The 136,168-nt window shown below is 42.7% G+C and overlaps 2 protein-coding genes across 7 annotated transcripts; one reads left to right on the forward strand and one right to left on the reverse strand.

Moving 5' to 3' along the window:
• Positions 1-2,488: 2,488 nt before the first annotated feature.
• LEF1 (lymphoid enhancer binding factor 1) lies at positions 2,489-107,149 on the forward strand. Of its 6 annotated transcripts, XM_033160270.1 has the most exons (13): positions 2,489-2,568; positions 3,323-3,557; positions 6,857-6,920; positions 8,710-8,843; positions 60,699-60,831; positions 66,927-67,017; positions 69,868-69,951; positions 72,144-72,266; positions 73,588-73,750; positions 81,461-81,568; positions 92,693-92,741; positions 93,774-93,814; positions 106,977-107,149. In XM_033160270.1, exons 2-12 carry the CDS (start codon positions 3,342-3,344, stop codon positions 93,806-93,808), a joined length of 1,200 nt encoding a protein of 399 aa, XP_033016161.1. In that variant the 5' UTR covers positions 2,489-2,568; positions 3,323-3,341; the 3' UTR covers positions 93,809-93,814; positions 106,977-107,149. The 6 variants fall into 6 exon arrangements, with proteins under 6 accessions (XP_033016161.1, XP_033016157.1, XP_033016162.1 ...); XM_033160266.1 differs by lacking the exon at positions 93,774-93,814; XM_033160269.1 differs by lacking the exon at positions 93,774-93,814 and having other exon boundaries at positions 2,499-2,517.
• Positions 107,150-113,736: 6,587 nt separating this feature from the next.
• Positions 113,737-135,315, reverse strand: HADH (hydroxyacyl-CoA dehydrogenase). The gene is made up of 8 exons (XM_033160273.1): positions 135,159-135,315; positions 130,393-130,521; positions 128,198-128,355; positions 124,130-124,256; positions 121,012-121,101; positions 119,875-119,947; positions 114,965-115,081; positions 113,737-114,119 (listed from the first exon to the last, which is right to left on the reverse strand). The coding sequence occupies exons 1-8, from the start codon at positions 135,276-135,278 to the stop codon at positions 114,001-114,003; spliced, it is 933 nt and encodes a 310-aa protein (XP_033016164.1). The 5' UTR covers positions 135,279-135,315; the 3' UTR covers positions 113,737-114,000.
• Positions 135,316-136,168: the final 853 nt, after the last annotated feature.

Genomic DNA, 136,168 nt, shown 5'->3' on the forward strand with positions numbered 1-136,168 from the left:
TTCTGAGTAAACAGGCGTAGGGTCATGTATCAGAACCATGTCTCGGAATCCCTACATGTTTACTCGGGAGCAAGACCCATTGTGTTCAGTGGATTGGAATAGGATTGCAGACCTGGGATCTTAGAATGCAAGCAACACCCCCATGTTTTTATGAGAAAGGAGAAGAGGAGCTACCTCCTTTTTCTATGTAATGCACTTGCTTCTAGCTAGCACCGTAGGGTCTCGTTTCTCTCCCTTCTTCCCCTCATATTTTTCTAGTGGATTTTGTACTTCAGAGGGGGGGGGGTTGATTACAGGTTGCAGGAAGGAAGTAGTGTCACGAAAACATGCCACATTTGCTTATTCCACCTCAATTTTTGAAGCAGTCTCGTCACCAGAACCCGTTTATCCTTGTACACATATACCCCGCTGTCTTAGAAGGAGTTGAAAACGTTCTTGGGGAACGGATGAAGGATAGGACTGCACTCATGGGCTATGATATTCCTAAGGCACCTTTCTCGTGTGCTTTTGGGGCGACTTAAAAACAACTGTAATTCTCGCACAAAAAGGATGCAAAGAGCACAGATATTGGGAAGACCTGTCTAACTTAAGGGCAGTTGCTTCCAAATAAAACACGCAAAGCATCACGCTAAGCGTTGGGAGTTTTCTTTTGCACATCACTGATTTAAAAACATAACATTTATTTCACTTTATCATACTAGTAACTATACATTGTTACTGGTAAGGATGGTTTTAGTTATATGTACTGTGCCCATAACGTGGTTTTTTAATGCAGTCATAACCTATGCTTGTGTACTTGAAAGTAAGTACCACTCAGTTCAATGGGACTTACTTTTCAATAAATTTAATGTACGCAAGACAGCAACCTTAAAATGATAGTGGGTAAGCGTCCTCCTTTCCATTTTTCCCTTCCTAATTCAAGATTCTAGAACTCATTACTATTCCGTCCTGACAACCGGAAAACTATGTAGCTTTGTTCATTTTGGATCCCTTTCTCTATCTCTTCCTGCATTACCGATTTTAGCGACTCTGTGTGTCTGTGTCTAAAACTGTAAATAAACAAGCAAAAAACACACCCACACAAGCAAGCTCCCCCTTTTCAGCCACAAAACAATTGTGTATGTATAAGCTTCCCCCTCCTCTAAAAAAAGGGGGAAGTCTTAACAAAGCAGTCCTAGAAAAACATCCTTGTTCCAGATTTGTCTGAAGATGTTCAGATAACTATTATTTGCCCTCTCTGGAGAGGCTTCCTTGGGGAGGGGGAGAGTGAATTAGAAACCTCCACCCCTCGGAATAGCAATTCCCTTTCCACCCTCATCTCTTTTTCTGTCTTTTAAAACTCAGCCCATCTCAGATAATAATAAATAAGAATAATAAGCGACGCCAGGAGAATTGGGGAAGAGGGCAGTTATCAGAGTTAAAGTGATTAAAGAGCAAACAATTAGGAAAGAGATAAGGGAGCCTTTCTTGGTCGAGGGGAGGGGGAGTCACATGCGCGCATTGCTACGTCTTCCCTTCCTTTTTCAGCTACACCTTTGCTTTATTCTCACGCAGGCACCTTTCCCTTGCGTGGAACTGGATGGCTGAAATTGTTTTAAACTTGGATTGCTGGGATGGCTTCGGGTGCATCTAATAAGGAGAGAGCTTCCATCCCACTCCCGTGCTTTCTAAGCTGGGTTTAGGTTGTTTTTCCTCCCCTCCTTCTCTGTATGGATACATTTCGTTTTTCTCTCCCTCTCTCAAGAGCGTCTATCAATGCGCTGTCAATCAAAGCGGCGGCTTCTCTTTCATCTTCTTTCCTCCCGCCCCCACCCTTTCAACAGGGCGGGCGAGAGGGGGAGAGACAGAGAGAGGAGGTGGAGAAGGAGTGGGTGGAGGGGATGTTAAAGTTACATTACAGAGGGAGCCAGAGATAGAGAGAGAGGGAGAGACACAACTGGCTTCCCACTTCACACGATCCCCGCGTCAGCTAGCTCATCCTAGCTGAGCGGCTCCAGAGCTGACCGCCGGCGCGTCGCCCCCACGCGCTCGCACGACCGCGGGAACACGTGTCCGAGCCGCGAGAGGGGTCCAGCAAGCGGCGCCTCAAGCGAGAGAGAACCCGCTCACCTCTCCCGCGCGGGAAAGCGAAGGGGAAAGAGAGTGAGAGAGCGCGTTTGCGAGTGCGCGCGCACCTGGCTGGATTTCTTTGACGCGCTAATTGGGCCGCGGCGGGGGAGCTGCGACACCTGGACCAAGAAGAAGTCGACGGAGAGGAATCAGGCGGCGGCTCGCCCTTCTCCCCCTCAGACTTCCGCAGCCCGACCCGCACACTCAGTTTGAGAAGCGGGGGAACCTGGAGGAGCTCTCGGCGTTTTCATCTTCCTGAGGGAGCTGACTTTAAAAGTTTCATTTAAGGAGACACTCCCACCCCCCTTTCCTGTCACGCAATAACTTCTTCACTTGAGGGATTTTCCGGCACCACTTCTTCAAGAGAGAGAGCCGAGGACAGCAAAAAAGAGAAAGAGGGGCGAGAAGGTGGGGGAGATCCCTCTTCCGTAGCCAAGGGACAAAGGCAGAGTCGTCCTGGTGTGTGTTTGTGTGTGCGCGGCGCGCGCGACTTTTCCTCCTTCCACCTCTCCCACCCCAAGCGGAGGTGTCTCTCTGGCGTTTTCTTTCCCATCTCCAAGTTACCACAGAAAAAGGCGAAAGGGGAGGGGGGAGCCTCTTTTAACCCAGCCAAGCACCCGCCCACCTCTCTCTCATAGCTTCCAAACATCCAAATAGTGGTGTTACTTTTTGAAGAAGAAAAAAACAACGGACAGTTGTCTTTATTTATATTCAAGAACGTGGCGCAGGAGTAACACAGGGGTCAACGAGAAGACTACAGAGGTCTTCTCTCTTCTTGTTTATCAAAAGAAGGGAGGGGAGGGGGGAGGCCAGAGGAGATAAACGCCTCTACGGGAAGGGACGCGATCTTGCCCAGACTTTCCTGTCCTCTTTTGCTGCAGACACAACAGAAACCGGGAGGGGAGGGGTGACGCCTCTTTTAAAGGCAGGCTGGCAGACAAAATAGCCGGGCCCGGCCGCGCTCGATCCCTTTCCTCTTCTCCCCTCCCCCAGGTGTTTGGGTCTGGATGGCATGGAGAGGGGCGGGCGAGGAGGAGGAGGGAGCTGGGCTTAGGCGGCGAGGCGCGTGGGCTGCGCGGCTCGAGAGCCGGGGAAAGTGATCGCCGAAGACTTTTAACTTCCCTCGTTCCTTCTGTTCTCCTCCTCTCCCTCTCTCCCTGCTGCCCTCCCTTCTTTCCTTTCCTCCTCTCCCTTTATTGCCGGGGTGGAGCAGCCTCTCAGGAGCAGCCACTATGCCTCAGCTCTCGGGAGCCGGAGGAGGCGGCGGCGGCGGGGACCCGGAGCTTTGTGCCACCGACGAGATGATCCCGTTCAAAGACGAAGGCGACCCCCAGAAGGAGAAGATCTTCGCCGAGATCAGCCACCCGGAGGAAGAGGGCGACTTGGCCGACATCAAGTCGTCGCTGGTGAACGAGTCGGAGACGATCCCAAACAGCAATGGGCATGAGGTATGGAGAGAGAGAGGGAGAGATGGGCACAAACGGTTGGGGGTCTATGCGAAGGGCAAGGGGGAAGCGCACAACAGCTGGCGGAATAGAGCAAACTTTCCGGGAAGGGCGACGGTCAAGTATCAGCAGCAGCACAATAAAGTTGTGCACAGGGTACAACCCGGTTTCACTCTTTGGGTGGGCTTCGGGGTGGGTTGTGGGGAGAGGCTTCGTCTTGATCCTTTTGCCCTCTTATCTCAAGCAGTAAATCAAGCAGTGAATCAGCCTGAGCTTGATAAAGTCTCTGGAATGCATTCGAGTGGGTGGTTTTGCTATTTTGGGGCTAGAGGAAAGGATGTGGGGGTTGGGGGGGTGGAAGAGTAGGTTTCTGGCAAACTCAAGACTACCACTCCTTTTCAGGGATTTTGGGGGCTGTTGTTTTTTCAAGTGTAGAATGGTTTTTCTTTCTTTTAGGCTAGCTAAGGAAAGGGCCTGTGTGCGCGCAGCGTGGAAAACGGAAAACTAAGCCGCCAAGTGGGATACTGTGTTGACCACGGCGCTTTGAAAACTGATACTCCACAGTTCCCCATGAATGAATAGCGCTTGGCGCGGCGGAGGAGGGAGTGGAGTTGAAAGCTCCGCTTGCTGCAGTTCCCCCCTCCTTGGAATTGGGGGTGGGGGCGGGCAGAACAGTTGAAGAGGAGCGGTTGTATTGTTGTGAAGCTACTTTTTAATCTTCCTGTTACCTTTCCCCTAGTTTAAACCCGTTTTTTGAGTGGTGGGGAGGCATGTATTGGGAGTATGGCAGAATGTCTCCCCACCACCACTACACAAGAGTTTTGCTAAACTGGCCTCCTCTGGTTTTGTTCCTTGTGCGTTTGCAGATGGCTATCGTGGCTCAAACGTAAATCTCCCACCTGGCCTGAGATTAAAACTTGAGTTTGGTGCCATATTCCTTACATTACCATGGTTACTCTTGGTGCCCTGCCTTGCTGTGGTGCACTACAGTAGCAAATAAGAGTACATAGAGACACGTGGGTGGTTAGGTGGCAGCTCCCTAACTCTGCAGAAATAAATGAATGTTGTATGAGCAGAGCAAGAAAAACACTAGAAAGTTAACTTCCTGCACATCTTTCAAGGAGAGATTTTTTTTTGGGACAGTACTTCACAACCAAGTTCAAACTTTTTTCTTATGTACATTTGTTGCCAAAAGAAATACCTGCAGGCTGAATTCACTCGTGCCTAGATCAGAAGTTTGCTTGCTGTGAAAGGAGAAGAACCAGAGATTTTGAGCAATTTAAGTAGATGGTTTGGGGGGGAGGTTACCTAAAAGATTGACTCCACCCTTTCATGCCTGCATATACTTTTAAGTTATTCATCAGAGGATGGAGAGGGCCTTTTCTCTGCTGGTGCCCTAACTATGGAATGTCTTCTCAGGCTTTCCTGGTGCCTGCATTAAAGTATTTTCAGCACCAGGCAAATACTAATTTTCCTTCTCCCCAGCAATTTAAAATTATTTCTTACTGGGTCTTTTGTTTAAGAATGATGTTAGGATACTTGTGGAAATTTTTATTGCTCTTAGTAATTTATCTGATGGTTATTGTTTTTTTGTGATCTGTCCAAATGACATGGTTAATGGCTGGTCCATCATTTAAAAAAAAACAACCAACTTTATTTTTGTAGCATCTGTGGCTTAACTGTGGCTTACAAATTGAAAGAGCTCTTTTTCACCATTGCTTCTGGTATTATTTTGCTATAGTGGTATCTTAGGAACCTAGCCAAGGTGGTGCACCCTACTACTAACAGTTGGGGAAATGGTCCCAAGTACACTGAAGTCAACTAAATTTCACTAATGATCAACATCGCTTACAAGGAAGGGTTTTGTTTTCTGAAGCCTTCAGACTAAGGTGCATGGAAGTCAACAGAACTTGTTTCCAAGAAACGACACACTGAGAAATGACCTGCAAACCTTCAATGTTGGGTTGTGCATTAAAGGTTTATTTTGAATTTCAGTGTTTCTGGATTGCCTTTTAAATTTGGATGAGCTTGCATTGATTCAAATGGAGTTGAGGTCTTTGAAATGTATTTAGTTAATTAATGCGTACTGGTGTGCGTTATTTGCAACCATTAACTATATATTCCTTATTGGGCAGAGGTGACTTGGCCATGGTATTCCTACATTAACTTTCAACATTGGGCTGTTGCAATGTGCTCTATGTAGGGCTGCTCTGGAAGACTTATCAAAAACTTCAACTGGTTCAAAATGCTGAGTTGCTGCTAGAACCCCTATAACCTCTGTTCTAAAACAGCTGCATTGGTTTACCCATTTGTTTTCAGGCTCAATTTAAGATGCTCTTGGTTGGTAAGATATGGGGGGGGGTTGCTCCTCCTGGTAGTTCTGCTGCCCTAAAAAGTTCAGGGAAATGGTGGTCTAGAAGAGGGCATTCTCTGTGGTACCCCCTAAGTTCTGGAGTTCGCTCAGCACAGAGGTGTGTCTGGCACCTTCACTATACAGTTTTCAGTGAATGTACCTCTGCCCTGGCCTTGGCACCTGAGACATGTGTTTTCAGGACCCACTCTGTTCCTATGACTCTAATTTAAACTGCTTTTAATGCTGGATTTGAAATTGTTGTAACCTGCCTTGGGACCTGCTGGTGAAGGGCAGGTAATGAATTTAATAATGATGATTGTAAGTCCATATACCCCCTCACCCCCGAAAAATATTGTAATTCATTATTTTCCATGAGTATGGAATGCAGTGTGAGTGCTTTCTTCCCGAAATCAGTTTTCATGGCACAGGAAAAGGCAGGTTTGTATGAATCACAGGATCATATAATAGCATTAGGCCTCAAGAGTAGCCATGAAATTTCTCGGGTTAAAATCAGCAAGGTCAGAGCATTAGCCATAAACTCTTTAAAGGATTTGCATAAACTGTTGGGCAACTTACCAACACTGAAACAAAATAGGGATTTATTCTTTTTTTAATGAAAAAAAACAAGGATAGTTCAGAGACTACCACAATATATGTTTCACTAAAATGAGGTTGTGCAAATTAAGGATAGTGGAAGCTATTCTTGGATCACTATAAAATTAAATACTAGCGAAGTGGTGCAAATTAAACAAAAACATAAAACATTTTGTATTAAAGCATGCTATCCTGTGGATAGATAGCTAGAGGAGAGGGGGAGACATAGAAGTGTTTATGTGGGATTTGGACATTATCATACATTTTTATTAAGGGAAGATATAAGGAACAAAATAAGGTAAAAATGGATGGAAATGTACCAATGGCATGTGATATATTATTTTTTTTGGTCCAGGTTTCCAGGCAAGGCCAGTCTCAGGAGTCTTACCACGAGAAAGGCAGAGAACACCCTGAAGAAGGTAAGACAGATCTTTCTTTAACACAAGTTATAGATTTTGCTGCTATTTCCCCCCTATTCATGCTTTACTTGCATGCAGGGCATTTCTGTATTGACTGTGGGTTGTACTTTTAGCCCCGCCCACAACTTCACAACTCCTTCCTGCAATTGCTGCCATTGCAACAATTGCAGGGAAGCACATTTGCTTGCATGTTAGGGGTGAGGCAAAAAGTGCAATCCTGCTCCGCAGTCCTTAAATAAATGCCTTGCACCCTCGCATCAAGTAACAGCCTGGATGTTGGTTATTGAGGCCAGTCTGCATGCAAGCCTTCTGTTTCAAAAATTGCCTGTGTGTGTGAGTCTGGTCTGCACTGGGACATGTGTGTCTGTGTGTTTGGGGGTAGTGGGCTTAACTTTTTGCCACCCACTATGAGTCTGGGGTCCCTGGTGCCTGCAATTTGCATAGGAGCAGATTTTTTAGATGCCAGTTGCAATTGCAAGCAGCCTGACCTGGATCATAGTGGGCTGTATGCCCCCAACCCAACTGTGAGGGTCTCAACTGGAAACACCCACATTTACATTTAAATATAAATAAAAAAGCTTACACTCAAAGGCAAGCAACTAAGTAAAGTCACATAAAGCCTGGCCCCAACTAATGTTAATCTTAAGGTTTTTCCATGTGAGCCACTTTCTGTGTTGTGCCATTTTCCACAAATCACTCCTGTGTACAAAACATTTTGATCAAATCCTATGGTATGAATATTTATGTACTGTAGCACGTATGTGCTTCTCTCCCACCAGCAACTATAGGTAATTGTATTTGTAGGCTTCTCTTTCAGGCTTAAAAAAAAAGTTTAGAAGGAGTTATTTTGGCAAGTACTCACTTGTTCTATAACACGATGTAGGAAGCATAATTCAAGCAGCACAGTGGTTATCTGCTAATTAACTAAATATTTTGGATGGCCCCCAAGCCACTATGTTAGGTGAGGGCTTTGGTTTTTTTCCAGTGAAGCTGATTAGATCAGCATGATTCTTACTGCAAATACATATCAGTTTCAGTTAAATTCTCAATATAAAAATGTGTTTGGGGTTTTTTTGTCACTAGGGAATGGTAGTGAAGGGTTGGGGGGGAACTCTGTCAGTAAGACTTGTAACATGGAGTCTGTAAAATTCAGCATTTCATTTGATTGCAAAATAGCCATTATTATTTAAATTACATATTAAGCAGATTAGAAATGGAACCCCCTGTGTTGAATAGGCTCACCATTAGCAGCAGGTGTTGTTGTACAGAAGGCTGAACTCTTTTCCTTATTAATTGCTTCTAATTGGCCACGGTCAGAACAAACTTTTTCCTGCTGCTGGTGTAGACTACCAGAAGGAAGCCTTAAAAAGAAAAAAGAAACAACCCCCCCCCACCAAAAATCTAGTTACAATGTCCTTGTCCTTAACTGGAGAACAGAACGTGCAGGACACTTTCCTCTAAAGATTAACCTATTCTCAGATGTGGTTGTAAATGGATGTATTCGAAGTTTTAATATCTGTGATGCTTCGTGGGCTGAGCTCCCTCTTGCCTGGAAGTTTGATATCTTCAGATATAACAGAACCGATTAAAATGTGGTGGTCTAAGGTATACTTTAGTGCAGTCCTTTTAATAGGTCTAAGAACTTAAAGATGCAAACCTTGAGCAGAATGTAAACCTCCCCCCCCCAAAAAAAAACGTAGAGCTGCTGGAAGAATGAGTGTCATCTTATATAGAGACACATTGGAAACATAAGTGGCAGGGCTAAATCAATAACTCTTGCTTTTTACAGGGAAACGCAATGATGGTGGCTTATATAGTAAAGGACCTTCTTACTCTGGTTATTCTGGGTATATCATGATGCCAAATATGAATAATGATCCATATATGTCTAATGGATCTCTTTCTCCACCAATCCCCAGAACAGTAAGTTTACTTTTTATAAATATATGTATGCATGCATATGTACACTCACAAATCATTCTTTGGAAATACAAGCTTTGTTTACTGATTAGCAAGCCTTGGTTTTGGCAGGATTTGAGAGGAATGCTTACTGCTAATTAAGGTGCTGACATTGCATACCTGATCTTTAGGTTCCTTTCTAGCTCTGTATATGCTTTCTAGGAATCTTGAACAGTTTACGGTAGAGCATAAGAGGTGAATCACACAGAATGGCATGGTGGTGTGAACCCATTGGCAAGTGGTGTATGTGTGTGGTGCTCATTGTGAGCTTGGCTTCCCTAGGAAGTTGCAGGTGGTTGCTTGAGGATGTGGAGGCTCCTCTTAGTGTTTGTCTTGGTTGAGCTGAAGAGGCTGAGTTACAATCTCAAGCCAGCCTATGTTGAACCATGCAATATGGCAGTAGCCCTTTTATGTCAGAATTGGTGATCAGTGTAATAATATATACAGGGTCTTGCAAACTTTTTCCTGCTTTAACATCCTTTTTCTGAGATAATGCATTCTCAGTGCCCTTGTAACCCTCCTAATGCCTTCTTCTAACTTGAAATAATAATAATAATAATAATAATAATAATAATAATAATAATAAATCTGTATAAGGGATGTGCTTTAAAAAGTTATACCTCCTTGGTGGTCTCAGTAACCTACCAATGATAGCTATAGTTTTCTAAAGTAAGTTAGGTTTTTCTTTTTCATTGAAAGCTACTTAAAATATGCTAACTTCTCAAAAGTCCCAAATTCTATCTTTTTTTTCTTTGTTGGACATTTTCTAGTATACCTGAACATGCTAGTTTGGGTTTACGTATTTATTTATTTATTTTATTAACAATAATTGTGTAAGAACAAATAAGCAATCTGATTTTTAAGGGCTATTGAATTAGACAGTATTTCTTATTGTAAGTTGTGAGTGGGTTAAGTGAACCAGCTACCTCTGAGCCCTTGGTGCACTGGGAGAGACCCCAATTTGCATTCCTTTTTACCTCTGGTGCTGAAATTCAGTACATTTTTCATATAAACATGAAACTGTTAACTTTGGCATGTGACGAGTGTTTTCACTGCATGTATTTACACAGACAGAACACTGGGATTGGCTGCATCTCTGTGACAAATATATGTTTGGTGGTGAACATGATTTATCACTTTGTGATTATTGAAGTGACCCTAAAGTTCCAATTCTGTGCTTACTTATTTTAGAGATTGTCCCATTGAAGTATGTGGAACTTCAGAGCAAGCATAACGATAGCACTGTCTGTCTGAGGACTCTTGATGTAAATATCCCTCTCTTGTTAGTTGAAAGGATGGTGATGGCTATAGGGGTTAGGATCTATAGGGACATATATTCTGTGCCACTGATCTTGAGTGAAATGGACAGATAAAAAATGGTTATATATACTGCTTTTTCTTCTTTTTATAAGTATGCATTACTTATGCTTCTGAACATGAAGGAAGTATGTTAATCTTTGCAAGTTCTGGAAATAAGCCAAATAGTTAAAGATTCAGTATGTGAAACAGCCGAGATCCAAAATTTTATTAAAAGTTATTTCCTGGTTGAGTGCATCTTGTTCATGTTTGTGACTGGCTTACTTTAGAGGTTAATAATTGCTTTGGCTATCTGTATTTGGCACATGCACCTGAGAATACAAATACTGTAGTGTACTAGTAAGTTGTCATTGCATTTGTGTTTATTGCCTCGTAAACTTCCAAGATGGTTATGGAAGGAAATAATGTATACAAATAATCTAACCCTAGATGTATATAAATAATCAAACACTGGCAGAATCCTGTTGGAGGAACCAATGCTTCCTGGATGTTCTTAGCCTATAGAGCTGTGTTTAATACTAGAAAAGGGAAGAGAGAGTGTGTGTTAAAAACATGTGTTTATAAACACAGAGATAGTTTTAATAGCAAACTCTAGGAGCTTACACAAAGCACTATTATCAAAATAGAGGTGCTATGATGGGAATATGTTTTTTGGCTTTCTGAAACATAAAATCTTGCTACAGAGCTAAACAGTTACTTGAAACTGCTGTGTATTCTGCTTCATCATTACCATGTCTTGAATAAAAAGGCAGATGATTGACAAAATTGTGTGTTTGGGCATGTAATTATTATTTTTTTGAAGGGCATTGTGAATAAGAAGTGAGAGGAGAACTTATCAGAAGTGAAAACTAAGGACTGTTCTTGCATTTTAGCGAAACGTCTTACATTTTCTGCCCTGTTGACATCAGGTTGGTTTTGTTTTGCCACATTGTGCTTCAAGTTACATAAAGGTCTGTGCCTTTGTGGGTATGGTTATAATGTTATTCGGTGATAGAAATCACGGCATTTTAAAACAGAATATTCTTGCACAACTTCCAAAACTTGTCTGATCTGAGGCAACTAGAGTTCCCATGAGGAAAACCCCCATCTGGTTGGGACTAAGCTTGACAGAGGAAAAATTGCCTAGAGGAATATTTGCAGGGGAAACTGATGGCCATGGGAGGAGTTTGACATTCCTCTTCTTACTTGCTATTTTTCTGCTAGAAATCCTCCCTTCACCTTCATGTTGGTGTTACCTTGTCAAACATGTTTTCCAGGGTAATGCAGTTTAGCCATTAGCTACCCTACATTTTATCATGGCTTCACCTTCTGGTTTCCTTGTCTATTATTCAGCCAAGTTTTATTTAGGGTGGACCCACTAAAATAAAGTAAGGTCCATTAATTTCAATAGGCGTACTCTGAATCAAACTTACAGGTAGTTGAACTCTTTTTCTTCAAAGTGAAGATGGTTCAGATAGATTTAAAAGATAGACTTTTTATTTAAAAAAATGTTGTGTTGGACTGACCATTTGTTTGTGGATTTGATTCCTGTGGAATTTCTCATTAGCATAACAAAGCATCTGCCGGCTACATCTGTTGCCCCAGAGGTGTTAGCTAGGATTTGAACCACCTTGGGGGCAGTGAATTTTTTGACACTATTCTGGACAGCCTGGTTTTCTTAATGTGCAGGGAATCTGATGAATACCACTGCTTACAATATTTAAATTGAGTGGCTTGGGAATCATGATTAGTCGAATGGCCTATTGCTGATGAATATTCTGCTGCAAAAGTTTTTTTTTGCAGTATGTAAATAAGATTTTTTTTTTAATCAGATGCTAAAATTCTTAGTGATTATTTCTCCTTAAGATGATGACCTAATTTTGCACTTCTGACTACTGCTGCTGGGGTGGGGGTGGGAATTCCACAGACAGAAATATGCATGTAATGTTTCACAGAAATTCAAACATCTTTATTTTAAGCTTACATAAGGCTAGTATACATAGACTTGTATACTATGCGAGTTTTTACCAATTTTTCATTGAATAACAGTGTTTGCATGGGGTTGAATAACAGTATTTGCATGGTTTTCAATGTGTGAAGGAAAGTATGCTGCTGAAATAGCGAGAGCCAGCCAGTTTGTAAAAACTGTTTCCCCTATGGTTTTATGTAAATGCCTTTTGAGTTGCACATCTTTGTATATGGTATGTTCAGTTACCTCTCAGGAAGATCCACGGAGGTGGCAGCCTTCTGAACATATGAGCAAATCCAGTTTGGGTATCAGTTTGGACATATTTCTATGTCTTGGATTTCAATGAATTTAACTCATAATATTAGGCTTTGAAATGTATCATTTTCTTGTGGCAGTGTGGCTCCCTTGCCATCTCCTGTTTGGAACCCTTTTCTTAAGACTGTTCATGCAGAAATGAAGAAAATACTGGGAAAGATGAAAAAATGTGGGCCACTATAAGGCATTATAAGACCCAAGGCTTTCAGGGTCAACTCATGAGACGCTTGCAAAAAGCACATCCTGAAGCAGTGGCCTAAAAAGTAAGGATTGTAATACAACTTTTTGTGAAAAGCTTGCCGCCAGACCTGTTGTTAAAAAAGTCACCAGCTCTTTTTTTTATTATTGTTATTATTATTCTGAAATATATCAGTGCCGCCCTTGAACATCTCGGCTTTCAAGCTTCCAACTTACTGGGAGAAAAACTGCTATAACCATAGAAGAAAATGGAATGAACAGCTGGAGCAGCAAAAGGCAGCAATGTTGTTCTTCATAAAGCAAGTGCTAATGCAGCACATATGTCAAGAGGGAGACTACAATACTTGTGAACATAGCCTTGTGTGCCTTTTGGCGGCTTCCATCCTAGCATAAGTGTGAAGAGTGTGTGTGTGTGTGTGAGAGAGAGAGAGAGAGAGAGAGAGAGAGAGAGAGAGAGAATAAAGATTGGTTTCCTCTATATTATGGCACTTCAAGTGAGATTGGTTTTAGGTATCTGTCCTGGAGCGGGATCTATCCTTTTTTGCATTTCTTGAGTGTTCCTCTAATTATCTCACATTATTAGGCTATTTATATGTATCTCTTTCCAAAGCAATTAGAATAAGGCTTGAGTAAGATGTAGGGTGGCAAGTTTAAGTAATTCTATATTATGTGGCCTGTGTTCTTGGCAAGAAGGCTCCCCCCCCTCCGCCACCCTTTGCATCTAAGCATCCTGGTTTTCATTCCCAGCTGGAATAATTAGACTGAACAATAGGCCTCTTGGCAGCAATGAAAGAGCCCCCCATATGTTCTGGTATAGGCAGTGAACTAAATACCACTTTTAACTTAAACTCTCACAATGCTATTGTTAGTATTTGAAGCTGGACTTCATCTTGTAGTTTTCACAGACCTCAGTCTTGGTGATATCCAAAGATTGTGGCTTATGGTTTTAGATTGCAGGAATTACGTGCCGAGGGTTGTGTACAGTGGGGGTCACTCAACTGATGGTAAGGCTTCCATCAGTGGAACAGGGAAGGAAACAATTTTCAGTGATACCTCCTTATTCCTGCAGCAAGCTCCCATCTCTCTCTCTCTCTCTCCTCTCCCACCCACCCACCCCCTGAATTTAGTGGGGAGGCGGAATCACTGAAAATTGCTTCCCTCCCTGTTCTGTTGAAAGAAGCCTCACAGTCAGCTGAGACCACGTTTGAAAATCAGGCTGCTACTAAACGCTTGATGATATGACAAGAGAGACCCAATTTAGCTTCAAATCATAATGCCTTTATTTTATTTTGAAGTTCTCATGTGTAGCTCATGAAACACGTGTAGTCAGGGAAGGCAGCAAAACTATAAATGATGCGATTCCTCCATTGAAGGTACATACACATTATTACTGTATCCAAGGTATGGATCTAATATAGAAGTCAGCAACTCTATTTTTACACCAGAGACCTCACCGATTACTAATAAGCTTGAGATAACACAGTCAGCTTGTATGCTTAGAAATATGGCTGTAATTGGAATATCTTCTTCATGTACACAGAACTTGGCAAATGATGTGTAGACATATTCACCCTGCATTCTTTATTCTGTTCTTTTGGGGGCAGGAAATGTTTATACCGGTACTTTTTAGGGGGTGGGGTCTGAAGCACAGAGTGATTACTGGCAAGGGGAGAGATGGTGCTGGGGGAGTGGTAGACAAGATCTTGTACAAGGGCCGATAGCCACTGTAAGCCCTTTTCAGCCACTTCCCAGCTCTCTGAATTTGCGTGATCACGTCAGTCCATTCCCTAGTCTGGTTGTGCTGTTGATGAATGCCAGGTTAGCCTGAATAAAACATTTGTGCTCCATGATTCAATTATGAGATGAAGGCTGACCTGGTATGTGTTATTGAGAAGATCTTGGTGGGCAATCTTGCCTCCCATGGTACCCAGTACAGCACCAGCCCAGATTAGAAGTTACTTTCATCCATTAGATTTCAATTGTCCTCACCAGGAAGCCAGTCCATCTTGTCATTGAATTCAGGGGTCTGTTATTTGTGTTGGGGCTGGATAGGCAGAATAGGGATGCTGTTGGTGTACCAGCCACCCCACTGCCCAACAGCCTCCATGGGTGTGTGAGTGGCTTCAGATAACCTCTTCATAGTGGTGGTAGTTGGGACTTCAACATCCATGCTGAGGCCAACTCCACACAGTGGTGGAGGAAGGGGGCGGTGGGAGTCCACCCCAGGTGCCATCTTTGAGGGGGGGTGACAAGAAGCTACGTCTGAAGGATCCTCCGCTCATGGCTGAACCCTCCACTGCCGTCTGTGCACTGCTTGAGCAGCTCCGTCTGCATACCGCCAGGCGGCGCATGCACAATGGCGCTATGTACGGTGCCGCACATGCGCCCTGCATACAGCACGTGCACCTGCATTGTACGTAGCGGTGCACGCACGCGCCCTACATAGTGGTGTGCCACGCATGCACTGTAGGTATGGTGCACGCACATGCACCACCAGGCAGTTTGCCCTGCCCCCCAGCACCGGGTGCCGGTTCTTCTTCCTTCGCCCCTGACTCCATTGCCTCCATGATAACTATGGATCCAATATCCCCTTTTAGGCAAGGTGCTGAAGAAGGTGGTACCAGAACAACCTCAGGCATGCTTGAATAAAACCAGTTATCAAGACCTATTTCAATCTGGCTTCAGGCCTGGTTTGGGGACTAAAACTGCCTTGCTCACCCTGGTCAATGAACTTTGTCAGGAGAAAGATTATTCTAGAACTCTCAAGCATATTTGATACCATTGTATTCTTCTGGGCTGCCTTCAGGATTTAGAAGTTGGGAATGATGTTTTGTGGTGGTTTCATTCCATTCTCTGAGGGGGCGTTTAAGAAAGCAGCATTGAGTGATTTACACTTGGCCCCTTATGAGTGATCCTGTGGGGTTCCATAGGGATCTGTCTTGTTGCCCGTGCTCTTTAATATCTATAAGAAACTGCTGGGAGCAGTCATCTGGAGATTTGGAGTAAAGTGTCATCAGTATGCTGATGGTACCCTGCTTGTTTTCTCTGTTGTATCTGCATTGGGAAAGGTAGTGAAGGTCCTGAATCAGAGCCTGGAGGTTGGAAGGGACTGGGCCAATAAATTGAAGAAGAAGCTTGGTGAGATGGAGGTTTTGTGATTGGGTGGTTCTCAAGTCTGGAAATTGGCAGTGGTTCTGGGTGGGATTACTCTCTTGGAAGGTACAGGTTTGTAGATTTGATGCTCATAGAAATGGACATTTGAGGCCCTGGTGAGGTCAATGGCTAGGAGTGCATATACCTGGCTTCAGTTGGTGCTTCAATTCTGGCCATTTTGGGCTGGATATGGTTTTCCGTTCTCAGGCAATATCTAGAATGGACTATGCATGCACTTTACATGAGACAACCCTTAAAGATTATACAGAATTTGCAAGTTGTGCATAATGCAGTTGGCAGAGTGTTGATAGCAGCAGCGGGCTAGTTGTATATGACTTCTATTCTCAAACAGCTGAACTGGTTCAAGGCCCAATTCTAGGTGCTTACTGTATTTTTCCGTGTCTAACACGCCCCCATGTATAAGATGACCCCTATTTTTTGGGACAGTAACAAAAAATGGGGGGTTGCCCAGAGTTATTGAGCTTTTGGGGGGCACCACCGCCAATCGCCCTACGGCTTGCCCACCACTACAAATCATCTGCATGCTCACTGCCAATAGCACACCTGCCCACTTGATGCAACAGGAACAGATTGCACGCACGCCTCGCCGCTGCCATAGATCAACGTCCAATTGCCACAGATGCAGCCAATCATCAGCAGGCCTTGACGCAGCAACCAATCACACGCCCAATCGCTGCTGCCAATCTCCTGCTGGCTGCTGCCACCAATCGCCCATCCCCCCCCCTCTGCCTTCCTAGCATAGCTGTCAACGTTTTCCTTTTTTAAAGGGAAATTCCCTTATTCCGAATAGGATTCCTCGCAAGAAAAGGGAAAAGTTGACAGCTATGCTTCCTAGTGGTCCCTGCATTAAATAAGGTGTGTAATGGAAAAAGACTTTATGGTGGTAGCTCCACATTTGTGAATGGCTTCCCCATTGAAGCGTGTCTTGTCTCAGCTTTATGTTCTTTAGTTATTAGCCTAAATGCAAAAGTTTGAATGCTATGTAGAAGTAATAGGTCCTATGTTTTGTTTCTAAATTCCAACCCCCCCCCAAAAAAAACCAACACGTTGCAGTGAGGCACATTTCGCTGGCATGCTGCTGCTTAGCCGGGCTGAGAAAAGGTAAGTCAGAAGTTAGGTTACTTTTAAAAATGCAACACTTCCCCCTCACAAGAAGACAAAAATGCAAGCGGCAGGAATACATCAAGATAACATTGAACAATATTAGGAAAAATAGTATACAAAAAGGAAAATGGAAAACAGAAGATATTGTAGCTGAGAGGATTGGAAGCAGAGCACTGGGTGAGGTGGGGGGTGGTGAAGGGGTGGTGAAGGTGAAAGGTGGTGGAGGGGGTAAGAAAATACACAGGAGAGCGATTATGGTTGTATATGAAAGTTTTTTTTTAGTTAATGTATGAGAGAATGTATGCAAATGTATGAATGTATATTTGTAAATGTTTATATATTTTAACAACAAAAATTTATTTATTTATTTATTTAAAGATAACGTTGAACACATCTGTCTAGGTCATGCTTGCATTTCTGCATATAATAGGAAACCTGTGGATGTATCAGGAGAGCTTTTATAAAGTGGGGGGGGGACCCTGTACAACAGAATCAATCTTGAGGCTGGCATTTGTACAAAATTCAATACTTTCCTTGTTAGATGTTATCCCTATACAGTCATACCTCAGGTTACGGCTGCTTCAGATTGTGCGATTTCGGGTTGCGCACTGCGCCGAACCCGGAAATACCTGAATGGGTTACTTCCAGGTTTCGGCGTTCGTGCATGCACTGAAACGCTAAATTGCACTTTGTGCATGTGCAGAAGCGCCAAATTGTGACCCGCACGTGCGCAGACGTAGCGCTGTGGGTTGCGAACATGCCTCCCGCATGGATCACGTTCGCAACCTGAGCATCCACTGTATTAATTCTAAGTTGAATTGTTGCTGAACTCTTTATTCAGCAGACATTAAAAAGTTGACTAGTGTACTGAAACTTTATTGGTATAATTGTTTTTAAAAGAATTATAGTAGAATAACAACTGTTGATGTGCTGAAAGACCATTGAATAAAAGGCGCATCTTCAGCACCATCAAAGCAAAATGCAAAGCCTCCTATAGGTAGAACAATTTTTAATATTTATATAGTCCTTTTGGGGGGTGTCATTCAAGGATATCCAAATCATGATATTTTTTAAACATGACAATACAATGCAGAGAGAGAGAGAGACAGAGAGAGAGAGAGATGTATTATATATCATATGTATTTATTTAAAATTAGCTATGCAGTTAAAATGGTGCAAGAAGCAGAGCTTCTCTGATTGCTGTGGTAAAAAAAGAACTCATTCATGGGATAGTGGTTTGTTAAGGAATACATAAAATTTTAGGGGGAAAACAAAATGAACATACAAAACACTGTCTAGTTGTTGATGGATCCACTGCACACAACAGCCCTTTTCACTTGCCATTGAGTTGATAAAGAGCTTTTCTTTTCCACACTTACTGGGTTTGTGTGTGTGTGTGTGTGTACACCCCACCCCAACAACAGCTAAAGGAAGAATCTTACTGGTACCACCGATGCGCACTCCTCTGTAGTTAAATGCCACAAACAGTGAAAGGTCACATGGTATTTTAAAATAATCACACTTTGTTAGCTTTCATAGGCTTAGGATTGGAACCCCATGTCTACCTCCACTGTGTGAAATCAAAGCTCTGGTGTTGCTTCTCTTTTGTAACCTGGCATGGAAAGCACGATTCCCAGTAGAGAAGCAGTGGATGGGAGGAGGGGGCTGGAAGAGAACCTGCTGTTCTTTTTCAGCGCCTGCCCAGTAGGGCCCCAATTCTGCATTTCCATCACAAACGCAGGTCTAGAACATGGGCATGGGGGAAAGTAGCTAATAAAAAGGAGAAGTTGGAAGGGCAAGGTGGTGAGACGTTGAAAGGTTAAGCACCCACCAACTCTTCAGTGGAAATAATGACCTTCTGAGCCTCTCCTTACAAAGTTGCCGGTACTAGTTGCAGCTGGGCTTTGAATAAACAAGGCAGAGGCCCTCAGTTCTTGCAGTTCTGCCCCCGGAAATATCACTTAGCAAGGAGAGCCACAATGCCCCCATGTGTATTTTATTAGCAAAGAGACATTGTGCAACTAGCTGCTTTTGCTGTGTATTGCAGTTTTGGCATGGATTGTTGTGCTTGGTTAGTACTAAAAACATTACTTGGATATAAATGTAGCTGATTATCTGGTTGTTAATATACTGGACTTGGCTGAAAATCTAAACATACCCTGAATTTCAAGTCCTGTTGAAACTGGTGACTTGTTTCCAAGTGAGCAGTTTTAAGATTAGGGTGAGTTTATGTGGCCTAACATTTTAGCTTAAAGTATTTTTGAACTGCAGTGTGTACTGTACTTGGTTATTCTATAATGTGAAATAAAAAAGGCTAGCTAACTCTCAGTTTATGTAGCACTTGTAACTTACTAAGGTTTAAAATTATCATTCTATTTGCTTGATGGCTCTGTTATCCAGAAAGTGAATTCTTACTGCAATCTCTGCTTATATCTTGCTCCTCCTTGCAGAAGATGAAATAAGCGTTCCAGATTGTCTTCACATCCAATTTAGTGTCAGCCTCCTGAAAGGATTGTGTGAATCAGCTCTGACTATCCAAAGTGTTTGTTTGTGTATGTTTGAGGTCGTCTGGCTCTTGCTTTTAACCTTTCATGAAAAAGAAAAAGTAACCGCAAGGATGATACGGTTGCAGAGCCAGCCACTTGCTAGGGGTAAGAAGTATTCAAGTAGTTCGATAGAGAAATATGGATCAAACTGCCCTCAGTATCCTTATGTAAATATGCTTTGTGAGTTTTGGGTGGCAACCCTCCATCAAAATCATTTATACTCCAGGCTATATGGGAGACAAGTATATGATACTGATAGCATTTTATCTGCTCAAAAAGTATATAAAATTTAGGATTTCTAAAGGAATGGCTTATTGTTTTTCAAGCTATTCGACAAAAAAAGAGGACAGTGCTTGTTGTGCATATTTAGTAGTTGTGTTGAAGAGAAAATTAAAGGTGCATAAACCCTGTCCTTTTTCACAAAGCCACCATACTGAGTGATAGAGCAGAAGGTCTCAAAGGATACAGGGAAGGATAGATTTTAGTAGAATTGTGAGGTCTCACCACATGCAAAGGAGAATTGGGCTTCTGTTGCTTGGGAACTGTAGTTTATTAAGGATGGATGCCAAAAGTTGTTTAGATGACCCCTCACAGAGCTTTAATTCCCAGCACAATTAACAAACAACACTTCCTAGGATTCCGTGCAGGGAACAGTGACTGTTAAAGCGGTTTGATAATGCTTTAAATATATACTGCGGATGTAATTTAATAGTGGTAGAAAAGGGGGGAAATAATAGCAGCCTGCTAAGAAAGAACACTCACTGGTTATCCCATTGAGATGGTGGTTGCAGTGCAGTGCCCATGGGAGCCTGCCCATTTAAATTGGCCAGTTGTGGGTAGGCAGGGTGAGGGGGGGGGGTGCAGCTTGGCTGGCAGACCTGGGGTGCCTAGGCTTCACTTAGGTACATTAGCCACCCATATAACGGGACTGCGGCTGTTCTGAACAGTTCATTCTGAGCTGGATTCCCCACCCTCCTTCCCTGATCTTAGTGGCTAATAAGCAGTTAGTCCTTACTCAAGGCTTTGCTATGGTACTACTCGGTTGCCATATTTAGGACCAGGCAGACAAATTGGGCCTGTCTGGAAGCTTTGCTTGCCTCATAGCAATTGTCACAACTTTCATTGTTGGCGGATAAGGCATTGGGTTTGTAGTCTATTGGGGGGCACCCCCAATGCCCTTAAAACCATGGTCAACCCAGCTGGAATAATCAATGAGCAGAATGCCTACACCAGAACATGCTTACATCTGTAATATATAAAAGTTGTGGCCTAGCCTATTTGGCCCCAAGGTTGGTGTCCTGTGGCTTCATTTACTGGTTTTGCTGAGGGCCTAGATGGCTGTGAGCACACTGCACCTGGGCCCACAAACACAGGAGAAAATAATCACCTGTCTAAATTCACTTTTCAGGACTATTAGAAAACATACCTACTTGCAAAGCTAGTAAGAGAAAGGACCCATTGTTTGCAAGAACTGCAGTCCTGTCCTCCTTTGCTCCTGGCCACCATGTCTCTCAGGAAGACTACTGGAGAAGAATCTGCAACATGGATGCTAAATGCACTGAAATCAGAAGTCAAATAAAAGAGAACCCATAATATTTTAAACACAGTTGGATTATCTGGGGACTCAATTATTTTGTTAGCATTAGGGTTGATGAGGGATAAGTTCACTCATGCCAGAAGACTGAAATGTAGCACAAATACTGACTTAAAAGATTTCCACTCTGTCTGAAGCCCAAGAGAGATGTGCCCCAATCTTAGGAACATGCCTGGACTAAATGGACTTAAGCCTAGATCTTCTGGTTTAACAGGTTTAGATGAGAGCACTAGCAAATGCGTTGTTCTACAAGGACAAGTGGAAATTCAAGGCATCCAACCTCTTAAAAACCTATTTATTTTAGAACTTCACCTCTTAAATAATGTATTCCTTAAATTCTCTTGCCACATCGGCAGGAATGTTAAATTGTTTCTACTTGTTTTAACTGTCCTGTGTTTTTAAATGAGGTTGCAGCTATTATAAGCTTCTTTGTATGCTGTTTGTTTTTTAATGCTGTGCTACCTGCATTGATGGTAGCAGTCATGAAATTAGAAGACGCCTGCTTCTTGGGAGAAAAGCAATGACAAACCTAGACAGCATCTTAAAAAGCAAAGACATCACCTTGCCGACAAAGGTCCGTATAGTTAAAGCTATGGTTTTCCCAGTAGTAATGTACGGAAGTGAGAGCTGGACCATCAAGAAGGCTGATCGCCGAAGAATTGATGCTTTTGAATTGTGGTGCTGGAGGAGACTCTTGAGAGTCCCATGGACTGCAAGAAGATCAAACCTATGGTGCTGGAGGAGACTCTTGAGAGTCCCATGGACTGCAAGAAGATCTCAAGGAAATCGGCCCTGAGTGCTCACTAGAAGGACAGATCCTGAAGTTGAGGCTCCAGTACTTTGGCCACCTCATGAGAAGAGAAGACTCCCTGGAAAAGACCCTGATGTTGGGAAAGATGGAGGGCACAAGAAGAAGGGGACGACAGAGGATGAGATGGTTGGACAGTGTTCTCAAAGCGACTAGCATGAGTTTGGCCAAACTGCGGGAGGCACTGAAGGATAGGCGTGCCTGGCGTTCTCTGCTCCATGGGGTCACGAAGAGTCGGACACGACTGAACGACTGAACAACAACAACCTGCATTGAGTTGGCTAAAGTTAGAAACATCCAGTCTTGGAGAAGGTAGAGGCCGAATGCTTACAGGTTCAGTGGCCTGAGACTTGAACCTGGCTTCCTTAGGGTAGAGACCAGGTAGCAGGTGAGCTGAAACCAAAAGCTAACCAAGACAACTGCTCTTAGTTGTTCCAGCACAGGGATTCTTAAACTGGTGTGCAGAATAGTACCAAGGTTTGTGTAGGAGGGAGGAAGCAGCTCCTGCCTCCTCCTCCTCCTCCTCCTCTATATACTGCCCTATACCCAGAGGTCTGAGTGGTTCACTGAATAACCGACCTTGGGATGTTTCAGTGCTGCGCCAATTAAGAACACAGAGTGGCACCTGGCTATGTTGGCATGTGAGGAGGCACAAGTCATTCAGCCTCAAAAGGCCCCATTCATTTGTGGGGAGGGAAAAAGCAACTGGGTAGAGTGTGCCTGGGAAGGGACTTCAGAGAAGGAGCTCTATCATTCCCACCTTGCATTGGGTATCATCCTGGTTCTGTCCCTTGTCTTGTGGAAGAGTTGCCTAAACAACCAGGATACGAACAGAGATGAAGGCTGTTTTGACTATGATACCAGTGCAATATTGGGGTGGGGGTGTTTCAGTTATTTTATTCACATTTAATTTATCTAGCAAGGTAGTGATATTAAAACAAGTTCTGTGCTTTCATTTTCAGAGCAAAATGTTAATTCTTAAGTTTTATAAAGGCATATTTACAATAATTAGCTAAAGTACAATTAGCATTAGGAAAAACAGATCAAGTGGTTTGCCTAGACCAGATGTCCCCAGAATTACCAGACCTCGGGCTGCTTCCTCCAGTGCCAATCGTACGACAGGCCGGAGGGTGGGGCAGTGCATGCCCACACGCTATTTGTGGCGCACTTTTGGGTTGACGGAGCACCGGAAATAGCTTGTGTGCATGCGCACGGGCCTCCACAGACCTGGAAGTGTGCCGGAAATTACGCCTGCGCATGCGCACAAGCTATTTCCGTCGTTCCGCTGACCCAAAAGTGGGCAGCCGCACCGCGCCAGTAAGGGTGGTGGCGGGGGCTGGATAAATGAGCCCCTCAGGCCGCCTCCAGCCCACGGGCCTTAGTCTGGGGACCCCTGGCCTAGACCCTCTGCAATTTTCTGTTGATGGGGGGGTGGGGAGTGTGAGAACCACTGTTTTAATGCAAAGTTAGACATAAGCATTTTAAGCAGCCTGCAGCATGAAGCTCCGAAATGATATGTGGTGAAATTATTCTTTCTGACTTGCCACCTGAGGAGGAATTTGTACCTCTTACTGTGGTAATTCCCGCATCTGGGTAGCTTTACTTTTTGTGTGTGTTGTGTGTAGTTTACTACTGAAGGCACCACTTCGTTATACTTCTTTTTAAAGTATTTTTTATTAAAGATTGTCTTGATTTACATAGGTACGTGCAATGTCTCTCTCGTATTTTTCCCACGTAACATTTTTACAAATTTGTTGAGACATTAGGAAGAAAAGGGGGAAAGAGGTGGGCGGGATGGGGAGATGGGTGGGGTGGGGTGACGATGTTTCTATTTTACTTAATATATATATAGGGTTTGGTGTCAGCATTGTTTGTGGAGGTTCTCTGTTGTTTGCTTGTGCTCCTTTGGTGGTGAGAGTGGTCTTATATACAAAATTCTCACATGTGAAAATCAGCACCTCTTGTTGTTTGTGACTAGTCATATGCATGGTTTTTAGTAAGCTTCCAAGATACTTGCAAAAAGTCTCAAGAGACATATCTGACACTTTGCACGTTACAAAGAAGTGAATATCCTGCCATTTTCCATGCACATTTGATTTGATTTATACCTCATGTTTCTGCCATAACATTCAAGGTAGCGTACATTGGTTTCCTAGGTGGGTCCTGACTGGACCCACATATACTTAGCTTTGGCAAGAGTCCTGACTGCATCCCTTTAAAACCTGCCCCCAACAACCTCAACTTAAAGGTGCGCATAGGGAAAAATCAACATAAATAAAAGTCCCTAAGCCGCTTGGACGCTTGGGAGCAGGATCCCTGTGTAGCACAAATTGAGAACAAATAGATCACTGCATTGCACATATGGAGAACATTATTCTGTTGCTTCACTTGCAGAGGCCATTGGCATTGGAGCTGGTTTAAAGAGTTCTTAAGATGTACTCTTCCTGCCTAAGCTGGAATACATTTCAAATGCTTTGGGCTCAAACCAAGCTGGCAGGTCCAACTCATACTGTGGAAAGTAGTACGGAAATGTTCAACCAAATAGTGGGTTTCCACATGACTCCACAGGATGCATCTTACAAGACATTTTGTACTTTGTTCAGATACCCAAGTGTAAAATGCATGTCTATCATGTCGGTTATAATGAATGGGGCACACATCTGTGTATATTAACATTTTTATTCTTCAAAATGGCACATAAACCCTTTCCTAGTTGCCTTATGTTGAAGGGGGAAACAGTGTCTCAAGCAAAGATGTGCCTTTCATACAGCGTGATTGGTGGGGAATTTATGGTTTTATATTTATTGTACTTTTGTTGCCTCTTTCTTTTGTAATAACATGCTGTTCTCTGCTTTGGGGGGGGCCTTTGGACCAAAATGAGGTATATAAATGAATTATAACATATAACATAACTGGTGTAATACGTATGTATTTTGTGCTTGATTAAAGAAGCTGGTATAGGTGCTATCACTATTGCCTTTTAAACAAAAGTTAAGTTGCTTGCATAAGAACCTACACAGGAGAAGATGAAATAGTTGTTAAGAGATTGGTGCAAGTATGGAATTTTTGCATTCGTCACTGAAATAGGTTTGGCTTAGTCCAGTGCTTTTTTTTTTTCTGGGGAGACGCAGGGGGACACATACCCCTAAACATTTTGTGAATCTAAGTTTGGCCTCATTGAGGGGCAGTATTTCAATATGAGCAGGAAAATGAGAGTACCCCTAAACACACACACACACACACGAAAAAAGCACTGGCTTATTCTTTCAGCCTTTTTTAAAAAAAACAAGATGTTTAGTATTGGCATTTGCATAGTTCATTCAGGTACTGAAATAAGCTAGTGATCACTGCTACCTAGGAAAATGGACTTCCTGCATACTTCACTTGCAGAGAAGACAAAGGGGTTTCTAATTGGAGAGGCTGAATTAATCCTTCCTTGGGTGGTAGTTTTGCTAAAGGACTGCTTATGGGGCAGTATGTGTAGAAGCTGACCAAGCTTGCCCCTGTTTGAAAGTAGAACAGTGGTTGGTCACCATAATTGATTTCTCAGTTATGTTTATTAGGTATTGAGGGGTTGCATGATGGAATGGAGAAAGACACAGCGACGATCTGACTAGGGATGGCTTCTTTAGCATTCAAATGTGTTTTGCTACCCATGTGTTTAGCTGCTGGTTTCTTGTTCTCCACCATAAGAGGCAATAGCTAATTAACTCTGGTTTTACTGAATTTTGAGAAATTCTAGCTAAATGCATTAGTAATTTAATGTGTTTTCCCAAATGGATTAATCAGCCAGAAATTCTCAGGACAGAACTGAAAGTATGTATATGTAACTTAGATTTTGTGTGTGTGTGCGCGCGCGCGATAGAGAGATAGAGATAGAGAGAGAGAGAGAGGGGGAGGCTTAAAAATCTATATCAGAATGCTGGATCATGGAACAAGAATGCAGTGTTTGTCAAGATGAAAAGATGGCTACGTTTACTTTGGCTGAGATAGTGAGTGGAATGTCATCTTGATCAATCATGGCAAGGTTGCTTAGGAATGGCCGGTCCATGCCTACAGAGTGAGGGGTTTCGTTGCTAAGTTTCAGTGTGCATTCCGATAGTCCGATGGGCATCTCTAACTATTTAAAAGATCTTGAAAACATACCATTAAATAAATATATATATATAGATTGGTTGCCGAAATGATTTGTTGACAAAAGAGTTTATTTCTCTAAGCCAGAGGTTGCTAGTCCAGCCCTTGCTGGTACCATGTTGCCTGTGAAGACTTCCAGTGGTGCTCTAGGCAGGTGCCCTGGCCTCTGAACTTTCATTTTGGGGTCCATTAATTTCAGTGGGTCTAATCTAGGTAAAACTTAGTTGAATACCATCCCTTTTATTTTAACATACAGTGGTACCTTGGTTTGCAACCGCTTTGGTTTACAACTGTTTTGGATTACAACCACGTCCAACCTGGAAGTGCGTGTCCCTTTTTTTTTTATTACAACCCATTTTTTTTGGGGGGGGTTACAACCAATTTTGGGGGGGAGGCCCCATTGGCGAAAGCGCGCCTTGGGTTACAACCTGTTTTGGTTTACAACCAGACCTCTGGAATGGATTGTGGTTGTAAACCAAGGTACCACTGTACCTCATAAATGTTACTTATTTATTACACTTACCGTATTTTTTGTGTATAACATGCCCCTGTGTATAAGACATTTTGGGGGACTCAAAGTTAAGAAAGTGGGTGGAGATTTTGGGGGGAGGGTTGCCCAGAGTTGTTGAGCTTTCTTGGCGGGGGGGGGGGGGATTGCCGAGAATCACTCCCCTGCCGAAACAATCTCCAGCTCCCGGCAGCAACCAATCCCCCGTCTCCCCCACTGTGCTACCCGTGTATAAGACGCGCCCAATATTTCAATACTACTTTAACATTAAAAAATTCTCATCTTATACACAGAAAAGTACGGTATATTCTACCTTTCTTCCAAATGGGTGCTTACAACTTCTACATAATAGGTGTGTTCACCAGGCGTGCTTAACTTTGAGTAGACTGTTGCGTAAGGAGGTTCACTTAACTCCATTTCTTTTGGCTTTCTGTTACCTGGTTAAAACATTTCTGGCAAGCGTTTGTCTTGTCAGGATAATGGAACTGCCCTGAACCAGCTGCCTTCTTGTTACAAAAGAGTGTTTTTGTCCGCTGTGCCTGTCTCTGATTTGCTTTTCTTAATGATGTTTATCTTGCACCGTTTTAATATAATACTAATGGGAGCTTCCATAGGAAATTGTTCTATAATGAAAGGGTGGGGTGTAAATAAACCATTTTAATTAATTAACAAATGTGTTGGTAACATTTCCCTCTTTCTGTGCTCCCCCAAAGGCTAAGCATCCTATTTCCCATCCCATAGACCACCTGAAAACTATTCACTGAAAGACGAAACTGTGGATTTGGCAATGCCACTATTAGGGAATAAGGACAGCTTTCATTGAACTGAAAGTATAATGGATTCAAGAATAAGTAATTGCCCACTCATTTGAGAATAAGAAGCATTGGGTTTCAAATTCTAGGTAGGCAAGATATAGGAGTCAAAATAGTAAGGGAAACTTGTAGAGGAACAAAGATGTATAGGGGGTTGTGCAGCTGCTTTCCTTGGAGGAACATAAAAGAAATGGTTGTGCAGGTAAAGTAACAAATGGGAATACAGTGCTGCAGAAAAAGTAAATTAAATAGGAAAACATTCCTGCTGTTGCTCTGGACTTTAACTTTTCATAATTTTGCCAAGAGTTTGCCTTTCCTGATAGAAAATGTTATTTTCCTGAAAGGCAATTTTAGTGAATTTCGGTTGAAGGCCAACATAATATAAACAAGAACTTAGTATATTCTTCAGCACTATAAGCCTACAGTCATACCTTTATTATTAGACCATCCCATTATTGCCCCCCCCAATTTACTTTCTCCATTGCTCAGTTGCCCACAGCTGCCCCATTCCTCTTCCTCCAGAGCAAGCTTGTTCCCTCTTCCACGTGATGGGCCTTGAGATATTCGAGGATGGCTATCGCATCTTCTCTCAAGTCTTCACTTTCCCAGTCTAAACATACCCAGCTCCTTCAACTGTTCCTCATAAGGCTTGGTTTCCAGGCCCTTGATCATCATTACGTGTGTGCGCATGGTGCAGTGGTTAAAGTATTTAGTTGTAACTTGCTCTCTTTGATACACAGGACGAGGTTTATGCTGCCCAGGCTTTAGACACCAGAGGCGCGTTGAGAGCTCTCGTAAACATCAGAAAAAACATTCTGACAGGAAGAGCTGTTCCACAGTGGAACTGTCTCCCTCGGGAGGTTTTTAAGAAGAGGTTTGATGGCCATCTCTCATGGATGCTTTAGCTAAGATTCTTGCATCGCAGGAGGTTGGACTAGATGACCATTGCGTTCCCTTCCGACTCTACAATTCTCTGACTCCATAATGCTATGAAAGGGTGAAGCCAAAATAAATTGAAGGCAAGCAGGACTGACGAGGACCTGCCAAGCTCTTTTTTGCACTCTTAGGTGATCTGATCATTGGACAACCTCATTTACAAAGACTAGTCCTTGAATGCACCACTATTCCAGTACCATACCCTCATTCTGGTTTATCTCACCCTTCCCAGACCAGATGTTTATTTCTTGTAGTGGATTTATTTATTTATTTATTTATTTATTATTATTATTATTATTATTATTATTATTATTATTATTATTATTATGCATAGTGTCTGTCTAGGTGAGTCCCAGTTTGGGTACAGCCCAGGATTAGGTGTGAATTGCATAAGCTGCACAGAAGCATTTATTGGCCTCTGTGTTTTAAATGCACTATTAAATTCAGCAGACATCCTTTGGCTTTAATATGTGTAACTGAGCACACACACATTGGAGAAGTAAGTTTCATTAAATCAACAGAAGTTGCTTCAAAATGAATTTCTACTTTTCGGGTGGCATGTTGCCATCTATCCTGCACCAAGATGATTTTAAACAGGACTTCTTTGTGTAAAAGACTGAAGGCTTTCATGTCTTGGGCAAGGCACTTGCATCTTTCTTTTCTAATTATTATTATGAGTGAAGTTTGAAATGGTATGTTTCATAACTCGATAAATCCATATACTGGATTTCTTTTTTCTTTCTTTTTTTAAAAAGTGGTAATTCACTGAAGCATTCATTACTAATTTAAGGGATTAAAAATGAATTTGGTTTTGCATTTCTTAATGAAAATTTTGTACTATGAGAATATTAAAAAGTTGATTGATTTCAGGGAATATATTACTGCAAGGAAAGGTGTCCATATTGTTCTATCTTAGATAAGATGCTGCTGCTTTAGTGGCTAATGTTAAAGCACTATTTTTTCTAGTCTGCCTTTCTCTGTGAAGTCACTCTTTATTTTACTCTTCAAGCCTCAAAATGTGTGTGAATAATAAGCAGTTCGTTTTGTGTGGTCCAAGCTATAAAAATGCCCCTTGTGTTCTTTCCGAATGAAAAACATGGTTTTCATTTTGAGAAATTTTGCATAATTTTTTCTTCTGTGTGTGCTCACACGCTTTTTCTTTATTATTTTGGATTAAAAACAAATGCTTCCCTGCTTTAACTTTGCATGTTCCAATTACAGAGTTGTGAAAATAAGTCATCTTTCAGCTTTTTGTTTCTTTAAAACAGCTATCGGTGATGTCAGAGTCAATACTAAAAGCATTAAGAATGCTGGCAGAATGCAATGCAGCTGCAGTCCAACATGATGCTGAAAATGGGGTTGAGAACATAAAGGCTTTCCATATTCCCAGGGCGCACAACTGCTTGCGGCCTTGGCTTTGATCTCTTCAAAGGCTGCTGCCTCCTCCTAGATGGAGAGACTTGGCTGCCACTCGCTTGCATTGAAAAAAGGCAGAGGTCTCTATTCAGGCAGAAATCAATCACTGTGCAGAAACAATTATGTGTAATTCAACCATCATGAAAACAGGACGAGATTATGGGTTTGTTACCTGAGTGACTGCGTAGAGATGGGGGAACTCTGAACACAGGAGTCCTGCTGACATGCCACATCTTGATGACAATTATAGACATATGAATGATGTAGCAGGCAGGGGAGGCGTGATGACAAATGCTGGGCACACTGTCCAGCAGAGCAGAAAATGAGGTTACAATTGGGAGGTAATGTTTGCATATGTAACCATATTTCATCAAGCTGGGCAACTTCAGGGAACAGGCTAACTGGGCTGTGGCAAGGGGAAAAAAAGGTGTGTGGTGGGGTAGTCGTGGCACTTGATATAAATACGGAGATAAATTATATATTGGAGAATGTTGTCAAAGGATTATGTCGACAAGTATCCCAGCAATGTTTGAAGATGTGAAGGTTAGGGGGATGGAGAGAATGGATCATGAAGACTTGGAAGGGGCAGGGGAGCCTTGGGTAATTCTGAAATAAGCTCTAAGGTTGCTTTCTAGTGCTAGTGGTGGTCTGATGAATTGCTGTGTGTTTGAATTGCAAGAATAAATGCGTCCCACTGCTTTCCCATCCAAGTCGGACATTCAGGTGGCTTCATAACCATATTTTTGTAGAGCTGAGGCTTTTTTTTAATGTGCAAATATCTTAAAGCACCTATCAAAACATTTCAGCTGCAATACTCTATTTAATATGCAAGCAGACTTCTTAAAAGGGTTTCCCCCCTCCTCTCTCTCCTTTTTTTTTTTTTAAAGGAACAAGATGCATTTGGAATAGCGGGAGTGATGGAACAACATACTAGATATTTTTTTAAAATAGTATTTTATATAGAGAGCATCATTCATAGGTGGGTGTTGTTGTCCCCCCCCCCCAAAAAAAGTGTCACTTCACCTTAAAATACATGCTCACTTCCCCATCCCCAAGCAAAATAAAATGCAGAGAGATGGCTTATTATAAATGGCATCACTGCTCAGTTTGATACACAGGACTAGGTTTACCTTTTATGCTGCTCAGGCTTTAGACATCAGAGGCGTGAGAGCTGCTTTGAGTTACAGATCTTCAAACAATAAGTCAAAACAAAAAATCAATCCCTCCGGTCCCTGGCTGCAGTTATCTAGAGATAAAAGAGAAAAATAAAGTTATGCTAAAGCAGATAGAGGAAAGGAACAGATATGCCAAGGAAACACAGAGGACAAGTGCAGAGTTGAAGTGGGCCCAGTGTGAGCCAACATCAATGGATTTTTATCTTATCAAAAAGTTTTAGGGTTGCCAATTCTTTTCAGTCTGGATCCAGCCTGCTCCAGGGTAGCCTGAAGCACTGGCTTCAAAAAAGTCACTTTCTTCCACTCTTAAATATAGCTACAGAGGAATTATAATACATTTCACTCACAAGTGTAAAACTTTGCCACATGCTTCAATAATAAATTAAAGACTAGAATAATCCTCCCTTTGCTAAATGGAATATAAATTGAGGTCTCTTTAAAATGTTGAAAGGCGTATACTAACAAGAAAAAGTGACAAATGCATACTGAGTTTCCCGTTTCTCATTTCCCGTTCTCAAAGTCACTGCAAAAGATTTTTGTCTAATTTGAGGCAAAAGTGTAACTTTCTGTAACCAAGGGAAAGAAATGGAAACTACATTGCAGGGGTTGGACTTAGATGACCCTTGGGAATCCTTTCAACTCTGCAATTCTATGATTGTATGCCATTAGGCAGAGTGAGGCAGGTGTCGGATGCCTGGGGTCTACAGGAGCCTCCATGGCCGTTACCCCTGAAACCTTGACCATTCACTTATATTGGAGATCAGAGCAGTATATATATATGTTACATAGCCTGTCACTCACCCCCTAAACTAGACTTATGTGCTCAGGGTGTAGTAGAAGCTGACAATCTGTTGCCAGTATTAGTATAAACTCACCTGCCAGTCCAGTCAGCTTTGGCGCATAGCATGAAGAAAGTGTTATCTTGCCCTTTGACTTTGGGCAGTAAAATGTTTGTGGCTGGTGGGTGCTTCCTGAGCTAGGAAGCTTGTTGAGTGCACATTCTGGATGGTGTTGCACCTCTCCCAAGGAGTAGATTAATAGTGTGAGGGTGCTCTGAGAGTTATCCTTATCACTTGAAGGTTGCATAGCCTTAGGGGCAAGGAGGCTATTCCTAGCTATGACCTCTCTTGGGCCAAGACAGCCTAGCTGCATTGGTAGATGCTGTGGCAATCGCTTGATTAGATGGCTGCAATGCTCACTATGTGTGGCTGCCCTTGGAGTTGATCAAAAAGCTGCAGCTAGTTCAGAATGTGGTTGCCAGGATGCTGAGCAGCACGCAGCACCACAGCATGGGATTAAAAAACTATCAGGTCTTAAGGAACTGCATGTTTGCTACCAGGCTAAATTTAAGGTGCAGGATAATAGGAAGCCTTAAACAGCCTGAGACACAGATATTTTGAAGGGCCTCTCTGTTACCACACCTGAGATATGGTACTACACCCCCTCCCCGGAGATGCACTTAGCCCCTGCCCTGACAGTGCTGCAGCAACATATTAAGTTTTATCTTTCAACAGGCTTATGTGGGTGACTCAGTTAAAGAACTGCGCTCCTTGCTACTGACAACTGGGATAGCTCACTTGGTAGAGCATGAGTCTCTTAATTTCAGGGTTATTATGGGTTCAAGACGATGGGTTATGGGCAAAGGATTCCTGCATTGTAGGGAGTTGTACTAGATGACCCTCATGGTCCCTTCCAACTCTGATTCTATGAATTGCTGTTTTTGCATTGTAGTTTTTATATTTGACCATGTTATATTTTGCTTAACTGTTTTTATCATGTGCATGTTCCAGTTTCATGAAATGCTGTGTGTTCCCCTGGGAATGTCTGGGTTGAAGGGTGGGCTGCAAGTTGAAAGAATATACATAGAGAAATGACCAGTGACCACCCTAAGTGATACAGAATGGAGAAAGTGTGCAGAAGGAAAGAGCCACAGGTAGCACATCCCCTAGTGCCACTGTTCTGATCATATTTGGATCATATTTTTGCCTGTTACACAAGAAAAACATCACTTAGGGAATCTCAGATTTGGCCCAAATGTTTTGCAGTTTCATAAGAAATCTAGTTTTTGCCTAGCACAAATACAGCTGAAGACTTCAACTGCCCTACATATTTGCAGAATAATAAATACTGAGCATCTATATCAGGCTTCCTCAAACTCAGCCTTCCAGATGTTTTTGGCCCAAAACTCTCATGACCCCTAGTTAGCAGGACCAGTGGTCAGGGTTAATGGGAATTGTAGTCTCAAAACATCTGGAGAGCCGAGTTTGAGGAAGCCTGATCTATATGCTTGTTTTCAGGCAGGGCCGGCCCACTCATTAGGCAATTAAGTGGTAGGACCACAGGGGCAGCATATCCCAATGTAGATTTTTATCCCTCCATTGTTCCTAACATAGATATTCACTCGCTGTTTCTTTCCTGGTGGGAGGGAGGCACCATTTTGTGCTTCATTTCAGGTGCCAAAGATGTCTTGGGCCAGCCCTGTATTCGGGGGGACTTCTAAACTTTAGAACCTGAAGCACTATGGAAAAAACCACAGTATTGTGTATGTTGAATACATTTTTGTGTGTGTGCTGTGTGGGCTAATAGCTGGACATAGGCAAAAAGATGCCCCCCACCTGTTTAAATGGATACTTTTTCATATACAGTATATGCCTTTTCATGGAAACCATTTCTTTAGCTACCATAACGTACCATCACAAATAAGCTACAAATTACAATTACGGTATCTGTTTTGTGTGTTTCATGCCAGAATCTTGGGAATTTATAAGTTTTGTATCCTATTCAAAATTGAATATTGAATGTCCAGATAAATGTAAGGTAGCCCTCCTTATGTTTACTCAGGGGTTGGGATAAGATGGTAGCCAAGTTTCTGCAACCTGCTATTTGCAATAATGTAGTCACCAAACTGTAGTAGCAGCTGTCCTGAAGCTGGTTTTTGCAAGTCACCAAATTCATGCAGAATACTTTTTGTGGCATGGGACTTCCAATGTATGCTTTTCACATGCTCCCTTTTAAAATCCTCACATTTTTGAGAATCTCCTACTTGAGGATAACCATGCATGGCAATTAAAATCAGTGGACACCTTCCCACTAATGTCAATTAAATCTGGATTAAAACTAGTGCTGTCATTTTGACTTATACAAGTGGATAAACCAAGATTTCTTACAGTTTTAATTGATTAAATCTGCGAAAATTTGTATATGAATAACACAATTTCGAAGGAGAGGAGGGATTAACTTGTTTTAGATAATGCCTGTCACTTTTGCAGCATGCATTTTACAAGAGGCACTACAATGTAATGGCTGTACTTGTATGTCATGCTAAACCAGAAGTTAGTATGGTATGCAAAAGCATGAATTATTGCAGCAAAGCTTTGGGCCATGTGCTCTCCTGACATATCTTCCACTGGGGCTGGGAGGAGGGGTTCAGAAGCTTTTGCTTCCACTTTGGATTAACCAGCTTTGGGACCCAGAACTGTGGTTATTAATCTCTTTATTGTGATTAATTTAACAAGCCAGCTTCTCTAGTTATGGTTTTAAGTATGATAGTTAATGCTAACCACAGTTTGTTGATCCATACAACATGACAAACCATTGCCAAGCCAAAGCAGAGGCTTCTGAACAGCTCCTCCAGGAGGAGAAGGGTGGAGATTTTTCATAATTTTTATGGGTTCCAAAATTCAGCTTTTTGGGGGAGAACACAAGAGATTCCCTTACTACAGAATTTTATTTGAAGTACAGAGTACAAATTATTTATTAGAACCCGAGTAGCCGGTATCATGTTTGCCTATCTCCCTATACTTTGTATGAGTGAATTTAAACCAAATACACGTTTTATTTGCCTTGCATTTAAAGTAAATGGTAACTACAGGTTATATATCTACTGCTGGAAACTTACAGGGCTGCTATCTAATTTCAGATTATATGTTGTTATTTTTTGCCTCATTCCATTGCCCTAGAAAGGGGGGGTCTTCTCTTTCACAATACTTGCATAATTGTTATACTATATTAAGTAAGAATAAAACTTATTAAGTACTTAATTACTTAATTATTAATTAATTTATACCACGCCCATCAGGCTGGGTTTCCCCAGCCACTCTGGGCGGCTCCCAACAGAGGACTTAAAACAGAATAAAACTTCAAACATTAAAAACTTCCCTAAACAGTTTTTAATGTTTTTCCAGTATTTTCCAGTATTTTTTCTTGCCATAATATTGATTACTTAACAAGGATGTTGTGTTCGCTCCACATTCCATATTACTTCAGGGAGGGGAAGATAATTATGTCCTAAGCATGGTGTAGTACAGGCTTCAAACTTGGCCCCACCAGCTGTTTTGGGACTACAACTCCCATCATCCCTAGCTAATAGGACCAGTGGTCAGGGATGATGGGAATTGTAGTCCCAAAACATCTGGAGGACCGAGTTTGGGGGTGCCTGGTATAGTGGTTAGAATGTCAGACTAGGATCTGGGAGATCAGTGTCAAAATATCCACTCAGCCCTGTAACTTACTGGGTGTCCCTGAGCCAGTCACTGCATCTCAGCTCAACCTACCTCACAGGATTGTTGTGAAGATAAAATTGGGTGCCTGGAAGTGCACAGAGAGGGGCATTTTTAGGTTATCTTTGCTTTTAAATACCATTGATTTCCATGGGATTGTAAGTTAACTGTGTACAGTGTTGCAGCTTAAGTTGGATGTAATGAACTACCTCTAAACAAAAACAAAACACCACCCCAAAGATAATTTTGAATCTATGAAGTCTCTCATTAGTCATATAATTCATGTCTTTGAAATGGGTACAAAAGTACAATCTCTTCAAAGGACACCATGGGAGAGTTTATCAATCTGCAAGGGTGCATTAATCAAGTGTTTTAGTATATACACTCTTTAAACATAAATTGTCCCCTTTAAAGCTTTCTTTCCCTTTCTGATCCCCCCTACAGCTTTCTAAGGTAAATTAATTACAGTGGTCCTTCTGCCAAAGAGCAGATTTAATTTTTCCCTCTGCACAATATGCAGCAAATCAGAGACAAACAACACGACTGAGCTGAAATTACACAACTCTTAAGTAGAATTGTTTAGACTAGCTATTTTCCTCCATTTGGAATTAACTCTGAATATGATACTCTGATACTCTGCTGTTTCCAGAACCTCAAGGTAGAGTGACAACAACAACAGCTAAACATTATGCCAAACATATCCATGTTTGGCATAATGTTTAGCTGTTGTTGTTGTCACTCTACCTTGAGGTTCTGGAAACAGCAGAGTACTAGGAACATAATTGATATAATGGCGATTCTAGCAAGATTAACTGAGATGTCCACTAGCAAGATCATAGAATTTTAGAGTTGGAAGGGAGCCTGAGGATCATCTAGTCCAACCCTCTGCAGTGCAGTAATAATATACAGCTGTCCCATACAAGGATTGAACCTGCAACCTTAGCATGATCAGCATCATACAATCACCAGCTGAGCCATCCATGCTGACCAAGTAATCTTATTAAAGCATATTGTAGAATGTCACTTTATGATATTGGGTAACTCAACTGTGTAGATTCTTACGGGGGGGACCATTTAAAACAATTTACTATACTGATTCTGATACATATACTCAACTTAACTCTAAAGTTAACATAAGCTTATGTTGTGTGGTGCATCCTTGTGTCTCCTTAGACACAATAGTTTATAAGAAGTTAAGGTAGTATATAGGTACCATTGTCACTTGCAGAGCATTTAAAATTGTGCTTTTGTTTTATTTTTTTCACTCTCCGTGTTGTTACAGAAGTTGTCAGACTAGAGGTTATGATAGTCTGTGCACATCACAGACAAAATGTCTACACCATTGTAAGGACCTTGCGGTGGTTGCTCGCGAGTAACGAGGCAAAGTCCAGCCTGTCTCTTAACAGGTTTATTATGTACACTATATACAGTGCAGAGGTACAGTTTTCATGTCTGTATCAATTGCACACAGAATCTGGGAGTGGCCCCTTCCGGTTGCGACCCCAACATAAGAATTTCATCACCCCCAGTCTCTGCCTCCCCTCCTTGCGTTTTACACCTCTGTGCGAAGCAGGCGACGGAAGTGGTGTGCCTCCCTCCTCGCCCATTGGGCGAGGGGAGCGCAGGGTCTCTCCAGCTTCCCCAGAGCCCCTACGCTCATGGCCCCTGGCCTCCTGCCCTTCCCCACTGGAGACGTCGCTGTTTCCTCCACTGGAAGAGGTGCTGCTAGTCAGGTGGGGCCGGGGCTCCCTGTAGCATCCCAAGAGCCCTTCCACCACCTTGCGCTGAACCGGGGAGAGTTCCCTGACAACCACAAAACTTTCAACACTTTTGAGAAGGAAAATTATTTGTGTCTCCATAAGCATATTCAAATTTATGGTTTCAATTAAAGCCACAAGAAGGTAAAGCCCACCTAATTATCAAGATGTGCATAAGGCTGGGGTGGTGATGGTGGCGGTAGATGTGGCAAGATCAAGTGGAATAAGTTTCCATATGTCACATTCGGTGATTTTAAGGCTGCCTAAAATCAGTTTATTTTTATTTTTTTATAGCAACACCTTCTGAACTTTTGCTATAAAATATTTATGCTACCAGGTTACTTAGCTGGGTGTGTGCATGTTTGTGTCTGCTCTTGCTTTTAAGTTCTGTGTAAAGGGACCCGGTAGTCCAGTTTGTTATCCAAAGAGGAAGCATTCTGACAACCGTATCTGCTTTCTCATCTTAAAATAATTAGATTACAGTTAAGAAAGGTCCTAGAAACCTTTTATAATTTATAATAGCAGGTGAAAATGACACTGAATGGGTTCCAGAGTTTTTACTCAATACATTGACATGGTGATTGCTTTCATTTACAACTTCTTGTGCTTACTATTTTAAAGCCAAAGTAACCAAAGAACCTTCCCGAGCCCTACAGCTTCCTTTGTGAGAAGGACAGCTACAAGTGTAAAAGCAATTCTGCAGCCCAAGGTATAATGACCGACTCCAGGTGGGACCACTTGAGATACACTTCTTTTTCTACAGGGAGATAAAGCCAGCTGCTCTCTTGTGAATGGCTTTGTACATTGAATGGATGCTATAAGGCAATAATATGCTACAAATGCAATGCCTGTTGTTTTTGGTATGGCTGCTACACTTTCTAGCTTACCCGTCTTACAACAGGGATTGCAGGATTCAGAAATGGTTTCTGGTTACTTTACAAAATTATAATGGGGAACAGCATCTTAAAAGTGCTACAGTCAAAGCCGTACACCAGAAAAGCAGCCGTGCTCATACGTTATTAATAAACAGCATGTTTGACTTAGCTGACTCCAAAGCTTAGAGGAAAATACAGCTACAGCTAGTTAAGTAGATGTATTCATGAAATTTGAATTCTATTATCCATGGTCTCTTTCTTTCTTTCTTTCTTTCTTTCTTTCTCTTACTGTAATCTGGCAAATCAACTATTTTATTTTATTTTATTTTATTCTTAATCAACATCTTGATCTCCTCCAGCTGGAATGGTTAACCCAACTTCATCCATTTAAAAGGACAGTGGGCAAAATATAATAACGATCCACCAAGCTTTATAGGGTTCCTTTATCTCTAACATGTACTTGGGCTGCAATACTAAATATAGCGACTAGGGAATATTCCCCATTGGACTTACTTCTGAGTAAACATGCTTAACATTGCACTGCAGCGTGAGTTCATCTTTATTCAGCATTGGACATTTGATTTAAAAATGACCGGAAACTATTTTGAATACCAACAGTTGGATTTTCATTTCCATTTTCACACTTTAATTCCAGTTCTCCCAATAGTGCCCCACCCCTCAACATTCACATTCTGTAAAGATGTTGCTACTTCTTTGCTTGTATATTACCTTTGTCCAGCTTTCTTTTGTGGTAGAGTTGTGGGGTTTTGCCCATTTCTGTTTGCAATAAATCTAACTCAATAACGGGTCCAGCTATCTTTTGGGGCAGCTTGGCTGTTGGTCTGCGTCAGATAAATTACAGTACTAGGTCAGGGAAGCAAACTGTACTGCAAGTAACAGTGGGGGGAGGAAATGCACTAGTTACTTCGGCTTGAGGGCAGTATGCAAGAGCCTCATCCTGTGATTCCTATCCAGAACTGCTTCCCAAAGTATGTTCAGAAGCTGTAATTTGTCTCATTACTATCATTTAAGCAAACCTGTACTGGGCATGGGAGGAGGAGAAAGGGGGATGGACCGCCCCGGGTGCCTTTGCTGAGGGTGTGACATTTGGAGTGCTGCCCGCCCGCGACTCCCAAGCCTACCCCGAGCCATCGGGGGAAGGGGGAGCTACGCCGCCTTGCCAGCGGCATTCCCCCTCTTCCCCCTTCGTTTTGACAGCTGGGGGAGACTTGGAAGTTGCAGGTGGGTGCCGCACCGAATGCCCACCATGGGTGGCTCGCTCCACCCCCAGATGCAGGGCGTGCACGCCACTCCATGTGCTCGAGCAGCTATCCCACGCCTGGGAGGGCACCCTCCACACCCCACACCCCTCGGGAGTACACTCACCCTGGGAAGCACGGGCATATGCTCCACCGCTGGTACTGGGTTAGTTAAAGTAACATTTAGGATGGTATTCCTAGGGTTGCATCCAGTGAAGTAGTCCCATTTGCACAAGGCTTTCTGCCCATGCCATGGGACTTGCCTTCCCTCCTGTATTCCTGCATGCCTCTGCATCCGCCGCCCCCACCTGCTCTTATTGGCTTTCTTCAGTGGTCTATGTTGTCAGAGGCACCACCTTCGGCCAAATATTGGGGGAGGGGGGCAGCAGCGCGTTGCGTTTCTGTGATGTGACACACATGTCATCAGGAGGAGGAGGCCTTCCCCAGCATGGTGCAGTATCAAAGGCAGACTCATTTTCATTTCTGTGGTTTCAGCTGGCTCCAAGTAAATATTCAGGCATCAATTCGGACAGTACATGGAAAATTGCATGGGCACCTGCTGAATTGAACTGCAGTGCAGTGTACACATGGACTTTTCCATACTGGCAAGAGTTCATTCTGACTACTTCCCCCACCCCACCCCCAAAATAGCATGTAGTTCTTCAGTTTTGTTCCTCCTGGACACAGTGCGTTGCTCAGTCAATATTCACTTCATGGATATTGTGTCTTACTAAACCACAAAATGTGCATGACTCAGCGAATTTAAGAATTGTGAAAGCTACTTTGTAAGTCCAAAGAGGTGCACCTTGTTTGTTACTGTGTTACGCATTTTTGTTTTTATGTTATAAACTGCCCTGTGATCCTTGGATGAATGGTGGTGTAACGATAAAGCCTTTCCAAACCTGAAGCAATAGCACAGAATATATGTGCTATGCGAATCGTGTGGCTGTGCTTCTAAAAATGTCCATAGAATGATGTATCTATATGATTTGACTTTGCACTGTACAGTCTGAGGACAGAAAGGACACCGAAGAGCATTTATTTGATATTCAGGCATGCGCGTACATGTGCACACGCACACACACACACACACACACACACCCCAGTTAAATACAGTATAGATAGGCTATTCTGGGGGGGGGGGTGCAATTGTAGAGAAATATGTGAAAAGTGCTTTTCTTCTTCCCAAAAGCTCAGAGAAGAGACAGCAGCTTGCCTGGCTTTACTCAAAAGTCTAATCTGCAAGTTCACCTGGTAACCAGATAAAGCGCTTCCGTTAGGTGCTGGGCTGAAGCTTCTGCTGTGAGAGATGTAGGCTGGAAGAGTGCTTGCAGGCATCAGTCTCACTCCTAGTGGAATGTCTGACCTTTCCCAGGGCTTTGATCATGCAGGCTCACAGTTTGAGATAATGAGCCCTTTGCAGAATCTGGAAGGGTGTGTGGGGTGGGGGGTTTAGAGGCAGCTTTGATGGGGGTTTTTTTTTTTAATTTTTTAACCTCTTACCTGTGTTCCTGGTCTCTTGCCCATGTTCTCAGTTTAGGGTGTGTGTGTGTGTGTGTGTGTGTGTGTCCTAAATGTGTGTGCACTGATTTCAGAATATGATTACCTTTACTTTATAAGAAAAAGAACTTTTACATAGTAACCAAGAACTCTGTGTGCCCAGTGAAAGCAGCCAAATCAGGGGGGGGGGGGGGAGAGAATCACAGGATATCATGAAACTGTGGTTTCCATTCAATGTTGTGTTGAGACTGAAGTATCTGCGGCATATCCTACCACAGACTCAAACTGGCTTAGTAGTCATTCACTTCAAGGGGGTGTAGGAAAGGGCCAAAGCAACAACAACAACAAAATTCTCAGCATGTCAACAAACTTCATATCCAAGTATAGATAGATAGTCTGGATATAACTAAAAATGGTCAAAGAAGCTAAAAGTGGTATAAAACCTATATACGATTGTTATAATGTCTAGCACTCCATTGCATGTGGTGCTGCTTTGCTTCAGGTTTTGCAAGTACCTTATGTATTTTAGCTTCCATTGTACAACTTTGAGATAGGATTAAAAAACAAAAAAATCTTCCACTGACTGTATGCATCTGACTGTATGCATCCCTGTATAAAATACTGCTGCTTCAGCCCATCTGAATTAGTCCCACAGCTGCTTGACTAAATATAAATAGGATGCTAAACATTTCACATCTGGAGGTTTGGGCAGGAATGTGCTAATTAGATAAATCTTGATTCATTTTCTTTAAGCTATAACTAAAGCCACATAAGCACCGAACCTGTTTTTATGTATGCTGAAAATAGGCTTGCTTTAACAACTTTGCTCATAACTGTCTAATTCTTTGGGTAGAACACTGAAAAATGGCTTTGGGTTTGTGTTACAAGTGTTTGATGCACGATCCAGCTCTTTGTACACAGCTCTGTTCTGTAAACAGACAAACATTAAACCAATATATATCCTTCAGTTTTATCCACCTTAAGTTACTGAAGCAGTACCTTTACTATTTCTCATTATGCATACTGTACAGTTGCTGCTATCAGTCTGACATTGCAAATACATATATTAAACTACCTGCTTTCTCTATTGTGGTGCATTACATCTCTGTTGGTTAGCATCTCATCGAAACTTCAAAAATTAACATCCTTGTGAACTAGATTTGGGACACACTCTGAAATTGTTTTCAGTTCGCACATGATGCTAAGCCGACCCTATGACTTTACATGAACACACAGGCTTCCTCTGCTCCTGCTGCACTACAGTGAGCTACGTCATGGTTTGGCTTAGCATGTTGTCTGAACTAGAGCTCATGGTTTATCTTGCACCAGAAAAACCATAAGCTGTAAACTCAAGAACAAGCCTTGGTTACAGCTTGTAGCTTTTCTGGAGCAAGACAAACCAGAAGCTTGGGTTCAGATGACATGGTTAGCTAAACCATGACTTAGGTCACAGCAGTGCAGCAGCAGCAGAACTGAAGCTGTCCTATCTGGGAGCCTATGCATTTGCACCAAATCATGGTTGGATTGGTCAAATCCAATTTATGCAAAATGTGTCTGTATGTGTGCATGCATGTGCTCACACCCACATGATATGAATGTAGCATTGAACTAAAGTCCAGAGCGTCTTACTGGTGTCTGCTGGTCATTGCTTGCTTCACTAGTTGCGTTTCTTACAATACCTTTTAATTGCCTTGTAAATACTTGACAGAATTTAATCTGGCAGATATTGGGGCATGTAAATATTTTAGCTGTAGTCCTACCCCTAGTGTTAACCACAAGGATTTCTGATGGTTTTCACTATATGGGAAGATTGATGGCAAAAATTATTTCTCTTATCTCTTGGATATTTCATGGCTATAAATATTCTTTCTAATGGGGTCAGGAATATTTATATATTTTTTTAATGAAACAAGAGAATTTCTAGCTTGCCCTTTAAATTATTTTCTGTTCTTTTTGTAAACTGCTTTGAGGTGGTTGTTTTTACAATCAAGCAGTATATAAATTTTATGAAATAAAACAAATGACAAGTTACAAGGCAGCAACACTACAATAAAACCAATTCAGCATTGCTTATAACAGCTGATAAAACACACAGCATCCTAAAGCACACAGGGAGCTACAAATAATGAATATCCTTCTGACTGCTTCTTAATGTGAACTCCTTGCATATTGCTTTAACTCCAATGGGACACCACCACTCTGGGAGAGCCGCTTGGTTTACACTGAGGGCCACGCTAAAATATATAATCAGCTGGAGAACTAGTTGACATAAGCAGCATATTTGGCATTTTGTTTTCAAGAACTTGCTCATTACCTTGTGTACTGTAATTTTCATTATTAATTGTTGGCTTCACATGTGAAAAACTGAGGTAGACATTTGGGAGCAGTGGAATTGGTAGAGTAATAGTTATTAAAAATGTAGGCAAATAGGTAATTAAGGAGAAGAAACAGGGTCCAACAGGATTGGCAAATAGACCTGCTGTATAGTTTCCCTTCTGAGTCATGTATGGTGTGCAGGCCTTCACTTGCTACCCCACATCACTAACCCCACTTTCCCTTAAAGCAGGCATAGACAAACTCGGCCCTCCAGATGTTTTGGGACTACAACTCCCATCATCCCTGACCACTGGTCCTGTTAGCTAGGGATGATGGGAGTTCTAGTCCCAAAACAACTCGAGGGCCGAGTTTGCCTTTGCCTGCCTTAAAGCTTGCCATGCCCACTCACCTGTCCCCTTGCCAAATAAGTTGGATCAGATAGCCCTTCAAAGAGAGGAATATCTTCTGACAGTCCTTCGGGCAGAGAACTGTTCCCTGTAAAGTACATTATACTTTCTTGTACCCTATATTCAGTTGATCTAAAACAACAGCAAAACCCTAACCCTCAATTAAATTCTAGCCACCATTTTACACATATGCTTTGGTGCGCGTGCAGGGGGGGGGGCAGAATCAAGAAAATTCTGCACACTTTAATACTGCATGCAAGCATGCACAGGTGTGCAAAGACAGACACCCACATCCTGCAGTCATAGTAAAGTATGAATGCATCTTCTGTGCTTTTAACTTGCATGATTTCAACCATACGTAGCTGAAGGCAGGCTGGTTGAAATTGTGCAGGCTAAATCCAAGCAAGGTGGAGAGCTTTAAAGCTCTTTTTGTGCCAAGTCGGCTTGGGGTTACTCCATGGAGAATGAGAAGGAGGGAATTGAAACTTATTCTGCTGGGGAGAATAAGGACCCACTAGCTGTTGAGTCAGGACCCACTTGTTGAAGTTCAGTGCTCTATACAACCTACACAGGCAGAGGTTACAACTTCTCTCTTGGATTCAACAAATAGCACTTTAACCCTTCCCTTTCTGAACCAAATTGCCTTTGCGTCTGTTTTTTCATCTCCCTCCTCCAACTGCAGCAGGGGGCAATTGTGATAGGGAGTGCAGTGAGGGGGAGAGTATGTAACTCTTTTTTCCCTCGCACACAGTGGTCCATGTGAAAATAGCTTTCTCTCCAGCATTTTTACTGCCCACAGTCTAGAAGCAGAGTTCCAGTTTAAAACAAAACAGCAACAACTGTATGCTGCTAAATTATCCACATCAGGAAGCCTCATATCAAATGCCACTGGTTTCTTACTGCTCTGGGTTTTCTTGGCCCTGAAAATGCTAATGGAAATTGTGGGGTAACTAGCCTCTTAACACCAACATGCTTAAGTCTAATTAATGTGTGAAGGAGTTAAAACCATTGAGTAAGCTGTCCTGGTAGGCTTAGCTCACCTTGGGGAGGGACTAGGTAGTCAAGACTTTGTTTGCTTAGTCTACTTGAGAAGCTCAACCACATGGCTCTCAATAATTTAGGAGCTTTCAACACTGTAACTAAGCCAGGTTTTACTGCCTGTGCAACTTTTTCTGAACACTGTATGGATATAGAAAACCAAAGAACTAGCCAATACTTAAAAACATCTCATTTGTATTTAGCACTGAGGCTTGTGAGGGAATTTTTTTTTTTAGCATTTTTTTAAAAAATTGTTGAGTTTCTTAGCTTGAGCCTTGGTGAAGACTCTTGTGGTTGCTGGTTACTTCCCCCACCCCACCACCAGTATATGTAATATACCCAGATTTCGAGCCTTGCTTGGGAAGTCCTACTTAGAGGACTCCAGCATTTGCTGAAATAGGCATGCATAATTAAAAAAAAATAAAACAACCCATTGCCACTAAAATTGCAACTAATTCTTTGAAATTGCGTTAATGAATAGGAACTTCCTGTTGCAATGATTTAGAGCAGGAATGGGGAACATATGGCCCTCCAGATGTTGTCCCTATTTTCCAGCGACAGCCCCGAATTTAAAGAAGCTGTCCTGGTTTCTGATTTGATCCTGTAATGTCCTGTTTTTCCTTAGGATGACCCTATTTTCATTGGATAAATGTTGGAGGGTATGGAGCTATCTGACCCCTGAGCCATCTGAAGGCAGCCCTGTATAGGGAAGTTTTTTTTTTTAAAAAAAAAAAAGTTTAATGTTTTATTATGTTTTTATATATGTTGCAATCCACCCAGAGTGACTGGGGCAACCCAGTCAGATGGGTAGCATATAAATAGTAAAATTATTATTGTGGAATGGGATGTCCCTATTTTCATCGGAGAACGTTGGAGGGTATGCTCCTGTCCTGGCCAGCACTGTAATACACATGCACTATCAACTGAATATCTGGCATGTGCCCACCCACCTTAAGAGAAACAGCTATGACTCCATCTCCCTTCCCTAAATCTGAGCACTGTAGCTGTTATTTCTACAGTCATAAACAGCACTGATTGTAATCTATGGCAGAGGACAGTAACTGGAGTAACTTAAAAGCTAAAACAGTTCCTTTTCTTGGGCAGAAGCCATTGACAAATGGCAAGATGTTTATCAAACATACGAAAAGGGCCAGGTGGCAATCCTATTCTTCATTTCTCTTTTAATTAACTCATCTTAATAGAAGCACACTAATTACACGGAGGCGTCCTCCCTTCACAGGGACTGTAGAAGTGAAGTGAAGGTTGCAGACAGTGATATGGTTTTCTGGCAGGTGAGCATGGTTCTGTAGTCATAGACAGAAAACCAGCACGTCCTGTGCTTTCTAAAACCTTTTCTCTTTGCATGCCAGCTCCCTTAATTATTGTGTGACTCGGTCCTAAAATAAACCCTTTAAGTAGTCCTGATTTTCATAGTATTCCTGCATTAAACTTGTGTTCATCTTTAGCAAGCACTCCTGGGCAAACCTTTTGTGGATATCCTAAGAGCAGTACAGTACTAGTATGGAGATATTGCCTTCTTTTACACTTTCACACGACGTTTGTGTTATTAGTTCAGTGTAAACAAAAAATAAAATAAAAATGAGATGCGCCTATATCAGGGAAGGTTTTTACACAGTGGTAGAATGAATGCAGAGTTTAATGTGCCCAATAAACTGAAGCCCATTCCTGGCAATATGGGTGAATGGTTCTAACACGAGGAGGATTACATTCAACCAGTTCTGGATGAGGTTGCACTTTTCTTGAAAGAGAAGGGGTTGTATCCAATGAAACCACCTCAGCCTGAACAATGGGATTTACCCACCCTTTCCTATCCCCATAGGCTCCCTGCCTCCCCACCTCCAATTTGTTCTGGAGGATTTGGGGGGCGGGGAGGCTGTCCACAGTTAGTTCTCAGGTGATGCATGACTTTTTCCTAATGTATGATCTGGCATGGGTCTCAAAGATATTTATCTAAAAAAGAGAGCATAATATCTTGAGTGACTGTGTGTGGATCAGATAGTCAGCTGATATTGTGTACCGTATTTCCCGGCGTATAAGACGACTGGGCGTATAAGACGACCCCCAACCTTTCCAGTTAAAATATAGAGTTTGAGTTACAGGTGGGTAGCCGTGTTGGTCTGCCATAGTCGAAACAAAATAGAAAATTCTTTCCAGTAGCACCTTAGAGACCAACTGAGTTTGTTCTTGGTACCAAGAACAAACTCAGTTGGTCTCTAAGGTGCTACTGGAAAGAATTTTCTATAGCATTTGAGATATACTTGACCGCAGATTCTCCACCTGGTGTATAAGACGACCCCCGACTTTTGAGAAGATTTTCCTGGATTAAAAAGTAGTCTTATACGCCAAAATATACAGTAGTTAGATTTTGACAATCTGAATGCCATACTACTGAATTTGGAACACCTGTTCTGTAGCTTTCTTTAAAAGAAAAAAATCCTAATCAAACCCTTTTTTTTTTTTAGTAGATAGGCCATTTTTTAGCACAAGGCTGCACTATTCATACAGATGTTTTCTAAGATGTGATGCACTAAATCCTAGATAATTAACATACTTGGGTTTGAAGTTCAAATGATATAATATAATATATTCAGTAATATCAGGAAATGAACTTGATTGCACTCATTATCTTGTTGCACATTGAGGCTAACTAAACAGTCACTCAAGATATGAATTTGTTTAGCTGTAAGAAGAATTAAAACTAATGGGGATAAGTGGGTTTGGTGGGTACAAATATATCCCTGCTAGATTTGAGTGGTAAATAGCTCTATGTGCTATTCTGTTTGGAGGTATAAAAAAAACCTGTGCATCACTTTTGGCTTCTACCCTAACCCTCAAGGAAGTCCTCAAGTTAGTGCTGCAGTGAGAATCAGTTTGGGGTCAACCACAATTGTCTTCTAAGGCTACCCTGGCACTGATGTGGGATAAGAAAGAGCAGAGCAGCATGACTGACTGATTAGGTCAGCTTTATTCCAATCTGCTATTGTTTTTAAATGATGTGTTCCAAGTGTTGCCAGTTTTCCATACGAATGAAATGCACACAGTCCTGCTTTGCTGGAATATACCATAGATTGGCAGATCATAGTCTTGGAAATGCTTGCCAGCATTCTTAATTGTTCAGGCAAATCACAGTATTTTTTAATGGCCCATACACATTCTATGTGTCTGAATATTTCAAAGAAAGGCCAGGTTTCTAGATGGATATAGATATATTCCCTTTCAGTTTGAAAATTGCCCCAGAGGTCCAGTTCTCACCCCCCCCCACTCCCCCAAGACAGCTAAGGCTGTACATAGAAACTCATAAGCAATTGAAGCCACTACAGTTTGAATTATGGTGCTGGAGGAGACTCTTGAGAGTCCCACGGACTGCAAAAAGATCAAACTTATCCATCCTTAAATAAATAAGCCCTGAGTGCTCACTGGAAGGACAGATCCAGAAGTTGAGGCTCCAGTACTTTGGCCACCTCATGAGAAGAGAAGACTCCCTAGAAAAGACCCTGATGTTGGGGAAGATGGAGGGCACAAGGAGAAGGGGATGACAGAGGATGAGATGGTTGAACAGTGTTCTCGAAGCGACTAGCATGAGTTTCGCCAAACTGTGGGAGGCAGTGAAAGATTGGCATGCTCTGGTCCATGGGGTCATGAAGAGTCGGACACGACTGAACGACTGAACAACAACACCACTTTGGAAATGATACTTGATACTTCAGAAATGTGTTCCCTCCAGAACTGATTATGAGGGTAGGGCGAGGGGCAGGTCAACGATCTCTGTATGTTTTGTAAAAGTGGTATGCATAGCACCAAGAGGTTAGTGGATAGTTGTGCACAGCAGTGATTGTCTAGATCAGGGCAGTTCAAATTTTTATACCAAGTGGACCACAAGAGTATTTTGACAAGGAGCCTGCATGCCGCATACAGCCTTGGTGTGCTGGGGAGGAGGAGGGAATGAGCCCAAAATTTTATGCCCTTGTACTACCTTCCCAAAGTTGGCTAAGCAAGTGCTTTGGGAAGGGGGTCCTCCCATTTCCTTCCCAAAGCTAGGACAGCACTAACTAGGCTTTGGGAAGGAGGAAGGAGGACTCTGGGACCCTTACGCCTCCTTCCCAAAGCCTGGCACCTCTCTTATTTAGCTTTGGGAAGGCAGTGCAAGGGTTAGGGGAGTGGCTCAAACTTTGTTGAGGGCCACGAGAAAAGGCATTGAGGGCCACATGAGGCCCTTGGGTCATGCGTTGGACCACCCTGGTCTAGATGCTGTAGTCCCCCTTTCCTTCTCCCTCTGAATCAGTTTTACAATGGCATATAAATGGGTTGTGCTTTTAAAAAATAAAAATAAAAATGTGCCAATTGGAACTTTCCCCTTAAGCCACACCAATGGTGTGTGTGTGTGTGCATGCGCTCCTGGAGAGGGTTATCATGGCAAGGGAAGAAAATTACAATTCTTCTCATGCTGTGCTCCCAATAACCCCCCCCCTTTCCTTACACACAGCTGTAATTAATTACAGAAAATGAGGAGGCATAACTGCATGCTATTCATTAACCATAACATGTAGTGTGAACCTAAGATTTTGCTGGAATAATACAGTCAGAGCTGGGAATGATCAAAAGGCATCGGCATGGCACAACTGAGTTGCAGATTAAGCCCACAGTATGTACTGAGTTGGGAACTGAATCTTATGACTTGCCTAATATGTATTAAATTTTAAGAATTTCTAATCTTGTAGAATTCTGGGAGCAGAACATTTCATAACAAAAAAGTACACATTTGCAAAATACAGTATGAAAAATGTGCAATCTGAGTAACTGGGAAATCTAATGTTTGTGTACTGTAGGTTTCAAATCCATTTAAAAGAAAGGATTCTGCCTGTTTTCCTTTGACAAATTTGAAATGTGTGCTTTAGCTGCTACAGGAATAAGCAGGCAGTTTTAAGTCAAACATACTATATGACTTGGCTAATAGCAACACTCCAGCTTGGGATATGGACAGAAATAATCTCATCTCTCTTTCTGGCCTCAGTGCCAATGAGAGGTCCCTGGCAAAATATTTCAGATGAGCAACAGCTAAAGCTGTCAGGCAGAACAGTCCAAACAGAGAATCTGTTGCGCTGGAGGGCTTTGGATGAAGCAGAGATGTTTTGCTAGCCTCTGTATAATTGTAGGAGGGAAGCCCGCTGGCGAGCACCTCAGTGTACTCACCCAAATAGCTGGTGAGTCAAAGCTACCACCAGTAGTATCCCTGCTGGCAGTAGCCAGCAGAGAACCCGAAAATGGGTGTTTCAGGGTGGGAAGCAGGGCTGGCACGGTATCTGTGAGAACCCTACTGTTGTCATGTGACAGCATAGAGTCCAATTTGGTCCTCCTTACCATGCCAGCCTGCAACTTGGCTCAGTAGAGGGGCATCCCCCCCCCTTTCCATTCCCTTCTCCACCTCCCATCCTGGCTGGCATGAGCCCTGGGGCTATGAATGTGACGCTGGCTGCAGCACTCCATTAAGCTCTGCTGCTGTTGCTAGAGGTGGGGGATTAACTGTCCTCCTGTGATACTGTGGGTCTTCAAGAGGTGAGTTTGGGAATGTTTTTCTTGCAGGTTTTGAAAATATTCATGCCCTGGCCAGCAAACCTAATAGCTCTTCCCCTGTCCCCAATTTATACAACATTCACTCTTTATGGATAGATTCTATAATCAAAAGTCCTTTGGACAGAAATTTAGAGGCCATCAATTTAACCAGCCCATGTATAGCTATTCCTGCAGAATCCAGAGCTGCTGATGAACCACACAATCTTTGAGTTCCTGACAGATGCTGGAATCCCCCCCCCTGGGGTAGTGGGGGGTGGCATCCTTGTTGTGCAGCTTCACCACCTAGTGTCTACCGTGTTTCTCCTAAAATAAGACATAGCCATAAAATAAGCCATAGCAGGATTTCTATGCATTTGTGAAATATAAGCCGTTCCCCAAAAATAAGCCATACCCCGAAAATAAGCCATAGTGACGCGGCACCTCCCATTAAAACAACCTGGAAAGGTGTGGCTATGCAGCGTACCGATGCGACGCGGTTAAAATAAGACATCCCCTGAAAATAAGCCATACTGTGTTTTGTTGAGGGGAAAAAAAAATATGACGGTGTCTTATTTTAAGAGAAACACACTATATTCTATAAGAGGGAAATGGTTTTGAATAGGAAAATGGCAGGAAGGAAATTCTCCCCCCTCCCCCTTTCTTCACTTCTAATTGTGGTCTGCAGCTGCTACTGTTCATTAAAAAAAAAAAAGTTGGGGGAAAGTTGCACGATGAGAGAGAGTGGCACAAGCTAAGGCATTCCAAAGCTTTGTAGTGCTGTGGGAAATAATAATGAACTGCCTCATCAGCACTGGGGGGGTGGCCCCAGAGGCGGAGAGGCGCGAAGGCGGCACGCCGGACCCCCCCCCCCCCCGCACCCCGCACTCTCCCCCAGATGCCCCGGACACCACCTTCCCTCCCCGTCAGCCCACCACCACCACTACTCCCCGGGGCACGGGGGCACTGGACGGATCGCCGCACCACGGCGGCCGATGTGCCCAAGACGGACCTGGTCGTCATAGAATTTTAGAGTTGAAAGGAACCACGAGGGTCATCTAGTCCAACCCCCTGGACTGCAGGAATCCTTTGGCCCAACATGGGGCTCAAATCCACAACCTTGAGAACATGCTCTACTGACTGTCCCACAGGCAAATAAATTGCTAACTGGAAAGTAAAGCAGTTCACCCCTCCACTCAGAACGCAAAATATTCCTTAAAGCTAATTCTATTGCATCATAAAGACCACATTCAAATTGCCACTAAAGTCAGATGAAAAGGTGTTATTTTATTTGTTTAAAAATGTGCAAATGTGCTTGAATGCTTTTTTAAGTTCGAAAAGATAATAACTTTGGCTTTCTTTATTGGGTGAACACAATCACCTGGCTATAGGGTTTTTTTTGTTTTTAGTATAATATTGCAAAAGAGCTGGAGCCTAGTATTGTATGTAACTTCTTTAAAAGGTGCTGTGAAACTCTATAGCTTTATTTGTAAAATACCTCCCCCCTTTTCAAACTGGTCAGTGGGGGCCTTATAGGCACACTCTCAGGTTAACAGGCTTGAGTGTTCCTTTGCCATTACCCTTTCATGTCATAATACATTATGGCATCCGTGTGACAAGGTGCTTTTAAGCATGACACTGGGCTATTTAGTTTTACAGACCTGTGAAGTTCTGCATTTTTCTGATACTTTTGCTTTGCTCATCCAGTCATCAGTGTGTGGTGCAACCTGTAGCCTAGACACTTAGATGCTAAGTGAAATAGTTTTTGTTCAGCTACATCTGCATCTGAAAAGTGATGCTTCAGTGCAGACCTTTGACTTTTCCAGGTATAAGGCCTTTTAAGAACATAGGAAACTGCCTAATTCTGATTCAGACTGTTTGTCCATATAGCACAACATTGACAGTAGCTCTCTAGGGTTTCAGGTAGGAAACATTCCCAGACCTACCCAGAGATGCTAGCGGTTGAACCTGGCATCTTCTGAATGTAAGGCAGATGATCTACCACTGACCTATGCCATTTCCCCCAATGAGTAACTACCGGTAATTAGAGGCAACTCAACCTTTCACCCTTTTGTGACTGTTATCATTACCATTCCACAATGGAAATTGTTTATTTCTCTTTCACATATCCATACTCGTTAGTCATTTATTCCAGCAATGAGTTGGCCAGCCAGGGCCCTGTTGCTTAAGAGACAAAGAAACTGAACACTGTGTAACATTACTGCTGAGTAGGAGTGGCTCACTTTGTTTACTCTACTTAGTATATACAGGTGTTGGTTTCCGAGACTGAAAGTGCATACGGAAGGGAAGATACTTCATGTTGACCTTGGAGAGGGTATGCACCCGTTTTGAGTATGGTTAGCTGGTCTAAGGGAAAGATACGTAGCTTATGTTCTATGTATGGGTGGGGATGTTGCTGGGCTAAACTCTCATCATTCCTGACCACTGGCCATGTTGACTGGGGCTGATGGTAATTGGTGTCCAACAATATCTGGAAGTCTACAGGTTCTGCACGCCCATCTAATATAGTTTGCCCCCAATTTGCACCCCCCTTATGAGATTAAGTTGCGATTTGATTCTATGATTATTATAATGGTCCAATATGCGATGAATCACACCAAATCTGTTTGCTGAATATATTTCTTTAGATATCTGCTCAAAGGATGGTCTTTGTTTTTCTTCTCCCTCTGGGTGTAATACTGTGTTCAGAGGAATGTTTGCTTTGAATGGTAGCCCTTCTGGGAAGAAAAACAAAATCTTGTATAACTTTTTCAAGCATGAGATTAGTCAGAGATAACCAGAAAGCAACTTGTTTAAGGGAGCTTCCAGACTGTCAGTGCTTTGCAGGAGTGATTCAAGTGCACACTGACCTGGAGTGCTAGTTTTTTTTTTCTCATATGAAGTGGGTTAAAGTGCTCTGTTGCCCTAGTGCAATAAATCCACTTTAAAAATTGACCTTTTGTGGTTAAGAAAGTGACAAGGAAATGCACTGAAAATTGTGAGATGGACTAATGGCTGGCGTGTAATCACACCACAAGCAAATCAGGATGAATGTAGGTTGAACATTCTTTGTCATATAGCCACCCCATAAACATTTCAGAACGAATGCTCAATAAAGATTGGAAATAGTCTAACCACCACGTAAGCTATGTGTAAGCAAATTAGGATGAATACTGAATAAACAGGTTGCCTGGAAGGAGCCCTAAGCAAAACCAGGTTAGCAGCAACATTGTTTAGAAGGAAGGAATAAGTAACTTGTGTAGTTGTTTAGCTGAGAAGGAATCAATGAGTTGTTGGTCAAACAATGTCCAGTCCAGCCTCTCTCCTTAGATCAGCTGTCCCAAAGCTGTGCTTTAGTTCAGGAGAGACAGGACACAAAGGATTGCTAAGCAGCTCTTCTTGTCGTCATTTGGAGCTACTTCCAGGCAAAGACAACTTTAATTGATCTATGCATCACTGTGAAATTCATTGGAGGCTTCTGAATTGGCTCCTAAGGGGACATCTCTGCAATCAGGTTCCTGCTTCAGCTATGTTGGAACAATGGTTTAGAAGATGGCTCCTGATTAAAGACCAGCAACACCATGCTGGCTTACTCTGAGCAGCTTCTCCCTACTGGTTGCAAATACAACTTTGAAGGTTGGATACATACAGTATCCTGTTGTATTAATCCCTGCAAGTTCACTTACTTTTCCTGATTAGTTTATGGACAGTTCTGTGTTGTCTTTGTATCTCAGGTTGCTACACAGGAGCCAACTCCTAGGGGCCAAGGTAGCTTCACACACAGCCCTAAAATATTTGAGGAGGGCACCACCTGCAAAGTTGATAGGCATCACCATTCAAATGGTATGCATGTGCCGAGTCATGTGATTATGCAGGGTGGGGCTTACCTGCCCTCCCCCCATATTTTATTTAAGTTGGCACCCCTGGGTTGCTACATGCTTTGTGTTTTAATCCATTGTCCATTGCCTAGCATGTAATCATAATGGTGCTTCGTTTTGTGTAATTAAATTTTCTCCAGACTCTGACAAATTTGAAGAATCTTGACATTTCACAGCAGCTGTGGTGCAAGGTGGATATGTATGTCACAGGGACAGGGAATCCTTTTAAGCCTGAGGGCTATCATTTCCATGTGGATAACCTTCTGGAGGCCAGTGGAAAAAATGAGCAGAGCAACATATGTGATTCTTACCTTTGTATAGTAGGGTACAATCCATACAAGCAAAAGTCATAATTTCCACAAAGACACACACACACATCTCCATCTTCCACTCAAGGAGGCAAGAGGCATTATGACAGTTCAATGACACATTCTAGTCAGGCAAACGCACTCAAGAAAGATGTGAAGCAGGGCAAGTGAGGGGTATGATGACCTGGCAAGGCGGCATGGCCTGCAGAGAGTCCCGAGGGCCGTATAACGAGGCCTGGAGAGCCTGAGGTTCCCCACACCTGATAAGTCAGCTCAATTGAATTTAGTATTCTGTTCGTATTCAATTCTGAATTAGGGGGAGTTGTGCTTGGTCTTTTGCAGTGAACTCCAAAGTACTGTCTATTTAAATGCCTTGATGTTATTTTTAGATTTTTTTTCTTTTTTGTTCTTGCCTACACCCACCTTCCAACTTATTTAAATTGCATCCTGCCTGCAACATATAAAAACATTTGGGGGGGGGGGAGTGGAGTGATGTAACATCAAGAAAACAAGTAAAAAGAGAGAGAAAAAATCTGCTATTGATTTTTTTTTTGCATGAGATGGAGATGGGAGTCTTTATATGCGAAACCTGCCTTCCATGTATGTTATTCCTGTACCATAAGAGAAAAACTGTGAGGATACTATTGGACTGGACAGCTAGGCACTCCCTTCGCCATCTTCACCTCACCTTTGAGCTCTGACATCACAAGGTCCCAAGCTCAATCTCCAGTTGAAGGGATCTCTAGCAGCTGGGGCTGAGAGAGACCTCTGCCTAAGACCCTGAAGAGCCACTAGTCTTAGGTGAACAAATGGTATGAACTGGTAGTGTTTGTTTGTGTGTGTGTGTGTGTGTGTGTGTGTGTGTGTGTAGTAGTAGTAGTAGTAGTAGAAAAGATTCTACTGCTTCTTCTTTTTTAACCCTTGAGATCAGTGGTTCCCAAACCATTTTTCCCCATAGCTTTCTAGAGCAAAAATAGTCAAGTGTTGTCCATTGAATCTCTGAGATAATGGTAGCATGTTGTTTCTAGTAGAACCTGGGCAAGGTTCTCTCTTACAGGAGCAGTATAGGGTTCTGTACAAGAGTTGGGTTGCCACCATGTCTGCTGGGACAGAAGAATAATTGTTTTAAAAACATTGGCTCATAAAGAAAGGCGCAGATAGGCTTGAAAACCTTCAAAATGCCAGCAGGAAGATTTCCAGGTTACCCTGTCCTAGAGATTCCTAGACCTTTATTTGTTTTAAACGTGCAACCCCGCCCTGCATATTTAACAAACACCAAGCCAGTTTATAAAAATATTTAGAAATGCAAAAGGCCTAATAGTGTTTGTTTCTTGTTGCAGTATAATTATTGGGTCAGATAATGTAAGTATTAGAATAATACAGATCATGTTCTTAAATTCTTAAAAGTGCTGGAAAGTTCATTTTGTTTGCATATTGCCAATATTAGATCTAAAATGCCACTGTCTTAATTCACTTTGCAAACCTTTGTTGTTGTTCAGTCGTTCAGTCATGTCCGACTCTTCGTGACCCCATGGACCAGAGCACGCCAGGCACTCCTGTCTTCCACTGCCTCTCGCAGTTTGGCCAAACTCATGTTAGTAGCTTCAAGAAGACTGTCCAACCATCTCATCCTCTGTCGTCCCCTTCTCCTTGTGCCCTCCATCTTTCCCAACATCAGGGTCTTTTCTAGGGAGTCTTCTCTTCTCATGAGGTGGCCAAACCTTGGCACTGTCTTAATTCACGTTGCAAACCTGTATGACACAAATCTTTGCTGTTCCCTGTTATGCACATCAGCAGTGGTTTTCCACAGTGCCCTCAACTTTTTATACACCTCAGTGATGTCTGAACAAAGGCAGCCAGCCAAAGTGCACAAATAGAAAACGTTGTTGTTTTTAAAGGGGGCAGAAGGTGAAAAAGCTCTTTTTGGATGTCTTATGCAGAAGAAAGCAGCTTTTGTGCTATATTGGGAGCCTTTTGTATGGAGGTTAAATTGGAAGGGGGGAAATTCGGAGGCTAAAATGAGCCCACGGACCCCCAGCCGGCTATTCATTTTTTAAATACACTTTTATAATTAATAATAACAACAACAACAACAACAACAACAACAACCACTCATTCATTCAAACATGGATTCTCCCAAAACATCAGTGTAGTATTTTTAAAGAAAAGAATAATTTTTATTTTTAAAGAAAAGAATAAAAATCAAAAATCAATATAATATCTGACAGGTAATACATCAAATCTATTCAACCAGCTAAAACAATACAGTAAATAGCTTGGGCAATTAATTGGGTACCAGAAAGAAACACTGAGACTACTAGTCTTACCTCCTTCAGGAGGGTATTCCAAAGTCAATCGCCAAAAAGGCACTGTCCTTCCTAACACACCTTTCCTAGAGATAGAACTTGGAAAAGGGCCTAATCTGAAGGTCTTCATGTGAGGGGCAGGTAGATATGGGGTGGGGGGAGGTGTTCAAGTGATTTAGCCCTTTGAAGGTACTTAAAGTACTTGGAACTGGGCTTGAGAACAAAATGACATCCAATGTACTGTAATTCCTTCAGTATATATGCTTCATAGCTCCCATCTAGACCAAGGCGGTCCAACTTTTCATACCAAGGGGGCTGCAAGGTTACTTTGACACAGAACCTGTGGGCTGCATACTGCCTTGTCATGTGTGCACGCAGAGTGGTGGTGGAGGGAGAGCGAGCCCTACCTCCTAGTCCTGGAGCTGTATTCCCAAAGCTGGCTGAGTGAGGCACTGGGCTTAGGGAAGGAGGTATGAGGCTCTGGCAGGGTCCTAGAACCCTCCCATCACCTTCCTAAAGCTAGGAACTCTGGCAGCAGAATTCCACACTAATTGCAGCTTCTTAACCATTTTTAAGGGCAGCCCCACATGATCCTACTTGGAGGTTACAAAAGCATGGATTGCTGCAGCCAGGCTATCCTAGTTGTAGAAAGGCCCAGCTAACATACCAGCATAAGCTGGCTAAAGGTGTCCTGAACCACTAAGGTCTCTAGTGACAATACTGGATTCAAGAAGCATCCTTAAGCTGCATTCCTGCTCCTTCAGGAGGGAGTGCAGACTCGTTCAACACATGCACAGCCCATTTCTGATCCCAGAAGCGATCAATTCACAGTGCATTCATCTTATCAGGATTCATCTTTAGTTACTGGCCAATTACTGAGCCCAAACAGCAGTTCAGCACCTCCTAAGAAGAGTTTGGATTTGGATTTGATATCCCGCTTTATCACTACCCAAAGGAGTCTCAAAGCAGCTAACATTCTCCTTTCCCTTCCTCCCCCACAACAAACACTCTGTGAGGTGAGTGGGGCTGAGAGACTTCAAAGTGAAGTGTGACTAGCCCAAGGTCACCCAGCAGCTGCATGTGGAGGAGCAAGGAATCGAACCCGGTTCACCAGATTACGAGTCTACCGCTGTTAACCACTACACCACACTGCATGGTGGTGACAAAAGTTCCCATAAATGCTCATCTTTGAAAATGTTGCTTGCTCAGTACTGTTTTCCGACATTTTTTTTTCTTTGTTTCTAAAGTATTTGTAGTAACAGTAAAACTAATATGGTTTTCTTCCCAGAAAATGGAGGCGTGTAGCTATAGATAATCTGAATCTGGGTTTCCAATTTGCGTCTTTTAAAAAAAAGAAGAGATGGTGGCCATTTGAGCTATCACCCTTGGAAGCCAGCTGCTATACCTTAATGAGAATCCATACAGCTTTTATTACTTGGCCACAAATAATGGTCCTAATGCTTGTTGGCTTTAAAACACCTATGAGTAGCACTGCTTTTTTCTCTCTCCCGGCTGTTCACTGTCTCCCTCTTGCAAAATATAAGACAAGGCCAAAGCTTAAATTAAAATCCTCAGGTTCTTATCTCCTTCCCACAGGAAAGCAAATCTGTGTTGAAAACCGTAAAATTAAGAGGAGAGCAAGGATAGCATAATTTAGCAAAAATTCATGGCAGAAGATTCTGAGCCTATATGACTGGAGGGATAGGTCAGACATTAAGATGATACCACTTGCTAAAGCAGGCTCCTTAAGGTGGTGCTCTGAAAACAAGGGAAAGTATGCAAGGGGGGGGGAGACACACAAAGAAAAAAAAATACAGTATGACTCTGGCTTTGTGTTCGTTCGTTCTAAACTAGAAAGGCTTATTATGCGCAGACACTTCTCCTGCGTTGTTTTTTTTTTAAAATACAGGCCAACAAATTCTGATCACATTAGCATTTGACTAAATCTGGATCAGTTTCCTCTTTCCTTAGCTCCCAATATTTTACATTATTTGAAGTTCTTTTTAAGCAGTATCTGCATTTTGATCTGAACCGTCCCTTTCCTGTACAACCATCCGTCATGATCTTAAATTTATGAGCAAAAAATATATATATTGCTTAAGGGGGATCCAGTAGGAGTCTCGTAAAAATACGCTAAGGTTTCTTTCTTGATAGCATGGCGCCCATCTACAGAGAAAGAGAAAATTAAACTACAGAACATGGTGTAATAATGCAAATGAGTCTCAAACATTTTCTGCGTTTTGCATAGACTTAGCCTGTGGGGAGAAAATTAGGAATTATTCTGGTAACTCCAGCATTTTTTTTCAGCTTGAGGGGATTTCTGCATGTAGTAGTGGAATATCTTGATTTAAAAAAAAAAAAAAAAAAAAAACGCCTTGCTAATTTCTAGCAAATACTGAATACAGTTTTGTTATATGAGCTTTGTTTTACCTTAACATCTTTGGTGGCACTACTCTGATAGAGATGACTATGATTCAGTAAGGTGGTGGTGGTGGTGTTTTTTTAGTACAATTCCATTATTATTCCTTTTGTTTTATATGAACTAGGCTCCCCCCCCCCCCCCGCACAGCATTGTAGTATCACTTTCAGAGTAACCTAACTTTGGGGTTACATGCAGTTTGGGAGTGGGATGGTCTAAATAAAAATGAAGCAGTATTGGGAATCTTCATATCTACCATCGGAATACACTGGTGAAATTGTATTGCATGACTTGATAAAATATGATGTCTTGGGAAGAAAATGCACTCGATGAGATTGCAGTGAGAAGAGGACTTGCCTTGGAGAGTAGGTCCATGAACTATGGTGGTGGGCAGATTAAATGTAGAGGGGCAGTAGTGAATATTCCTTTACCAGTACAGTCATACTTCGGGTTACGGCCACTTCAGGTTGTGCAATTTTGGGTTGCACACCGTGCCGAACCCGGAAGTACTGGAACGGGTTACTTCTGGGTTTTGGCGCTCGTGCATGCGCAGAAGCATTAAATCGCCGTTTGCGCATGCGCAGAAGCGCTGAATCACGACCTGTGTGTGCGCAGACGTGGCGCTGTGGGTTGCGAACGTGCCTCCCACACGGATCATGTTCGCAACCCGAGCGTCCACTGTACTATAGAAGTCTGCCTTTCATAGTATGTTATCAAAATAACAATAATATACATGTCTTTAACAATTTTTTTAAAAAAGTTTGTAAGACCTGGCACAGATTCTCCCTAGGCACTGGAAACATAAAATAAGGTGATGACAGACACCAGCACTGCATCTGTATCAAGGGTGGGGTACATGTGACCATCCAGATGTTTCCGTACTCTCAATTCCCATCCGCCGCAGCTAATATGACCATTAGTCAGGGATGATAGGAGTTGTAGTCCTGACAACATTTGGCGGACTGCAGGCTTCCCACTCCTGATCTCTGTGAATGACTCCACTGAGACTTAAGCATTCCCACGTTTAATGGTGAAAACGTCATGGCAGAGTCCAGACTGAAACTAATGGGTGCTCCAACCTGACAGTCACACTGTTTACACCAGTTGTTGTTTACTGCTAGATCCCTGGCTGCATCTCTGACATATTTACCATCATACACCAATTAATACATATTCCCAAAGAGGCGGGTAGCTCCTCGCACCTTCCCTTTTGAACTGTAGTGGATAATTTGCCCTTCCTGCTGTTTGGTTGGCTTCCCCCCGCCCCCGGCCCGGTGATGAGAATATTGCTGTGTGTGAAGCAGGCCTGTATGACTTCTGACCAATCACAACAAATGCTGCCCCAGCAGCCATTAGTTAAAGCTAGCACACCTTGTGTTTTCAGTCCTAGGTAGATGGCAAAACCAGAAGGTATGTCAAACCCCTGGCAAGTCACCTTAAAAGGCTAGTGGAGTAAAGGTTGTGCGGATCCTGGTGGAGTAAGGAGTTTGTGGAAAACTTGCCTAGTCTGGTGACCTGAGGGTGTGCTGTGTGTGTGTGTGTGTGTGTTATTTAAACTGTCACCTTTATGTACATTTAACTGCTTGTTTATTTAAAAGCTAGGCAGATAAACATGCTAAAAAAAAACCCTCACAAAAACGTGACAAGCCCTATTTAAAATAAAACAAAAAATCGCTACCAATGCTTTTTGTTTTTTGTTTGCAGTCCAACAAAGTACCGGTGGTGCAGCCTTCCCATGCGGTCCATCCTCTCACCCCACTTATCACCTACAGTGATGAGCACTTTTCTCCAGGGACGCATCCATCACACCTCCCCTCAGACGTCAACTCAAAACAAGGTGAGAGGCCTTAATTGATTTGCAGCCATTAGACAGAATAGCCAGCCATGTTTTGCCCTTAGCTCAGGGGTGCTAAAGGCAACAATTATTCTGTCCTAATCTTAATCAAGGAGCCAAATGCCTAGGTTTTCCTGGTTCACTTTTGTGGAAATAACTGCAATTGAAGTCCTTGGCGCCCCCTGCCATTTTATCAGTGTAGTACAAATTACCAGTGCATTAGGAGGTACTTTCCCCCAAATTGGCTTCCGATAGGTGATAGGTGGATGCTATGAACCTTTCTTAATGACTAACCAAATTCTGTTTTAAAATTGAGATTAGGCTTCCTTTAGAGGAAACCAAGAGGCTGTTCAACCCGAAGCTTTCCCTTTCATCCAGCTTTTTCATCTGCATTTGAATAAATAATAGCCATTTCTTACTTGGTTGGTTGGTTTTCTGAAAGTTTAGCTTGGACACTAATCTTAATTTCAAATATTACCACAGAATCTTAAAAGCTGTTTATGGTGTGCTTTCAGAATATGAAAGTGATCTTGCATTATTATTATTTGTGTGTTTGCTTTCGGATACCTGAATTTTTAACTTTGCTTTGTAATAAAAATTTCATGTGTTGTTTTTTTCTTTGAAGAATAATTCCCCAAGTTTTTCCTACAGTAATATATGAAGTTTCTAATGGGTAAAAATGTAGAGGCTGTATGTGCTTAGTTGAGTGGTAGAGCATTTGCTTTGTGTCCAGAAGATCTCATTTTCAATCCTCAGCATTTCCAGTTAGGGCCAGAAGGGTCCTCTGTCTGAAACACTGAGCAGTCACAGCCAGCCACTGTAGACAGAATTGAGCTGGACAGACCAATGGACTGACTCAGTATAAGGCAGCTTCTGTTGTTCCCATATTTTATTGCCTAGACTGCTGGAGCGTAGTTGTTGTTCCTTTGAATTTTGGAATGCAAGAGACAGCTTAGCTGGCTTGGGGAGTGGCACTGCATTGATTGGCCACTCTCCAATCATTGCTGATGATATCTACTGTTGCAATTGCTTAGACTCTAGTACATAGGTTAGAGTGGTTGTGACAGTTTAGGCTTGGTAGACCATGCTACCGGTATGTTCAGCAGTGCCATTTCTGAAAACAACTGAAAAATCTATGGTGAGAGGGGAGAAGGACTTAGAAATAAGGTGCTGTTGGCTCTTTAGTGTCTCCTAGGCAATGTTGTGTCCCATGATGTGGTCCTGTCCAAACCTGCCATTTTGGAAAGAAGTGACCAGTCACATAAATGTGGTTTTGGACACATCCCTGATCATCTCAGATGTTGACATGTTGCTAAATTACGTACCAACCCATTGGAATTTAACCAAAGGGCAGTGAGATTGGCTGCTGCATGCACTCACAGTGGCTAAATGCTTAACTGGAAGGAAACTTCCTCTCTCCTCCTCTGCATCATACAATGGACAGAAAACATGATCCAACTGGCCGTTTATGAGAAAGAGCCTTCCATAAGCAGGAAAATGATGGGAAACACTCAAATATATGGACCCTCTACACAGACTTGCTTGCATAAACAATGGATGCTGGGCAAGTTTGGGATGATAAGCCAATTCTCTCTCCCCTCTCTTCACATTGGTACATAATGATTGCTGATTGTAAATTTCTTTAATTATAAATGTTCCTTGTATTTGTGAAATTTGTATTTGTCCCCATTCTGTATATAACATATTCACAAACATAAAAGAAGTAAAAATATTCACACACATAAAAGAAGAAGTAAGGTGCTAAAAATGGCTGGTTTTTCAATCATTTATAATCTGAATTTGGATATGAGACAGCATCTCTCCAGCAAGAACTTTTCCATGTGACATTGTCTTGTGTCCCTGGGCAATGCTCCATAGTCTAGCACGCAGTTTAGCAACATGTGTGGTGAGGGAAGCATGGTGTGGCAAGACCAACCCCATCTCCTTGGCCTAGACATTGTCACCAGCTCTGCTTCTGGATCTGGGGGAAACAGAGGAGCACTTCCCTTTATCAAGGGTAAAAGAGCCAGAACAGGGACTGTTTTTCTCATGTCTCGTGCCTTTTTAGATTTTGAGCCTGAGAGTAGGGACTATCTTAGAACTGATTCTTGAAAGCTGCTCTGAGAGCTTTTATTGTTACTAATTAATTGATCAATATACCACCCTTCACCCAAAGATCTCAGGACAGTTCCCAACATAAAAATACAGGATAAAAACACAAAATAAATAGTTAAAACAAAAAACAAAACAATAACAGATAAGGAAAATAATAGGAGTGTAGGAACAGGGACTTTAAGCTTGTGCCCCCCTAGTGTTTGTAGCTTGAACCGGGGGGCCCACACCATCTATTTGCCACATAAACTTTTCTGCCATTATGGCTTTACTTCACCCACCCCCAAATGTTGAAACCTGTTTTGATTATATTGAATTTTTATGTAGTCAGATTCTCCCCCCCCCAAAAAAAATGACAGGGTCACTTATACCTCCTCTCACTTAGAATAGAGGACTTTACATAAGAAAAGAGACCTGTGATTTTTGCGTTGGTTCTTTAATGCACTAGATAAATCAATGGTTTAATGGTCTCTGTGACCATAATTCTGTGTGCCTCCTTGGGGCATGAGATTTAGGTAGAGCATGAAAACCATAGTGCTCATCTGGGACTAGGATTAGCTTTAATCCTTGAGGTGTTTTTTTTTTTGAGTTTGTAGCATTTCTACGTTCTTGAGAATGTGAGTTGATGGATCATTTCCAGTGGGACTTCCTTATGCCATTGCAAAAATACTAACCAATACAAAAGATTGACCTTGGCGCCCACAAGAGTCATAGACAAGGAGCTTAGCTGAAGCTGGAGTGACAATCAGGAGCCAAATGAATCATATCAAGTGTGACCATTACACGCCTGAAAATGATTCTTAATTAACCACCGATCCTCTGTGGTAGCAAGTTTCCAAAATCTGTGAATCACAAGGGAAACACAAAAAATGTACAAGCAGCAATTTACCTAATCTAATAAGTCTGGTCTGCTGCCTATTTGGAACTGCTGTTTTTTCTGCTCCCTTGGCCCCTCTGAAAATGTTTCATTCTGATTTATTTTTCAAGACTTGTTTCCAATTGAACCTTTAAGAGAGAGAGAGATCATATAAACTTCCCCATATACTTTTATTTTATCACTTTTCGCAGGGTGGGGAATCTGTGGTCTTCTAGAAGTTGTTGGACCCCAAAAGAATCTCCCTCAGACAGTATAGCCCAATGGTCAGGGATTAAGGGAGTTATTGTCCAATAACATCCAGCAGGCCAGAGATACTCCACCCTTGACTTATAGGCTGTAACCTTCTTCCTCTCTTTCTTTTTAAATCAGAGTGAAAATTAACCATGCTATATAAAAACTACTGGTCTTGTGGCCTAAGCTTTTGTGAACCAGATCCTCCTCCATCAGAAACACGAAGCAGTCACCTAAGTGGGTAGGTATATATATGTATATCCTAGTATAGAGAGAAGGAATCTTTTAAAAATTACATATCACGTATAAATACTGAAGACAAAAGGTCAGTCAGTGCAAGGCAGGACAGCTGGTGCATCACAGTACCAACCAGAGCACAAATGAATACTGAATCCAATCTGGTAAGCAGTCTGGGGAAGGGTATCTGTAGCTCAGTGGAAGGGCATCTTCCTTGCATGCAGAAGGCCACAGGTTCAATCCCCATCATTTCCAGGTAGGGCTGGGAATGATTCCTGTTTGAAACTATGGGGAGCAGCTGCCAATCAGTGTTGACAGTACTGGCCTAGGTGGACAAATGGTGTGACTTGATATAAGGCTGCTGTGCAGTGGGGCAAACAGGTGAGCATGAAGAATGATGAACTCTCAAGAACAGAGCCTTACACAGACCCAACCTTCTCCACAACTTTTCACTTCACAGTATGTTCCCAAAACAAAGCCATCATCTATATTTTTCAGCGTTATTTTCTATGCAAAACTCCTGCATGTTGCAAGGGCCCACAAGAGTGGTGCCCTTAACTTACCTGGCAAAATTGTTAACCTGTTCAGTCTCATGCTGACTTAGACAAAAGAGTCATGTCTTGTCTTGGAAACTCTCTTTCCGGCTCAGTGACATCTGCATATATGTTGCAGAGGTTTACAGTGATGAAAGTTTATTTCCGCCATCCCCAATTCAAGGAATACTTCAGTCACATCACTCAGCAGGGCACTGGTGACAGCAACTATCCTCTCGACACTGGAAAAGAGTTAATGTGTGGACCTCTCCTGGTGGTTTCAATATAGATTGGACTTTTACATGGAACGTTTATATCTTCATGCAGCTTGCTGGGGTCAGAGCTGCAGGGGGAACCTTCCTACAGAATTTCAGGAACAAATCTACGCAGACACACATCCTAGCTGCTACCCCAAATGCAGAAACTAGATAATCCTGTTTCAGATTTTGGCATTCTCACAGGACAGGTGCCTAACTAAGAAGAGCTTATTCTTAGGTCCAAAATCACCTGCAGTCATACTTATCTTCCAGGCATCACAGTCTTCCTGGAAACTACAGTTTGCTGACATATGCTTCAAGCTGCCATCCAGGTCACACCACAGAATACATTGTCTACTGGATGATGTAACTGCATTTATCCATTCCTTTGGTTAGAGACTACCACTTTTCAAGTTTTACATAATGCATTCTTAAAACAGGAGCACTCACTTGGGAAGAGGGAAAACCAGATCAACTAAGTCAAGGCAGGTACAAAGCAGTTGCTGTCAGTGGATTGGACCCAGCAAAAGGCTAACTGAATGTCATTTACTGTCTACAGCTCATCCTGGAAGATGATAATTCCACCTCACAACACCTTCTTAAAAGATAGCACTTCTTAACTGAAGCAGCTGCTAACTAGCAGCAATAGGTCACTTAATGGAGATTAAAATATATATACTGGTGCCATTTTTTTACCCTAGCTATTTTGGCAACACTGTCATGGGACCAAACTACAATGGCCATAAAATCAAAGTCTCGTTCATCTACCCATCCTCTAACATGGTATGACTGAGCAGTGATGTCCTTCTACCATTGCCTTAAATCAAATAAGTTTATTTCTCATGCAAGAAGATAAATGGGCACAAATTGGTGATATTTGAATACCAGCAGGGGAGCATTTCAATTCCCAGGGCATTTTTTGGTCCCAGGAGATCACAAGATCACGGTATTCCTATGTAAGTTTCAAATGTGATGAATATGAGTCTCTTAGCAAATTTGATGCTCTGATGTTTCATCTGAGCAAATCCTAGGAATTACTAGATCACTGCAGAGAGCAATTGTTAGGTGTGTGTTTAAGCTATTGATCTTGCAATGCCTGTTCATTATCAGCATCCACTAGTCAGTGGGTTACATCCGTTCCGATTGGATCTTGAAGTCATTTGTGTTCTGCATAGCACTGTGAATCACTTACTGCTATGTCCTGTATTGCTTGACCTTTTGACTTTGCTTTAGAAACACAATCAATCACTCTTCCTTCTCTTTGTACTCGGGGTATATATACTTACCCACTGAGTAGAGTATATATCTGACAAAGTGGGCTCTGGTGCATGAAAGTTTATGCCACAATCAATTTATTAGCACTTAAGATGCTGTAGATTTTGTTGTTGTTGCAACAGATAGATAGCTATAACTATCCCCCTGGAACATGAAATGCATTCTAAGAGCCAGTGTCTAGATTTTATTGTAGCTATTCACACCAGATCCAAGGCTTGGATTAACAGGTTCTTACAAACATTTGTGGGCCTTGGGTAGATATCCAAATTTGCTAGATGCTGACACCAGCCATTCTTACAAAGTGGCTATATGGCAAGTAAAATCACTAATTTGATTGTTCCTTCCAACTCTAGAATCCTATGATAGAATCTGTGACTGTTTCGTTGAATGACATAGTGGTTTTTAGTTTTGTTACCATAAATGATGTGGATAAGTAAGTAACAACTTAAGCCCCTTAGAGGTTTTGTTCCATTTTCTTCTTTTAATTTATGGACGAGTTGCTTCTATTTCTTTTTAACACAGTATTTCATAATTTGATGACCAAAATGACAACTTGCGCTCTATGCTCTTCAACAGGCATGTCCAGACATCCTGCAGGTCCTGATATGCCCACTTTCTATCCCTTGTCTCCTGGTGGTGTTGGGCAGATTACCCCACCTCTTGGCTGGTAAGAACCTCCTGGTGCTTCCAAACTAAGTTTGTGTGTGCTTGCATAGTTGTGTATGTGCGTGCTTGTTTTTGTTTTTAAATAATAATAATTGCTGCCTTTCTGGGCTTGAGAAGTATCTCCTACCTGTTCACAATTTTAAAAAAAAGAAGAAATCCATGGAGATGCCAATGAGTAAATAACGAAGTAGCAATTGATAGTAACTAGCAATTGTTTCATAAACTGTAGGTTTGTATTTACTGAACTCTAGTATATATTGTACCTTCAGCATGGTTCATTTGGCCCAGTGGGGCATGTACATGAATGCCACTGAGCATGTACACTGCCTTCTTGCCACTGAATAATTGCAGTTGATTTGCTCAATGCACTTTCCATGTGGCAGATGGGTCATTTTCATAGAGTCATAGAATTGTAGAGATGGAAGAGACCCCTAAGAGCATGGGTAGGCAAGCTAAGGCCCAGGGGCCGGATCCAGCCCAATTGCTTTCTAAATCAGGCCTGCGAACGGTCCGGGAGTCAGCATGTTTTTACATGAATAGAATATGTCCTTTTATTTAAAATGCATCTATGGGTTATTTGTGGGGCATAGGAATTCGTTCATCCCCCCCCCCAAAAAAATCGGTGCTGCTCCCTAGCATGTGTGCACACGCCCTGACGTTACAACGCATGCGCAGCATCCAGGGTGGAGTGTGCATGTGTGGACATGGGTGGAGTCCACCCAAGATGCCGGGCGTGAGTGGCCGGCACCCCTTCCGTGAGGGCGCGGCAGCGGCAACTTTTAAGGCTGCAGCGTGCGAACAGCAGCACAGACAGGCGTCTATGCTGCTGCTCGCACGCTGCAGCCTTAAAAGTTGCCACTGCCGCACGGAAGGGGTGTCGGGTGGCGGCTTGGGAGTGGGGGGGTGGCGCCGAGTGTCACCTTCCCCCCAGGCTGGCACCTGGGGCGCTCCGCCCCCATCACGCCCCCCCTCGGTACGCCACTGTTTTCAGCATGTTCATAGTGCAATCACAGCTAAAGAAAAGCCGTTGCAAAGTGTGTATAATTTACCTTCAGTAAAACATCCCCCAGTCAAATTAATAAATTGTACTGCCATCCAGCAAGAGAGTGATTCAGACATGGATAACAAAAGAATGACATCTGCAGTGTAGTGAGCTAAAATGATATATTCTTTAGAGTTCTATAGTTGGCAATTTCTGCACCTCTTTTGATTTGTTATACTGGGAGTGTGCATTTTGCCACACACATCAGACATGAAAATTCCACAGCTGTAGGCTCTCCGCACCTTGTTAGATTGGGCCCAAATCTTTGAGTAATCTTCCCTCGATATTTTGGAAAATAGCAGCAAAATGGCTCTGAGCACCATGAGTAAAAAATGGCTGCAACTTTTCAAAATGACCTTGTAATTAGAAGAGAATTTGAAAGAGCAGGATGTGTGGTGCCCATTCTCTTTTGTACAGCTGCTTTTACACATTTCTCATGGTTTTGATTCTAGCTTTTAAGTTTTGGCATTTTCCTTGAAATGCTTTCTCAATGCAGATGTTTTTGCAAAGAGGGTGAATCTGGAGGAAAATGCTGATAACACAAATGATGGAAGTCTAGCACAGATTACTCTTACACTCTGCTTACTGTAGCTGAAAATGTGCTATATTTGGGTTTCTTTTTCCTCTCCCCCCCCCCCTAAACCCTTTGGTGCACTGGCCCTCCCTACTGCACACACGCAGAGCTCTGTTTAAGTGTGAAGACTGTCATGGTGAGCATAAGAAAGGGGCAATAGCTTTGGAAATGCCAGTTTCTTAAAACATTAAATCTGTCAATCAATAGCTCTGCTTAAATAGAATTGAGCGAAGTCTTTCAAGGGTAGATCAATTATTCTCTCTGAACTTTGCTACTTAAGTGTGTTGAATCCTGCTCAGAAGTTGCATCAATGCAAGCTGGAGGAAAAGACAATGTAAACTAAGCAGAAAAAGTTCAAAGTATTTGAAGCAATCAATTTGTGCTAGTGAGATATTCTGAAGAAGACTGGAACTTCAAACCAAGAGTTCATTGGTTTGTTTTCTGTGTGCACTGCTTTCTCTCTCTCTCTCTTAAGATTCATGTTTTGCACTCAAGTTGCTTGCATACACATTTTTCAGTAAAAATACGTGCTTAGTTTTCACTACCGAAAAAAGATAACTGTACCCATCTTTTCAAACCATATTAAGTAACTTCAGTAGGCCATGGAACAGTGATGCTGTCAACCAGGCAATAAGCTCAACACCTTGCCTAGAAAAAGACTAGGCAAAAACAGAATCTTATGAAGCTGCAGAGGGCAGGGGTGCTTCTTATGCTTGTCTGTATGGTGCACTCAAACTTCATTTATACAGAAATCATAAATATTATAAAATGCAATTAGTTTGCAAATATACACAATCTTTCCCCAAGTATATTGATCCAATAAGATTTGGCAGGACTGTTAAAATAATTAACTCAGTACCCTATCCATTTTATAGAAAGTGTTAAAGGTTAAAGGCAGTGTTAAAGGTTATCCAGTTCAACATCTATGGTGGTGGTCTTTCTCAGTAGGGAATCTGTAGAACAGGCTTCCTCAACCTCAGCCCTCCAGATGTTTTGAGACTACAATTCCCATCATCCTTGACCACTGGTCCTGCAAGCTAGGGATCATGGGAGTTGTAGGCCAAACACATCTGGAGGGCCGAGGTTGAGGAAGCCTGCTGTAGAACCCTAAATCAGAACGCAGTGCAGTATGCTTTCGTTGATACCTAGCATCTCAACTCATTGGTATTTGGTAAAAAGGCAAGCTCACTTCTGTTACAGTATTATTGATGGGTTCCTTTCTTCTGTGACCTCAGGCAAGGTCAGCCTGTATATCCCATCTCAAGTGGATTCAGGCAGCCCTACCCACCCTCACTTTCAGTCGACACTTCCATGTCAAGGTAGGTCTAGGTGCGGAATGAGTGGCTGAGGTGTAACTGCTGGAATTAGAGGGGCAGTTTGCTCCCCTGCTTGCATCCTGGTGTATGCCTCTGCTTGCTATCCCCTTCCCCCAGTCAGCTAAAATGCATTTATACCTATAAACTATACTGTGTATATACAGCTTACCTAAATCACATGCTAATGACCTTCAGCATATAGTCACGGCTGGAATCTGAAACAGCCTACCCCAAACCTGGTGCCCTCCAGATATTTTGGACTACAGCTCCCATCAGTCCCAGCCAACATGGCCCAGTAGTCAGGAGGAATGGGAGCTATAGTCCAAAACATCTGGAGAGCACCAGGTTGGGGAATGTTGGTCTAAAGGCACATGTTACCGCAGCCTTGCTGAAGCTAAACAGGTCTGGGTTTGATCAGTGCCTGAATAGGAGACTTCTTGGAAACCCTAAGTAATACTATGAGTAACGCAAAGAACAGTGAAATATAAATGGTGGGGGGAGAACGGATAGTCATTCAAACTGCACTGGTGTTTGTCGTTTTGCATCACATGAATATAACCACTAAATATAAAATGGTCACTCCTTGGGTCAGAGTCGCTTTGGCTTCACTCCCTGCTTCTGTGCTTTACTCTTTTCATGTAGATTGCAGCACCTCAAAGAAATTTCCAAGCCCAAATCTGTTTTAAAATAAAGGCAATGAAGCTGTGTACACATGGTTATATCTGTAATAGTGGTGTGTGAATGGGTGGCAGTGTTGGTGCAAGCAAGCAGCACTAACTGGGACTTGGCAAGGATAACACTTTCGCGTCACACTTTACATTTCTGCGCTATGGGAAGGTGGGCTCTATATCCTATGCTTGGTGTACCCAAAGGTTTCAGTGAACCTCTGCATATTTCACACATATTTAAAACACACAACTGTTGATTAACACAGCATTCACATTTGCTATTTAGGTGTGGGTTCTATCGCATTTCTTTACATGTGCTTTTATCACGTAGGGACCAATCCTATGCACAAGAACCCAGCGTAAAGCACACTGGTGTAAGTTAAACTTGCATAAAGTTACACCAGATTCAAACCCCATTCAGCAGTGGGACTGCTGCTGTGCCTAAGCCTGGTGTTTAAAATAGTGTTCTATGCCAGGTTGCCAAGTCACATGATCAAGTTGAATGGGCTTAGGATCCAGCCTAAGTCATCCCCTCTGATCATGCCCCTGCCACATCCCTTTCTGCTGATTTACGCCAGCCTTGGTTAAGGCTGGATGAGCAAATTACACCACCATATCTTCAGCTGAGCCAGAGTTGGGAATTAATGCTGGCTAAGACAGGAATCAGCTGGCTGAGCCATAGATCTGCTGAACTGCTCATCCTGGTGGATTTTGTCATAGGATTGCCCCTTTAATCACTGTTTTTATGCATCTTTAGAAATAAGATGTCTTGCAAATTCCTAGTTGAGCAAGCCACCATTAAGAGTGCATGCCCAATTTCCCTGCCCTGTGAGTTTCTTGATGGAATACGCAAGAAGGTTACGTTACAAATACAATTCAGGCAGACGGGGTGAGAAAACCAAAGAATCCTCAGAGGGGGAGTAGCAAACTAGTTCAGTAATGCCATTTTAAGTATTATTTCAATTTATCTGTGGTATGAGCCATCCCAATAGAAGCACAATGATTTGGATCTGTTCCTAAGGCAAAACACTAGACCATATTCTTTCCTCCACACGCTTGGGGACTTAAAAGTTTGATATGCGATCAAGTAAGGTTGATGAAATGGGAGACAGGTTTTTATGTCCTTTTATAAAGATACACAAATTACCGTTGTTAGAGGTTTTTTTTTTTATTTTTCTGCATGATAATTACTACCTTTTGTTGGCTGGTGGTGGATAACTCAATATCTTTTATACTTGTGTGGAAACAGTGTTTTTGGTTAAGGGCTTTATTCTTTTGAAATTATTGGCCATGTTAAATTCACTTGTCTAATTCCAGATTCCCAATTCCACAGATAACAGGAGACTAAAAACTCTATTTGTAATACACGTTTTAGCCAAATAATTGTTTCCCACATTGGTGTATCATGGTCTCTTAAGTGGTATGAATGAGTTGCCTCCTAGGCATGTCTTGAGTGATTTGTAGGTATCCTATACTGTGTTCGAGTTCCCATTATGAAGAAGACTGCACTCTTTTCTTTTTTTGTAGGTTTTCACATCATATGATCCCTGGTCCTCCAGGACCCCACACAACTGGAATCCCTCACCCAGCTATTGTAACACCTCAAGTCAAACAAGAACATCCACACACAGACAGTGACTTAATGCACGTGTGAGTTTTCCTCTGGTCTTTAATTGATTTTTCATCTGAAATGCCTTAAAAGTTGAGTAAGCATGGCAAATAAGTAGTCTCAGTCTCTCTTTCTCATTCTCTTTTCCCATGGGAAATCACTGAATCTGTATCTAAATATCATGTCAATGTTTGGTATTCTTCAATAAAGAAATAGTAATTGCATTACTATTTAAAAAATATATTAAAAAATTAAAAGGGGGGTGGAAAGTGGACAGGGTTCTGGGGGGAATGACTTTGGCAACCCTGCCCACCATTGTACCCAATGGGTTTTGACTTTACATAATTTTGGTTTTAGGCACAATCCCTGGAACGTAACCCCATGTTAGCTGCATGCTTACAAAATCCTCACCTCTCAGAGTAATGAGCATATCGGGCGGGATGCAGCTGTACACTGGACTTCAGGCTTCTCCAATGTTTTCAGAGTTTTAAGAGGAGAATGCACATGAAAGTACATATTAAAATATTAAATATGTATTTAAAGATTATTATTTAAAATGCAAGTTAATGCAGAGATAGAATGGAATTAGGCAAAATAATTATGCAAATTGTGGAATTTTGCAAAAGTGACAAGTGTCTAGAATCCCTAGGACCAGTGGCATTCTTCAGTGATAAAATTCCCAAGCTTGACAAAATGGGTCTTTTGGGAACTGAACCCTAGAATGAAATTCCATTGCTCAGCTTTCCTCAAGTACAGACATTTGTTCTGGAGATAATGTGACTCATCCTCGTCATTTTAGGCAGAATTTGCTGATCCAAATGTTCTTAAGTGGAAAAGCCTTTCTTTCTTTCTTTCTTTCTTTCTTTGTTTGTTTCCCATCCCCACCTGTCTCTCAAAAGATTTCCCCCTATATCCTGTAAGCTTTTTTCATGCTCTTCTTTGCACTCAACTTGTACCCACCACCACCCTCCTCCTGCAAAAGCACAACACAACACCTTGCCACTTTATTTCCTGCCTCCAGTTCAAGTTAATGGCCTCTGACCATCTTTACTCAGCATGCAAGGGGTTGCTGGTGCTAGCACTCATCTAACTAGAAGCCTGGGGTTATACCTGGGGTTGGTGGGGCAAGCAAGTTAGGAGGCAATGGGTAGGCTGTGGCACTGAGGGCTACCTGAACGTGGGTCCCAGCCCACTGGTGGAGGAACATTGTGATAGAACATATAGGGTGCTTCCTCTTCTCTCCAAAAATGTGATAACCACTCAAGCATGGCTGCTTAGAAAAATAGTTGGTCATCTGAAATAAAGTGTTGAAAATTGTAACAGTTGCTCTTTCTGTATTTCCTTTCCTCCTGCTACCTTTAGGAAGCCTCAGCATGAACAGAGGAAAGAACAGGAGCCCAAAAGACCTCACATTAAGAAGCCTCTGAATGCTTTCATGTTATACATGAAAGAGATGAGAGCGAATGTCGTAGCAGAGTGTACTCTGAAAGAAAGTGCAGCTATCAATCAGATTCTTGGCAGAAGGGTATGACACAACCTTATTTGTGTATGTGCATGTTCTGTGTTCAGTATGTGCTGTTCAACAAACCCTTGCCCCAGTACCCACATCGACAATATAGTCACTGGCTATTGGGAGCTATGTGATGCAGTTTAAAATGAAACCAAGCAGTCTTGTTTTGTCATAAACCAGGGGCCCATAAGGTAAAGCATGTGTTTTGCATGCATAAAGGGTCAAATTTAAGTCCACAAATCTCCATTTACAAGGCTCTCACGTAGGAAAACAAAAGAGACTCCTGACTGTGACCTGCTTTTCAGAGAAGTCAACCCTAGGCAAGACCAGAAGTGGGGAATTTCTGATTCATGAGCCTAATACAACCCCCCCCCCCAAGGCTTCCCAGGCTGGTGGCCACACTCACTGGCCACACCCACCAGCCCCACACCTGCAGTCATATATGACACCAGGTGTATGGCAGGTAAAGGCAGGTGTTGGCCAATAGGGGCTTTGCAGGCACTGCCAATGGCAGTGCTTGCAAAGCTCTGTTGCACAGTGCTTCCAAAGAGCTCAACAAGCAGCACAAAGTGTCAATCATTGGCATCATTAGGATGTCAGATGATATACACCTGTCGAAGTTCGTTTGTGGAGATGGAGGGGAGGTAAGGTTCTTGCCTGCCACATGACAGCAGTCCTCCACCCTAGACGCACCAGTAGTAAAAGGCAGCTTCATATTTTATGCAGATGTGCTATCCATGTGTCATAAGACTGTCAGTGGCAGTGGAACATGAGTGGGGAAAATCCTGTTGCTCTTATGTCCTGTTTGTGGGCTTCCCATACACATCTAACTGTCCACGGTAGTAAGAGAATGCTACACTAGATTGGCCTTTGTTATCCACTTGTTTTCATGCTTTGATTTGAATAAATGTATACAGATAGCCATGGTAAAATATGCAGAAGTCGTGCTGGAAGAAAGAAGTACATTTTGCAGTACATGTTTCCTTTTCTTCTGCAATATTTTCATAGGATGCCTTCCTTAAAGTATTAGCCAGTACTTTTTTTCTAAAAAAATGTTTAGGGGTACTCTCATTTTCCTACTTGTATTGAAATGCTGCCCCTCAATGAGACCAAACTTAGATTCACAAAATGTTTAGGGGTATGCATACTCCTGTGTCCCCTCAGAAAACAACCCACTGGTATTAGCAATATGACTACTATTTTGTTGCATTTGCAAGTTGAGACTTTCATTTTAAGTCTGAATTTTAATTCTCTTCTGATACTACTTTAGCTTTCACTATGCTTGCCAGTTACTTAAACCCTGGCTTTTAAAATGAGACTTGGCGTCAAAGTGATTAGGGCTCTATTTGCAAAGAATACTATAATGTTTATTGCTTGGGTTCTATCAAAGCACGGTCTCTGTGTTTTATTATTATGCTGTGTAAATACATCATAGGACAGAATATACCTTCTTTGGTTTTCACAAACACTGAATTAGCTTAAGCTCTTGTCTATATTTTGACAGCTTTCTGCAAGACTTACAAGTCCAATTACCTCTCGTCTCCCAAGGTAGCTCCTATGTCCTTTATTCCATGATTGGTCTCAGTGTTTGATAATGGCTTACAAAAGATAGCACCTAGGCAGGAATCCAAGTGCTGCCTTTCTGGGTAGACAGCTGTAGCTGTACTCTAGAAAGTACACTCAAATTTAGTTCCATGGAAGTACCTCTTCAAAACCTTAAAAAAACTTTTCATGCCAAATATTTTGGTATTTAAAGGGCAAAAGAGTGTGAATGTACTGTCTGCTGCATTTGTGTTGTGAAACAAACCACTTTTGAGGTGTAGAAGTTTGAAGATTATTGGGCAGGTTGAGAGAAACTTCCACACCACATTCAATAATATGCATACATTTTGGAACCCATGGCATGGGTCAAAACAACCAATAGTCCTTCTAGATCTGGACAGTCCAACATTTCATACCAAGTGGACTGCAAAAGTACATTGACATGGAACCCACAGGCTAAAATTTGACACTCTCCAAGCCCTCACACTGTCTTCTGGAAGCTGGCTAAGTGAGGTGCCATGCTTTGGGAAGGAGTCACGAGGCTCTGGTGGAGTCCTAGAGCCCTCCTGCCTTATTCCCAAAGTTGGGAAAGTGCTAAGTAGGACCCTGTCAGAGCCCTCGTGCTTCCTTTCCAAAGGCCAGTGCCTCACTTACTGAGTTTTGGGAAGGCAGCCCGAGGGCTGGGGGCAGGCATCAAATGTTGTCAAGGGCCACCAAAAAAGTTATTGCAGGCTGCATGTGGCCCTTGAGCAGCATGTTGGACCATTCTGTCCTAGATGAAGGCAAATGTAACATTGTTAAAGTAGTGTTGACAATTTGGAAGCATTGTAGGTGCATTCAGCTGAAATTTCTCATGGCTCTCTGGCTTTGAGTTCTGGAGGGTGGAGAGAACTAGGATGAAAATTTGCTACATAAGCTGGTTGTTCACTGTGCTGGCTGGCTAGTGCCCACTACGAGGTTCCCCAATCCCAGAACATTCCTAAAGGAAAAGGGATCCTTCTAAAAGTTAATGAGAAGGTGATGGATTATTTATTTTCATTTGTATAATATCTTTCTTATTTTTTGTGCTTCAGCATGCAAAGTTAAAATACATAATAAGCTAATAAACAAATTAGAGTGGTAGTCAACTAAGTTTTACTCAGAGTAGATCCACTGATATTAATGAACATGACTGAGTTAGGTCCCTCAATTTCGATGGATCTACAGGTGAAACTCAAAAAATTAGAATATCATGGAAAGGTTCATTTCTTTCAGTAATTCAACTTAAAAGGTGAAACTAATATATGAGATAGACTCATGACATGCAAAGTGAGATATGTCAAGCCTTTATTTGTTATAATTGTGATGTTTATGGCGCACAGCTGATGAGAACCCCAAAGTTGAAATTGTTAATTCGGGGTTCTCATCAGCTTTACGCCATAATCATCACAATTATAACAAATAAAGGCTTGACATATCTCGCTTTGCATGTCATGAGTCTATCTCATATATTAAACTCCAGTAGCTAATGAAAACAATTGCTTACATAAATGGACTTTTCCACGATATTCTAATTTTTCGAGTTTCACCTGTATGTAGTTGAATTACCACGTCTAGTCTTAACCATGACAGCAATAAAACATACCTACTTAAGAGCACTGAGTGAAGGATGGGGAGAAAAAAAAATGTATATATGCTGCTTTAAGAAATAAAAATATAAGGAAATAACAATAATATTTATACCCCACCCATCTGACTGGGTTGCCCCAGCCATTCTGGGCAGCTTCCAACATAATAAAAACACAGCAAACGTCAAACATTAAAAACTTCCCAATACAGAGCTACCTTCAGATGTCTTCAGAAAATCGTGTATCTGTTTGACATCTGATGGGAGGGTGTTCCACAGGGCAGGTACCGCTACTGAGGGCCCTTTGCCTGGTTCCCTGTAAGACAAGCCTGCAGGATCAGGCCAATGGAACATCTAGTTAAGCTTCCTGTTCTCACAGTGGCCAACCAAATGCCTATGGAAGCCTGCAGGCAGACCATGAGCGCAACAGCACTCTGCCCATCTGCAATTCCTAGTACAGTAAGTAGTATTCAGAGGACAACTTGCCTTAAGTAAGGGTGTAGAGTGTGTCTGACGGCCAAGTGAGTATTCATTTTGTTGAAGTGCATGTCTGTAGCTTCCATGCCTGGAGGAAGCCCTTTGCAGGGCTCAGCCAAAGGACCTGCTCATTTTGTATTTTCTCATTCTCTGCTCTTACTTTAGGCTGCATTTCTGTGCAGTGTTGCACATACTGTAAAGTTACCAGCCCCCTCCCCCAGTTGTAAATCCTACATTCTCTACAGCTAACCACATTTGACAAAGTAGAACAGAGAATGGTTATTCCAACATTTCAACTAGTGATAGAGGGGGCATTATGTTTGCCCACCACTTTATGCACCGTGTTTGGGTTTTCCCAGCAGCCGAATGTTTAATTAACAAAACTTGTTAAACACACGCTGTCCAAGGATGAGGGAAGCACACTGGGACTTCTCACTGAGCCCCGTCCTATGTGGGCAGAACTTATGGGGTGATGAATGGGTTGTTTGCTCAGGCTGCCTTCCGAAGGACACATTTGAAGGAAGAGTATTTCCTATGTCTGTACACAAGTCGCTTCAGCCTGAGGTCAGCTGGCTCTGTGCATCTGCCAACACACAAGAGGATTTGACTATTGGCATGTTACATCAAATATCACTTTTCTAGTATTTGCAATGGCCTGCTAAAAGCCAAACTTTGAACGCAGTGGCAGATGGCGCACAACTGAAATCACCTTGTAGCTGGGGGTTGGAGGGAAGAGAGAACGGTGTTGTGGGAACCTATCCAGACTTCTGTTTCCAAAGCAACTTCAGTACACAAACTTCAGTACACAGAGAGAGAGAGTTCTGTTTAAAAGCATTGAAATGTTGCTGCCACAAAACCTTTCCCAACCCCACTTACCAAATAAATTAAAATAGTGTTTAAGCACTGTTTGTACATTTGTATAGAAGTCTGGGATAACTGTACTACATGTTTCCACAGCTCTCGGGTTGCTATTGCTCCTAAACCCTAACCGATCCCATCGGTTAATTAAATTAAATAACTGGCCACATGTGTAATTGCCCATCAGCAGCAAACAATAAGCAACCAAAGGAGAGGGGAAAAAACTGAGGAGAGGCTAAAATGTTGGGTAACAACCATGTCTTGCATAATCATGGCAAATTATTCAGAATATTACATTTGGGTGATAAAACATAGATGCAGAGATGTTGATCTAACCTTTGTGATTTCCTCTGGAGGAGCCCAAACCTTTTTATTAGAAAACTATCAGCCCCTTGGGAGGAAAGCAGCATACCTTCTGTGCTTCTGCTCTGTCCCCTGTTGGCTCCCTCCCCTGTTCCCTGCTGTTTGGCTCTTGGAAGCCATAAGCTTCTACCCTCACTTCCTGCTGTGAAACAGCTGACAGGCAGCTGCGGGGGCTGGAACTGGCTGCTTCTTGAGAGCAAAAGCTGCTGTGGCTTGGAGAAGGTGTGTGTATGTGTGGAGAGCCAGAGAGAGAGAGAGGGAGAGGGAGAGAGAGGGAGGGAGAGCGCTGATCACTTGTTCTAAAGATTGCCTTGCACTGGAACAGCTGAAGTCCAGTCCTGAAATGCCAGTTAATCAGAATGGGTTTTGAAACATTAAACTGAAAAGTTCACTGTAAACTATAGTAGTAACCGCAACAATAAAAAATGTTGTTCCAGTCTCAGTCTGTGACGGAAATCGGGAAATATAAATGCTCCCAAAGGAAATGAATGACTGGAAGTGTGACAGAGCTCCCACTAAAGACTGAACATACCTGCTGCCCCTTTGAGAGATGGAAAAACATGATATTCTATTGCCCCATCACTGTTGCTCAGTGATGCTTCTGACCATGCAAGGGACATGAATGTACACCAGTGAGTAAGAGTAGCTGACTTTAAAAAGATTATTATTTTTTATAACTAGGGTGACTTCTTACTCCAAGCCCCTATCTCCTGCATCCCACCTATCAACTGCTACCATTAATCTCACTTGCAGAAAGCAACTAGCAAGATAGACTGCTTTTACCTGTCTGTCTGTTCAGATGGTATCCACTTCATGGTCTCAAAACTTTGCAATGGCTTTTGAGTCTCTTACGTACCAAAGCTAAATTTATTCTAGCTCAGGCCATTTCCCCTTCTAACAGTAACTTTAGATCCTGTTGTCCAGATTTATTTTTCTTCAAAGAGTCATGCTTTTGTTTCCAAGTATCAGTTTAACATCTTTAGCAGTAAGATAAAAATGAATATTCCAAGTTGATTTCCCCTTAAACACAAAATAAATATTTAACTCTTTGCATGGACTGTAAACTCCATATAGAAAGCCTTGACTTATTCCAAAATTCAGCCATCTCCCTTTACAGTAAATTTTATGACACAATTTTAAATCGAAACTTTTTTGTTGAAAAGTTTAACTCTTCATTGTTGAAGCAATAAATAAATCTGTGCTGCTTCCTCAGTATACTTTAAAAACCCAGATCTTGGCAACAGGAATATGCTAACAGGAATCAAGGTGAGGGACAGAACACTGTACTTCAGCTATCTTGAGAAATTGGTGTTTTGTTTTTGTTCGTTTTAATTTATTTTTTAAACTGTCCAATCTTTTGGAGTGTGAATAAAGTTTCCCTATTTCTACATGAAGAAAGCACAATGCCACTTCCTTTGTTTTGAAACCATGCTTCTCTGCCATTCTTTGGCAGACGAAAAAGGAACTGAAATTTTCTTGAAAAGTGATGGGAATTAAGGGTCCCTTATCAGCTAATAGCCCATAGATCAGGGGTCAGCAACCTTTTTCGGCTGTGGGCCAGTCCACCGTCCCTCAGACCATGTGGTGGGCTGGACTATATTTTGGGGGGGGGGGTAATAAACGAATTCCTATGCCCCACAAATAACGCAGAGATGCATTTTAAATAAAAGCACACATTCTACTCATGTAAAAACACCAGGCAGGCCCCACAAATAACCCAGAGATGCATTTTAAATAAAAAGACACATTCTACTCATGTAAAAACACACTGATTCCTGGACCGTCCGTGGGCCAGAATGAGAAGGCAATTGGGCCGCATCCGGCCCACAGGCCTTAGGTTGCCTACCCCTGCCATAGTTGCAGTACCAGTTACTACCACAGCTAAAGGAATAGCATACATGGTGGTCATTCTTCAATGTCAGGCGATCCCTAAGAACAGGGGTCAGCAAAATTTTTCAGGAGGGGGCCGGTCTGCTGTCCCTCAGACCTTGTGGGGGGCCGGACCCACCCTCTCCCGAAAGTACCCCCTCCCCAAAAGACCCCACCATCTCCCGAAAGGACCCCTCGCCGCCATTGCCACCTCGTCTTCGACAGTTTCGGCGTCATCCTCTGCCTCGGCCAGGAGTCCGCGGGGCGCAGAGCCCATGCTGCTGGCCTGGGCAGCGGAGGAAGCCTCCTCGCCGCCACCGCTTCCTCCCGCTCGGCTCTTGGCCATACGCGGCCGCCTCAGTGGGAAGGAAGGGGCCTTGCCCTGAGGCATCGGTGGCTTCAGATTGGCTGCAGCAGTCAGTCCCTGTGCAGCGTGGCCTCTGCGCCGTGCCAGTTTAGCGCAGGGACTGACCAAGTAGGTGACAGGGTCCGCAAGGTTCATGGGCCGGATTAACGAGCCTGGTGGCCCACATCTAGCCCCTGGGCCTTAGTTTGCTGACCCCTGCCTAAGAACCTTAGAAGAGCCCTGCTGGCTGAAGGGCCATCCAGTCAAGCATCCTCTTCTGCCAGTGGACAACCAGATCTCTATGGGAAGCTCTCAGACAGGAGAAACGCACAACAGCACTCTCCCTCCCCATGTGATTCTCAGCATCTAGTATTGAGAGGTATACTGCCCCTGACTTTGGAGGCAGAGCATAGTCATCGTGGTTGATAGTCTTCCATGGAGGTTGAGTCTATCTTCAAACACTATCACCACTGGTATGCCAACAAAGTGGGTTGGAATTCATATGGATCTTATTACTTAAATAATCCTCTGTGTATAATATGGTGCTTCTCTTACCTTATGTGTTTTCCCATGAACCAGAGAAATTAGAACTAATGCTGTCCTTTATGTTTAGCACGTTCTTGTACAAAAACATAACATTTGTTCTTTCTCTCCTTATTTGCAGTGGCACGCATTGTCCCGTGAAGAACAAGCTAAATATTATGAACTAGCTCGGAAAGAAAGGCAGCTACACATGCAGCTCTACCCAGGCTGGTCTGCAAGGGACAACTACGTAAGCCGATAATTTACACTTTCTTCAGCTAGCATTTGCAGTAGTTAGGTGAGGGTAGCAGCTGGGCCATGAGAGGCAGCGTCGGCCTTGTGTTCACTTTGAATTAAGTGCCATTTATTCTCTTGCCTTTCTTTAGATTGCTTCTACTAATCTGGAATTGGCCATGGGTGTGTTCCTGGTTCAGCTTTATGCCATGTGACAAATAACATCAAAATGGCAATTAAGGGATAGATTGCTTTGCAAACATCTGGAGCACTGATTCACACATGTCCCCCACCTGATAACTCTTTTGACGCATGTTTATCACATGGTTAATAAATACACAGACAATGAATCTCTTCTGAAGGTGGCTTGTTGGATTTCCCTGGAACTAATCTGATCTGTATGTTTGTGCTTTGTGTTTAAGGCTGTTTGTGTGTGGATTTTATTTTATTTTATTACAAAATCGAAAATTCTTTCTAGTAGCACCTTAGAGACCAACTGAGTTTGTTCCTGGTATGAGCTTTCGTGTGCATGCACACTTCTTCAGATGCATGCACACGAAAGCTCATACCAGGAACAAACTCAGTTGGTCTCTAAGGTGCTACTAGAAAGAATTTTCGATTTTGTTTTGACTATGGCAGACCAACACGGCTACCCACCTGTTATTTTATTACGTAGGTAGAATGGATGTGAACTAAATTTCACACCTGGATTTGAAAAGAACTGCCATCTTCAGCTGTAGACGTATTATAAATTAATTATGAAAACTGTTTAGTCAGTGCTGCTTTTAAAAATTATACATATTTGATTATGAAAAAAATTAACAGGCTAGACTGCTCATACCAAAACCCAATGATGATACTGCTAATGTTGAACAATGCATTTTGCCATTTACTCATTAAAACTTATCTGCCTGTATTTTTTTAAAAAAAAATCCATACCCATGATAGCCTAGAATCTATTTGTCTGGGAATTAGCTAAGATTGCGCCTTGATCACTCCTAAATAAAGAATTCAAAGAGAAGCCTAATCCCAGACCTAGTTCTTACTTTGAAAATGCAATGTGTCACACAATCATAAAAAACCTCAATCCTTTGTTTGCTACAGCCATAATCCAGCATGCCTAGTTAATGATAGGTAAATAGACTTGCCCCTGAGTAAAACTCCATAAAAGAGCCACTGAGCTTCAGAGCACAGAGAATCTCTTTTGCCCAGAATCTACATTCACTTAATAAAACCTTTTGTCTGTTCTTAATTTAAATCTCTTCTGAAAGACTTGTTCTATCTTAATGAATTGTGTTAAAATGGGAGAGAGAAGGGCAGTAAGCTACTAGGAGCTAAGGATATTGAGAGTTTATGCTGAAAACATGTGATAGCCAGTCCAACCTTTAAAGTTGCGATCTCTTTCCCCAGCTGGAAAATGCTTTGCTTTCTGTCAAACACCCAGACAAAAATGTTTTGAGGCAGTCATGAGTATTTGCAAGAGGACAGATGTCGGCGTATGGGTGCTGGAGCTCCTCGTACACGGCCTTGGACTGGTTATGCACGAGGTACCAGTTGTGGGGAAAGCGGCCAGCGTTCCGCGTGCTTTTGAGCACGGTCGCCGGCCAAGCCTCACAGTCTGAAGGATAATGAGTAAGCCAATTGAAGACTCTGATGGTGTGTGAGTTCCTAGTTGCCTTCTTAAAAGAAAAGTTGCCTCGTGAAATAAAATATATACCCTGACTCTGAATAGGCGGACCCAATTAAAGAAATTAAAAATTTTACTTTACTCCCCCCTTTAACCCCAAAGGAAGACAGACACCGGTTGTATCTTTAGTGGCTTCGGCAGAACCCGCGTAGGCTCGTCCCCTAAGCTAAGTTCTCCTAAGCTTAAAGACCCTGCGCGCCCGATCTTCCGCGAGGCTAACTAAATAAACTAAAACCGAAATATCTTCCGCGGGCCTAACCCTAGGCTAACCTAAAAGAACCTAACTAAAACTAAAACCGAATGATCTTCCGCGATCTAACTCTAACTAAAGAAAAACCCATCCAACCCGTCCAGCCCGCTCCTAGCCCCTTAAACTAAACTTGACTTCAACTAAAACCCAACTAAAAGACATAAACGAACTTCTCCTGCCTAAGCGGGGTGCCTCTGCCTTTTATTAGGGAACAAACGTGACATCATCATTAGTACTTTAACCAATAAAATCACTGTTGCTGCCCTCCAAAAAGGCGGGAAGCAAGTTTAACGCTCATTAACAACTTTGAACATGACCGGATCTACAAAATAAAGGCGGATTAATCTCATAAGTGAACCACACTATTCATTCATGCTTTCACTTTCGCTTTTACGCGCAATTATACCAAAAGTAGACCTCGAAAAACTTATAAAATAACCAAATAAATATGAATCCATGGCGGATCCGTGAAACGTATTCCGACATATCATCTTTCTTTTTTTGTTTTAAATTAAATTATTTTTGATTTAGTTATATAAAAAGGAAGGTTAGAAATATCATAAGCATTTATCTGACACAAACATTACCATTTGTTTAGATATAGAACTCGACATGAAAGGGCAGAGCATCAACAGTGCCAACAGTGTCCACATCAAAACTGTGATATAAACACTAGCAACACCATCAATACTCATCCCCCTCATCAGAGGAAATACTTGTACAATAATGTAGCAATAAAGTCATGAAAATAACAAACCACTAGCCGAACATAAAAAGTGATCGATCCGATACACTGTAAACCTTTTAGGCATAAATATATACTTCAATGTGTAATGTAACACAACAAATCACCTTATAAGCATGTATACTTTCGCGTGCAGCGTAAAACAACAAATTACTCCCCAAACACAAGAGAGGACCTGATGCAGGTCCAAAATTAAAAATAACGAATAACGACTGCCCAAACATAAGAGAGGTCCCGATCCGGGACCCAAAATTAAAATATAACTAGAGCTGGGGCTATATAGCCTACCCAGACCCCTCCCCCATTTTTTTTAATTTTTATTTGGAAAACTGAGGAAAAATGGATAAGGAAACATAAAAGGTGTGTGGCACTGAGGCTACAGAATCGAGGGAACTTTCAGGAAGACAGATTCTGGACTTACCACAGCGACCACAGGTAACGGGGAACTAGGGTCCGATTCCAGAAAGGGGATTTAAGGCACCTAAGTACAAGTGGTTTGCGCCACTAGAGGGAATTTAAGCTACCTATATAAAGGTGTCCCAGCCAGGATGAGGATTTAAACCATCTACGCAAGGGTTTCCAGCGAAATGAGATGGGAATTAAACCAACTACATAAAGGTCTCCCATGAACAGCAGGAAACAAGGTGAAGGGAAAAGCTGGGAACCTGGTTTACTGCCAAAGGTAGCATATAGAGGGGAATTTTTTCAAAGAAAAAGGGGTACCAAGAGGGTAGGATACCACCAGACTTGACATATATATCTTGAACAAATCTGAGAATGACCAATATTTTGACCAAAGGAAATCATTTCAAATAAAGTATATAAATGTTATCACATTTTGAATTGCAACTTTTGCAAGCACAACGAGGAGATTTAGGATCATTGAAATAAAACATATATGCATGAATATGTCTATGACTAGAACTGCACAAAGACAATGTTTTTAACCTTACATAAACATTTCCATATCATCAAAATTGTGACGCTCTAAATGGAAACCATTTCAGAAAAGCTTTGCATATATAAACATCCATGTCATTAATTATCAAGCTATAAGGAAAACACATGTAACATGCGAGGCGGATATTTCAAGAAGCATACAAAGGTAAATATGCAATTTTTACAAATACAATATAAAGTACAAGACAGGTTTAGAACTGCAAAATGGTGTTGGAGAGGAGGATGAAGACGATGAATGAGTTGCCGGTCGCCTTCTTCTCCGACTACACACGACCATGTAGAAGAAATAGTCCTGGAACTCAGGAAAAGTTCATGGAGCTCAGGAAAGTACTGAAACATCGAGCTCTGAAGAAACAACGATACCTGTAGAAGAAAGAAGGTTAAGCAAGCAAATCAAGGTGATCTGCTAGTGAATGCAGGTAAGAGAATAACTGGAACAAATCCAGGCAGCCAGGAACCAGAGGCCGCCCAGAGGCAAACAAAAGGCATAGGCAGTAGGAGGGTAAGGCAAACTGCCCAGAACTCAACTGGTGCTATTAGTGGAGCACCTTTGAAGAGTCACTGCATTTGACACGAAATTGAGAAGTTAGCGAGTAGCTAACAACCAGAGTTGGAAATCACGGCTTGCGATGAAAAGGGAGCATCGAATTTCACGCAAAGTTTGTCCAGCGTGTTTCTTGAATGGAGAAAGGAGTTGAACACACAAACAGGTGTAGGAAATAGGGGTTCTTTCCGCAGAAGTAGGGACAGTCCTCCGCTGAGAAGATTAAGCAACAAGGGGTTGTCGTTGAAGATGCAGGCTGGCAAGTACCATGCAGGGCTACATGACTTGACTTTCAGGTGAAAAGTTCCTTGCGGAAGACAGTACTTCTGAGCACAAGGAGGAACCGTCTGAAGAGCCTGTAGTAGAGTTCTTGGTTGATGCAGGAAAAGATACTCCAAAAGAATACCTGGGGAGATGCGGAGCATATTTGCAATCAGGTAGAGAGCAACAGAAAGCAGGTGAAAAGGGTTTGCGGTTTTGGTTGGAAACAGGTATGCTGCAAGAAGTGATTACAGCAACCCGTAGGCACGGTGAGTACCATTCAAAATCAGCCAACAGAATGCCCATGCGAAAGACAGCACGGAACATAGCAAGGAACGTCCCATGGTTGGCGATTGGATCACTAAGACAAGGGAAAGTTTCAGCGGCGTGAGAGTGCTTGAAGATGCTGCTGAACAGAACTTGTAGACAGGAGAATTCACCTTACCAAGCAGTGAAACTTTCCAGGAGAACTTTGCAATAGGCTTACTGCAAAGGACAGTTTTAAGACTATCAAGGGAACGCTCTAAGGTCAATGACTGTGGAGCTTTATCCATGAGGTACTGACGGAGAGTAAAGGGTTGCATGCGATCCTGGTGTAGCAGCTCTTTGATTAGGGCCTCTGCTGCAGCGAGCTTTTCTGACGTCAGCGCCCATTGGTCGACCCATACAGGGGGTCCTTCCTTCCACGTGAGTGGAAGAGCATGTACTGGCGCTGATGCAAAGGCCCACATCAAAAATGTGTATGGACAACAGTTCTTGCTTTAGACAATAAGTCTCTACCCCAAAGGGTGATAGGCACATCCATAACAAGTGGACGGAGCTGCACCATGGAGCCTGAGTCTGACTGGAAGGTAATCGGATGTACGCTCTGGTGGGCGGGTTCGAAACCTCCGACTCCGAAGACTTCCTGGGTGACAGTCGTTGCCCACTGGTCAGGCCAATCTTTTCTGGCGATCACTGTAACATCTGCGCCTGTATCAAGAAGACCCTTGATCTTTCGTCCACCCATTTCTAAGACGAGATGAGGGCGTTCTTCTGTAATCTTGATTAGCGCCATTGCTGCCTGAGGAGGCAAAGAGTCTACAGGAGCTGTAGGCGTAGAAGTAAGCAAATAAAGTCTGGCAATTTCTAAACCTTTTGTCAGGACACAAGGAACAGTTGAAAATCCTGGAATCAGCAACTGTGATGAATCTGTGATTCGAACTAGGCCTGCAGTCAGTGTGACTGTGGCAGGGAGGCGATCCATCCTAGGCAAAATAAGGCAAATTGAGGTGTCTGGGAATGGACCACGAATGGATGTTGGCAATTGCTGAGCAAACCATGGATTTGAAAAGTAACAGTCCTCTGTTAAGAAGAGTGGTATACCTGGGACAGAAGATTCTTCTTGTTCTTCGTTGGCAGTGTTTGAAGACATCTTTTTGGCTTCGGGTTTTTTGCACTGCTGAAGTTGGCAACTCTGAAGCTGCTTTGCGTTGAGTTGGCAAACTTTAGGTTCTTCCTTTGGTAAGAGTTGCTGATGCTGTTGAACCTGTTGGCATTCAGTCAGTTGTGTATCAAACTGGCAGGATGGAACTTCTTCTTTGACACAAGACAGTTGAAGTTGTTGTCCATGATATTCATTTGGATGTGGCGGGCTGAGCTTAAACGCTGGAGGCGACACAAAGGTGTGGACATTGTTAACTGGAGTGATGTTTAAGCTTCCACAAGAGGGAGCTGTCTCACTCACTTGCATTCTTTGGCCACATGGAAAGTGATCATCAGCTGGGCTGCTACCTGGATATTGCTGTTTCATCAAGGGCAAATGTCCTTCAATGACAGATTGACCTTGACTCAAAGGTGAGTAAAGCTCAGGTGCTGTAAGGTTGACCTCAGTAGGATGTCTTCTCAACGTTGAAGGCAATTCTGCGATCAAAGACTTGACTGTGATTGCTTGTTGTGAAGCAGGGGTCACATCAGCAGGAACTGAAGGGCGGTCAACAGAAGGTGAACCGAATGCTGTGTTCTCTACTGGAAAGGCAGATGATGAAACCTCTGGAACCTGAATGCTTGATGAGGTCACATCTTTTCTCTGGACATCTGGAGAGTAGATATCTCTCTGGATCACTCTTTTTTCCTGATGACCTGGATAAGGAGTAGCGTTGTTCACCTTTCTGGGACGATTGACCTTCATGATGTTCTTGAACTTGCACCCTATTGTTTTACCGGGGCCGGGGCGCGGCCCGCAGAACCGTTTCCCTGAACTGGAGATGAGGTAGGTGATGTATTTTGTGGATTCAAACGACAGTCGTTCGCCCAATGAAATCCTTTCTGACAGATGGGACATCTCTCTGGCGGCTTGGCAGAAGGCCTTGGCGTTGTTGTGCACTGCGACCGGAAATGCCCATCGCCTCCACACCCATAGCACTTCTTGACTGGCGTAGAGCTGTCTTGACGTGGCATCTGTACCGCAGCTGCCAAGAGCTGTGCTTTGTAGGAGTGGGTACCGACATTCTGGCAGACGCGTAGCATCTCAGTCAATGTGGCATCTGGACGAGCTGCAACTGCTGTTAGGGCATTCTTGCAGTCATCATTGGCATTTTCAAAGGCAAGTTGTTTTGTCAGCATGTTTCTGGCATGACGATCTTCTATCTGGCGTTCCACTGCAACAATCAGGCGATCCACGAAGTCCCCATAAGGCTCCTTTGGACCTTGCCTAACTGCAGCGAATCCTGATACTGAGCTAGCATCTGTGCGATTGGGTAGTCTGCGCCAAGCTTTGACTACAATATCTGCTATGGTGACGAGTGCGGCATCAGGTATGGCTAGCTGTTGATTGAGATTGGAGTAATGTCCTGATCCTGTGAGCATATCTTCTGTGGCAAGTGGCGTTGCACGTCTGGCTGCTACTTCCTTCCACTCTTGCAGGCACAGAAGAGCATCTGTAGGTGACAGGAAGGTGCGAAGAATCAACTTCCAATCAGATGGCAGAAGTCTACTAGTGGACAGTCCTTCAAGTAAACTTCTAGTATAAGGAGCTTGAAGTCCATTTTCGCGTATGGCTTTTCGCAGTTCACGTAGTGTTTCAAAAGGGATGGCTTGATATCTTGCAGGTTGTCCTCCATTAGCACGAATCACTGGAAAGATGTGCATTGGATCAGCACTAAAGTCTATTTGTCCCAAGGCTGCTTCTAAAGCTTGAGTTCTGCAAATGGGTTGCATTGCTGTAGGGTCTGCAGGTGGCATCAGTGAGTTTAAATCTTCTTGATGCTTTCCAAATGATGAGCCACTAGATGGCGCTAAAGAGTCTTTGACATCTGGATGCCTTGAAGATGGCTGACTATGAAGACAAGATGGCTGACTTGAAGTTGGATGAAGACAAGATGGCTGACTTGGAGTTGGAGCATAAGGTTGTTGGCTCTGTACTGCAAGTCCTGGCATCTGGATCATCATTGTTTGGCTTTGCTCTTGTCTTGGAATCTGCATTGGCATTGGAGGTGCTGAAGGGTTGGTAAATTGCTGTTGTGCTGCTTGCATTGAAGCTTGGATTGCTGTTGATTGGAAATCAGCTTGCTGCAAAACTGGAGCTGCTGGCTTGAGCGCGGCCTGCAGGGCAGCAGGGTTTGCTGGCAAAAAGGCTGCTTGCTGCTGCTGCTGCTGGATCGCTGGCAAAAGCGCGGCTTGCGATGGAGGAAGCGGGACCGTTGCTTGGAGCGAGGTCCGCGGCTGCTGCTGACTTGAAATCGCTGGCTGGTAAAAGGCCTGCGATGACTGCTGAGCGATTGGCGGTGGGGCAGTCCGCGGCGGGGCTTGAAAGGCCGACGGCGTCTGCTGCACCGGCACAGGCGGCAATGAATCTGGCAACGACAAATTGGACAAGGGCGAGTGCGTGTACGACAACGGGGCCTGAACTGGCTGCTGCGAGGGGGCCGAAAATGGCACAACCGCAAGCGGCAGCACAGGGGCACTATTAAAAGCAGTATTTCCTAAATTCACTGTTCCATTAAGCAAAACATTTCTTGGAGCGATTTGTTGAAAGCAGTTTCTTACTTTGCTCCATACTAATTGTACAGGAATTCCGATTTTCGGGTTGGCCATAAATTCTAACCCGATCCTTTCCCATGAGGCTAAATCTTTCGTTCCTTCTTTAGGGACCCAGGGACAAATTTCCCCAATAGTTTTAACTAAAAGCTCTACTTCTGATTCAGAGACAGGGTGACCATTTCTTTTCAAAAGGTACAATAAATCTTCACAAAATTTTACTTGAGCAGTTGAGAGTGAGGAGCCCATTTTTTAACACTTTTCCAAAACTTTTCCTCCCCCACCCGTAGGCTTCTACTAGGGGACACCGGTTCTACCCGTAGGCTTTAACCGAAAAACCTGGCACCCGTAGGCTTTAGCCAGAAAACCTCCGCCCCCACCCGTGGGCTTCTACTAGGGGCTACCGGCCCTACCCGTAGGCTTTGACCGAAAAACCTGGCACCCGTAGGCTTTTGCCAGAAAACCTTTCCCTCCCACCCGTAGGCTTTTCGGGAGACACCGGCCCTACCCGTAGGCTTTGACCGAAAACCCTGGCACCCGTAGGCTTTTGCCAGACCCTGGCACCCGTAGGCTTTTGCCAGACCCTTCCCACCCGTAGGCTTTAGGGAAGACCTTATTCTGCCCGTAGGCTTACACTAAACTCCTTGCCGCTGTACCCGGGGACCCCTTGGGGCAAAAATACACGCGCGCAATTTCTATTTACAGTACTTTGGGCAAGCGGTGGATTCGCGCTACTGCAGCGAAATCCTGGATAAACCGGGCCGTTATACCTCACCACTCAATGTCTGTTTCCGAGCCACTTCCGATATGTTGCCTTCAACCGGAGTCTTCGTGGAAGCGATTTTTGACTACGCTTTGCCTCAGAGAGGGCACCACTTGTCGGGGTATGGGTGCTGGAGCTCCTCGTACACGGCCTTGGACTGGTTATGCACGAGGTACCAGTTGTGGGGAAAGCGGCCAGCGTTCCGCGTGCTTTTGAGCACGGTCGCCGGCCAAGCCTCACAGTCTGAAGGATAATGAGTAAGCCAATTGAAGACTCTGATGGTGTGTGAGTTCCTAGTTGCCTTCTTAAAAGAAAAGTTGCCTCGTGAAATAAAATATATACCCTGACTCTGAATAGGCGGACCCAATTAAAGAAATTAAAAATTTTACTTTACTCCCCCCTTTAACCCCAAAGGAAGACAGACACCGGTTGTATCTTTAGTGGCTTCGGCAGAACCCGCGTAGGCTCGTCCCCTAAGCTAAGTTCTCCTAAGCTTAAAGACCCTGCGCGCCCGATCTTCCGCGAGGCTAACTAAATAAACTAAAACCGAAATATCTTCCGCGGGCCTAACCCTAGGCTAACCTAAAAGAACCTAACTAAAACTAAAACCGAATGATCTTCCGCGATCTAACTCTAACTAAAGAAAAACCCATCCAACCCGTCCAGCCCGCTCCTAGCCCCTTAAACTAAACTTGACTTCAACTAAAACCCAACTAAAAGACATAAACGAACTTCTCCTGCCTAAGCGGGGTGCCTCTGCCTTTTATTAGGGAACAAACGTGACATCATCATTAGTACTTTAACCAATAAAATCACTGTTGCTGCCCTCCAAAAAGGCGGGAAGCAAGTTTAACGCTCATTAACAACTTTGAACATGACCGGATCTACAAAATAAAGGCGGATTAATCTCATAAGTGAACCACACTATTCATTCATGCTTTCACTTTCGCTTTTACGCGCAATTATACCAAAAGTAGACCTCGAAAAACTTATAAAATAACCAAATAAATATGAATCCATGGCGGATCCGTGAAACGTATTCCGACAGACAGATTTATATGTTACTGTTTGTTGCAGAAATGCATCATTTCAAGTTACCACTCCTTATTACAGTTATATAGAGCTTTTGGCTTACAAATACAGGTCTACAACTTGAATCATGGCTTCAAATGTTGTTTTAGTCTATTACTCATTGTAATATATGTAATTGGGGTCCGGCAGCCTTTTTCTGAAACAAGTTTCAATGTGTCTGATTCCTGCAGGTATAGTCACCTAGGATATTTTATTATTTGAAATGACTTCTACTAGAAGAAGTACTCTTCACACTTAAACAACTGAGTAAAGTTTAAGCCACTTTGCAGAGCCCAGAGCTCGGTTTTGAGAAGGATCTTTTTTACACTACACTGAAACTCCTAAGGAACTTCAGTTCTTTGTACCTGAATATAGGCAAAATTGTCAGAAGAATAAACCTTGGGGGATCACATAAATATGAAGATATTGAATTTGCTATGGCTGGAAAACCCCAAATGAATATAATAGTTAAAAATAACATGGAGATACAGTGGTACCTCGGGTTAAGAACTTAATTCGTTCTGGAGGTCCGTTCTTAACCTGAAACTGTTCTTAACCTGAAGCACCACTTCAGCTAATGGGGCCTCCCGCTGCCGCTGCGCCGCCAGAGCACGATTTCTGTTCTTATCCTGAAGCAAAGTTCCTAACCTGAAGCGTTATTTCTGGGTTAGCGGAGTATGTAACCTGAAGCGTATGTAACCTGAGTTACCTCTGTAATCAGAAATGGCATTTGATGTGCTATCACCCTTTCACAAATGTTAAGTATTTTGAAGGAAGGTGATTATATGATTGTAAAAAGTGTCATTGTCGTCATCCCCCCCCCCTTTTCTTGCCTGATACAGGGAAAGAAAAAGAAGAGGAAGAGAGAAAAGCTACAAGAGTCTACTGCAGGTATGCTTTATGAGGTAGAGCTTCATGTTAAATGTGTGTGCTATTTTAAAAATTCAGCACTTCCTTTCATGCTTATTTCTGGTTCTATATATAGAATTATTTGCACAAACACTGCTATATTGAATAGTACATATTCTGTTGGATACTACTGCTGTCTTTATTGCCTTTTCCTTCTACACTCAGTGGGGTGTCAAACTGCAGACTTACTCTCATTTTGAGGGAATGTATGGAATCCAGCTCTGTACTGTGTTTCTACATTTGGAAGGGAAGTGTGGCCTTCCCTTTTCTTGGAGGTCAGTACAGGCAGAAAGTCTGGAGATAACTGATAACACCTGCAAGTGCAGTTTATAATACTTTCCAAGTGCTCTTTGCCAGAGGTCTGCACAGACAGAAGAAGCACCATTTGTAGGACAATCCAACCTTTGCTACTTCTTTGTACAAGCTCATGGCAGCTGAAGATTGTTTGCAGTAGCTGCAGAATTGCCACCACTACCCCTACACATACAGGCATGGACGTTTTAAAAAGGAAGCAGCGGAGGGCTGTTTCCTTTGATTCCACTCTGCATCCTGGTCTAGCTTCAACAAGCAGCAGCTGGGAGCCACTACTGGTTGAATCATCGTCCCTACTGACTCTACTGACCTCCAGAAGTATGGGGGGCGGGGGAACAAGCAGCAACAGGGATCTCGGGTCTACACATTCTCTCACTGCGAAGATAACTGGTTGACTGATTTGGTATGGGGATGCTGCAGTGTTTCATATATTCTCCTATAGTTCTCAAATGTAATTAATTTTTTAAAAAAGACAGGAGCAACTGGTCTTTACTGCTGCCTGGTAGGTTGGCTCAAAGCATCAGTGAGGTCCTTTCACTTTTTTGTATATTAAATAAAACAAAATGGCTGGTATAAGAACCATGAAAGGCAGAGGAAATCAATCGGCAATCAATATTCTAGTAAAATACCTTTTATTTGGGGTGTGCAAAAAAAATAAAATTCTTCAATGGAAATTTGTTTAAAAGCAACAATCTTCTACAGGTGCAGCCCCACGAATGACAGCTGCCTACATCTGAAGCATGGTAAGAATATTTCTAAAGCCTTTCTGCTAAATTTATTATTATTATTATTTTAAAAAATTGTCTCTCTCACTTTGACTCTTGAACTATATAGCACATGGCTTTTTAAAGTGCTTTCCTCCTCAAATGAATGCTCTCACAATTGATGGTTTTTATACCGGCTGTGTATTTTAGCCCCAACTCTTTTTATTATTTAACTTGCATGAACCAAACTGAGCATACCTCACTGACTAGCTGCAAGTCTGCCTGTAGGGCACAAAAATGATTTTACAAAGTCAGGGATTGGGAGCTTATGGCCCTCCAGATGTTGTTGGACTCTGACTCCCATCAGCCCCAGCTAGTAGGGGTCATGGGAGTTGGAGTCCAGCATCTTATGGCGACCTACAGGTTCCCCATCCCTGCATTACCATTTTGGATGGCAGTGCACTGCACAAATCCTCATTAGAAGTGAGTTAGAATGGTTTCTAAGCACCCAAATTAATTTGCTATAATCAGTTACAAGTATATAACAGGCTGGGCAGCAGAAGGGAGCACTGGTTTGACATTCTAATGCTCTAATTTTGTTTGAATGTCATAGTTACGAATGCTATAAGGAAGTGGATCTTTATTTAATCTCTTTTGACTCCTTTTTCCTATAACTGCATGTGTTAAATGTTGGGTGTGGTAAATACCGCAGTACTTACAAAGGGATTAAAGCTGCAATGATTAAGGTAGATATTGAAATTAATGCCAGTAATGGTTATGTAACTTAAATGTCTGCTAAAAGTGCAAAGGTTAAGTTTCACATTGCCATGATTTTAAACCTGAATGATAGGCTTTTCTACTGCTTAGTTTACTAGCAAATGAGCTATTGTGTTGCATTGTGTGTTTGCAGAAATCTAGATATAAATTAGCTTCAATGCCATTGAGTTTGGGATATGGTGTTAAGGGTTCAATAACATCACACAAATTTTGTTTCTTTGCCTACCTCTAGAAAGCCCTCTGCTGGCTCATTTGCAAATGGATGCTTTATATCTGTCTGCTGCTCAGACTAATTTTATGATAGGAAATGTAATGATGACGGAAATTGTAGCCTGTCCTTAAGCAGTTTTGGAGGTTTTGTTTTGTTTCATTTTCTTAAAAATCCAAGTGATCCTTTCTCTACTTTTTCTGTGGTGGATTTGGAACTTAATTATCCTCCAGCAGTTCATCTCACATTTTTCACTGAAAGCTTGGATAATATAGAACATAAGTAAAGGTAAAGGTACACCTGACGGTTAGGTCCAGTCGCGGACGACTCTGGGGTTGCGGCGCTCATCTCGCTTTATTGCCTGAGGGAGCTGGCGTACAGCTTCTGGGTCATGTGGCGAGCATGACTAAGCTGCTTCTGGTGAACCAGAGCAGCGCACGGAAACGCCGTTTACCTTCCCGTTGGAGCAGTACCTATTTATCTACTTGCACTTTGTGCTTTTGAACTGCTAGGTTCATAGCTGTCAACCTTTCCCTTTTTGCGGGAAATTCCCTTATTATAGCATTGGAAAACAGCAGGGAGGGTTGACAGCTAGTATATAGCAGTGGGAAACAGCGGGGGGGGGGGGGTTGACAGCTATGCTAGGTTGGCAGGAGCAGGGACCAAGCAACGGGAGCTCACCCCATCACGGGGATTCTAACCGCCGACCTTCTGATCGGCAAGCCCTAGGCTCTGTAGTTTAGACCACAGCGCCACCCACATCCCTATAATATAGAACATAGTCACACCAATTCCATGCATAGAAATCGCAAAACATGAGGTTGGAGTGAGTGACGGAATGAATGAATGAATAAAAGTCTCATGTCTCTTTCAAGTTGAAGGCATGTAGTCTGGATCAGTTCTCTTGAATACTGGGAACATCACATTTTCCCACCAAGCTATTGCTTTTGGGGAAATGAGATATCCTTAAATAGACAGGCTCCTCTGAGGATTCAATACAACAGATGACCGAACCACTGCTCATTTTTTGTGTGCTATAAATTGATCATCTAAGAAGCGTTATGAGTTTAGGAACCAAATGAGACTCTAGCCGAAAGCATCCAGTGCTCAGGAAGAAAAGCATTAAATATCCTGGATAGCTCCTATGAGCTCCTTTCTCTTGTCTTCCTGACCTTGTTGGGCTGCCAACACAACTCTCCTTACCCTTTCCTTCATTTCCTAGTGCTGTCCTTCTTCTTAACCCACACTCCTCTAAATACCCAAATCTCTTGTGCAAAAAAGTAGATATATGCATAATCCTATTGATAGAATTTGGGGTTGTTGTTGTTTTGGCACTATGTACACACAGCTGCTGCTATATGTTGCCCTAAGCAGAGAACAGGACCAAGAAGTACCCGTCATAGGAAATGGGCTTCCAGCAAAACAAATGCAGATGATAAAAGCATCCAAGACACACGGCTGAATGTGACTTATTATGGGGGGAAGCCTATAACATGGCCATTACTTAATAATTTCTCAGGGTGGTTTCACACTTGCCTGCCAAGTCCAGCTTTTGCATAATGCGATATACTTTAGTCATTGGAGTTTTATTAAGCTGTTGGTGGTGTGTTTTTTTGTGTTTTTTTATGACCTATAGTCACTATTATGACTTTAAATTATTAGTTACAAATATAAATATAAATATAAATAAATATTAGGAGGGAGAATGAAAATAAGACTGCCAGTTTTTTCTTTATCCAGTTCTATGGTGTGGCCACATTTTTAACACTATGTACAGTTCTGCTGACCTTGTCTCAAAAAAGGGTAGTGTTTTATTTTCATTTATTTAAAAACATTTGCATTGTGAAAACAAGAGAAATGCAGTGCCCACAGAATTCAAGAGAATCCAGTACAAGTAGTCAGTCTTGCGTAAACAGAAAGGTTTCCAGCATGTGCCAAAAACACAAAATAGTTTCTGCATACCTTAATTTCTGAAGGCTGTTTAACATGGTAGGTGCTAGTAAAGGCCCTACTCTGATTGGCTGCTAAGTGGACGTGTGACACCACAGGGAGGGGGCTTACCTGACCTTAGTGACTGAGGAAATCCCTATTGTAGAGTTGGGAATGGTGAAGAAAAAGTCAACCAAAATGATCATGGCTTGAATCTCTTTCCGATAAGGAAAGGCTAAAGTATTTGGCACCTCTTAAACTGATGACTTCAATTGAGACTAGCAGCACAATCCTATGCATGTTTACTCAGAAATAAGGTCCGTATAGTTAAAGCTATGGTTTTCCCAGTAGTAATGTATGGAAGTGAGAGCTGGACCATAAAGAAGGCGGATCGCCGAAGAATTGATGCTTTTGAATTATGGTGCTGGAGGAGACTCTTGAGAGTTCCATGGACTGCAAGAAGATCAAACCTATCCATTCTGAAGGAAATCAGCCCTGAGTACTCACTGGAAGGACAGATCCTGAAGCTGAGGCTCCAATACTTTGGCCACATCATGAGAAGAGAAGACTCTCTGGAAAAGTCCCTGATGTTGGGAAAGATGGAGGGCACAAGGAGAAGGGGACGACAGAAGTTGAGATGGTTGGATAGTGTTCTCGAAGCTACCAACATGAGTCTGACCAAACTGCAGGAGGCAGTGGAAGACAGGAGTGCCTGGTGTGCTCTGGTCCATGGGGTCACGAAGAGTCGGACACGACTAAACAACTAAACAAAAACTGATGACTGCAATTGAGACTAGCAGCACAATCCTATGCATGTTTACTCAGAAGTAAATCTCACTGTGTCCTATAGGGCTTATTTGCACCATTTATGTATAGGATTGCAGCCTGCTGAGGAGGGCAGGATAGAGGTTGATATCATAAAACACCTGGATTTTTAGACAATATTTTCAGTGAGTGCAGTAATCATGGTGCCCTCTGACTACTTCAAGCATCTTGAAAATGACAGAACATTTTAGGTGTCCCCATGATTGAACTATGCCATGGATTATTATTTTTTAAGAAATGCAATCTAATCTGCATTTCCATGTTCTGATTTGAACACTGGCCCAGGAGGTGTGAACCAAGGAGGTTTGCTTCAAACTGTGGACTGAACCAAATTTATCCCATATCCCTAGTTCTTTAGAGGAAAAACTTAACTGCTAAGCAAAATTTATCCAGCTGATATGAGACTATATACTAAGTTATCCAGAGGCAACATAGAGTAATGGAGAAATTATACGGTTTGTGTATTTCCCTGCTGATAACTATTGCTTTGAAATGTCTAAGTATATATAATAGAAAATGAAAAAGCCCATAGTATTGTGCTAAATGGTGAGAATATTTAAACATGTCTGGCGAGCCATACCTTCAGTTGTGCAGCTCATAATGTCTTGCCGCAACACACATAGCTCCCCTAAACCCTGAAATGTGTGTGTGTGTGTGTGTGTGTGTTACTTTTATTGAAATAAAAAGAAGTAGCCTAATAGGTAAAAATTGAATGATCATATTCATCTTGCATTCCCCTTTTAGATTATGCCTTTTTTTGGTCCTGTTTGCATTTCCTAATACTTATCAGCAGTGGCTTTCTTTGTAAGTATGGATTTCAACTATGCGTAAGGGGGGGAAATCAGTCCTGACAAGTTCTCTAGGAGGCTGTTGTATTTTTCCAGAACTGGGTGTGCTGTATCTTTACCTAGAAAACACGGCTCTTCCTTACCAGGTATTATATATCACAATTCCACTTCGTACTTGTGCAGGTGCCTTGATGGCCACCTATTGGCTGTTGTCTATGACGTCTCCTCCCTTTCCTGTCTCTTTCCACATGTGAATTCACAGCAGAATTAACACTTCAGCTACACTTGAAGAAGTGTGCATGCACATGAAAGCTCATACCAATAACAAACTAGGTTGGTCTCTAAGGTGCGACTGGAAGGAATTTTTAAATTTTGTTTTGACTACGGCAGACCAACACGGCTACCTACCTGTAACTTCATTAATGATTTTATATTTGTTCTCATCCCCATGTACGATGCCCTCAGTGACATTGTTTATTATTACTGTTCTGGTAAAGTAAGGCAAACAGAAAAAAATTCAAGCCAAAATAGTGTATCTATGTAAAGACCTATTTGGCAGGTTCATATAATACTCTCTTAACAAAGAAATGCAAGCGCTTTGCTCTCCTTCCTTTACGTTTTCCCAGTGGCCACACACCCCTCTTCTTCTTCGACCTGCTACTTGCTAGCTGCTCTTAACAGAAACAGCGATCTTTATTGGCTGAAAGTGTCTCCCTGCCCCTGCTGTGTGGCTGTGATTTTTCCTAAGCCGTTGCAAAGAGGAGACCAAGCCCATTTGTCTAATTAGGGAAAATTAGTCTGCCAGAGAGAACAAGCCCAGCCAGCCAGCTAAGAGTACAGTACTGAGCAAAGCCTCCCATCAAGACCATTTTGAAGATAATACCATGTTGTACTTTGATTTAGGCCCAGATTGCATATTACTTTTTCTCACACAAAGTGAAATTTAAACACATTGTGGCTGACCTTCTATGGCTAATACGTTTGATTGAAAAGCACTCTCTAGTGGCAAGAAGCTGGAATCATCAGCCCCGTTATGATAAATTGGAGGATGCATTTAAGTGAGGGAATAGTTGTGCAAAACCAATTCATCAAAATTTCACTGTATGGCAACCTTCTTTAAAGTGCTAACATGCGAAGAGTGAGAAGGGGATCTTGCTCTGAGTCATCCAAGAAATTGGCGGCCCCAGAATAATTGTATATCCGTAGAACAAGCTTTGAAAATCAGCCATTATGTGTCAGGGGAAGTGACAGGGAAGATTACGTCTGTAACTGTTGGAAGTAAAAAATATTTGTAATTTTCAGTTAATTGTACAAAATCCAGGTTTAGACTGTAACCTTGTGGCTGATCTGCAATTGTGGTAAGATAGATTGATTAATTGATTGAGGTTTGGTGACACCTAAAATTAGTAAATTAAAATTCTGCAGCTGTTAGCTCAACTGTTGGGCATGAACTAGTGTGCAAGTCTATTTGTTGATAACTGTTTAGTGTATAATATGATGACGTCGCCAACTCAGTAAGATGTAGCACCAAATGCTTTCTATGAAACTCCCACTGGGTAGAGCAAAGGCACACCAGATGTACAGTCCAGCCTTCACTGTTAAACTGTTAAGACTGCAGAGAGGTAACAACTTCAGTCTTCTTGTTTTGTGTATAACAGGGTGACACCTGGTGGGAGAGAGGGAGAATGAAACACTTAATTGGACTTGCTTCTTTCCCAGTTAAGTGTTGCTGTTGCGAACACGTGTATTTCACACTGTCATCCCAGAACAGCTTCACTTGGCCAAGTAAAAGGCTAATCTAGTCAGTCGTGTGTGCCCAATCGAATGCATCTGGGAGGCTCACAAGGATGGCATAAGGCAGGGGTGAATGAAGAACATGTGGCTCTCCAATTGTTGTTCTCCAGCCCTCATCAACCTCAGCCAGCATAGTTTACAGTGAGCTGTAATCCAACAATATCTGGAAGACAAGTTCCTGATTCTTTGCATAGGGCAACAACCCTCCATTGTTGTTGAACTCTTGAGTGTGGTACCTGGTACAGTAGCAAAAACTATTGTGTTAGCTTTCCCCAGTCTGGAGCCAGCAAAAATTGTTAAGACTACAACTCCACTCTCACCATCCCTGAACCACAGGCCAGGCTGGCTAGAAAAGGTGCTGGCTAGGAATGGGAACTGGAATAGAAAACATTTGAAGGACCACCAGGCTGGGAAATGCAGCACTATGGACATGAAGGCTCTCTTTTGCTATTATGGCTTATAGCCGACTGTGGTTTTCTCTAACCCATCTTGTGGCACAAATGTCCAGAAAAGACAAAGGAACTGTAGTATCCATGGTTAGTGCTGAATCTGGATGTTCCTCTCTGACAGTGCAGATGGATGAAGAATTGTTGGGTCTCAGATAAAAAATGGCTTTTGCAGCACCTGCTATTACTATGAGAGCTGTATGAACCCAGTTGCTTTCCAGTTGTCCAGACCTCAGTTTAACAGGACAGATGAACTCTAGGCTATTTCTGGCTCAGTCGCCTATAATGTCATCATGATCACATTACTTTTATCTCCGACCCGGAAATAACTGTGGTCAGAGCCCATGTAAATAGACCCGTTCAGACTGACTTCCATGGGAATATCATGTTTCACAGCCCCTTCAAAGACTGTCTGTTGGAAATTACATTTAAGCTAAATTTCCAGATCTTAGGCAGTATCTTTCCACCTCAGCTCAGTCTATGACTGCCTTGCAGATTTAGGGCCAAATATGTACACTTTCAAAATAATTGCATAATCTAAAACTCCATTTACAATGGCTTCATATGAATAGAGGTGGGGATGGAATTTGGGAGAGTAGTGTTTCACAGTGTGGCTCCAATAATTTCTATAGGGTAGATTTGATTATCTGATTTTTAAATTTTTCTTTACTGCTTAATATATTTGAAATATCTATAAGTGGTATACAAAAAAGGAGCAACAACAGACAACTTGAACAAAATATTACAAAAGTAAAGTTATAAAAATGTTACACTAATACAAAGTTTTACACACACACACACACACACACACACACACACACACAGGACCCTCAGAATGCAATCAAAAACCGAGGATCAAAGGGCTGTCAGCAAGTTCCATTAAGAAAAATAGAGAAATGCACCATGGAAGCCGTTCGACTTCCGAGGCACGTTCGAAAATGGAAGGATTCACTTTCGGGTTTTTGGCGTTCAGCTTCCGAAACATTTGGCAGCAGAGATATTCGAAAACCAAGGTTTGACACACAAATCAATATCTGACAATATCTGACACACCCTCCCTCTCAGCCTCCAGGTTCACACCCAGGGTCCAAGAAGGCACTCAGCTCACCCACAAAATCACACAAGAAGAAGAGTTCCTTGATTTTTATGGGCAGGTCCAAGGTGGATGGTACTTCCTCAGGCTGCCCATGGCTGTGTCCCATTCAGCTGCACTCTCCACACCCAGTGCCAGGTGCAGCAGGTTTGCTGAGTTTTCCAAGGGGCCCAAATGATGGGGAAAGGGCTTCCCTCCACTCAGATTTCTTCATCCTCTGTCCTAGCCTCCTCCTCTTTCAGCTTCTAGGTATTAGAAGGTTGTGCTGGTGGAATTATGCTTTTGACAGCCAGGACTTTAGCTTATGTGTCCTGCAAGGTTCTGACTCTCTCTCCCCTGCCCCTCCAAACCATTTAAAATATGCACAAAGCCACTGGACAATATGGGGTATGGACAATGTTAATCTGGCAATTTGGGGTATGGTGTCATCGGTATGCAGACACCAATACTCTCCATCATGCCTGCAAAGGTCATGATTGGGTATTTGAAGTCAGTGAAAGACTGGATGTGGGCTAAGAAACTGAAACTTAACCTAGACAAGAAGTACATGGTGTAGCGACATCAGTTGTTCAGTTTTGGAGTGCTTCTACCTCCCATTTTGCTCCTGGATTTTCAGGCGCTGACTTTGACCGCCTTTGACTGGTGTACTAACTACACCTGTTCCTGGATAAGGCAGACCAGGCCACAGTTGTGCATGATTTGGTTCCATCCAGTTTATACTACTGTAGCACTCTCTGTGTAAGATTGCCTTTAAAAAGTATTTGGAAACTACAGCTGGTACAAAATGGTTCAGCTAGTTGTGTGACCAGAGTCATTTCTTTAGAGCATAAGACTCCATTGTTGTGCCAGATTCACTAGCTTCTAGTCTGTTTTCAGCTAAACTCAGAAGTATTGGCAATTACCTTTAAACCCTAAATTGCTTGGATCCAGGTTACCTGAAAGGCTGCCTCCTCCAATGTGGCCTTGCTTTCTCAGCTCATCAATGGAAACTCCCCATTACATCCTGCTGCCATCAGAGTTGCAGCTGGTTAGGACACCCAAGAGGATGTGGAACTCCCTGCCCCAAGATATCCCTGCCCTCTTGGTAATGGTGTTCGGGGACCTTAACTTAGCGGGCTGATTTTGTGTTATTTCCCTTATTAGATTGCTCTTATATAGCACGACGACTATAGTATAGCTGGTTTAACATTTTTCATATGATAGTTTTTAGATGTGAGCTGCCCTGGGTGCTCTAGAAATATAGCGGAAAGTGGATAGATGGATATGTATCGTTAGGAGAGTCATGCATAAGGTAAAACCTTAAAGTGAAACTTTCCCATTTTTCAAAGTCTAATTAATTTTTGAACCGGTTTATTTGCAATCATTTATTGAAACTGATTGAAGCCCATGTTGAAAATATTAAAAGATTAGCACCTGTATTGAGGTTATATTAATATACAGTTTAATTATCAAATTTAATTGGTTGGCTGCCCTAGATTACCATCAACAGGAAATGGCATCTGCCTGCCTTAGATTTATAGTCTTCCCCCCTTCTGAAGCCTTGATTTGATACCAGTGTATCCTTAAATTGCATTCCAAACTGATTAATATCAGATTAAATAGCCAGAAGTTTAGTTGGTCAATCTACCGATTTATAAAACTTGCAGCCCTGACAGAATGACACAAGGGAGTTAGTGATTCAATGACATTGCACCCTATTAAATTAGTGAGCTTGTGTTTAGATCAACAGGGTTTAAGAACTGTGGAATGGAACTGATAACTGAACTCAGAGGGGTGCAATAAAAATGATTATGACTTAGGAATGCATGACAAATGATGAAATGTTGGAAGGCGATGGTCAGATGTTGCTTAGATTGGGATTATGGAATGTAGCTTTTCTCAGATATTTAAAAGTGTGGGCACTGATCACTGGACCAGTTAAGGAATGCCAATAGGAAGTTTGTTTAGGATGCAACCAAGTGGACTATAGAGCTTAACTATAAAGTGTTGTAGAAAGGAACAAAACACATGGGGGAATGGAAGGGCAACCTCTAAGAAGCTCTGGGGTAAAACAGCTGTCATTTCTCTGTGGTTTTAATCATGAGGTTGCTGTCATGGCAGAACTTCGGTTTGATTCACTTTCCTGTCCCTTTTAAGCTCCGACTCACCCATAAACGTTAGCCTGAAAACATATTTATTCATGAGCAAATCCAACTGAAATAACGAAATAACGTACTCCTATGTAAATGTGTCTCTGCTCGCTCTCACACCCCTTTTAAAAATGCAGTGCAAAAAAGGAAAGACCTTGTTGGGTACTTTGGGGGGGGGGGAGAATTAAATTTCAGCCTCTGATCTCTGCATGTCGCAGGTCTCAAATTATGCACCCTTTCTCGGTGCCAAAATTTCAGTGTTATCTTTTAACAGTGGACCGTTTTCTTCCCCCTTTCTGCCCAACTTTTATTTCTGAGGAACGGTTTCCTTCATTTCTCTGCAGTCAGTTCTCTGCACTACACCATAACCCAGAATACGGGGATCTCGTTGTGGCTCGGGCTCAAGGCTTCACATATGCTAAAATGTGACTCGCAGCGCTTTGCTTTGAAGCCTAACCACAGCCAGGGAGCTGTAATTGCCGTCTTTGATTGCGCCGACTTCACTTGCGGCTTGGACTTTGCTTGGGCATGCCTGGCTTGGCGAGACTTCAGCTGCAGCCCTCCAGTGAAGCCTTAGATGTGGGAAGTCTTCAGTCTCTGTAGCACATACCTGTGGTTTCTTGAAAAGAATCCTGGCTTGACCTGTTTTATATCTGTAAGGCAACACCATAGCTGTTCCTTTAAGGCTCCAATCAACTTATTGGCAGGGAATGGAAGCCGCTTCCCCTTTGTAGCTTACGCTTGCAGGAGTTTGGATGTTTATTAATATTTATTGCTATAGGTATTTAGAGCAGGGGAAGGCCTTTTAGTTCATGGACTTCAGCAGAGCTACTGAATTGATTCACTATACGATTTCTTGGCAAATGTGTAAGCACGGACACACACACACACACCAAAATCAGAGGCAGAAAACCTTGAACTCTGGGTAGCCTCCAGGGAAATTTTAACTGTTGTATTTGCAGGACCACCACCCCTCCACTTTGGGGGAGGGGTGGTCCGGTGCAGGAAAATAAGAGGTAGGAGGTTGTTTAAAAAGTGCAACTGTGGCAGTTTGAAGGAAAATAATGACGATTAAAAAGGTCCGCTATCGTGAAGGAGGCGGCCAGAGCAAGGCCACGCACATTATTTTAACCTCCTCACTTCAAAGGAGGTCTGCTGGTAAGAGGAGGAAAAGCGGGAACCATCTCAACAGAAGGGCATTTCATTTCCTTCAGCAAGGAGTGCATTCCTGGCTGGTAACGGGGAATAACTCTGAATTGCAGTGTTTGTATCGGGCTCTGTGAACTTCTGGCCTGGCGCCTCAAGGCCGCTCCTCAACAGGAAACACAATGTTTTAATGTAAGACTGAGAGGAAAACCTTCCCAGGAAGAGCAACCTGGACCAAACCTTTGAAAATCTGGGATGAAAAGGCCCAAAGTAAATATAGATCAGCAGGGTGGCGCTCTCTCTCTTGCCAGTGTTCCTCTGCTGTTTGCTTTGCCTCTCTCCTTTGTGCTCCCTGGAAAACCAAAAGCCCTTGTCACGTGGCTCTTTTGATCCCCATGTTTTCTGGAGCAGTTTTTTGAGACAGGAAGCTGAGGCAGTTTTTTGGTTTTTAATTTGGGGGAGTAAGAGAGTTTTATGAGGAAATGGGAAGTAGGTTAAGTCAGTTACAGACCACCTCCACTGAAAGCAGGACTTTCCCAGAAAGCACTTGACTTTGCTGTTTAAAAAACGTCAGGAAGATTTAACTGCGACAAATGGTAACGTAAAATCAGGGTCCTGGCAGGTGCACGTCATATGAGCAAGTAAAGGAAAAAGGAAACTGTACACTGTAATCTTAAACGCTGCACAACAGTCTTTGTGTTTCTGTAGCAGTTTTATTCATTTTTGGTTCATTCCTCCCTCGCTCATACGTACATGTGACCACACTTTTAGACAGGTGCCATATATGTTGATGGGGCAAAATAAAATAAAAAATATGATTAGCCGCTGTGGAAAGGCAGTCAGTGCAACCTTCTGTGCACATAAATAACCTGGAGAACAAATACAGGTGTTCATGTGAACGTATGTACTGCTTGTTGAGTGTCCATGCTTAAGTTCTGATAAAGGTGTGTTAAAATTGTGACGTTTCATGTTCAATTTAATCGGCCAAGCACACAGATTTGAAAACACTACATTTCTTTTTCTTTTTTAAAAATGGAGTCAACCCCTCAAAATGTAACCGTAGCATTAGTCAACAGCTGGATAAACCATGTAGCAACATCATCATGCCTCATACCTAAGTAGTAAAGCAGGCACCCCCAAACTCGGCCCTCCAGGTGGTTTGGGACTACAATTCCCATCATCCCTAGCTAACAGGACCAGTGGTCAGGGATAATGGGAATTGTAGTCCCAAAACAGCTGGAGCGCAGAGTTTGGGGGTGCCTGTAGTAAGGGAATATCCTGTATCAACCCATTATTGGAGGCCAATATGAAAAACTGCAAGCCATCCATAAACCTGGCTTGATAAATTAGCCCTAAGCACTCCAGGTTTTCCCTAGGGCTGTAGTTTTTTAAAGCAACAACAATAGCTTGAGGCCCTGTAAGCGAGAAGTACTGTACAAACAGCAACAGCGCAGAGTGTAGGCTTTTTACTGTGACTGCTGTAAAGCTAAGGCATCCTCTCTTCCCAATAGCAGTTGGGACATTATTGTGTTGCTGTCGTTACACAAAGTCTGCAGGACCTGTTGTTTCAAGCTAGCTTTTGACTGCAGTCCTTCTGTGGGTGCTTAGTCTTAATCGTTGGCTATTGTTAGCAATGACCTTGTTTTGTAACTACTGTGAACAATGGAAAAAACAGTATAATGTATTTCAGTTAGTGTGCCTAGTCCGACCTTCAAACTACATTCGCAGAGTATGCGGAGGAATAGCAGAATCACACCTGTTGGCCCCCATCCCTGGTCATGTGTGAAAGGAACTATCCATGTGTTTGTTACCTGCACAATTGTGTATTTTATATGCGCACACACACAAGTACCAAGCACTGTGTGATCCCAATCACACACATATATAAACATGTGCACAGCTGTGTTCTATTCTGATGCCGGACATGTGGAAGTCAGGTAGGGAGCCTGAGGTTCCATGCCCCTACTCTAAATGCTAAAAAGTAGTATAATCAAGCTAACAAACAACAAAGTGTCTTGATACTTAAATATATACCCTAAAACTTTTCACCTTTCTGTTCCCTGCAGGTGGAAAGAGAAACGCTTTCTCAACATGCAAAGCAAAGGCAGCGACATCAGGGCCCCTTCTCGAAATGGAAGCTTGTTAAAATCTCCAGGCATGTCCTTCATCTGCACAGACCACCATCAAGGAGTATGTCTAGGATGCCGACAACACTTGCCCCGATGTCACTGCTTAAAAAGACACTGAACCATAAAGACAATCACTGCCAGGCCCCTTTGCTATCATGGAGTCCCAAATCTTAACACAATAAAAAGAGAGCAAGAAGAACATGTCAGAACTTCCCCAGTCAGCAGAGTAGCTTCTTTCCTTTTTGGTCTTCGCTCCGCCTTACACTCCTGTTTGTATCTCTCATGCGTTGTCAATGCTGAGTCAGCAGCAAATATAGTTCGGCTGTGTTTTTGTTTTGCTTCAGCCAGAAGAATGATGTAAAAGCCAGCAGCAACTCCCATCCTGGCCCTTCACACCGAAATGAACACACTTTAAATTTGTCAAGGAAGGCACAACCCAGTTTATTTAAATGCTGCAAAAGGATCGATCTTGGATTTTTAGCTTTTAAAAAAGAAAACTTGAATGCTTTTTATGTTTTAGTTATTTCCTTGGTGTACATTTTTTTGAGCTTTTAAAGAAGCATCCAAACTCCTCCCCCCTTTTTTTAAGAAAAGGAAATTCCTATCCTCTTCCCCACCCTGCAGGAGAGGAACCAAAATGTTTGGAGGACTGTGGCTTTTTGTTCTGTTAACACTTTGTATATGTGTACTATGGAGTTTGCTAATACTAAACATAACCCATCAGCTGGTCACCAGCCATGTTCATCTATTTCATTTACTCAGTATGTGTAAAGGCAAGATATTTCATCAGGTCTGACTACAGCGAGCTCTCCTCCTCCACCTACCCTGAATTTCCTTGTAAAGAAAAAAAAAGCCCAGCACTTGAATTATTATTACTTCAATTGTTCTGTATTTGTATCTGTTTTTGTTAGCCTGTTTAGTGGGATTTTATGCCAGTTGTTGAAATGAGCATCGATGTACCCATTTTTTATTTTTTAAAAAAACTTTTGCCAAAAATACCCGTCAACCAATATATATTTTGTCATTCCAGTATGAGTTAATGTGCTGAGCATTTTTTTTTTGGTTTGTTTTTTTAAATAAAAGCTTTGTAATAAAACTACAAAATACTTTATGGCTGGTTAAATGAGTCAGGGGAAGGGGGCCACAACTCAGCAGGAAGAACATTTGCTTTGCATGCAAAAAGTTCCCCGGTTCAATCTGCAACATCTGCAGAGAGGGCTGGATAGGAGAGATTTCCCTGCCTTGTAACCCTGGAGAGCCACTGTAATTGAGTGCAGATAATACCTGAGCTAAAAGGACTAATATACCCAGACTCAGTGTAAGGCCACTTCCAATATTTATGCAATGCTTTCCAAAACAAGTGGAAGTGGTATCATGGTGTCCAGCGATACTTCCTATTAAGTATGCTTAGGAATTCAGTTTTAGGATGCAACAGCTATGCCACTTTTGCATAACACAGAGCATTATCAACAGGCCATTTGTTCTTCCAAGACTTATGGCAGGAGAACAGAAGGAAAAGGCACACTGCTTTGCAGGTCATCTAAACTAGCAGAATGCATAACACTTCACTAGAAATGGTTCCTTTTGTGCATGTGTCCCTGGGAAGCAAAGTTAATTCAATCAATCAAAAACCTTTATTGGCATCACTTACAAACATTTAAAATTATTAAGCCAGTACATTCTAGACGTCACACCATCAGTTCAGTCACCTACCAAAGGGAAGAAAGGCCAGCAGTCCGTTTCCCTCTGTGGGACTCCAGCAAAGTCTGGGACCTGCAATGCACTTCTGCGGCTGAAAATCAAACAGAGGAACTCAGCCACTGTCCCGGTGAGCTCCTGGTCTCTCCCCTGCAATAGGAAGCGTACAATCTCTATCTCTGGCCTCCATGTTGGAAAACGTAGATGACTTTCGTTTCAGTGTATCTGAAGAAGTGTGCATGCACACGAAAGCTCATACCAAGAACAAACTTAGTTGGTCTCTTAAGGTGCTACTGGAAGGAATTTTTTATTTTATTTTGTAGATTAAGATATTGTTGCTGAAAATCATCATACAATTTGCATTTGAGGACCATATGAGCTAGCGTTTCCACTGGGTGTGTGTCACATGGGCAGATCCTATCTCCTTCTGCCATCCCTGCAAACCTACCCCAGAGGAGGTTGGAGGGGTTAGAGTTGAACCTAGCCAGTGTAAAAGCCCTCCTTTCTAGCGGTTTAGATAGAAAGTGTAGATAATTGGGATTGAATTCCTGCACCCAAGGGAGTTGGAAATGAAGGGGGGGAACATGTTTTTTTCCGCCGCTAGAATTAGGCAGTTGGGAAAGCCACGGCACCTAGGAGATCCTCAGAAAGCCCAAGTTGACGTATCTTGTAAAAAGTTAATTCAATATAAAGATGTTTAAACAGATTCAAATACGTTACCAAATGTGCGATAATTCTAAAAAAAAAATTAAGCAATGTACGGCACAGACAGACATCACAGCAGTGCAGTAAGTCATAGCATAGTTTCTGGTACAAGAAACTTAATTGCTTGCAAATTCCTTTAGCTTTAAATGCCTTTGTGGGAGTGAATCCCAATTAAAACCTGACAAGTGAGTCCTTGGGGGGTGCCTTCAGCCCATGGGCCACATTTTGTCCAGCAGGTAGCTCTTCTCCAGACCAAGCCCCCACCTCCACCCCTGACATCACATGTCGGGTATGGGGCAGGTAAGAGATGCGGCTGGTTCAGCTGCACGATCAAGTTCGCCATAGGAAAATGTTGCGTGCAGTTAACCCACGCAGAAAGCAGGGTAGAACTCAATGCAGGGCAGGGAGTTCAAGCTTCCTAATCTGCAGCATCAAAGCATGGCTCTTTGGAAGCCTTGAGTGGTGCTTTGAAATCACTATCTTCCCCCAACTTCACCAGGTGGGCTGGTCAAGCCAGTTCTGAGTCACTTGATACCAACTTTGCCTGCCAAGCTGCTGAGGAGGTACTGGTCCGCCAACCCCAAAAGGTTCCCCCACTGCTGTCCTAAAGTTTGTATCTGGACTTGAGTTGCTTCGTCTAGGTCAGTGTTTTTCAACCTTTTTTGGGCAAAGGCACACTTGTTTCATGAAAAAAATCACGAGGCACACCACCATTAGAAAATGTTAAAAAATGTTAAAAAATTTAACTCTGTGCCTATATTGACTATATATAAAGCAATTTTTCAATTTTTCCCACGGCACACCAGGCAACATGCCGCGGAACAGTGGTTGAAAAACACTGGTCTAGATCAGGCATGGCCAAATGTGGCCCTCCAGCTGTTTTGGGACTACAACTCCCAGCATCCTTAGCAAACAGGACCAGTGGTCAGGGATGATGGGAATCGTAGTCCCAAAACAGCTGGAGGACCAAGTTTGGCCATGCTTGGTCTAGATAGATGGTTATAAAGCAGGCTGCACAAGGCACTGCTTTGTTTGAGCAGTCTGTTGTAGCCTGTGTGTCCCCCCCCCCAGCCCTATCCCGCTACAAGCTTCCTTCTAGTGGTGGGCTGGAATTTGACTTTCAGGGCTATGTCTCAAGTGTTTATTGGGGAAGGAGATGTGCTTAGTGTTGCTGCTGCCATGGCACGCACAGCCTGTTTCCAAGCACCCCTACTCCTGCAAGGCCATCATCTGCCTTGCATTCTGCCACCTGAACCTTGTTCACTGCCACACAGGATCCGGCACTGGTGGTTCTTAAGGTCTGAGAGCAACACTTGTAAACCTGTAGATCTTTCCAATGCCACTTCTCAGCCTCTGACCTCACTGCAGCTTTTATGTCTCTATGTGAGCCCCTGAAATCTGAAAAATGTGCAGCAAAGTCTGCACATTCATTTTGATGTTTATACCACAAACTGGAACAGTTGGCAAAGGGTGCCTTCACAAGGCCTGAAAACAGCTGCTCTTAAGCATTCTCCTCCCCACCCCCCTTTAAGTACTTGTGTGTATCCTACCGTTTTGTGCTGCTTCATCTTCTGAAGTCTGACATAGTACTGCAACCTGCTGCTGTGACTGCCTCACTTGAGAAGTTTCTACTGTGTGGCTTGGTCTTAGCTTAGGCCTCCTTGTTCGATATGTTGTTGATATTGCAGACAGCTGAGCAAGTTAAGGCTCCTGAGCTCTGGAACAGAAAGGCTGTTGGCTTTGAACAATGAACTCTGTTTTGAGAGATAGCAGCCACTTTACCTATGCACCAACTTCACATATGGCCCTTGGGGATCTGCTGTGAGCATTCAATTACGCTTGCAGAGTACGTGTTTTACAGAAACTTGGTACAACCTATGAGTGCACAGGTAGACTCAATTTTTCAATTAGCACTTCAAGACCTGGTAACCTGCAAGACCACCCTTTAACGGTGTCCAAAATTCAGGCTGAATACTTGCACTTTTCCACCCAAAGGTCAGTTTTTTTGCATATAAAATGTAGTGATTCACTAGTTTTAGCATGACTTTTCTATTGTTTAAGAGTGCTTTAGGCCCTTCAGAGAAGTGGCATCCCCAGCATCTTCTGGGAATGTCCCCTACCTGAAACCCTCAAGAGCCGTTGCCAGAATTACATAGATAATATTGAGGCCACATTCACACCATACGTATAAAAGCACTATGATACCATTTTAAACAGCTGGGTCTTCCGCCAAAGTATTCTGGGAGCTGTAGTTCATTAAGGGTGCTGAGAGTTGTTAGGAAACCCCCCATTCCCCTCACAGAGCTACAATTCCCAGAGTTCCCTGGGAAGAGGGATTAACTGTTAAACCACTCCCTTACCTCTGGTCCATGTGACTGGCTGTTGCTGGCAGGAAGCCACAGCTTTCCCTAAATGTTGTAGGGAGAGCATAACTATGAACAGCAAACATCACATTTCATTCTGCACCAAATGTGGTAGGAGAAAAACATTGCACTATCAGTCAGGTGCCCAACTCAGATGATCAGTAATAGTACCAATAGTATTTTTTTGATTGGGGGCAGGGGAGACAAGCAAGCTTCACAGTGACCTACATATTCACTTCAGTGAATGTTTAATTCACAATTAAATCGTGACAATTTAGGGCTCTGACGGGTATCCGTTTATCATCTTGGTTTACAGCAGGCATAGGCAAACTCGGCCCTCCAGATGTTTTAGGATTACAACTCCCATCATCCCTGACCACTGGTCCTGTTAGCTAGGGATGATGGGAGTTGTAGTCCCAAAACATCTGGAGGGCCGAGTTTGCCTATGCCTGGTTTAAGGCTATGCTGCCAACAGAAACACTTGTCACAGTACAACTTTTTAACAAGCCTCTGACTCCCTTATTTTCCTGCATTTCTGTTTGCTCCAGTTCCTTCCTATCTATAGCCATAAAATAAGGCAGATCCAAACACTCATTTTCTTCCTTTCCTTTGCCAGCCCAGTATTCTCCAAGAGAAAAGGGAAGGGTAAGTCAGGGGAGGTCTCTACAGTTCAGCAGAGAGGTCTCTCTTGGTAGTTCCACCACCCTCAGAAGCTCATGGAGGTGGTGGGCTGGGAGAGGGCATTCACTGTGGCAGCCCCTTCCTTAGTCGTGAAAATACAGCTTTCGGCAAATGCAGAAGACCCAACTCTTTTGACACCTGCCACCCTATTTTTGCAGCCGTAGGTTGTTTAAGTTGTTTTTAACATTGTATTTTAACTGTTGTAACCTACCCTGGGACCTTAGGGTGAACCGAGGACAACCTATTAAAATAGTAGTTGTAGTAATTAATAATAATAATACTACTACTGGGAAGGGATTAGGCAATATGAGGTTCTCTTTCGTGGGGATTGCATCTATATGGAGAATTTAAACTCTATATAGCTTAACCTGAACAAAAATATCCGTTTATCACTCATGCAAAGCACTTTCACTCCTGCTGGCTTTGCATCCTTGCCAGACTCTTAATGTAATTTAAGCCAGGTATATGGAAAAAGAAGTAAATCCCAAACAGCTATACTTGCTATCTTTGTATCCAGTTCTTAGCTACACCCCCCCACCCCCACATAGCCAAAAGCAGTCGTCTCAAACTTCATGCATAATTTCTGCAAGGCTCTAGTATTTTTCCTACCTGAGAATATAAAGGAGAGGTGGAAACCTGTGCCGTGAATTTAGTGGAAAATCTGCATAAGCTTTAGTTGCAGTTGTAGCCACACTTAGATGCATAGCTGTCAACTTTTCCCTTTTCTTGCGAGGAACCCTATTCGGAATAAGGGAATTTCCCTTAAAAGGGGGGGGGGAGTTGACAGCTATGCTTAGATGGGTGGTTTTTAAATGAAGAAAAACGAAGGCTGGAAAGATCATACCGCAGTTTCCTTAGCAAGGGAGCCCCCCCTCCCCCCTTTTAAATTATTACGTAGCTTAGGAACTCTCGGCTGCTGTTCTAAGTCTCCTTCACCTAAGTAAGGCAAGTATACGCATCCAGGTTTAAAGCTGAAAACCTATACAGAGACAAAAGAATAAAGGAGATAATGGTGTAGGTATCACTCCTTTGCACCAATAGGTGCAAGCTTGCCTTTTAATAGATGTTACTGGTTGACATGCAAAAACTGTTTCCACTTGCATTCAGAACAATGCTGTCATAATGCCACCTACTGGTCAAGAAGGAAAAAGGTAAATTAAAAGCAGTGCGCTGCTTATCAAGATGACACTGGGACTATTTTATTCGCGTTCAAGTGTCCGGCCTCTTAAACAGGATGCTTGTTACAAGTCTTATTAACTCAGACCCCGTTTATTTGGCCTTTGAGACAGGGAGCTTATGAAAGAAAGGCACTTTTGAGAATGTAAAGCTCTCAGAATCATAGATCAAGAAAATCATTAACCTGGGAAAACAATTGCCTCAAGACGCATTGTGCATTTTGATTATATAGTAGTGTTGACGACTTCTTTTTAAAAGCCCTGATTAAGTGGCATTCCAAGTTACATCCAAATGGTACAAAGAGGTTGTCCTTAACTCTGGAAAAAACATGGCAAAGTTCATTTGTATTTGTAAAATCCTTCTCCAGTCTTCTTCCCCAGCTTCTTCTCCTCTACGAGTTTATCCAGCAGCGGGCTTGGAGCAAAGAGAGGGTTGTCTGGCTCCAACAAATGCCACCCTGGTGAGAGAGGGGGAAAGGAGCAGGGCGTGCCCATTACGTAAAGCCTAAATTTGATCAGATGCTTGTTATCTTCAAGGCCTTCATTCCCAACTAACTCACATGGTGTAGTTGAGAATGGAGGGGGAAACTGCATACTTCACCTGCTCAAAAAAGGACTGGAGGGGAATTCCAGGACTAAACTCTGAAAATCCAGCACCTCTTCCTTCCCTTGCAGCAACCTCTTCCACTTTATTCAAGACTAAGGACAGCTCTTAGTGACTCAGGTGATGTTATGCAGATTCCCATAGTGATGAGAACTATAGTCCAAAACCCATAGAACCACAGGTTCCCTGAGCCTGCTCGAGGAGCGCGCGCGCACACACACACACAGCCCCAGGACCACTAAAACTCTCCCTAACATAGAGATTGTGCTGATGTGATTGTCATCTTTAGCACCTCCAAGTGAACCGTTGACAAAGATCCCTTGCGGTGGGGGGGGGGGAACCTACCATAAACAGTAGTTTAGTCAAGCTCACTCTTACCAGAAGCAAGACTGAGACAGACAATAAGGAACCCTCTTCTGTGATTCTCAGGAAGAAAATAGTCACTTTCCCCCCATGTGAAAACAGCAACAGAATTCAACACAACTGAAGTTTCACAAAGCCCCGTTAGCAGTTTGCAAGAACAGGGGCAGGGGACACACCCTATCTATTTTAACTTGTGAGTCACTTTGGGTTTCTCTTTCGATAAGGAAAGATGCATGTGTGTGTGTGTGTGTGTGTGTGTGTGTATACACACACACACACACACATATACATATATATATATATAATCATCAAGCTCGTCAGAAAAAATGTACATACCATCTATAATATATTTACTGGTATCCAGACCAACGTAGTCCAGGAGTTCAAACGGGCCCATGGGATAGCCTGCCCCAAGCTTCATGGCAAGGTCAATATCTTCCTTTGCTGCATCTCCTAAGGACACAGTTAACGGGCGGGTTAACAAAGGTCAGCATCTGTTCTCCCTTCTTTCGAGGCCTAAAACTTGGTTTCAACTCACTAAGGCATTTGCGCTCTGCACTCTATAAAGCAGCAGCTTTTAAGAAGGCTTTGCTGCAGAAACTGCACAACGTCCGTATACCAGTTAATAGATTATCACTAAAAATGTGGCTTCCCAGTGGTTTGGGGTGGGGACCATCTGATGCCCTGCTTTTAACAGGGCTTGACTCTCACTCCTCCCACCATTTACCTACAAATGGAGGTGAGTGGGCACAACAGCAGGGTCTGCATGGCAGTAGGCACATGCATTGAGGCCCAACATGAGCACAGCAAACAGAATCCTGTGCAGTGTAAAATGATTCCATGACAGAGGCTTAGGAGAGTCTTCAGAAAGCTGTGTTAAAGTAGAAAGTGCTCCCTGAAAATGGAAAGTCTGAAAAATCGTATGCTAGAACTTCCATCTTACTTTGAATTTTTTTTTTAGGAGGGTGTGAGTAAAAAGCCAAGGACCAAGCCATAAACTACAATTTAATATATAGAATTACACTGGCCTTTACCTATCCTGCTGGAATGAATAAAACCTCTCTCAAGTCTGGCAAAATTAAAGCAAAACATCGTGTTGCAGTGAGATGCCAACATTTTCTCTTTTTTTACCACATTAGTTTTAATGCATTTTCCAACAAGTTCTTAAAATCCCAAGTCTTAAATTTTTAAAAAGCCACATCAAAAACAAAAATCAGGATGCTACTTAGCCGAAGGGAGGGGGCGAAGACTTAAATTAAAGAACACATTTAATCAGACAAAGCCACATCCCGTTTCTCACCCATGTAAATTTAAAATGGTTATATATTTTATGCATGCAGGAATGCAACATTTAACTGAAGCACTTTATATGGTGAGCTTTCAGATAAAACAAAAGTTGTTTCCATAATGCCACTCCTTTGCTTTTTGAAAAATCACTCTAATTTGTTCTTATACTGCCTTTGAGGAGTAATTAGCAGTATTTGTTGATGGATAAGCAAGAAGTATAGTTAATTTTGTTTCACAAGCTGAAGACACTTTTATGAACTACAAAGGGAGCTTTTAATATTTAAAATATATTTGCGGAGATCCTGATAATGGAGGTCTTTCATCTGCAAGGGAAGGCTGCTTTCCAAATAAAATGTTTGAAATAACATTCTTAATAGCAGACAACCATGAAAGGGGGCTTAATCTGAACAGTTACAACAGAGTAACTTTCTCTTTAGCTCTTCACACAACAAGCCTGTTTCCTTTGAAGACGACAAGGCTCATTTCAAGGCTGCCTCTCAGGTATGAAAGACAAAAATAATTCCTTATTTCCATCAACACAGTACCAGGGCAAGAACTGTCCAGCACTTTGTGCTAGCAGTTAATTTGCCCTCAGCTCATTATTCCTACTCCCATCAAACTGTTTTCTTCAACCCCATCTACCGTATGAGCCACTGTAGCAGTAAAATGGTACACAGAGAAGAGAAATGGATCACAATGCCCCAAGACATTTTCATTGCTCAAAAACATTTGTGCTGGCCCAGGAATGTAAGAAAGACTGGTAAAGAGAGAACTATGGGTAGATCATAGGATCCAATCTCCCAAAGGCCAGTCCTTTTAAAGCAAGTTTCCTATCTCTAACGGCATCAACTACAGTATGTCTTTTTGGGAAATTGTTTGTTCCTGATGCAGCATTTGGAAACCGCTTAAGGTACCTTAGCCAAATTTTGTGCAATGGTTCCTGAGATCAAGGATCAGGCTTTATGTCAGCAAATGGACACCATTTTGAATCAAAATGGTGGACTGGATCTTTTAAAATTGCACTGATTTTAAGCACTGATGTAAAACTGCACTTATTTTGCTGGTTTCTTAAAATTCCCAAGCAATGCCAGATAAGAGGCTAATATTGATGACATAAAGATGGGTTTGAAAGTATGAGCACCACACTTGCAAAAATAAATCTCTGAGCAAGATTTCCCATTGCTGCAGCAGGCCACCTGTACCTGCCATAGGTCTTTACAGAACCCGATGTACAATTTGGATATTTTAGCCCAAAGTATACCCAGCCTGGGCAAGAAGAACAAAACTCATTATTCATTCTGCTTATTGATGTAGTTTTTTTAATACTCACTTTTCAGTTCATGTATTTAGATTCTTTTTGGTTCCAATTTTGTACATAAAATAAAAAAGCTTTAGAACAACGTTGTTCAGTACAATGCCTCCAACTGCAATTTGGCACCTCCCAGTTTAATTGAAATGATAATTAATACATCCAGTTTCAGAGATATCCTCTGTTACAAAGCCCAATATGCTAATTTTTGGTATGGGTTTTTTTTAAAAAAAAAATGAGTCAGAGTTGTAATGTCAGATACACACTGTGTTCTATCAAAAAGTCTGGATTGTTTTTTTTTTTTTTATAAGATTTTTATTATTTTCCAATAAAACAAGAGAAACACATAACATAACATAAACACCAACATTGACACAATAAAAAAACACATTACATAAATACAATCAACAAAGAAAACAATTAAAACAAAACCAAAACCAATACATACCTAAACTGGAACACCAATCTTTCTCTTACTACTTAACAAAATCTAGTTTCTGATCTTCTAAAGCAGTGTTTCCCAACCTTGTGCCTCCAGCTGTTTTCGGACTACAACTCCCATCATCCCTGACCACTGGTCTTGCTAGCTAGGGATGATGGGAGTTGTAGTCCAAAAACAGCTGGAGGCACAAGGTTGGGAAACACTGTTCTAAAGGGACCTCCCCCGCTTTCCCTCCTCTGCCTTCAATACTAATATACTTTGGTAACATCCATTTTTAACATTACAATTCATTATCCAACCTTTTATAATATCATAGAAACTTAACATCTTATAGTATCATGAAATAATTCTAAAATCAATCTTATACTTCTTTTCACTTAAGCTGCTGCTATTAATCAGTTACATATCTCTTCACTAATTCAGAATTCCCAAAATCATAACATCAAAATCTTAAAACTTAACATCAAAATCCTAAAATCTTAACACACTATCTTCAGGGTACCATAAATCCATCCTAATTCAATTTTTATCATTTTCACCCTATTCCCCTTCTCACCATTTTTCTGCTCTCTCCCATGCCCCCCCACCATTCATCTTTACATTTCCCTCTGCTGTCCTTGTTCAGTATCATCTTAAAATTTATAAATCTCCTCCTTGGGCGCCTCAAGAGGCACCAGCTCAGCAACTCCATTTCGCAATTTTGGTTTCCTTCCACTTGTGTCTTCAAAAATCTTCTCAGCTTCATCTCTGGACTCCCACTCCAGAGACTGAATCTCGTAGCTCCAGTCAAAACATCAGCCCTGTGTTTCTCACTACACCAGAGCCGTCCATTTACCTGGGGTTGCTGAATCAATTCGTCCCATTTCTCCAGCACCTGCCCCAATTCCCTGAAGAAGTCTACTTCCAAATTATCAAAATTTTCCCAGATCTGGCTGGTCTCTCCTGCTCCACAACAAATTTCTTTGAAATTACGACCTAACCAGTCCATTTTCCGATTCACAAACTCCAATTGCAGAAGGATTGTTCTTTGTTCCTGGGTAATACCCGGATCTAGAATCAGTTTAAAAGCGAAAGCAAGCATGGTTGGAGAAAGCAAAGGGTGTCAAATGTCAGTAATTTTCCATCCTGCGTGTTAGTTTTCCAGCGCCATTTTCCCTGAGACAGGGTGCCAAAATTAATTCCAAAAGCCACAGAAGAGATATTTCCAAAATCTTCAATCCCTCAAATTGGGATTTAATCCATCTTCTCTGTCAAAGTGCTTCGTAGCAACATTGTGTCTAGTAATGCAGCTGCAGCCGCTTGAAGCTTAATTACCTCCTCTGCACAACAAAGGAGAGGGACGGGCTTCCTTTTAACATCCCTCCCGGTTGCCAATTATTCAAATGTAAATCCAATTAGCCCCACACTTACAGCAGCCGGGGTTCTTCTTTTTTCTTTGAAGTTAGCAGGAAAAGCTTGGTGCTCAGGTCTGGCAGAATTGCTGCTTTGATCTCCCGGGGGGGGGGTGCATCCGCCTCTCCAGTCCCGTGTCGGTAGCTCCGCTCGCTTGATTTTCCCCCCTTACGAGGGTCAATCAAGAGCAGAGACGGCACGTCTGGGACCCACGAGGCCGCGGTCCACGGGACGCTCTTCCCGTGGCTTTAAGGGGCCCTTGGCGCAGACAAGGAGACCCCTAAAACCCCCCGGGGACTGGAACTGACTCAGCTCCGCTCCGCCATTATCCGGCACCAAACCGGAAGCCCAAAAAGTCTGGATTGTGGCCATGCAGACTGTACTAACCGAGTGCCAGCAGAGTATGCAAAATGGCACCAGTTCTCTAGTCCATGTTATATTGTCAACACTGCTAGATAATGAACAAGATGAGTACATGGGGAATCTAAGAGCAATACTTTACTTACAATGAAAGAAAAGCAGAGTGACGGGGTGAATGAGGAAACACATGTCAGAACAGATCTGGTGTGGACTCTCTCAGGTTGTGTGCATATCTCAAAAGGGTTTTGTCTAACTTAACAAAAACACAACCAGTTTCACACAAGTATCTACTTCACAGAGGTAATTTCCCCACATTAACAGGAATAGTTTCAAGAATTTATTTTTCATTCTGATTTCTGAAATGCCAGAGAAAACGATTGCTCGAGAACAACGTTCCACAGCACAACACAAATAAGCCGTTTATATCCCACAAAGCAGAACTCTGTTTATCTTTACCCCTCTCAAAGAGCCGAACTGCTTCCATCAGGTAAGGCACAAGGAGCCTGTTGACAACAAACCCAGGAGTGTCCTGTCAACAGAAAGACAGGGATTAAAGTGGACCCTATCAAGTTCTATAATGATAAGTAATTCCCAAATGTGCCTACTAGGTTGAAAGCAAGAGGAAGGAGAATCAGCTACAGAATACAATAGACAAGTGGGGCATTCCTTGTTGCGCCAATAATAATATATTAGCATTTACAGAACGCATTCCAATGTTCAAAGTGCTTCATGTACGTTAGCTTGTAACTCTGCAAGTTAGACTAGTATTATTAACCAATGTTTATGTGTTGTTTCTCCTCTTCCACTTCAAAGCAGATTACAAACAACAACAACAACAACAACAACCCATAATTATAATGCAATTACTAAAGCAGAAACCAAACAGCAAGAATTTGAAGAGCCAAAACGAACAGTCAATAAATTATATTATGTAGATCTGGCGGCTGCTGGTGATGGCAGCTGAAGCTGAGAAGCACTTGTCTAAGACCACCTACTGGCAGATTTAACTCAACGACTTCCTGAGCTAGTCTTAGACATTATAGCACACTAGCTTGTCTCATGAGCATCATTAATCTGTTCTACAATTTTTGTCGTTTCTACTATTCCCTTTCGTCCTGCCCCAAATCTCTTCTATTTGGCTTGGACTGGCCTTTCAGATATGATGATCATTTGTAATAAATCTAGTCAGCAATGGTGGCAGGTGGCCACTGCGACTGGAAGAAGGCAATGAGACCAACACTCGGTGGAACCACATCCAAAGGCAGGCAGAGCCAACTGATTCTAGTTTTCTCCCCATCCTCTTCCCTGTTCGAGTTCTACAAAGGCAGCAATGAAATTAAGGAGGAGGCAGCTGACAGCCAGAACCACCCCTCGGATTGGTAAGAAGGCAGGCAGAGGGGGCTGGCGGAGCACTGAGTCTTATATTTTTAAAAAATCATTTTTGGTAACCTGTTGTCTGTGATTTTTTTTTTTTTAAATTAAAAATTAAAAGGATGGCTTCATGAGCAGAGCAGAAAAAATCCAAAATGCAGCCAAATCTGAAGCACTCTGAACTTACCTGGACCTCCCTCCCACAATATAAAATATACTTGCCTTACAGGAGACCGGATTCTTCCCCAATGCTTTGCTGAAATCCATGAGGGACTCGAAAGTCTTTTGGCTGGTCATTGGCGTCTTGACAACCTAAGAACAAAGCCATCAAAGGTGGGTGGGCTGGGAGGGTTATCTCTTTATGTCAACAACCAATTTAACTTTCATAAAAGCAGCCATCCTGAGAGATGGGCTAACATAGTACTTGCTCACACATTACACTGAACGCAGGTACACACTGTCTCTACACATGCAGAAGGGGGGGGGGTGGATTACTGGCCTGATTCTGTTCTTATTTTTATTATACACTTTATGATTTCTAAAGCTCAACTATTATGTATGCAGACTATCCACTTACTGAACGTTAATATTGTTATTTATTAAATTTGTATACCACCCTTTATCTGTAGATCTCAGGGTGGTTCACAACCCGTGGATCTCTGGGGGGGGGGGGTAATGTGGAGGTTTTGTGTACACATACCATGCTTTCCCTAGGTACACGTAATCTATACCAATCAATCAAACAAACAAAAACCTTTATTGGCATCACTTACAAACATTTAAAATAAATAAGCCAGTACATTCTCGACGTCACACCATCAGTTCAGTCACCTGCCAAAGGGAAGAAAGGCCAGTAGTCCGTTTCCCTCTGTGGGACTCCAGCAAGGTCTGGGACCTGCAATGCACTTCCTATCATGGGACAGTCATTCATTCATTCATTCATTCATTCATTCATTCATTTATACTCCTGTGTGAATTTATTTACGGGGGAAAGTAAAAGGTCTAAACACACAAAAGAACTTTGACATTGTTGAGCAAATGGGAAAGAAAGCAGAGCAAATAGTTGTAAGATACTTGGTGGGGTAAACCAGACCTTTCAAGCACTGAGGGACCAAGTGGGACTTTTGCTCCAGCTAAGCCTGTCTTGTAGCAAATACAGTGGTACCTCGGGTTACAAACACTTCAGGTTACAAATTCCGCTAACTTGGAAGTAGTTCTCTGGGATGCGAACTTTGCCCCAGGATGAGAATGGAAATAGCACGTCAGTGGCATGGCAGCAGCAGGAGGCCCCATTAGTGAAAGCGTGCCTCAGGATAAGAACGGTTTCAGGTTAAGAACGGACCTCCGGAACGAATTAAGTTCGTAACCCGAGGCACCACTGTACAAGCAACAAGAAGACCCCACTGGGATTGCAGTGCAGAAGAGCAAGACATGTTTTTAGATGCCACAAATGGCACACTTAGTCCAGAATGTTTCCAAATTACTGTGTGAGAGATCTCTTTTATATATTTTTTTCCTTACCATGTGGACCCTAGAATAGAAATGCTAGATTTCTGAAATGCCTCCTGACATATTGTCTGGGAGATGGTGTTAAGCACCAAGAAGGTGATTGGAAATAACATGGCAAGCAGTCTGCTAGATGTGGTGCAGCTCTGAATAGCTGAGGGCACTATGCCTCTGAACACCACTTGCTGGGAATTTCAGGTAGGGAGAACATAGTTGCACTTAGGCCCTACTTACATGCTCCCCATAGCCGTCTGTTTGGCCACTGTGAGAACAGAGTGTTGCACTTTGGCCTGATCCAGCAGGGCTCGTTCTTACATTCTTAATTAGGATGTGGGAAGCATTCATATGATTAAGATCCAGAAAGGGGGGGGTGGGAGTCTGGAGTGGGGGGAATTGCCAGCTTTAGTTCATAATTATTATTTTTTATTAAAGATTTTCTTGATTTACAAAAGTGTGTGCAATGTGTCTCTTGTATTTTTCCCATGTAACATTTTTACAAATCAGTTTTGGTTGTTGAGACATTAGGGAGAGAAGGGGGGAAAGAGGTGGGTAGGGTGGGGGATGGGTGAGGTGGGGTGACAATGTTTCTATTTTACTTAATATATGTTTGTGTAGGTTCTCTGTTGTTCGCTTGTGCTTCTTTGGCAGTGAGAGAGGTTGGGATTGGCGTAAGGTGTGATTGTTCATTTGTGGTTGGCTGTGGTGATCTCTAGTTTCCTGTGTGAGTGGGGTGGGTGGGTGTTTTGGATCAGGTTAGCCATATTGATTTGTATGCTGTTTCCCATACTACTTGGTACCATTGGTCCATGCTTACTCCTGACAGGTCTTTCCAGTGTCTGGTTATGATGTTTCTGGCTGCTGAGAGTAGATGGATTATAAATTCTTTGTGTTGTAAGTGGGCATTATTGACTTGGAAGATGTTTAGTAAGACCAATTCTGGGGTGGTTTCTAGCACTTGCTTGGTTATTTTACATACTTCTCGTATGGTTGTTGTCCAGAATGGTTGGATTTTGGGGCACTCCCACCACATGTGGAAGTATGTGCCTGTGGAGGTGCACCCTCTCCAGCACTTTGGTGAGGTTCCTGGGCATATTAGCGCTAATTTTCTTGGCGTTAGATACCACCTGTAGGTTAGTTTTAGGGTGAGTTCTCTTCTTTTCGTTGATATGGATTTAAAGGGGGGTTTAGACCACATTCTGGTCCATTGGGTAGGGTTTGATTCTGGGACAGTCATTTTAAAGAGCTTTCCTTGTTCTTTCAGGGACGATCAGCCGGAAGCAAGTTCACCTGTTTCTCAGCAGCCCCATCGTGGCTCCGGTTCTCTTGACTCTCACCATTAGAGGAAATCACAGAGCCCCACCTGAATATCCAGCGCCACCTTAATTGAGCAGCTTTTACCCTCTGAACACCTGTGCTATCAAAATAGCACTAGAAGTGACCAGAGCAGAACAACAAGCCTATGGGAAACCCTCACTTGGCAGGTGTGCCTAGCACGGACTCCACTCACTTGTTGGTGCCAGATACACCTTCTCCCCCAGACCTTCCAAGGGTGCTGACATAATGTGATAGCTGTGAATCAATATGCTGTTCTTACTGCTCATTTTTTAAAATTTTTGTTTCTTAAAAATCTGATGTTTAAATCTCATCCTGGTTTTTTACTGTAGATTAACATGATTCTATCTGTGGTGCAAAAACCTGCCCTGGGATCATGACTGATCAAACGCGGAGACAGGAGGTAAAATAATAAACAAACACACAAACATGGAGAACCTCTGCAATACACAGGTAGCACGACATGCTGCAACATTTTAGAACATTTTCAAAACCCTTTTACCTCCACAAGTTTCATCAAAGGCACTGGATTAAAGAAATGTAGGCCGCCAAAACGGTCCTGCCTCGTGGTAGCATTGGCTATCTCCGTGATGGGCAATGATGAAGTGTTGCTGGCAAATATGGTATGCCTGTGGAGAAACAACATGCATTTGGGCATCAGTTGCAGCTCTCTGCTCTCAGGACTCTATAGGCTATTATGTATTTTTATTCATACCCCACATTTTCCCCTACAAGGAGTTCAAGGTGGCATACATGGTTCTCTCTCCTCATTTAATTTCCACAACAATCCTGTGAGGCAGGTTAGGCTGAGAAGCAGTGACTGGCCCAACACCACACAGTGAGCTTCATGGATGAGTGGGACCTTGAACGCTGGTCTCTCAGGTCCTGGTCCAACACTTTACAGACGGAAAGATACAGAACCCTGGAAATTTACTGCTTCAAATTAAAACGCCTGGGAGCAGGCACATATAAGGCCTTCTCTTGCTTCCCGACTAAGCGCGCCTGTGAGGGTGGCAGGACCACCCACTAAACATGTCAAAACCTGAACAGGTTCGTATGAGGCAGTATGGTCTCTCAGCTTAGGCCAAAGCCATATAGAGCATTATAGGTGATAACCAGTACTTTGAATTCTGCCCAGAAACAGACCAGTAGAAAATGGAGCTGTTCTAGCAAGGCAGCCGTATAATTCCTACAACCAGCCCCAGTCAGCAATCTTGGCTGCAGCTCTTTGAGCCTGATGAAGTTTCTGAGCACTTTCCCAAGGCAGCCCCACATACAGCATGTTAAAGTAATACAGTGGTACCTCGGGTTAAGAACTTAATTCGTTCTGGAGGTCTGTTCTTAACCTGAAACTGTTCTTAACCTGAGGTACCACTTTACCGGTAACTAATGGCCACCGGAGCACGATTTCTGTTCTCATCCTGAAGCAAAGTTCTTAACCCGAGGTACTATTTCTGGGTTAGCAGAGTCTGTAACCTGAAGCGTCTGTAACCTGAAGTGTCTGTAACCCAAGGTACCACTGTAGTTTATAGAAGCAGCAGGGATGCTTGACACTGAGGTTCAAACGGCAGTAACCCCAATGTTTTTTTTGGCACCAGGTAAAAACCTATTTCCTCACCCAGTCCTTTGGCTTAGTTGTTATTGCTGGAAATCGGGTCTGGCCTTCTACTACTTATACTGTAATGCAACATATTAACTTACATTAGTTATGCTTATTAGGTGGTTTTTATTGAGCATTATACTTAAAATAAATTGTGATTGTATTTTAAGTTGGTTGTACTTGTGTGATTTACTTGCTCTTTAGACATGCAGCAGTTGAACTATGTCCCATGTACCCAGAAACAACAAAACCTTACTAGCTGCAGTGTCAAAAAGTTACATCTTATTTCATAGTCTTCAAAGTGCTGTGTGTTTCTGAATCTCAAGTAAAGATTCAGTGATACAGAAGTCATAGCCAGATGTCCCTCCTACAAGCTTTCAGTTCTGAGTAAGAGTCTACATGGTGCACTCTTTTAAAGTGCATCCTTTAAAATTCCAGCACCACTCCAATATCCTTAATAAAATCTATTCCCATATTTGCAGTGCCACCTTGTGGGATATATAATGGGAATCAAAATTAAAATAGTATGGTTCAGAGGTCACCCCTCACTGTTCCATTTTCTGCTTCAACTAGTGAACTCATTTTCACTGGTGACCTAATTTTGTAAGTCTCAGAAAGAGTCAGTCTGTTAACAGGAAGACAGAAGTGTGGTCCAAATGTACAAAAAAGGGGCTCCTAGAAGTGGTAAAGCCCAATCAATTCCAATGAATTATTGACAGGTTTAATGCAAGAATTACTCAACTGTGTGGTGCAATTAATAATAATATTAGCTGCAGTTTAAAGTTTGCCACCTGATTCATGTAGTACCCATCTGAACTAATTATGTGTGGTGCTCCTTGTTCCAGAGCCCAAGTGGCTGCAGTCAGTAGGAATGCCTTTTTCCAGTTATGGCTGGTAGGCAGCTGCACCTTTTCCTGGACACAGGTACTTTTGCCACTGCAATTCATGCACCGATAACCTCAAGACTGGATTACCGTAACGCACTGTGAGGTTTCCCTAAAGGCTGGTCTGGAGGCTGAAACTACACAGGCGACACCTCACTTGCACATGACCGGAGGGAAATATGTAAGTAATTCAATTCTAACCTGAAATGGCAGGAGAGAACTGGAAAGTCCCCATGGCCTGAGCCAAAGAGGATGTCCATGAGCCAAAAGTCCTTAAATGACTCCAAGGGGTCCAAAATGGCGTGTGGGAGCTCTTGCTGCTGCCGCACTACTCGGCTCAACAGCTGCTGGGCAGGAAGCTGCAGGTACTGCAGTGGGCTCCCCACTTATGCACATTTTGCTTATGCACACGAGGGCCCCCGGAACGAAACTTCTGAATAAGTGGGGAGTCGCCTGTATTGCAAAATGCAGCAGCTAAGCTGTTCGCTGGGGTGTCCTGCTATGTATACATTACATGCCAAGAGGTTACTGGGTCAAGTTTGATGCTTTCGTTCTCCCATATAAAGCTCTAAACTTGGGACCTGGTTAGTCGAAGGAACACCTCACCCTACTTGGTCTGAGGCCCCCCCAGGTTGTGCTCCAGTCCATGGAGACTTGCTTAGTCGCAGGTCGTGGACTCTCCTTCCTTGGAGGTTTTAAAGCAAAGGTTGGATGGCCATCTGTCATGGATGCTTTAGCTAAGATTCCTGCATTGCAGGGGGTTGGACTAGAATGATGACCCTTGGGGTCCCTTTTCAACTCTCCAATACTATGAGTCTATGGCCAGGGAGGGCCTCTCTGCAGTGGTGCCCTGTCTAGGGACTGCCATCGAAGCTGATGCAAGCACCAACACTGATGGTGTTTCAAAGCCTGTTAAATGCATACAGGTATTTATGTTCCCAGGCATTTGTGGGCAATTAATTTCAGTGAGACCTTAGTTCTACCCTGGATTGTGAGCTGTTATCTTTATCTCACTGAAATGTTGTTTTTTTTTTAAATGTTACTGTACACCACCTTGAGACTTGATGCGAGGGGTGGCGCAGAATGTTTTAGTAAATAATAAATGTAAAATGTAACAGACTACTAACTACAATGGAAGAAGAATAGGAGTCAGCAGACTGCCCACAAACATTCAGTAATAACCAAATCAACCTGATAAATATACCACTTTAGAACAGGCCTATATTATATTAATCCCCCCCAGCCTCCTTAGCTGGTTATTTTATCAGTCTAGAAAAAAGTATAACGCTGCTCACTTAAGGGTAGGATTCTTCAGAAACTACAGTGGTAGCAAAGATTAAATTTCTTTAGCATGAGCAGCTGGAGGCCTGGGCGGGACTTTACATAAATAATTGGTTGGAGGTGGCTCTTTGGCATGGGGATATCTTTTTAATCTTTGCTCACAAGCGGAGAACTGCTCCACCTACTTCCACTTCAGAAGTTAGTATCTTCACTCAGTTCTCAGGCCTCTCCCCGTGAGCAAAAGAAAAAGAAAAAGAAAAAGAAAGAATGAATCAGGGGATCTTCAAATGATTAGCTACCACCAAATAATATATACGGAATTACGATGAGCTTCCAAACTTCCTGTAGAACTTAAATCTTCATACTGAATGCTTGCACTGCTGGTGAAATAGCTGCAATATTTATTTTCTTTTTCACTTTTAATTGAAGAGGCACCTCTTTGCCCAAATTTTTGGGGGGAGGTAACAACTCACCAATCAGTTTTGAAATAATCACCGTCTGCTTAACGATTGTAGGTTTCACATACCAGCTCATAGTTCCCTCTCCAATTTAATCTGCTTTCAGTAAGTGGAGGGAGAAACCCTGGAAGCAACAACCCATTTTGTGATATCCCAATAATCTGCCTGCAAATTCAAGTCCCCATCTGGAAGCACCCAAAAAGTCTAAATATCCCATCAGTGAGAAAGGGTGGGTGGATAGGAGATTTCGGCTTGCCTCCTCTCCTCTGTACAGGCCCGTATTTTAGTGAAAACTAGTAGATAACAAGGACATTCTGCATTAGTTTTGTAACATTTTATGAACATACTCTGGTGCAAACTTATCCAATGTCTTGAAGAGCTCGTTTTTTACTGCTAAGTTTTCCACAATGGCTTCCACTACAAGGTCAGTGCTGTGGACTACAGAGACTGGATCTGTGCTCGTGGTCAGGTTCTTTAAGGTCTTCTCAATGAACTCAGCGCCAGCCTGAGAAAAAACAAAAATCTGTTCACAGAGCATTTCATTTGCCTTCATAGGAAGGATTACAATTTCAACGGTAAAAATGTGTTTCAACAAATAAAACAAATATAGTTCTGCACATTAAAATTAAGAGCTCCTGATAGCTGTGCATGAATGCTGCAATCCCCCTGTCTCCTAGCACACCGCTGCTCGTAATACACAATATAGACTGTTATCATTACTATTATTAAATTTGTATACCGCCCTGTATCTGTAGATCTAAGGGTGGTTCACAATATAAAAAACAGAAAATACATAATAAAAACCCAATAATTCCCCCCTCCCAAACACATTTTAAAAGGGCAGCAGATGTCAATCAACCAAGTTTAACCTAGTTAAAAAGGAACATTTTTGCCTGACATCTAAAGGTGTATAATGAAGGCGCCAGTGAAACCTCCCTGGGGAGAACAGTCCACAAACAGGAAGTCACTAGCAAAGTACCGTATTAACTTGAGTCTAATGCGCCCTTAATTTTCACAATGTAATTTGTGAAAAAGGTGGCCAAAAATGGTGAGCATTAGATTTGAGTAAATACAGTAAATTAACTCAAGAGAAAAGCAAATAGCCTCAATAACTGACTTGACAATGAAACAGAAATAATTCCGATGGCCACCTACTTGGGGACACAATGCAAGCTGCAAAAGGAGACTTTTTCCACAGTCCATGCTGCCACATGGTACACACAATTATGTGTTATTTACCAGTGTTCAGCCGGTTTTCCAGCAAGACTTGCACCACTTGCACTCTAGTTCTCGTCTGGCTTCTTTCATAGCCTGGAGCAGCTTGGGCTGCGCAAAGCTGGACAGGACACTCAAGAAGAGTGATAATGTCAACCGCCCATTTCATCTCATCATTTCATATCGAGAGACCAGGGCTTTGACAGGATCACCAGCTTTCTCAACTGAAAAATTCCCCAGAACATCCAGGAACATATCCAGCTCCATCAGTCTCTGAGGGTGCGCCATGCAAATGACCACCCTGACAGCAGGGAACTGCCACTGTCAGTCCATACTTAACCAAATAATGGTCTGGCCATGAGAAAGGGAGAGCATTGCCTTCCCCACTATCTGTCAGTTTGCACTGATCAGATGTGTAGAGATCTTTCCTATTCTGATTAATACAAGATGATTCTATAAGCTACTAGAAGCTTCTCTGTGTAAGAGAAGCAGGCAGTAGGGTCATGAGTTGTTTGGGTTATACCTTCTGGGAAGCTGGTTTGAACTGGTTTTCTTATCTCTTCCAATTAAGGTCATGCTGACTATAAATATAGGCCAGGAGGAGCCTGGATTTTACTTTCTCTTTCTATCTCTTTTCCTTCTGGTGTGGTGTTCTGTTTCTGTATGCTATAGTGTTAAGTTTTACTCTTGTTATAAGTTTGTAAGTTTTTGTAAATGCTGCAAATGGATATTTTTATGGACTGTGCCAATCCTGAATGTATCTGGATTTGGGACCATTACACTCATTTGCCTTCAGCACAAATAAAGCTCTGCTGGATGAAGTACTATTGCCTCTGGTCTATCTTTGGGAACTCTGCAACGTGTTTAAGTTTTTTCCTGCACACGTATGGCACTATCTTCATATCACTTGGGGCAATATGTAAGGATGGGAAGGGCAAGATTCAGTTCCCCAATTTGCTAAGACGTGTGTATGTGCAGGTCCACACAAGCAAGTGGTTAGAAGGGTTGTAGACTGTCGGCAGCCCTAGGTACTGAATGTGAATTACCTTCTTACAATTCCCTTTTGCAAGGGTAACATGTGCAGAAAATCGGCCTACGTATGGAAGTTGGCTTCTGCTTGTTGACTGAGGTTGGGGGCAGGGGAAAGAGCAGAGTTGTTATAAGTGTGGAATTCACCCCAGCTCTTGAAAGGAATATATTTAAAACATTATGCTAATCTAACATTGCTGCAATTGTCTATCTAGGCATTAAAGATAAACAAACAAACAAGGTAGATTTGTCGCATGCAACCATCATTTCCAATATTTATAAATAATAAAGATCGCACCTCAGGTTTGTCTGCAAACTTTTTCTTTGTCAGCTTTTTCAAACTATCCTCGATTCCTTTCTTGGATTTATTCAGTATTTCATCTGACTGGTCCACTAATATAACAGTGTGGCCAGTGGCTGCAGCAATCTACAGGAAAAACAGGGGGGGGGGGGAAATGATGATGAAAAAGGAAAGGAACCCATGGAAAAAAGAGGTGCACACCCATTACTAATATTTATTTATTTCCAGTTACAGGTAGGTAGCCATGTTGGTCTGCCATAGTCAAAACAAAATAAAATAAAAAATTCCTTCCAGTAGCACCTTAGAGACCAACTAAGTTTGTTCTTGGTATGAGCTTTCGTGTGCATCTGAAGAAGTGTGCATGCATATGAAAGCTCATACCAAGAACAAACTTAGTTGGTCTCTAAGGTGCTACTGGAAGGAATTTTTTATTTTATTTATTTATTTATTACATTTATATTCTGGCTAACAGCCAGAGTTCAAGGTATGGTTCTGTCCTCACATTTTATCTTCACAACAAATCTGTGAGGTGGATTTGTGGCTGATATTGTGGCTGGCCCAGGGTCACTCGGTGAGCTTCATAGAACTCCAGTCCTAGCCCAACACTCTTAACCACTATACTGCTCTGGATCAGCAACACAGGAACCTAACTTATAGCAAATAAGACCATCACTCCAGCTGCCTCAGTAGCCTACTGTCTACACCAGGCATGGCCAAACTTGGCTCTCCAGCTGTTTTGGGACTGCAACTCCCATCATCCATAGCTAACAGGACCAGTGGTCAGAGATGATGGTAATTGTAGTCCCAAAACAGCTTGAGGGCTAAATTTGGCCTGGGATTGAACTGGAAACCTTCTGCATGCAAAACAGAGGCTCTACAACTGAGCTATGGCCCTTCAGTGCCAAGAAGTGCAGCTAAACATCTACAGAAAGAACCCAGCATTGTTCAGCAGCCGCCAACAAGGATAAGGAGCTACCTTCTATATGGAGCTCAGATCTCTGACCCTATCTCCTTATCAGACAGATTATCCAACCTTCCCAGTGTTACATCCTTGCAAACAAAATATACCCATGATGAAAACTGCAAAATTATAAAAGCAAAAAAAAGCAAAGGGCCTTGCTCCAGTTTATCATCTGGGTACATACAGAGGATGATAAGCAGAAAAGAAAATGCCATGTGTGTTTTGTTTGAGTGTGTTTTGAATCTTCTTCAGTTCAACCTTATCTAGTTTTAGTGCCCAAACTCAGCAGCAAACTTTTGCAACAGTCTTCAGACTAGCAACTGAAACTGGTTGTGACCCCTAAAGAATAATTCAATTTGAAAAGTGTTGAGCTTAGTAACAAAAACATATGCGTCTGTGCACCTAGAGATCTCCTCCCTTCAGGCCATAAGAAAATCTAAGAGCTTTGAAGAAGTTCGAATCATCTGTCATTGCTATGTGCCCAAAGTGGCAGTGGTCCCAATTGGGAACAAGAATTAAAGCAAGCAATTGGGAACAAGAATTAAAGCAAGAATTAAGTGGTGGGGTGGGGTAGTTTTTGGCACTCTACCTTCTGGGGGAAAAAACAAAAAAGGGGGGGAGGGGTGAAACTGATGAATCGTGAGGGAAGACCAAACATTTCCCTACGTACCAAAGGGCAGGCAGTATCACTGCAAATGGAAAATGTGCCTCAGCCAATCCTCACATTCCTTACTGGAGCAAAAGGCACTCAGCAAAAAGAGACAAGGGTGTTCAAGATGAACCTTCACCTGTCACACCCACATGGTAACAGAACTCATTTCCTGTTTTAGAAAAGTTACTTTGTAATAGCAATCATTCCCCCCCCCCCAAAAAACCAGACATTCTCTGACATGGCAAGACCTAGTTCTAGAATTTCTGCAATACGAAATGTGCTTGGAAATTTGAACATATATATTAAATATATATATATTTGGGATAAAGGTTTCTGCAACTAGCTGGGTAGTGCATTTTTATGATGTTAGCAAAATACCCTTCCTTATGGGGTGTATATAAATAAATGGTTGCCCTTTACTGCACCAACTTTTAAGTGTATAAAAGGTAAAGGTAAAGGGACCCCTGACCGTTAGGTCCAGTCGTGTCCAACTCTGGGGTTGCGGCGCTCATCTCGTGTTACTGGCCGAGGGAGCCTTGAGTAACTTGAAGACTTGCATACTGCTACATAAAAGATAGTATCTTGCCCATTTTGTAGATTCTAAGCAAATTTGGGAACAAGGCCAGCACAATAAATTTTGCTGCCTGAGACAAAGAACAAGATGACACCTCTATCACTGCATGTATAGAAGCCAATTGGACAGGAAGTTGAATTTTATTTAAGACTGTGCTCAATGGGAAGCAGGCTAGGGGTAGTTACAGGTGTTGGTTTTTTAATGTTTCTATAAGCAAAGAATGACAAAGACATTTATGTAAAGAACACAGAAATGATACCATAATACCAATCTGCAGTGCCTCTTGGATATGTTAAAATAGAAACTTGAGCAGTATACAGTTGTACCTCGGGCTACATACGCTTTGGGTTGTGTACTTTTCGGGTTACAAACTCCCATAACCTGGAAGTATAACCATCCGCGCATGCGCAGAAGCGTTTTTCGGGTTACATATGTTTCGGGTTACGTACAGCGACCCGGAACCAATTAAGTACGTAATCCGAGGTACGACTGTAGTAACAATCTGGTTATGGAGTTAATTACTATATTCCTTTTACTTCAACACATCCTGTAGAGAAAAACACACAAGGGATGTTAGCACCAGCATTACAGGAATGGATCAGACCAATTATTTTTTAAAAACAAAACAAAACAGAGGGATTGTGCAAAGCTCAAATCGTTTTTTATTTGAAAATTCACTCAATTTCCCCACAAGACAGAGGTATACTGTTGGAGGGGTGTGTGGGAAACACTTTTTGGTGTTCCCACTTTTGTGCTTTAGTCTGTTTTTATTACCAGGGCTTTTTTCCAGCCCAAACTCACTTCTGGCACATCTCAGGTAGGCCCCATCATTCAGTGCCGAGGGCCTTCTGGCGGTTCCCTCACTGCGGGAAGTGAAGCTACAGGGAACCAGGCAGAGGGCCTTCTCGGTAGTGGCACCTGCCCTGTGGAACATCCTGCCATCAGATGTCAAGGCAATAAGCAACTATCTTACTTTTAAAAGACATCTGAAGTTTTTAATGTTTAATGCTGTATTGTGTTTTTAATATTCGGTTGGGAGCCGCCCAGAGGTATAAATAATAAAATTATTATTATTATTATTATAGAACAAGGGAGGTGTTCGTGGTGAGTTCTGGCAACTCTTTTTCTAGAAAAATAGCACTGCTGCTAACAACTTTAGAGTCTCTGAAGAAACAGGCAGAAGAGCAAACATTTGTAACGTTTTTTCCTCTGCCTTTCCAAAAGGCAGTTTACAATTAAACAGGAAAACCACAATTAAAGAATATCTGTGAAACCCAATGTGACATGCAACTTGCAACAGCAGTACCCAATGTGACATGCAACTTGCCCTGCAGCACAATACTGTTGAGCAACACCCACAACCTAAAAGAGACAGGCGCCAGCTCTTAACAGATCCTGAAAGGCAGATTACCAGAAGAGGTATAAAAATCACATGTGACTGGAGGGAAGGTCCACAATCCTATCACCACACCCCAAAAAACCGTCCCTTATCACAGCCTCACACAGAGGGAACTCTGGGTACTGTGCATTTGTACATTGTGTTTTATGGTCTACTATTTGCACAATCCTAGACCACTGAACACAATACTGGTTTCTCCCTTGGCATAGACAGGGTGGTTTAGGAGCTCCTTTGCTGCTAGTGTTTGAAGTGAGAACCGAGTCTTCTTGCAAAGGGCCCTCACAGCTGCAAAAAAAATTAAGCAACCATATGACAAAACGTGATCATGGAGGGGGATTAAGTTGCACTACTCATTATTAGTCCCTACGAGGTAAATATCCCAGATATCTGGATGGTTAATGCATTTTTCTGCAGGGGCAGACAATTCTAATTTTTCTCCCCCCCCCCGGGGGGGGGGTAAATATGTAATAATAACTTGAAATTTGATGCTCTCTCCTCCTGCCTAAGACCTTGAACACTTACCATGACATTTGCTCAACCACATTCCACTCAGGCCACACGCATTTCGCTGCCTATCTGATATGAAATGTGCATCTTCCCAGCCAAAACAACTGAGAGCAATTTTGCTTCTGGCCTTCAAAAAGCCATGCAACTGAGGCACAGCCTTGAAGTGGGAAGGAAGGCAGGAGAACCTGAGCAACAAGCCTGCACTAGCCATGCACTCAAGTGGGCGGGAAGCCTCCGAGTTAATAACACCTGCAAAACACACACACGTGTGTACCGTACACACGTGTCAGGGGGGGCAAAGGGGTGGGGCACGTTTACCACGTCGGGAGACCAAGCTTCCCAGCTGCTCTGAGAAACCCTTACAATAACATTGGCATATAACCTACCAATATCCTCCACTTGTAAAGGGGCATGAAGAAATTAAAACACGAAATTAGTTCCTGGCAAGAGGCTCCTTCGCCAGCACAGAGGAATTAAGACTGTTACGAGTTTGTGAGGTTTCGGGGCACCCAAAATTTCCTGGGTGCAACGCAAACTCGTAGCAAGAAAAAAGAAAATGCCTTCTTGGCAAGTGGACTCCCTGAAGTGCTGCTGCTGCAGCCGCCGCCCCCTTTGCAGCAGCAGCAGCAGCAGCCGGCGCAGCGCCCCTTCAGCCCCCCGCGCAGCTCACCTGTGCGATCCCGGCGCCCATGAGGCCGCCGCCGATCACCGCCACATGCTTCACCACCAGTTTCTTGGCGGTGGCGGTGGCGGACGAGAAGCGCACGAACGGGCGGGTGGCGAAGGCCATGGCGAACCGCGCTGCGCTCGGGCGGGGAGGAGCAGGAAGGGTGCGAGGAAGCCCGGCGGGGTCGAGGGGGTGGGCGCCGCGGAGCCGCGCGCAGAGCAGGAGCCTCGGAGGAAGAGGAGGAGGAGAATGGAGAAGAGGGCGGGAGCTCGGGCCTTAAAGGCGTCCCCCCGCCTCCGCCACTTCTGCAGCTCTCCTCTGCATCGCCTTGCTTGCTTTAGGCCCTATGGGGAAATGTAGGTGCCCAGCTCGTTTCCCCCTGGAATATCCGACCCTACCCTGCTTCGGGCTGCTATTCAGACGTTGTTTTCCGGCAAAAGAAAAAAAAATGCACGCTCAAAATATTCCTTCGGGAAAACTCCTGGCAAAGGTCACGTCTGCAGCCTGCATTTAAAGCACCTGGCTCCCCACTCACCAGGAATCTTGGGATTTGTAGTTTGTGGCGGTCCCTGCAGTGAGGGCTGTAGGTCAGGCATAGGCAAACACGGCCCTCCAGATGTTTTGGTACTACAACTCCCATCATCCCTGACCACTGGTCCTGTTAGCTGAGGATGATGGGAGTTGTAGTCCCAAAGCATCTGGAGGGCCAAGTTTGCCTATGCCTGCTGTAGGTGATTTAGGAGTGCAGCTCTGTTAGGGGTCCATGCTTAGGCGTTAAAACTTTTCACGTTGCCTTAGCAGCTGCAGTAGAGTTTGTTATTGCCATACGGGATTCAGCTGCAGTGCTAAAACATTCTAGGGAGAAAACCCCATGGAACACAATGGTCCTTGCTTTTGAGTAAACGGCCATAGGGTTGCGCTTGTTAAGTCAGACGCATTTGCTAACCAGAAATGGAGTATGTGAGGTCACCCTGCGAGTCTGTCGCTGCAAACTTTAGAGTTTAGAACTTGCT

This window comes from Lacerta agilis, chromosome 9 (genome assembly GCF_009819535.1).
Source record: "Lacerta agilis isolate rLacAgi1 chromosome 9, rLacAgi1.pri, whole genome shotgun sequence".
NCBI lineage: Eukaryota > Metazoa > Chordata > Lepidosauria > Squamata > Lacertidae > Lacerta > Lacerta agilis.

Coding starts and splice junctions, on each gene's coding strand:
- LEF1 (XM_033160266.1), top strand. CDS start 3,342: ATGCCTCAGCTCTCGGGAGCCGGAGGAGGCGGCGGCGGCGGGGACCCG. Junction 60,832..66,926: donor AGACGTCAACTCAAAACAAG/GTGAGAGGCCTT, acceptor GCTCTTCAACAG/GCATGTCCAGACATCCTGCA. Junction 81,569..92,692: donor GGTCTGCAAGGGACAACTAC/GTAAGCCGATAA, acceptor TGCCTGATACAG/GGAAAGAAAAAGAAGAGGAA.
- HADH (XM_033160273.1), bottom strand. CDS start 135,278: ATGGCCTTCGCCACCCGCCCGTTCGTGCGCTTCTCGTCCGCCACCGCC. Junction 128,356..130,392: donor AGTTTGCAGACAAACCTGAG/GTGCGATCTTTA, acceptor GTTTTTTCTCAG/GCTGGCGCTGAGTTCATTGA. Junction 115,082..119,874: donor AGTTCGGCTCTTTGAGAGGG/GTAAAGATAAAC, acceptor CTGTGTCCTTAG/GAGATGCAGCAAAGGAAGAT.